The sequence below is a fragment of the Aquila chrysaetos genome, chromosome 2, assembly GCF_900496995.4.
Source record: "Aquila chrysaetos chrysaetos chromosome 2, bAquChr1.4, whole genome shotgun sequence".
Classification (NCBI taxonomy): domain Eukaryota; kingdom Metazoa; phylum Chordata; class Aves; order Accipitriformes; family Accipitridae; genus Aquila; species Aquila chrysaetos.
This window is the reverse complement of record NC_044005.1, coordinates 62552574-62692784: the sequence shown is the minus strand read 5'-3', so window position 1 is coordinate 62692784 and position 140211 is coordinate 62552574. Positions and strand designations below refer to the sequence as shown.

Genomic DNA, 140211 nt, shown 5'->3' with positions numbered 1-140211 from the left:
TCTCGTCATTCAGGTATTAAGTGAAAGCACTTTTACTAAAGTTACTTTGCCCTTAAAGTTTAATTCACCTGCTGTGTCTTCAGGTTTCATAATGCACAGTTTGATGGTTGCCAGTCTCCCTTGGGACGTTTGCTTCGGCTTTATGAAGAGAGCAGGCATCCTAATATGCAGATAAAAGATGCTGTGGGGCTTGGCTCTGGGTTTTTGAGTGGTGAGAAGCCAACAGAGAGCAGAGACAGGACCCTGCAACTGCCTAATACTACCCCCAAAGCAGGGACAGCCAAAATGCACTCAGACAGGACAAGGAGATGATGCATTGGTGTGGAGCCTCCAGAAGTCTGAATCTGCATCCCGTGGCTGAAAGTCACCTGCCATCTGGGACAAGCATGTCTGCAACGTAGGTTATTTGTGTGCCTGGTTGAAAGATGACTTACGTTCTGCTGAGATCTGTTCTGTGCTTTGTAAAATGAACGTGTTATGGTAGAATGTTTCCAAATTTAGGAGGGAAAATGTTTGGGGATGTTAAAGCTTCTTCCTGATACATCACTCATTATAACAGTATCCTTTACTTAGAGTAATCCTTTGCAAATATTAAACATAAAAGAGTAAAGGATGAAAAGCTGTTGTTCCTTGCTTCTTTCAGCTTCTGTCTTGTAATTTGTCTGGAATCTGTCTGGCTTTTGGTATAAAATCAGTTCCTTCCTGTGTACTTTCTTCTCTGAAAAGCAACTAGACATATTGACCACTACTGCAATCACAAGGGATATAGAATCATAGACTGAGGAGTTAACATACATTGATTTAGTACTCGTCAATTATTTTGTAAGGAGTACCACTGGAGAAATACAAAATGTCAGCAAGACAATGAAATACCAGAACTTATCTAAAAATGCATCTGACATAGATACTTTCTGCAGAAAGTCCAATGCTTCCAACATATAAAAATCAAATTTTCAGACCAGTTAATTGTATTTATATTTTTCAGCATTTCTAAACACAGTCTATTAGGATTTGCCATTTAAAGAGTTTGTTCATATCGCAAAATTGATTAGTGTATCTCCTCAGCTCTTACACCAGAAGATCCTAGAGCACTTGGTTTCATGGGTAACTTTACATTAGTCAGTACAACCCGCGCTCAAGTTTCATTGAAGACAGCTAATAGAGTTACTGTATTCCATTAAAGAGTTTTCTTTCCTTGCCTGATGCTTAATCAGCTTCTTAAATGTTATTCACTTGTCCACCTGTTCTCAGTATGTGATTTTCTAGTTTTAGCATTTTAAGACAAAGTCATAGATTAACATTTCTTTCAACATCACTTTTAACCATTGACAGTGATGATGATAGATGATGTATACCTTCCCCCCATGGCAAGATGCTAATTCACAATCCATTTCCTGCCCTGCATTCCTAAGCTTGCCCATCACATTCCTTATCTTCCTATTCTCCCACTTTATTTTGATTTTAAAAATATGCCCACCCACAACCACTACCCTCATCCTTCTCCTCTGCACCAGCTTCCAGTATCACTTTGGGCCTTCAGAACACGCACTTACGGGCAGAAAGAAAAACAAACCAAGCCCAGTGCGACATGCAGAGTTACCAGTTTTCTGTTGCAGTCTCGTTTTCCTCCTTGCACTAGAGTGTTTCCCAGAGGGCAGGATGTGGCTTAGTAGTGTGTCTAAAGAGCTGGCCAGGCAAATGGGGATGTTGTGTACTTTAAGATAAGGTTTCTTTTTAACAGCGCATGGTGAAGCCGTGGAAGGATAGGATTCTTGGCACTATCCCTGTTTCAGCTTCCAAAAAACCATAAAAAGCTGTTTTTCCACATTTCTTTTTTATGTTCTCCTGTACTACGTGAAACCCATATTTGGATTTCGAAATTTTCAGACCTCTTCGTCACCCACTTTTTTCTCCCTGCATTTGGACATGTGACAAGGTTCCTGTGGCTCGCTCCCTCCTTGAAGCACTGGATCATGCAACAAGGGACATGCTGAGGGGCAAAACTGTAGCTGGGGAGTCTGTTTTCCAGCACATATTGCTGGTTGCTCCTCAACCTTGCGGCCTCCCTTGTCCTCCTTGCCACACGCAGCTGGGCGGTTGGCCTTTCAGCTGCAGCCGGCCTATGGGACCCTGGAGCCAGAAAACAGATGCGGTTTAGCTTGGGGATACGTCCTGGAGGTAGCTGATTGTTTGGTACCGTGGCTTGGGAACATGGGACAGGGGAGGCTGAGCGAGCGTCAGTTTTCAAGGATGATTTGACGTATCTGGATTTGAGAGGAAAGGTCATTCATTCCCTGTTACTCTCTAAACACCTGACAAACCTTGAGCACCAGAACACAAGTAATAATGATAATAAATGGTAACTATTTTTTTCTTATTATAGCATTTTCCTTTCTTATAATATCTATCATTATTCAGAGAGGGTAGTCGTTGAGTTGTGTCTGTTGCCAAAGAATTCAACTTTATGAGTGAAAGGAACTTTGTAAATGAAAAGTTAATCATCTAAAACATATATATGGTTGGGAAAAATAACTGTATAGAATACCAGTCCTGTCATGCTTGCTTATGTCATCATCTCAGTAACTTCCTTGGAGCAAGGAGGGGGTGTGGATCCTGGGAAGGGAGGACGGGGTGTGCAGGTCAACAAGCAGAATGTTTTACATCACTCCAAGCTATTATTTTAGGCCATTACTCATTTCCCTCTTTGGGGTCTTTGGGGCCACCTGAGAGAAATCAGTAAGATGAATGTTCTACTTGGCACACTTTGCAAAAACTATCCCTGTTTATAGGTCAGTGCTTCTGAAGACAATGTATGTATAAAAAGATTAACCCATGGAAAATGAAGCTGTGATAAAAGCAGCTATGGTAAAGTGCTAGAAGATGTAGCCATAGCCAAAAAGTGGCACACAGCCACAGACCATTCAGCAAAGTTTTCTCATACGTTGGTTATTTGTAACTTGAGTTACAGAAGCAAGGAAAATTGACATTCTCCAGCGAGCCGCTGCCTGTAATATGCATGGGATGCCAGAAAGGGCACCTGACAGCAAAGAGCAACGGCACGGTACGCCCACCATGGTGTGTGGGGCAAGAAGTGGCCGTGTGGGGCAAGAAGACAGGAATGCACAGGGAACAGCAGCAGCAGAAGGCTACAGGGAGATAAGTACTACAGAGGAGTTTAATTTATTGCCTCCTGCTGGCTTCCAGGGACTGGAATGGGTTTCCCATGAACAGAACACTACCAGCAGAGACCCGTGCTCAGGCCACAGGTCCTGGCTACATTGCAGGGCTGCATGGAGCACCAGGACCGTGCTCTGCGGAGCTCGCCCAGAGGGACAGAGCAGAAACCTTGAGTTTTGAAACTTTCATGGGCGCATGCAAGGAGGTTTAGGGCATGAGGTCAAGAGCCTTCTGAGCTATCGCATAAAAATTGCTAAGGCAGCCTAGCACCCGCAGGCTGTGCTTGGCTTCTACATCCCTTGGCAAGTTTCACAGCTGACACAACTGAAATTAGGCTGTGCTAGAATAAGACATGCCAGATCTCACATTACAATATACTGTATTACCTACACATAAAAATATAGAATGACAGACCTATGACAGACCACTGGGATGTTTTCAGTTCTTGCAATGACCTAGTTTCTGACTGTTCATAAAAGCAGACAATAGCTATTTTAATCTGAAACCCTGATTTTCATACCATACCTAAATAATTAATCAAGCAACAAAAATTATCATCTAAACATATTCATCTACAAAGGTACATGCAGCCATATATATACAAGAGAAATATGTTATTTTTTGTCTCTGTCCTTAAAAAAATCCCCCCAATAAAACTGGAACAGCGGTTGAATAATATTTTTTGTCAGTTTTCTATTTATAGCAGGGGCATCGGATAATGAGTGGAATATTCTTCCTTGTGAGTAAGGGACTCAGAATCCAGCCATAAAGGAATTAATATCTATCTATTTACATACAAATTATGCCCTTATGTAAACATTTAAATAGAGCATTGGGGAGATATCTATCCCCATGCAAGGCCAGATTTGAATATGGGTATGTATGTATGTGAAAAATTCTTTAATGTGTTATTAAGCAAAATCTGATTTCTGGATATGCTAACTCTGCAGAACTGGTGTGCTCCAACGGTTTAATGTCTGTATCTAATCCTGATTATTCCTAATCTTAAATCAGAGAAAATCCTCCCCTCCCCTCTGCAATCACCTGATCTTGATTCCTGGATTACCTTATAAATACTTAATTGCTTATTAACATGAATCATGTCCTTCTTTAAATATATATTTTACATAAATAGGGCCCGTTGGTCATTTTCTCAATACTAAGCGTTGCTCTTATGCTACTATGTCTCCTAGGTATTCTAGGTATACTGTAGAAGAAAACAGCCAGACTCATCTAATTTCTGAACATTTTGCTCCTGCTCCAAGTACAGAGCAAATACATGTGGAAGCAACGTCACAGCTTTGAGAGGACTTGCACCCACTCAGCATGCACACCGCAGTCCTGATCTTACCCACCCCTGAGCTTCTCTCTGTATGAGTAAATCAGTGCCTAGGACTGTTGCCGGGCACTGGAACTGAAGTGTCTGTATTGCTAAATGGTTGAAGGAGTCCTTGGAAGAGTTTTGCCCAGGCACAACTCTCCCAAGCAATTCCCAGTCATAGCTCGGGAACTGGCCAAGGCCAGGGACCATTTCCAACGGGGCGTGTATATGGCCACCCTCGTTTAGAAACAAGGGCTAACACTGGCTGTTTTGTCAGTCCCGGAGAACTACTAGTTTGTTAATTAATTGACTAGTGAGCCCATTCCTTCATGGATGAAATGTGAGTTCATTTTATTTTGAAGAGCTGATGATGGCTTCTAACAAAAGAAGTCCCGCGCGAGGTCTCGTAGAAGGAATCCCAAGCCTCCTGCCGGGTGTGACCTCCCCGCAGGCACCATCTCTTTCAAGGGCAGGCAGCAATGATGCCCCATGGTATTTGCATGGCAGAATGATCTGTTTTCCTGGGTAAATCAATGGAGAAGAAAGAACAAATAGAAAATGTCATTGCACCACTGAATACTGTGGGCAGTTCTGCCCCCTCACCCAGCTCAAAAAGGATAGAAAAGGATGTCAGGGATGGGTGAAGTTATGAAACTGCTCCCATCTAAGGAGTCTCTAAATACTCAAAGACAAAGCTGGGGATGAGGAGGAAGGTATAACAGAGCTCTGTAAAGTCAGGAATAGCACAGAAAAGGTGCACACCAAGTGATTATGGAGCACCAAGTGAAATTCCCAGGCAGCATTCTGAATATGAACAAAAGGAAGAATTATTTCAGACAGCACATAGGAAACTGGAACTTATTGCCACAGGACATTGTGGTAGCTCAAAGTATAGATGGGTTCAAAAAGAGCTAAGAGATGTTCCTAGAAAAAATGTTCATCAAAGGCTGTTAAAGTCCTGGATACAACTCTGGCTCTAAAATGCCAGTGGACAAGACCAGAATATACTAAGTATGCTTTGCACGCTTTAGTGAATCATGCTGATCATTGTTTGAGATTAGGTTATTGGGCTTTACAATTAAATTAGTAAAATCATTCCTATTTTCTATTCTTCAACAGAGTTAACTACATAGTTAATTACAGAGTTAATCGTTATTTACTGCCAGGTCATAATTTGCATTGCCCATTATATAATGACATTCCACCAACTGTTTCATAAACTGTTGGTCTGTTTTAATGTGTGTTAATTAATGCAATTACAAATTGTACTGCAAACACAATTTATGTATTTGTCCCATGACTCAAAAATTTCCTCCTTAAACACGATTAATCAAAAATGTATGTGTCCAGTCTATAATATAATCATCTTAGTTAATTAATGTTCATTAACTAGAGCTTAAACACTAATGAAAATTCAGGTTGGCCTTATTCAAAAAAATCTTTGGTTTGGATCTTTGCCTTACTTACAGGCAAATAACTTTGAGGAAGAATTGTAGCACCTCATCAGATACTGGTCTGCCAGATATCCAAGATGTGCAATTGAATACTTGCTAGGGACAGGTTTAGAAGAACAGAGTAAAGCTTTCATGCCTGTTGTTAAAGGGATATATCATCATTACTGTAGCTCAGAGCTGGATTAACTTTGGATATACAAAAATAGCTTCAGCGGCTGTGTAAGGTGAGTTTTGACTTTAGAGATTAGTGTTTCACAGGAAGAAAAGATATTCTAACAAAGTCTCTACTCACAACCACGTCTGAGGAATTAATGAAGTCAGGCCCACTAAGCTGATGATTCACTTCAGTAACAACACTGGAAAAGCTTGACTTCACATAGCTCTGGACCCTATTTCTGCTAAATTAGACCCTTAGTAAGTGAGTTACAGAAGAACGGGTATCAACGTAGCTAGTTCTGGGCACATGACATCACACGAAGTTTATTTATTTAATATCCTGACAGATCTTTAAGCTGAGCAGAGAGAACAAGTTTGCCCTATTTCTTTCCATCTGTTCATCATACATACATTTTTCTTTTTTCATATTTCTCCTTCCTTCCTTCAAACCCTGGCAGAGCATACATGTTTCTGAGTCTGACAAGAAAAACACTACCCTATCTAAAACTATACAAGGTGAAGGAGTTTTTTTTACTTCTTAACCACCTGAGAGCTTGGCCAGTGAGCTTGTGCAGATCTGTACTTTTTAAGTATTATCCCCTCTGTAGGATATAATTTTAAAGTAATATTGCTGTCAGCACAACCTTAGACTTAAAGGTTTACACTAACTCTCAGTCAGATAGGCTTTATTGCCTCAACTTTCTTTTGAACTGATCTGTGCAATAACTGAATCCTCAGCCCACAACGGAATAGCCTGGGATGTATGCATAGAGTTGTTACAATGTATATTAGTGGAAGATACCTTGATGGAAAAAGTAATCTCCTGGTTAAAGGGAAAAAGAGTATCTTAAATGTGGTCCTATGAAATTTGGGGTTCCAAATATGGCACTAAAACTGTCCCTAGAAATGCTGGAATTGAGTCCTGCAGTTTATTCCATTCTTGAGCTCATTTCTATATTAATATCTTAAATAATCATGCTAGAAAAATATGTAATTATGTGCCCACAGGCGCTGAGAGCAATGCAATTTACCATCAGTGAGGTGGAAATGCTGGCTCATTCAGAGATGGGGGGGGGGGGAAGAGTGGAACTGGCAAAATTGCCTGAGAAGACAACTAGCAGAGTTATAAGAGGGCAGCAAGACAAGCACCGTGTCTTGCAAACACGTGTAGACCTCCAAGCGTATTGCCTTGACATCCTAAAGGCATTAAGCTTTCCATTCCCTTGCATCTCCCTCGCGCACATGCTGTTTTCTCCTCCCTTCTTGTTCCATGGGGTGTAAATCAGTAGCCATCCCTAAGTGCTTGTGTGTACTAGTGCAGGTGGTGAGCTCAACAGCACAACTGAATCTTCTCAAATAGGCGGTCAGGGAAGAGCTGTCTGTGCATAATTTTTCTTATCCTTTTTGTACCTCAAAGACCAAATTAAGAAGCCTTCTGGGTGGCACCTTGTAAATATATGAGTTTCTTGGGGGGGGGGAACAGGTCTGAGGTGAGATACAGTTCAGCTGAGGAAGAAAACTCATCCTATACTTGGTATTTAAGTTAAATGTTTTTCAATACTTTCCCACATAAGTCCAGATAATTGACAGGCTTAAATGCAGAGAAAATAATACAGGTTAAAATATTGTTTTTCTTTTCTGGATGATTTTTTGGTCTTACTTTTCAGCCAGGTCCATTAGTGAAAGTTTCACTGGCCAACTGCACAAGCATAGGCTCTGGTGTAATGCAGGGAAAGATGTAAGCAGAAAACGGGAGTTTTGCTGATGTGAATTTGAAAGTGAGCTTCCACACCAAATTAAAAAAAAATAATAATTATGACTAAATTTCACCAAACCTCCAACCTTCTCTTTTAAGTTCGAAAAACTTTTGAGGGGGCGTTTTCTGTTTGGTTTTTATGAAGGAGAGCTGATGACTAGCTTCAAGAGTATGCAAAAATCTGACACTATAGAAAGGGCAAGAAAGCACTTTCACAGTTATGAAACATACTCCTGCTCACCAATTCCCTTCCTGTTGAAATTAACAATTTGGTAGTTGGAAAACCTAATTCCTGTAGTATTTTGATAGGTGAAACGGTTATCAGGCAACAGCAGAACAAAAAATTCTTTAACACTCCCTTTGAAGAAAAAAATAATTGAAGTTAGCATTGATCAGTGTCACAAAAGATGGAACAATGTCCTTAAAAGAGAAGGGTTGGCGGCATTTCCTACTCCGGATCATCCTCTTCTCTGGAAGTTTGCTCTATCTCTGTATCTCTTTGACAGAGAAAGTTTTGTCTCCAGCCCTTCCTTACTTCAACCACAGCTTTGAATTGCCCAAGAGGAGCACAGCTATGCTGATACTTCAAAGGTCAGGACATAATCTGTAATGTAGGTCACATTTGACAGATGAATTGGTTCAGAAGTCAGTGGAACAATGGTACTTTACTCCATGAAAGTTTGCCTCTAACTACTTTGGTGTCTTTCATACACATAGCAAACGGTTGTCCAAAGTTTCATTTACTTTGTGCTCTGCTGTGGTCTTGTTTGAGGTTCCAAGAGGACAGGAGAGTCGGTCTGCTGCTAGACTCCTCCTGGTTAGGTAGAGTTTTTTGGATAAAAATTAATTGATTAGCAACCATTATGTAGTTTGCACATCACTCTCCTGATGGCCTGCTGGTTTTTCAAAGAACAGACTTATTTGGCGAGTACCAGTGAAAGTCAGTAGAAAGTATGTCCAGCTTCATTTAACACAAAATGTAAGTAGGAAAGGGATAAAAGATTATTTAGTTTCTTCAGAGTATGTTGAAGAAAGGCTCTTCACTTGCTTTGCTGAGTGCTGGGGTAGACATATTGGAAGGCTGAGACAATAGCAGCATTGTTTGATGGAGTCTCTGGAGAGAAGGGACAATTAGCTTTACACAAGATTTGGAGGATGTCAGGAGTGCCTTGCGGTGGGGGAGGAAGGGGGGAATAAGACAGCAGCTTCATTTCAGAGTTTGATTTGCTCCCAGTCTACTTTCTTCTGTGTCAACAGGGATTCAACAGGAGCATTCATGCAGGAGAGAGCAGGTGACAGGACTGCTGGCTCTGGGAGAGGGCAGTACTGTCACATCTCCGACTGCCATTCCACATACCGCTCCCCACTGAACTCAATTTGTGGTGATGAAGTCATTTGTTAGTAAGATGTCAGTTCCTGTCTCAGGTCAGGCTCTACATTGCCTATTTGTTAAAATAATTTAAAAAAACCAAACAACCCACAAACACAAAACCAAAAAAACTGTGATTTTTCCCGTGCTGTTCCTTGCACTTAGTAGGAGCTCTCTACTGCAAGGCCATTTCATTATCCTTTTTCAGATAGGTCCTTTACACTTCTTCCATGATGCCTGCAGAAAATATAACAGTTAGGTTACTGGTGTGCTGTGATCACTGTTATCTTATTGTCTCCTGATACCTTCTTATCAATCTTCATTCTTATTTTGAATTGTAAACTCTTTACTGAAGATACTGTCCTTTTTTTTTCTCTATTTGCATGAACCCTTACACAAATAGACTTGACACTTAGACATCAGGTAGGAAAAAAACCAAGCAAGAAAAAGAGTTCACCCCACATAATCTAATTCACCTATTCTCTGCCTGCTTCACTCACTTTGTAAGCTCTACTCCTCTTAAATAAACAAAAGTCGTAGAAGACTTGCATGGCTGCAGTTCAGCTTTCATGAACAGAGCCTGAAGGATGAATCAGTGCAGGAGGATGCAGGCTCAGTTGAAAATTTCTTCTGTTTTTAATAGACCTTTTTTTCCAGACCATAGAGATAATGAAAGGATAAAGCCCTTATCTCTTCCTTTCCTTATTTTTGCTATTTCCCCCCTCATAGTTGCTGACTGGTTAGTTAAACAAAATAAAAGAAAAAAAGGAATCCTTTTTTCTTCAGACTTCCAGCTGTGTTAGCATATCTGTTATTTAGATGTTCCCAGGTCTGGTGCAGCACAATAGGATGGCTCTGCAGAGCTGTATGAGACTTGTCTCCCCTTATTAAGTGTCACTTTATGGTTGAATGGCAGAGGAATTTATAAGCAGAGTTAGATATCCAGACCTGGGAAGGGCTATAATGAAGGGCAGGAAGTGTTCTGTATCTATATCTGTTAAGGAGTTACAGAAAAATCCTCATTGTGGTTTGGTTTCCATTTAATTTTCCTCTGAGGGTTCCACTATTAGCTGTTAAGTAGCACTCACAGCATGTCATCAAGCTGAAGTATGTGAATCCCAGTATTTGTCACTTATACTAAGAGAATGGCATGCTGAGGGAGACAGTTCTCTAGGCTTTCTTGACTCTTCCTCAGATTGGCAATTATTTTTTTAGAAAGGCAGTGAGAATTGTGGTTAACAAACTTTGTGAGAAATTCTTTTCTCTAAAGTCTTTCATTAAGGAATGTTTTTATTCTTGTGCTGTAAAAAGGGAACAGTGAGGGAATCCAATTCCCATGAGAGAGAATTTTTAACAGGCGGAATGGATTCCCCACATTCCGTTTGGGGATTCACTGAGTGATGCTGTACAATTTATTCTTTTATGTCTTAATTTCTGTATCCCTAGAGTGAGGCTAATATTTTTGTAAGTACCAAAAGTAACCCCCTAGAAGGATGCTAAATGACAAACAGCACTGCTACATAGTGTAGTACGTACAATTAGGAGAACACTGATCTTATCTGATTATCACCTTAGAGCAGTAACCAATAAATAAAAAATAACTTCTTAAGCTATCAAAAAAAATTCTTCAGTCATTCAAGGACTCTTGAACTACTCTCATGAAGCACTCCCAATGTACACTTAATTGCCATGAACTTAGGGTAGTGAATTTACTTACGTTTAGTAAGTAAAAGTAAGTGTATCTATTATGTTACACCTAATCTATAACTTTGGAATACTTTCCTTTTTTAAAATTGACATTTTTCTTCAAAACTGGTCAAATATTCACCCCAATTTTCTTGATGTAGGGTATTTATTTCATGTAATTACAGTGGTGTTCACTCCTGTTCACTGAAGACATCTTGTGTTTGATATGTTTGTGTTTAATGCACTGTGAATTTTACAATTTTTTTAAATTTATATCATACTGTTGGGGGTTTTACCTCAAATCAGATCACAATCTGATGTTACAATATTCCTATAGAGAACTCAAAGAACTAGCATATGATGACTTAGTAAATCAGTGGTGTAGAAGTTATAACAAAATATGTAAACATATGTACACATATTTTTTTTAACTGAAAGGTGATGAAAGCTGCAGAAACTTGTGCTTATTTTATCAGGTCAGATCTGCGATTCCCTTTGGCTTAATGCAAAGCTGAACACTTTCTTAAACATAAAATTCTACACATGTGCTCAGATGTTCTCTCAGAGCAGCATTGAGAGTTGATGTTTTATTTATTCAGATCTCTGTGATCTATAGTAAATCTTTAAATGTTCAGTTGTTTCAGTTTTGCTAACGACCCAGTTAACCTCTTAATTTGTATAATCAAATTTAACTTGCTTAACTTTTTAAGGTTTTACTTCATAAATAAAAATAGTCTAATGAATAGGCTACTGGGCTAAAAATGAAGTGACAGTAGTTCGCTTTCCAACTCAGGCTTATAGCCATCAGCAACAACAAGAAAATACATCTTTTTTGTCTATATCTCCTATCTGTAGAATTAGAAGAATACTTCTTTTTCTTTCATGGCTGTCATAAGAAATAAAATTCATTAATGGCTATGAGACATTCAGATACTGGGATAAGAAACGTATGGATACACATACAGTAGTAAACTAAACAGAGCCAGAAGATGGGTCTGAACACAGGAACTTACATACACAAACACTGAACCAGTTAGCTCTTTTCTCAGGAATTTTAGGGCACAGCTCAGAAGTTAGCAAAGGGGGGACACCATTTCCAATTATGAGACACTTTATATCTGGCCACTATTTGAAATCTAGAGAGTTTAATAACACAGACCTTGGCTTGGCAACCCCAAGCCAACTGGCCAAGAGGCAGAGAAAGACATGGAGCCTGTTGGTCCTGAGATGCATTGTTTTCTCTGTTCCAGTAGGACTTATCTGATGAATATATTTCCTGGTGACAAAATTAGATCTACATACCACAATATATGGTATATCACTGTTTTATGTGAGCAGATTTGAGGCAGAAAACTGTTTCCCATTCCGTGACAATCAATTTTTGGAAAGCTCTCTGCTCTGCACTGTGAAGAAAACAAAGGACTTTCCAATTTTCCTTTATTTTTTTAATTGAAAGACAGAGAACAAGATAGCCACGCTGGTTGCCTCTGCTCCCCAAAATATGTTTTAGAGACCAGTTTAAAACCATGGTCTGAATTTAGCAGACAATTCCTTACTTACTTGGTCAGCTCCAATTTGCACAATGCACTTTAATTGCACTAATTCTGTATCATATTCCACCATTACAAACTCTAGTCAGACAGCAAGGACTTACCCAAGTGACTTGGCCAGATGAGTTCTTAACCTAAGTTAAGAAGAACTTAAGTTTTTCTCACTTTTCTTAATTTAGACACAGCCTTACCTGAGCACTGATCTTGTAAGCTGTTCCACCCAGATGAGCCCACGTGGCTACATAGAGCTCCAGCTGAGCTGCAGGTATCTGCCTGGCTCTGTCTTCTCTCCTCCCCATCAGGTATTTATACTCGTTGATCAGATCTCCTTGAGCCTTCTCTTCTGCAGGCTGAACAGTCCCAGCTCTCTCAGCCTCTACTCATACAGCAGATGCTCCAATCCTTTAATCATCTATGTGGCCCATTGCTGGACTCACTCCAGCATGTCTCTCTTGTACTGGGAAGCCCAGAACTGGATCCAGCACTCCAGATGTTCTTCCTTAATGCAGCCCAGGATACCGTTGCCCCTCTTTGACACATTGACTCATGTTCAACTTGATGTCCACCCGGACTCCCATCTCATTTACTGCCAAGCTGCTTTCAAGGTAGCCAGCCCCCAGCATGTGCTGGTGCATGGCGTTGTTCTTTCCCGGGTGTGGGACTTGTCACTTCTCTTTGTGGAACTTAGAGGATGCCTCTCAGCCCATTTCTCCAGCCCATCCATGTCCCTCTGAATGGCAGTGTAACTATCCGATCCATCAACCACTCCTCCCAGTTTTGCACTAAGAGCAAATAAAAAGCTCTTGTAACACTCTCATATCTGAAATTCATCTTTACAAAGCCACTCATTTCTCTAAGACACTTTTTAGTCTTTGTGCAGGCTCTTTCTGGGGTTTGTCTCATAGAAAGAATAGAGCAGCCCAGGTCTCCTCCTGTGAAAGCCCATATCAAAGCTAGCATGACTTTTAATGAGAAAAGGGATAGACATTTTTGTTGTTTTTTCTTTATGTCTGTCCCCTTTTGTAGAATGCATCTCAAGTTTACAACTCCCATCGATCCTGGGATATGCTCCTAGAATTACCTGTTCTTCAAGCAAGATTGTTGCAAGCTATAAATCTGCCTTAAAGTGTCTTTCCTTGCACAGGGGAGCTAACTGATGCCAGGAAAAAAAGCCTTTTCTCTTAGTAACTCTCCTTTCCAAAGTAAAACTGCATCTTTGATAAAATCCTGCAGGTTCAAAGGAACTTGGTAGAGACCAAGATCTTGGAAGAGATATTTGCAGTGGGTTTTTTAGGTTCTCCTAGAAACAATCAGTGTTTGAAGAGAAGCTGGAAAAGGCAATACCCTAGTTACCTTCTATATATGGCAGGTTCTGAAGCAATGAAGGTTATCAGTGCATTTGAAAGAGTAAGAAGAGCACTGCAAGCTGCTAAACAATGTCACATACTTGAAGTATGCAGTTAGACCAGGTGATTGTTACCTGGGAAAGGCATATGTTTCTAAAAAGTACTTGTCAGCTGTGACTATTCACTGTGATGTTATAGTCCTGTGTATCTATAGAATAAGGTGAACAGGTCCAGCAACGGGTCACTAAGATGATTAAGGGATTGCAGCACCTACCATACAGGGAGAGGCTGAGAGCTGGGGTTGTTTAGCTTGGAGAAGGCTCTTCTCAGTGGTATCCAGTGACAGGACAAGAAGCAATGAGCACAGACTGAAATATAGCAAATTACATTTAAACACAAAAACCATTTTTACTGTGAGGGTGGTTGAATGCTGGCACAGGTTGCCTGGTGATGTTGCGGAGTTTCCATTCTTGGAGATATCAAAACCTGACTGGACATGGCCCTGAGCACCCTGCTGTAGGTGACCCTGCTTTGAGCAAAGGAAGTGGATTAGGTGATCTCCAGAGGTCCCTTCAAAACTCAACCATTCTGTGATCCTGTTTGGGGACTGTTTTTTTGAATGAGCACTGAAGAACAGGTATCCTAAAGACCTCTTCTCTTTAAGCTACTGAGCTAAACTGTCTTACTTGAAAGGGAAACTGAGTAGTAGCTGCATCATGACAGAATGAAGTAACAGATCTGCAACACTCTCTCACCCAGGTCTTTGTCTCATCATGCCATTGTCACAGCTCAGAGCCTGCTATGTCCGCAGCAGCCTTCAATAGATCTGTTCCTGCCTTATGAACACAGCAAGTCAGGGACTAAATCAGACATGACAGGTGGGGTTGTTTTCCCCCTCTTCCCTCCCAACTCATCCTCGTTCACTTGCACAGTGAACCACAACCATAGGACTCATCTAGCTGAAAAAACCACCTCTCCGTAAAAAGCATGAAAAAAAATGGACTTCAGCCATGCCCATTCCCCAGGCCAGTTCCCAGTGAGGGATGGCACCATTTGTGCCAGAATCAGCTTGAGGCAGAATACTTTTTTCAGTGGCCCTTCCAGCTTAGTGAATGGCTCAAATTTTGATGCATGAGAAGTTGTCCTTATGAAAAGAGACTAGACCTGGGAAAAGAACAAAGACCTACCTCTGAGGCAGGTATCTTGTCATCTAGACTACACCCTCTTCCAAACTGTACTCTCATTTGTGAAAACAGATTGTCTAGGTCAGGACCAAAAAGTGTTGGTGTCTTGCAAGAACCCAGCTACTTCCCATGTTGCAACTACTGTATATCTGATCATCTTTCAGAGGATTGTCAGTTTGTAATCTTTTATTGGTGTTACGCTCGATTATACAAGGAAAAAAACAAAGCAAGTACAAACCCTATGCATACCAGCAAATATCTTCTGCTTTTTCCAAGATGTCTTACCCACTACTTGCTTTGTATCTCTTCACTGTTTCAGGCTGAAGAGAGTTGTTTTCATCTCTCTCATGAATGCTTTATCTTTTTACTTCTTTCCAGGCTTGTTTGTTAGCTTTTCCCCTTTCTTCAGAAGAAAGCAAGCTTGATAGGTTTTTAATAATGATCAAATCATCTCCTCTCCACTAACTATAACGCACGTATAATTAGCGATGGAAGCAAAAGGTTGAGTAAACCAAAGGTCATGGCAATTGAGGCTGATTTCATTAGACAGTGTTGGTATGTTATTGTTCCCAATGCAAAAATCTAGGTTTAAAGGAAGATAATGCATTCATGAAACTGGGCCACAGGAAATGATCATTCTTCCGTTACTTTTGGGTCACCTGCAACTATTACTTTAATTAGGGTCACAAGCAGCCATTGCTAATAAATAACCTGAAAATGATATATGAATGTGCTTTCATCAAAATAATTCACAAACAATTAGATTCTTCCACACTTACTTCTTGGGTAAAATTTTCCAGTATGAATAATTAATCGTATGTGTAAGGGTGGAAAAGTCTCTCCACTGATTTGTGTCACTCCCATTTTCATCTCTTGGTAATAAGAGAGGAATAGGAAACTTGGGTCCATGTGTTTTGATGAATTAAAATAGAGCTAGGATTAGGATGGGATACTTTATCACATGAAAACTGAAGCACAGTACTTAAAGAAACACACAAAAAGAGCAGCTTTCAGCTCCTTAGATGAAAGATGTGTTGCTGAAATACAGAAAAACTGCTTGGGGAAAAGGATAGGGTTTAAAGCTAGAAGTTACACACTTGGCTACTTAGACACACATCAGTCTATATAAATTGCAGTACTGGTGGTCCAGAATAATTTCTTTGATACTTCCATTGCCTGCAGTGGAGTTTTTCTAGCAATGGCTTTAGCTCTGCACTTTAGTAGCCTATATTACTAAGCTTAATAACTTCAGAGTATCGATCAGATGATGCCAGTGCTCTGTTCCTGAGAGCGAAAAATGCCAGACACCTGGGTGTTCTTTATATATTCACAGTTCATCACCCAGCTTTCCAGCTGCTGCCTCCTTTCTTCCATGTCCACCTGGCTCTGGCATGGAGTCTTCTCTTCAGTGGCTTCATTAACCAGCCAAATATTGCTGGTACTCACACTACTCAGTCCTTCAGTGATTGTCAGATTTTTGACGCTCCAGTTTCTCTGCCCTCCTTTTCATCATCAGTAATTCTTCCCTGATTGCACAGAGAATCTTTGCCTCCATTGCCATTCTGTAGCTAACTGATTTGTTCGCTTTATTTTGAGCCTCAGACATGCCTTTTTTATTTATACTCCAGAATCTGTTGGAAAAAATCCCGAGATCTTTCTGTTCCCACAGCAAGCGGATCCTCCACTTCCTAGCTCAGCTTTTACTTTGGCCAAGGGGCACCTCTTTGGCTCTTTTCATTCTGTGGTTTTTATCTCTTTTTTTTGCATATCTAAAAGGTTAAATAAGTAGGATTAGCTAAGTTCTCCATTCCATGCTTCCTTCCCCACTCACATTTTGATTTGGACTCTGTCTGCCTAACTGTTTTCCAAATTAGTTCTGATAGCAAGTACAATGGGACTTAAACGATACTGACTTTTAAAGAAAGTCAGAAAATAACTCACAATCTATTAAAACACCATGCTTCTCTTTCCATTGTCTTTTCTTTTTAATTTATTTAAAAGGGTATGGGAAATATGAAGGGAGACTCTCCTGTATGAAAGCAGTCTCCATTTGAATCAGCATAGCTTTCAATCGGTTCACCCTTTAGCAATGTGGTTTACTTCTGCAATTAATCTACAAGTGAATTCTGATTGACTCAAACTGAAGTGGCAGAGGTAAGCCAAGAGGAAAACAAAATCTTTTGAGACAATATTTTTGAGCACTTTAAGCCCTGCTTATCAGTTAAGGTTTCACTCTTAAAATTCCTGATTAACAATAACAGTGACGCTGAAAATGAATGTTTGGAAATTATTATTCTCGTTGCATATTATTCTAGTCCAGTTGAGATGCAGAGAAGCTCCTTCTAAATCATGTTAACTTCTCTACCTGTTTTTTCAGTACTCAACAGAATAGAGAAATGTTGACCCAAATGACTGTAATTAGTTCTTGTGATTGGAGTAATGGTAGATGAAGAAACAAAGTAAGTGTATAAACCAACTGCAGCTTACCACCCACAGATGCATGAGGCAGGCACTTTCTCACTCTACGCCCCCAACTCCAAATAATCATTTCCTTTCTTCACCACTGTATACTTTGAAAAATGTTCTGTAATTTTTTCTTACCAGCTAACAATTCAATTTTTTGAGCCTGCAGTTCCCCAAGGAAACTAGTTCAAACTCCTTAAATCAAGCTGCTGTAAGGAGCCAGACAGTTTTAGCTGACGAAAACTGCATACACTGTAATGCAATAAAACCCACAGACCAGTCTCGGTCATAACAAAATAAAATTTATTCCTAATGTTAAGCTAACATTTTCTTATGGTTGTTATTCTTAAAGGCTATACACACTGACTTAAAAAGCATTAAAATGTTAATGGTTAACCAAGTATATGTTGCTGAATTCCTAAAAAAGTATTTGAACATGAATGTGGTCCTTTTGAAATAATTGTTTAAGTCTGAAGTTCTTGTGCACTAATTCAGCTTTACCATAAATCCCTCATCCTGCACTACACTCTTTGCTGTTGCTTTTGATGAGCATTAGATGAAAAGCTACATATTATTTTTCCTTTTTAAAAAGTGCCATAACCACCACTGATTATTATTCTGTAGAGGAGCATGCTTAAACCTTTCTGTTTGAACTGGACCGAGCAGGAATCAGAATCCTGGGATCAGAAGTAGAATACATTTAAAAACTTGGCTGCAAACTACCACTTTGGGTAGTCAGCTGGACACAAGGAGACCTGGGCTCTTATTCCCTCCCTACTATCTCTTTTTCCTTCAGTGACTGTGTAATGTAAAATATAGAAGCAATTCAGACCAGCAACCACTTTTTGGAGCTGGCTTTTACAAAAGGAGTCCTCATAGTAGAGACCCCCTTTCCCCTCCTCCTACCAACCTCATTGTGGGGTCAAGACCTAAAGGCCATGTCTATACTGGTTAAAAAAACAGCACAGGGCTCATTTTCTGACCCTGTGGCTAACTAGCCTGGCATGTCTCACAACCGTACAAGGATTTAAACCAGTTACCCCTGCCACTAGGTCAAAAGCAATCTGCGTATGAGGGCTTGGCTTTGACCCACGCTAGTTCGCCAACCACAGCCTGGCACCGATTGTTTTGGTGAGGCCTGGTTGGCACAAAAGCTCTTCACGGATGGTGCACAACCAGTGCTCTGGCATTTGCCCTGACCCTGTTCATTTTGCTAATTCAGATGTGGCCAAAGAGTCTTCGTATCCCTGAACAAGCAAATCGGCAGTGAGGACCGGGGTGCAGGATTTTCCATCCATGAAACAAAACACAATGCGGGGATCAGACAGATAGAGAGCAGTAGTCCAATATACTCTGTTTTGTCAGGAGCAAAATATTTGTCTTTTTCCTTGATGTAAAACCAACACCTGTGTGACACACACATGGTGCACTCGTTCACATTAATAGGAAAGCCCAAGCCAACAACACTTTTTCTGGAGTTGCATGTGTGGCCTCGGTTTAGAAAGCAGAAAGCAGGATCTGCGCTGACTGAGGGGGTTCACAGCTTCCTCTTCGGTTTGGCCTTCCTGATCAACCCATCACCAGCTGATGCCATGGCAAGTTTCTAGATGCACACAACTCAGTTTCTGCATCAGCTTAAACAACGAGCATAACCTCAACTTTCAAATTAGTGTATCTGAGCCACTGAAAAATGACAGAAATGATCAAGCATTTGAAGGCGGCAAAATAGCTACTGGTTTGGAATTAAATGTAGTCTTCTAAAGGTGGTAAATACTGGTTTAGAAAAGGCATGGAGAAGTCAACAGTTGAGGCTTGGCAGAGTGCTCTTAGTGCGCCTGAAATGCATTTGACTTGGCTGCAACTAAGTAAGTGTCTAAAAAGGCATTTGTGATAAAATACTTTTCTCTGATTACTGTATTGAATGATCATGTGCTTAGATATCTGTCTAGGTTTGCAAATGGAACATTCCTGAGAATCTTTTATTAAAATTTAAAGCTTCATAAAATGCTGCATGATTTTCACAAGGCCACAAAATAACGCAGAACAGCGTATTTTGGCACAGCTCTTCCAAACTAACTTAAAAAAAATCACTTCCTTTCTTTGGCCCCACTGGCAAAAGCAAATAAAATAGGAGGAAGACAGAAGAAAAATAGGAAACTTCTCTGTTACTAACATTTTCATTGGGTCATTAAAAAATTAGAACAATCCCAAAGGGCAAAGGAGGAGACTAATGGCTAAAAGGAGAAAAGAGAAAGTTCTGTAACTGCATACAGCCATTGCCAACTAAGAAACAGAGCACAGTTTGGACCTTCATGAGGCACAAGCAGTTCTGGGGGAAAGAAAACAGGAAACAGAAAACAAGACCCTCACCAGGGTCATTCTATAGCACATTTTATATCAGTTTTGCTGCCAACATGCAGGGAACACTCAGCTTTGCAACTGCAGTAATTTTCCTTTGGTTGAGTTTTACGGTACACTTGATGTGGTTTTGAAAAATAAATGAAAAGGGGGTTAAATGGAGTATATGGTAGTCATATGATTTATCACCAGGCTTGAGACTGTTCGCGTATATACCTGGCATACACCTTCCAAAGCTGAAGGAGCAACCTTACTGCAATCTTACTACATTACTGCTCCTGAGACCGCTGGTGAAACATGAAGTTGTAGGAGAAGGTTCACGGCGACTCTGCAGTGCCGGGGGCAGCGAGGGGAGGCTGCTCCACTGGGGACGGGGAGCCAGGAGCCACGGGTGACAGCAGGGCCCGCGGGGGAGGGCCTTCACTGACAAGGGCGCAGAGCAGGTCTCCTGGTGGCAACCAAGGCCAGCCAAGAGTCCAGATGGCCAGACAAGCCCATGGGGATGAGGCAGGTCCGAGGTCAAGCCTGTCACCCATCAGGGTCCAGATCAGCAGGCATGGCCATGGCTGCAACACAGCTGCAACGGAGCTTAAGCCGAGAACAAGGGTGAGAGCCTCAGCTTAATAACAGCTCCTGGGCCAAGGAGCAGCAGGCCCTCACCGAGATTTCTTCTAGCATTTTCTTTCAAGGCTACCAGTTATACTATCTCTAAGCTGGCCCTGAGCCCAGGCAGCCACATACTCAGAAGGGGGGGATGCACATAGGGCCCTCCCCCCACCAGCCATGTATACTGTTTCCACTCTCAAGTATTTTCCATGTTTCTGTCCTGCCTTCGTCTACAGTTCCTTATCAAATCTATTTCAATACTCTTGTAACCCCCATTTTGCAGACAAGCAACTAAATCATTTTTTTCCTTCTCCACTGCATTCCCAGACCCTTTTTCTCTTCCTTGTTTTAGTGTATCCTATTCGCCCACTAACTTCCCACGCTTCCCTCTCGGTTTTGTAGTCAGCCTTCCCCACACATACTCCCAGCCCCTGCCCCTCACAACTAATAGAAGAGATGCTGCTACTTCCCACAGATAGATATGACAGCTCTTCCAGCCAGCAGTAACCCTGGTCTTTATTAACTCATACTTTGCATATTGTGGATTACACTATGTTGGCAAATAAACATGCTGATATGAAGTGAAATGTTCTTGGGCAGTGAGTCTCTGCCTCCGCTCCCCAGTTTCTAGAATTAGCTTTTTGCCCCTTGAACAGTCCCTGATCTCAGGAGACTCTTCCTCTTAATCTATTTTTTTTCCTCATCCTGGTCTGGCATTTGTCTTTTTTTCCATTTGAGTCAGACAGCTTCTTCCTTCATGCTTCCAGGGTGTTAGCAGTAGGGTCACTAAAAGGACAAGAGAGAGAAATTCCTTGTTCTTAGTTCCCAAACAAGAACCTGTTTGGGAAAAGGAGCAGCTAAAAGCATCCATGGAAAGTTTTCCCTGAGATTCTGTAGCCCGGACAAGGAGGGGGAGTATGTACGTGAACTACCCATTTGCTGTAGAAGACCCGATGCACACAGGCTGCTCGGCATTCAGTGTTGGAAGTGACTTGGGTTTTCGTTGGACCCAAGGCTTTGTAGATTTTAGCTGTTAAGAAAGTCTCTCAGTGTGTGCAAACTGTGGTTTGGCACGGGGTTATAGCTCAGCCAGTTCTGGACAGAGTACCCACACAAACAACAAAAGGCATTTTTCTGCCATTACACCAGATTTGAAGTACCTGCTCTAAATGTTGGGACAGCTAGATCATTTTGAAGAAAATAATATCTTAGCATGGACCAAATATATATTTTTTAATCTTCTTCCTGGAAATGACTGGGCAAAAATGTAAATAGCCTACAACAGGAGGCATGAAAAATTTCATACCAAAGAGCTAGCTTGCCAAAGATACAAGCAACTGGAAAACTGTCTTATAATGGGAAATTTTTAGACAATTTTAGTAATAGCTGACACAAACACACCCACTTATAACAAATAACAGTTCATAGAGATACTGCAGATAAACCTATACACAATCTCCAGAAGTGCCTACTCAGACCCTGATTAAGCTGGCATAAAGCAAGACTAATGAAGGGGCTGGCAACTGGGAGATAATACCATCGGGAAAGAAAACATAGCATGATTGAAACAGAATGCCAAGACGATAAATGTGGAAGGACGAGAAACCTGAGGCAGCACAAAGCTGTGGGGGCAGAAGACTCTCTCCGCAGGGTAAAATGAGTAAATGTACTGTCTGGTCTGAGTAGCAGTGGGGGTGGAATCGGAGCAACCACGCTCGGTCTAAAACCTCTGGCTTTGGACTGGTTTCTGAAACCTGAAAATCTGCTGGAGAAGGTGTTACTTGGAACCTCAGAAATTCCCTCCCTACATTCAATGTCTCAGCTCCTTCTTTTCAAACATTCAACGAATATTTCCCACAATTGGAGACAGCATTACAGAATGGAAAACAATGCTATTTACTCATTTTTTTTTTTAACTAAAGTGAAAAAGCTGTTGTAGACCTCACTAGAAAAATATTATGTGTAATAATTTTATGACATATTTTCACGAACTATTCCAGAAACTATTTTTTACAGCAGCACAGCACAAATAGACTAAATGTTTTGTTTTGCTTTGGGTGGAGCATATAGCATGAAAAATTAAAAGTGCTTTTTCAAGCACTAATTTTTTTTGCAAAATATCTTCAGTGCTTTTTCTCTTTCACCAGGGATGGCAGGTCACTTTAACAGGTCACCTTAGGAAAAAATCTTGTACCTCATGAAAATGCCTAGAACTGCTTAATCTGCATAGTAAGGAAGAAATTTTTCACCAAGTTCTCAGGGGAAACCCTATGAACAAGCCCAGTGAAAAAAAGCTGAGAAATGGAAAGTAATAGAAAAGAATGTGCAGTGTTTTCACAGCCTTTCAAGCTGTTTGCAGTTCAGTTATTTATTGAAAGAGTTCAATTCTGCTTATGTTCCATATATAATTTGTTTTATACAAACTTGCTATAAAATTAGATTATGTCATATGCTGAGGGTACAAAAACAAAGCAGGTGGGTAGGTTTCTTTTTCTGCAAAAATATCTCAGCACAAATACTGGGGACCAGGAAGGAACTCTTCCTCATCTATCAGAAATGAATAAAAAATTGAGAAATCAAGTTCTGACTGTGGTTTGGTTTTGTTTGTTTGTTTTTCAGAAAGGATCATGCATTCTCAAACTATTAGCAAAATATAGCTACAGCTGTGTTAGGGTAATATAGCTACACAGTGGGCTAGACATATATATATAAACACACACAGAGTGCACACTGAATTTTAGGTAATAGAGTCAAATATTAGGAGTACTAGCAAAATGTGGCTACTTAAATCTCATCTGGGAGACATGAATGAATTAACCTTCTAGGGCTGCGCCTAGATATGTCTAAGTGGAACGGCGTCATTTGGTGACTCCCTGCACAAGACGCTCTCCTGTATTTCTCTGTCCAACGCAAAACCTTTCTCAGCTAAGTAAGACATGCTATTTGAAGGCTTGAGAGACTCCATAGCTTCTTTAATCACAGGCTAAGATCACATAGCAAAACTCTGTAAAGCTTCTTTTGTGAAAAAGAAGACAAAAAGCTATGCCCGGTACGTATTTTAACACTGACTGGGCCCTTAATTGCACTTCAAACAGTGCTGATAAATTCTTGAAAGTCTTACTGGAACCTCAAGAATTAAATCCACAAAGGAAAGGCCAGGTATGGGAAGTTGTGATCAAGGTAGGCATACTAATGCCTAATGATAGAAACCCATGTGAACTGGGCTCGCTACAGAGTAGGAAATCAGCGCTTCAAAAAGCTATCCTTTCCACGCGCCACATTTTCATCTTGGTCTCTTAGGAAAAGGCAACTGCATTCACTACCCATCTCTTTGCTCCCAAATAACTTTTGAACCCTTTTTTTGCAATTTCAGCCAAATTCGACATAAGGGACCCCCAAAATACTAAGTGCCATGAAAATCAGCAGTCAGATAAAAGAGACCGCTAAACGGTGTCCCCACCAGAGGAAAGATGGTGTGACTTTGCCCGTTACCTACTGCTTGACTTACCAGTAGGCTGATCCTCAGCACAAGCGCCTGGTGAGCCTGCCAGCGTACACACGGCTGGGAACCACCTCCATTTTGCTAGTGCACGTGGGAGGTGGGGACAGCTGGAGCCTATGTAGAAGGGATGGGTAGAAAAAGGATGTGGAACATTAATCCATAGGTAAAAAAGCTTTGTTAACCCTGCTATTTCTAGAACAATGTACTATACACACTTGGGTGAAGTGCGTTCATGACGGTACATGAACTACCATTGGGGTATTCTGAGGGTAAGTCAGAACGAGCTAGAAAAACGGAACTTTGAGATTAATAAAGTCTCACGCGCCGGGAAAGGAACCCGATCGTGGTGCAAGACAACTGGGAACCGACAAGCTCCGGACAAGCCACTTGTACAGCTAGAAGCAGCGAGCCCGCTTCGGGGTTGCGGACAGCACATCGTGAGACCCACCACCAGCAGGTGACGGCTGCAGCTGGTCAAGGCGGTGTTAAGCTGTGCAAGACCCTCCACACGAGAGCGAAGGCCCACCTGCCAGCGGCCGATCTGGGGGAGGACCGGACCGGCCGCGCTGCAGCCGGGGAGTCCGGTCCTCGGGGCGGTGGAGCCAGGCGCAATCACAGGCGCCGAACGGCCTCCACGAAGGGCGGCCGTGAGACGAGGAGGTGGTTGGTGGGCTGCGGTGAGCGGGGCCCTCCGGGCTGGCTCCCAGAGGAAGAGGCCCTCGACCTCTGCGAGCGGGAGGCCGAGGGGGTGTGAGGTGGCCCGGGCCCGCGCCGTACCGGCACGGCGGGAGCGGGTCGGAGGGGACGGGAAGAGGCCTGCGGAAAGACAAAGCCCGGACGGCTTAGCCCGGCGCCCGGGGGTCGGCTCCGGAGCCGGACGGCAGGGCGGACGGGCTGGCGGCACCGGCGGGGCGGCGCTGACGGGGCTGCGCGCGGGCGCCGGAGCGCGGCGGGCGGGCGGGCGGGCGGCTCCCGGGGAGGGGGGGGGCGCGGGCGGCACCGCCCCGCCCCGCCCCGCCCCGCCCCGCCCGCCGGCTCGCGCTGCCCTCGAGCGCCCCCGCGCGCAGCCGCCGGGCGCCCGCCCGCCCGCGGGGAGGGCGGCGGGCAGGTGCGCGGCGGCTGCGGCGGCGTGAGCCAGCGTTGGGGCCGCGTCCGCCCGCCACCGCCGCCCCTCCTCGCTGGCTGCTGCCGCCGCCGCCTTCCCGGCGCGAGCACCGGTTCCCTCCCGCCGCTGCGGCTCGCTTTCTCCTCCTCCGTTCCGTCCTCCCAGCGGCTCGGGAAGGCAAAAGCCCCCGGGGGTGCCCGTCGGTGGGTGCGTGCCCCCCCCCCCAGCCCCTGCGCTCGCCTCCCCACCGCGGCAGCCGTCAGGCGCAGCCCCGCTTAGCCCGGCCACCATGGCGCGCGGGAGGTAAGCGAGCTCCCTTCACCTCTCCTTCGCGGCGGGGCCGCCGCCGGGTCTCGCCCTCCCGCCGGCGCCGCACCTGCCGGGGCGCGCGCGGGTCCGCCGCCCGCCGGCCCCGAGCGGCGTCGCGGGCGGCTGCGGGGAGGGGGCGGCAGGCGGGTTCTTCCGATGCCGGCGGAAAAGTTGCGCTCGGCGGAGGCGGAGTGGCTCCGCATTGTTGTGCTTGGGCGCGGGTGTTTCCCTGCGGGCGGCGGCGTGGCGGGTGTACTTCCGGGTTCGCACCTTTTTTTCCTTCGCCGCCGCTCCGCGCCCCCTCCTCCGCCGGCTGCCGCTGCCCTCGAGCGGAGCCGGAGCCGCCGCCGCCGCCGGCTCGGCTGTCAGCACCTGAGCCGCGGCTCCCACCTCCAGGACGGGGGCGCGGGGGACGGCAGGGGCGCCGGGCCGCCTCGCACGTCAAACACTGACGACGACGGCGGTCGCCGTAGAGGAAGGGTGAAGGGACGCAGCCTCCCCCCGCCGCCCAGCGGGGCGCGGGGCGCAGCGCCCCGCCGAGAGCCGCCGGGGGCCGAGGGAACGGCCGGGCAGCGGCCGCGGGGACGCTGCGGCAGCCCGACGCCAGGGGGCGGCCCGCGCCCCGCCGCCGCCGCGGCCGCCGGATGGCGGTGACCGCCCGGCGAGCCGCTGCGGCCGGTGGGGAGGGGGGGGCGGGCGGGGACCGGCGCGGATCGCCCGCGGGCCGCCGGCCGAGGCGGAAGGGAAGGCCGGGGAGGAGAGCGGACGGACGGCGGCATGGGACCCGCCGGGCGGCGCGTCCGCCGCGCGGCGGCCGGGGAGCGGAGGATGGGGCCGCGGCGGTGCGCCCCGAAGGGCGCGGGGTTTGGCCGCCCTGTGGTAACTACCGCCGGGGCGGGCGGGGGCGAGGGGCCGGGGCGGGCGCCGCCGCCGGGTGTCACGCGCGGCGCCGTGTGCGCGGTGCGGGGGGTTTAAACGTGAGCGGTGGCGGGGCCGCCATTTTGAATGGTTCCCTGCCGCGCCGCAGGGAGCGCGGGGTCGCGGCCGGCCGCTGCCCGCCCTCGGCGGCGGCCGCCCCGCGGGGCTGCGGGGAGAGGGCCGGGGCGGTGTGGAGGTGCGGGGGCGCGTCCCCGCCGGCGGGGGGGGGGGGCCGGGCGGGCTTTGCAGGTAACGGTCACATGTAGCCCCACGGCCGGCTCCGAGGCGGAGTCGCCGGTGCCGACGGGACGCAGTGCGAGGGAGAACAAATAAAGTGCAGAAGTGCCTCCGAAACGCCTCGTTTCTCCTTGTCCGGTTTCCCGCCCGGGGGGAGAGGCGGCGGAGTCGGTTTGGCCGGTGGGCGTAGGCTGGGCGGGCTGGCCGCCACCGGCTGCCGCCGTGCCGGGAGGTACAATGGCATCTCCCGCCGCCCCGGGGCTCCGCCGGCGCTGAACCTCTTCTGGCGGCGCATCGGTGTGCGTTTGTGGCCGAACGCCGGCAGCTGCCCTCGGCTGCGGTGGCGCGACCGTAGTGCATCCTACGGTGAATCAGACAAACGGCTAGTAAATTAAAGATAAGCAAACAACAGCGATGCACGTAAGCGTTTTGTCCGAGCTCCTGCGAAATAAATGGGCGTTATCTAAATAAATCTGAGAAGTCCAGGTTAATTTTAAATCTTTTTGCTGTAACGCGGGGGAATTACCCATTTTAATCTGATAAACATACTACCTAAAGGGATTTGATTCGTTTGCTTGTTTCTCTCTTACCAGTTGTTAGCTTGTTAGTGGTTGAGAGTAAATTATGTATGACGTTCTTACAGTGATGGGATGAAATAGTAGTACGCTCTGCCAGTTTGTTTACAGACTTCACGCCTTTTCCTTATATAACTGCACTTGCTGTTCTTTTTAAATAGGCCATGCACAGGGCTGGGTTTTTCTCCTCATCTAACAGCCTGTTTTGGAATTTCACGTCTTGCATGGAAACAGTATTAATAACTGCAAGGACAGAGGAATGTCCTGTTATGAACAAGTCATCAGATACTAAGAAAATAATTATAGTTAAATTTGGTTGCAGTTCATTTAAATACAGCTGTGTATAGTTTTAGTGGTATCCGGATATAACATTCTACTAAAGTGCAATAGTGCGTGTTTACTCTTAGATCGATACCTGTATGCTGTGCTTTACAAAACTACAGGTCATTTATTTTTTAAAGCACACTAAAAAAAACCTTAAAGCTTCGGAGGAGGCAACACTGACAAGCTTGTTTGGAAAACTATTTATAAGGTACGCAACTGAGCTATAGTTCCTTGAAGAGTGATGATTCCCCCCCCCCCCAGTATAGAGTAGTAAGAATCAATATTGAATTAAATTATGACCTTAATTATTAATATACCAGGAAGCTGGGTTTTCTTTGCTATAGTGAAATGAATCATGTATGTAATGGCAGAAGTAGTGATTACAGCTGATGTTTGCCCCGTGTAGTAGTTACAAAAATGCAGCTGTAGTAAAAACTCTGCCCATGTGTGTATGACAAAAATAGCTGTCTTCTACTCTGTTTTTAAAATACGTCGTGTAAAGGGCATGTGCTGCCATCTCAGTTTTGATAAAGCTTCTTTTTTCTTTTTTTTTTTCCAAATCTGAAAATTCATTAGCTGGCATGTATTAAAAATTTCAGAAGCGACGAAACAGCGATCAATAAACGAAGACGGAAACCCCAAACCCTCTCCCTCCTGGGCCTGCACTGCTGCCGCCCAAGCCATTGCTAGGATGCAGTGGTGGGTCACGAGCAGTGTTGCACCCGCAAGCACAGCAGTGAGGTTTAACGCCCAAGCGGTGAAAACGCTTGTTCCTCCTCTTTTTCTTTTTCTTTTTTTTTTGTAACGCCGCGTCCGCCCCGCGGCGGACGCCCGCGGCGGGCAGGGGCGAGGGCCGAGCGGGCGAGCGAGTCTCCCGCAGGCGCTGGGAGCGGGGCGCGGGGGCGGGAGGTGGTTTCCGAAGGGACCGCTTCTGCCTCGGTGCGGAGCCCCGGCGCCCCGCGTTGTGGGGCCGGGGCCGGTGGGCGGCCCCGCGGCGTGACGGGGTGCCGCTGACCGGCCGGGGCGGCGGCCCCTCCGCGGGCCGCTGGCCGGGGTGCTGAATGCCGCCAGCCATCTTGGTCCCGGCCGGCGGCCGCTGCCCGCCCGCCCGCCCGCCCTCCCGGGGCGGGTCAGGTGTCACGGGCACGGCTGCGGGTCGTGCTTCCCTCTTTTATTCGCCTCGTGTATTTTTTTTGCGTCGTTCTCCAGGGGTCACGGTAGGGAAATGCTTTCAGCGAAAGCCTGTATGTCGTAGGCTGTGTCGCTTCGGTGTTGAGCGCTGGAAGTAACATCAGGGACAGGAACACTCCGGCGCTTCTTTCTTTAGAAAAGGAGCCTTCCCGGCGACAAAGATTTTTTGTAGCCAACTTGCGAAGCACAATGTTACCTGTATGAAATGGAAGTGCCGCTGAAACCAGCAACTAGGCAGGAACTTGCTCGCTGCTATTTTTAACCACAGGTTCAGTTTATGAAAGGACGGTCTGAAAGCTAATATCAAAACAGCATGTCATCAGCGAGAACGAAATAACCACTGATAGTATGGGGAAGGTTCAAGAAGAAACAGGTATCCATTAGCAGCAGTACAAACACAGGCATGAGCTTTTTTTCTTTCTTCCTTTCTTTAAGAAAAAACAGTTAAATTTCTAAAGGTGTGCAATCCAGAAGATTTTTTTTCTAAACTCACTTTAATGTGCTTCAGCATCTCTAGTACATTAACCGAAAAAAAAGAAAAAAAAAAAAAGAGGCTTTTTTTCACCACAGAGACAAGTGTTCATTTTCTGTAATTGCACACTGAGTGTTTCAAATGCAGTTGCATAATAAAAAGCAAATATGCTACTCTGGTTTGATGCGTAGAGGCTAAAAAAAGACAAAAACAACCTGATGTGTTTCATATGGGAGGATAACAATTTTAAAAATATATAGACTTTTTAACATTCTGCTTCTAAAAATAGCATGAATTGATATGCAGGGTCTTCAAATTAAAGGTCAGAGGTGACAAACCGGGACAAAGGTCATGCAGCTCATTTTCAAGCAATCAGTTTCTAGTTTTTTCATGGTTGAACAAAAGCTTAATTATACAGAAAAGCGAGGACTGTAATATTTAACTAGTCAATTTTAACAGAGAAACAGAGGTAGTTTCACACAATTCCCTCTGTTCTTGAATGTGGCTGTAATATGGAATTATTTGTGCTACTGTTACTGATACAAAAATGGGTCTGTCTAAATTTAAACATTTAAATTCACTTCTTAATTTAACATTTAATCTAAAATCTGTATTTAGTATTTGTGCTTGAGAACTAAGAGAAGAGAGTGTAGCAATTTTCTGCTTTTTCAGTGATCTCAGCAAAAAAAAAGAGGTCTATCCTGATGATACATACTACGATTTCAATGAAGTTAAATCACAGGTCCATGCATTTTGGCATTCGTGCACATACTTCTTATTTCTAGCAAAGCACTTTCCTTCCCAAATATCCTACTTCCAGACTGCAGCATTCTCTATGTCACTGTGCAGTAATTACACAGACCTAAAACCTGACCGTTTAACTGGTACGTGTATGTGATTATCATTTTATTATATGCAGTGTAGTATTCTTTCACTAATTAAGATTCAGGGTTCTTAACAATTTGAAGAGATTGTTTCAATGTTTATATTAATAATACCACATTTACACTAAACCATCTTTTCATAAATATTCTATAGATACTTAAAAAATACTCTATAGGAAACATCTGATACATATTTAGACCACATGCGGTATTGCAACACCTAAGGATAATGCCCACAAATTATACTGTTAAAATTTGTACGCTCACTAGTATTTCTGTATCGCATAGTAGGTTTTCGCTTTTCTTTCAGACACTGTGTCTCCTGTACCTACTTCAAATACTGATGTGTGTACTGGTTTTAAAGATTTTCATCTTTGACTTTAGAGATTGTGAATTTTTAGTTACATATCACTGATGTTCCTGTGTACTTTTTTGTGGTTTGAATTAATGACCTATCTGCACTAAAGTTTATAAAAAATGACCATTGCATTACTTTATTTGTTCAGTTGTTTTAAACAGTGACTTGGTCAGAAAGTATGATGTACAAGACTGCTGTCCACTTCAGTTAAAATGAGAAAAGTGTCATACACCCTGTATTATCCATACTTCTAGGGAAGTAAATATTGGTGTTTAAAATACAGACACTAATCTGTTGTTTTAGTTTTATAACCTTTGGTTTGATTGTTTTAATCCACAATATCCATAGCAGTATTTGGTGAGTGTGTTATGAAATACAAATGATAAAAAATTTTCCATCTTTATTAACACTCTTGAGTGATAATTCAGTGATCTAGGGGGAAAAAAAAAAACCAAGAAAGAAGATTCTGTGTTTTGTAGGTAAATAGGACATACAAATAAAACAAAAATTCTGTGCAAAGGAAAGGATATGTGAAAGATGCATACATTCCATGAAAACAAGTCTTAGATTAATGTAAAACATCTCAGAAAGGAGGTCTGAAAAAAGCGTACTAAAGTTGGCTTAAAACCAAATAAAAATCTATAGAATGTATTTTTAAAAATAAAACTTGTTGTAGTGCCATCACTTTTGAGGGGATGATGTTAAAGTCTTAATTGGTTAGAGTATTTTTATAACCTAAATGAAAGTTGTAAGTCATACCATTTGTTTATAGAACAGATTTAATCTTGGTTTAATAATGGTTTTACATTGAGGAAAAAGCATGTACAATTCTGGATTAAAAAAATGTAATGTCTCTACACTGAATGTGAACAATACACATTCAATTTAGTGTAATCAGGGAGAATGGAAAAAATTTTTCTTTAAACTAAAACCTTAAATATTGAATTCACTTTCTTGCCATAATGCCTCTTTCTTAATTTGGCCTTTAACATGTATCTTTTCAGCACTTCGTTTGGTGTTGTTTTGTTTGCAAATAGTTTTCGAGTGGGAAAATAAAATCTTACTCTCTCTATATATATATAGTTTCTCATAGAAATAAGTACAAAATAAATTGTTGATCAAGCTCTGAAAAATATGTTGGTCTATCTATGATTTGAGAATTGTGGCTTTTAAAGGTTTTTTCTTTACCAAGTACTGATACTAATTAATTTAAAAAATACAAAGAAAAATCCGTCTGAAAACAAATGTAATAAGATCACAAGGTAGTTTTCTTATTGTTTCATTTGTTGTATAGCAAATCAATGTGTGGCAATTTCAATATGCGCATGCTAACATTAAACTGGGAACAAAATAGTTTAAATATGAAGGAAGTAGAAAAACAGTAGTAGTAGAGGGTGATGTGTTTTATTTTTAGATTGTGTATTTTAAAAAGTTCATCTCTGAATCTTGCAAAATACTGTTTGAAACATACTTATTTTACATTGCTTTCTATTAAATAATTATCGTAGTTACTTAATATGTGTACATTCAAATGCAGACTAAATGAAATTGCAGATTATACTAAATCAAATACACTAAATATGAGACTTGTATATACCTAATTTAAATCCTTAAAACAAAAATAATCTTGGTCAGCATGTTCCTTTAGTATGAATTATTGAAGTTTTAAGCTAAATAAATCCTAAATAGTTTTTGATGCCAAAATAATTGTTGATATTAATATAATAATAGTATTTCATTTTGAAGAGAAACTTTGATCCTATCTAAATAGTTGGCAGGCTTTCATTGCTCCAGTTCTGATACAGTGGGCTTTATTACTCCTTTTGATCGCCCAAAAGAATCAGATTTGTAACAACGGTGGAAGTACATTTTATTTTTCTCTGTTCCTGTTCTTACTGTAGTCAAATGACTTTCTTACAAGTAGTTAAAAGGTGCATAACTGGATGTTTGATCTTTAAAAATATGTACTTCATTTCTTAAAAACTAATGTATGCTTAGCCTTTTTTTAATATCTGAGAAAAGCACAGCTGGACTATTGCCAAGCTATTTTATTTACTTCAGACTGTAATTACCCTCCTTCAGATCAGTGACAAAATTGGGTGAAATTAGTAAAGAAAGACAAAATTTAAATTTGCTAGTTGTTCAATTGAATTTCTTGAATCAGCCTTTTTAAAATGTTTCAGCATCTCACATGCACTTCCTTTTATCTTCACTTGCTAGAAAAATATTGTAATGGTGTAAGAAGAAAAGTATGGAACAAAAACAAAGAAAATTATGGCTAGACTAAGTATAAAATTGTGAGAGCTTTCAGCTTTTTTTTTCTCCTGTAATGACATAAGGATGTTGACACCTGAGTGTACATTTTCAGGAAATTCTAATTTTTCTTATTTATACATTTCAAACTAACTATATTTTACTGAATGAAACAAAAAGAGAGTTAAAACAATGAAAACATCTCAGGAGGAAATCCATTATTTAGAATTGTACATTAAGGAATCCATGTACATACTCTTAGAACGAGTTAATTCAGAGTGTAAGACAACACTCATTTGTGATGTTTGAAATCAAAATACTCTGTGCATAGTGCTTCTACCAGCAGTCAAGAACTGCAAATGAGAATAAAGTGTTAGTTAATTTTTACTGACTAGTTCAAAAGATAGACAGCAAAGTTTGTTAATTAAAAAATGCATTTTCTAAGTTAATGTATCTGACCTCTGGGTGTGTGTATATGTATTTAAAAAGCTGATGGTTTATGCTCCTTCTGTGCTTGGGTTCTGTACATAAGAGTTTTAAAATTTTGTATATACTTTGCAGCATTCATCCATTTAAGTCTTCGCTTCTGATGAGTTAACTAAAAGAGCTCCTTTAACATCAGAATGTTTTCTCCTGTTCCTTTGCATCACTTTCATACTTGTTTGTTACAAAATAAAGTATTGATGGGTTTTGTTTTCAAGTTCTTCTGCACTCCGATTTTACTTACAGTATCCAGCATTCTTTCAAAAAAATACTGCTGGCTTTGCTCTGTGGAAGAAATCAGTCCCCTGGCTGCCACTGAGTGTGAAAGAAACAGGTTTAACATCTGAATTTTTCTTTTCAACTTATTTTTGGAAAGCATGTAACTTATGTAAATGTAGTAACTATGTCTGCTTTACTTTAATCGGAGCAACTTATGTTTCTGAATCTTTTGGCAGGAAACTTGCTTAAGCTAATGAATTCAAAACAATACTTATCAAAGCCAATTATTTTCTTTTTAAATAGGTAAAAACTTACTAGTATTTTCCACTGACCAATAAGTTGTCAAAAAATAAACTATATAAGCTCTTAAGTAAGTTGAATTACAGAATGGGCTACCTGTAAGGAAAGGTGGACCACCTTTGTTGGATGTCTGTCAGTGTGTCTTTAACTGGTACTACTCTTTTAATGGTATTTCCTATCCTGCAATAATTCCATATGGTGTTCTGTTGCATTATTTTTTGTGCCTACTGTTACAGTATCCTTCCACACGCTGTGAATGCATAGTTAAAAGGACTGCTTTCAAAGCAAGTAACTTTCTCTCTAAAACCATCTTGCAGCCTAGTACATAATTCCTAAACAGCATTTGTTTGGTTATTTGCAGTTACGGAGTTCATGTAAATGCCAAGATAGTTTCAGAACTAAAATGCCAAAGTATTTTTCTGTTTTGTACAGCATAAGGAGGCATAGGAGAGTTCACCATGAGCCATTTCAGAGCCCAAACCTGCTTCCATTTAAGTCAGGGACTGATTTCTTATGGCTTTCAGTAGGATGCAGTAAAATACATGCCAAACAGTTTCTCATTTAAACTATCTGGTTTAAATGAGTTCATAGAATTGGAATGCCCAGGTTTTTGTACACTAACGTCCCTTGTGCCAAGTTTTGTGTGTCATATTGGGAAGCTTTTTATAATAACTATTAAAAAATTACATCTCCTTTTTTCTACTTAATAATCTGACATTATGTGACACTCCATGTGATGCTTACAAATGTGTTATGAAATGGTGATACTGGAAACAAGAATAACTTGAGCTTGTGCTGTTTTCTGGTACAATTTTTAAGAACTGTACTTTTCTCCTTTGAGTCCCAACACCACTCCCCCAAATATTTGTTTTTAATCCCTTCCTAAACTGAAGCAGAGTACATGCCAAAGCCAAGAACGGATCCTTTACTCTATGCTTGCATATTTCATTATGTTGCATAAATAATGCAAGTAAATCCGAAAGACACAAAAGCCACATAGCCACAGGTTGGCAGAACAAAGAACCAGACACAAGAGATTGGGCTTCAGTGCTTGAAGGTGTAAAAGCAGAGCTAGGCAAAAGTCCACACAATTCCAGCAGAAAAATTAGTTACTACAAAAGAAAAGGAACTGAATCAGCTTGCCAGTGTTGTTGCACTGGAAAGAAAGATTGTACCATGCCCTTTCTGATTCCTGGTGTTGGAGAGAACTCAGGATAACTGACTGTAGGGGAAAAGAAATTAGAGAAATTTGATTCTCGTTTTGTCTTTGGTCATTCTTCTTCTGGCTTTGCTCACTCCTAGTAGAATATCCCATTTTTTTAGTAAGAGAGCAGGATAACTATCAGGATGTGCTCTTAAACTGGAAAAAGACAAACCTCAGATTTCTCTAAGAGAGAAGAGAATTGGTCTTATATCTGAACAGGAGGGTAATGCAATTCCTTGTTTGTTTTGGGTGGGTTTTAGTTAAAGTAGATTATTCAAAAGACAGTAGAGGGTGACAAGAGGACATGCTTGTAGCAGGTGAATTTGTGCATGCTCCTATCTAGTCATCTTTCATTTATTAAACAAACTGGACAGCCTAAATAACAAGCTTGCTCCAAAACTGAGGTCTTTTCCTTCATGCTTCCTACCATCTGCGGTACTCATTTTCTGCGTGTTATTTTTGTTGGCATTATACAGAAGTAGCCAGGCCTTGCTCAACTAGATCAAAAATACACCTTTCATGTAGTTTCAATCAAGTCACATCTGTATTTTTATGACTAATCGTGTTGTTCAGATAGAGGCCTAGAATTGAATGTTATTACGTATTATGCTCTGCAGTTTTATAACTGACATAATTGAAAGCATTTTTCTGTTGATACTCATAAATTGGCATCAAGTTAGAATTTTGACCATGCAAAAATCCCAAAGAATCATTTTTATTGTGTTTTTTAAATCATATACAAAGTATGACGGTTTAATTTGTACAATTTAAGCATAGTAAAGACAACTCACTAGTTCTTAGGTTACCTATTGCAATTAAATATTGATAAAGGAAACAAACACCTTCCACTATCCTCCAAATCTGTGTCTTTTCCCTCTGTTGTCATCACCTGCATAGCTTTCATAGGAGACCAGTGAAAGGGGCAATGCCTTTATAGTTGCTTGAAAAAAAGAAAAAAAAAGCAACAGGTGATTTTTATCTTCTGCCCTGGTTATCTCATTGTGGTTCTGATGAGCTAGGTAAGTCTCAAACAGTTAATAAGTTTACAGGTCACTTCACAGAGTCAATGCCCTGGCATTTTATGGCCTTCTAATGAGCCGTTAAACTGGAGAAGAGGTAATTAAATGTGGTACTCTGGTACAATGTACACAGTACTGACTCCAGCTCTCTGATTTTAGGTTCCTCAGAAGACGATGAGGTCATTCAAGAAGGTCTCCTCAGGCTCAGGTCAGTCTTCTCTAGCGTCTTACATGGCTGACTTAGTGTCTCTTACTGTAAAACTGAGGTGTCCCCCTGACTCTGATGAACTTTGTTCTTGGGGCGGGGGGAGAAAACATTAATTTTGTGCACAAGCCTCGGAGTTCTTGCTTGATGCAGTTTGAGTGTTCTGCTTCTGTAAGACAAATAAACAATTATATAAGGAAGGTTTATTTACAGTAACCCACTGTCAGGTACCTGGAGTAAATCCTAGGCGCCGGCACGTCCCCAAGAACGCTGCGGGACTACCACCGCAGCGTACGCACCGATGGCCACGCACATCTCGGTTGCCGACTACAACTCCAACTCCTCCAGTAATTCCCACGCCGCTGCCACGTTACCGCCAGGCAGCCCCCACCCCGATCGCGACGCCGCTTCTCTCAAGCGCAGCCCAACCGGCCGCGCCGCCCGCCCGTCCCGGCCTCCCGCGGCGGCGGCGGCGCATGCGCGGGGCGGCGGGCAGGGGGCGCGGAGCTCCCCCGCGGAGCGGCGCTGCGTGCCCGCGGGAGGGAGGGAGGCCGGCCGCGCTCCGCGCCCGGCGCTCGTCCCAGAGGCACTTGCAAGCCATCCGCGCCCCGGCTCCCCTACAACGGGAAGCGCTCGCCGCGGCGGTGGAGAGCCCGGGGCTGGCGCTGGCAGGGGTCGGGTTTTACCTGCGTGCTGGGGCGGGAGGAGCTCCCCGTGTCACCGCCGGGCTGGCGCAGGCTGCCGTGCGGCGGGCGAGAGCGCCTGGGCGGTTTCGCGGCGGGGAGGATGCGTGCCCTGCCGGGACACGCACACCGAGCCCGGCGCGGCTGTCCCGGCTGAGGAGACGAGCTGGAGCGAGAGCGCCGGAGGCGCGGCGCCGCCCGCTCATCGGTCCTCCTCCTCCTGCGGCTGCACCGCGGGAGGGGAAGCGGCGAGACCGGGCCGCTGGCCGCCGGCGCGGTTACTTGGGGCGGGCAGCCGGTCCCTCCGCAAGGGCCGGTCCTCCCTGCGGGGTTTTAGCCCTGTCAGACGGTCTCCCGCGACGACTGGCTAGAGCCTCCTTAAATCCGCAGGGGAAGCGGTCGCTATCAGTTGCAAATCCACAGCTGAGAGACTGTTAATGTACGTGAGACCACATCCTGCGGCAGAGCTCTCCGGGTGGGTGCCTCCCGCGTCCTCCTGCCCTCGGATCACGCGCGGGATTAAGAGCAATTTCCAGTATTTTATACACACACCCCCCCCCCCCCCCCCGCAAGCCGCCGGCATTGCCGGCAGAGATCCACGGAAGGCAGGGCGCACCGCGCCAGAGGGCTGTGCGGCACCGGCAGCCGCCGCGTTTCATTTCAACAGAAAACGCCAGTAAAGCGCTCGTTAGAAACCACGCTCCGGCCGCCAATTAAAACAGCGGCGCCTGCAAACGGCGGTGGGATCCTTCGGTGAGGGCCGCCTCGTCCCCGTAACGGAGGCAGAGGCGGGCTCCGGGGAGCCGCCCGCGCCCGGCGCCTACCTCAGGTGTAACGGCTGAGGAGCGCCGGGGCAGCCGTTGCGGGGCTCCCGAAACCGAGCTGCAGCTGCAGTCGGCGGGCGGGGGGTGAGGGGGGAGAGGCGCCCGCTGCGCCTAAAAACGGCGTTTCCCGAAAAGAGCCGTCGTTCGGGACGGGCGCGGTGCGAAGGCACCGTTATAAAACCGGTAACTTCATACCCCGCTGAGGGACGTCGAGCAAATCCCGTCCCTCATCGCCCCTAGCCACGGGAAGCGCGCAGCTGGGTCGGAGCTGTGTTTTGTTAAAAAGATATTTTCAAATAATAACCCCGCGGGAACAATACGGAGGGTAATAAGACCCAAGCAGGGAAAAGGGGAGAGCTGGGCGGTGGCTGGGCACGACCGACCCTGCTCTCCGAAATGCGCGGGAAGGCACGTCGCCACATTCCCCGGCGGAAAGAAACCGCGTTTTCTGGAGGCGTTAAAGCAAAAGCCCAAAGGCAAAGCCCCGCGCCGGGGGAGGGTTGCGGGGACAGAGCCGCCGTCGCGCCCGCGGGCACTGACAGAGCGCGGCCGTTGGGCGCCGGAGCCCTCACGCCCGGGCGGGCGCCCGACTTTCCTCGGCGTCCCGGCGGACGACGAACGATTGGAAACGGCCGCCCCCCTCCCACCTACCCCTCCTCTTTCCAGAGCGAGACGGCCCCTGCCGAAAGGAAAGCCCGCCGGGTGGGTTGGCAACCCCCCGCCCTCGACCCGAGCGCTTCACGGCGGCGGAAAGGGAAGGCGGTTTTGGCGCCCAAACTGTAGGTGAGAGGGTTTTGGCGGGAAGAGCTTAGCACCGGCAGAGACCCTTGGCCTGGGGGTCGGTGCGGCCCCTCAGGGGCCGCACCGACCCCCAGGCCAAGGGTCTCTGCCCTGAGGAAGCGGCCGGAAAGGCCCCCCCCCCGCCCTCGTTCGGAAGAACCGGTTTCGATAGATAGGAAACACGACGGGCGTCTTACTCGGTTAAAACATCAGCGGCAGCGTTGCGCGTGGGCCGGCGCTTAGTCGTGCGTGGGGCGGCCGCGGCGCAAAGTAACCGAGCCCACGAAGTGAAGATGATGGGGGGGGGGGGGCGGGTAGGGGCTCTCTGGCGCCTTTCCTGCTTTTCCTGCCTGCCCGTCGGCGAGAAATGTTGGCCGTGCTTTGAAATGGGAAGTGGTGGCAGCACCCCGAGCTCTGCTTTCAAGTGTAAAACACGCGTTTTCTTTCAGATGCACGCGGGTCGGTCGTTTGTTCGGCTGCCTTTTTTTTTTTTTCCTCCTGTTTTGTTTTTTGGAGGTGGGGTCTTTTTTGTTGTTTTGTGGAATAGGAGAAACCAGAGTTAGGACTTTAAAAGTTTTAGGTAGGTGACAAATTGGAAATCCAACACCACTGGTTTTGCTTACATAGTTTCAAGTGAGCTCTTATTGTGCGTTTAGAAAAGACAAGGATCCCAGCTTCCTATAGTTGTCTTTACCAAAATTAGCATCTATTTAGCGAAATGTAAAGATAGAAATATCTTTTTTAATATGTGAACTATTACCATTAAACTATTTTTTTCCACGAACTGGCTTGTTCTGTAGGGTCCCCCCCCCCCCTTTATCCTCTTGGCTCGCCCTCCCCCCCCGATTCTTTGCGAATGAATTTTGGAAGGGTGTTAGTGGCTTGGGTTCTTTTTTTTTTTTTTTTTTTCCCCGAGAGTTCCCAGCTGGCAAGAGCTCTCTACCTTCCACAAAACTTGAAAGGCTGATGTCCCTTGCAGGAAATGAATGAGTCGATAACATCTGACACCAGTGACCAGTCCAGTGACCCCAACCTTAATTCCACTAATACTGGAGGCCTGAAAATCTCAGTAAAGACCCTTTGCAAATCCCCCCCCTCCATTTTACAAAATCTGCATTTATTTTGCAATGTAAGAAATACTTTGCAGCAAGTATCTTTACATTCATTTATTTATGTGTTGTTGTAGTCTTTCATTTATTCATCGAAGAACCTATAGTGAATTTTCTTTTAACTAAAATTTGCTAACAAGACATTTTGTCCATTTAATGAACTCAACCAACTCGTTTGTGTCTGTTTAACCAATATTCTAGCCTCTAAGGAATTTTTATACCAAGTGTCAGTAAAATAAATCAATCTGGAAAAAATAAAGACTTTTAAAACGGTATTAAACAGAAGACTTTCTGTCTTTTAGAAGGGAGGGGCAGAGAGAGCTCGTATTTTATAAATGTGCCATTCTGCTACAAGAAATGTAGTCTTGGGCACTTCAAGTAGTTGTTGTGAGCATTTTTTTTCTTCCAGTAACCTTAATTTCTTGTGCATAGCTGGGGTTTCACATGTGTTAAAATCTCGTACATTTATTATATATTAGACACCGTCTCGGTCATAAGATCCAAGCATATAAAATTACTGGTGATTTAATATTGTAAAATAATAGCTATTGTAAAGGGGGAAGGGAAGTTACGAACAAAAAGAAGTGGTATGTTGCACGAATGCGTAAGGCAGGTCAGTGTAGGAAGTCGACCTCCACTGTTGAAATAACCTATAGGAAATTTACGGTTGAAGACTGCAAAGGAATTTCAGGATTTAAAGCTTCTGCTCCACTTGCCAGGCAGCTTGTATTTGTACACTTTTGCCCACCCTCCCTTCTCTCTAGCAAGCGATCAAACCGAGCACCTTGGTATTTCACACAGAAACGAGGCGCTAGCAGGGGAATTTACGCTTTCCTGAAAGGCAACAAAAGGAGTAAACAGGCCCATCGGGGCAAAGGCGTCCCCCTTAATTGGGCAGACTGATCGACGCCACTTCCCAAACAACAGCAAGTGCTTTGCAAACGCATAAACCCCTTGTATTCAGGTTCTGCACGGATCGGTTTGTTGCTTTGGCTTTTGTTTGTGTGTGTCCTTGGGATAAGAGAGGATGCCGGGGGGGGACGGGGGGAGGAAGGGGTTTTAATAAGAAAGTAATTGAGCCCAGGTTTTAACAAGGTATAGGCAACGTTTAAAGGTTATACAATACTGGATGTAAAGTGAGGTTATACGTGAGTAGGTGGTGGCGAGGACTGAAGAGGCAATATCTGATGTTTTCATACCTTAATCTGTACCTTTACGCTGAAGGAGACAGGACAGATGGAAAATAAAACGTAATCTCACTAATTGGGGGGGGTTACGTTTCTAAAAAAAATTTTTTTTTTTAAATAAGTGTTCGGCCGTGAGTGCAGCAATAGCAAGGGCTTGCGAGCACGTTGGTAGCTGTGTACCTGCGGGAGCGAGGGGGAGTGCCTTTGTGAAGGGGTGCGCTCGGGCTGTTACCAAGCCCGTTACACGGAACACGTTTCTTTTGCGAGTTGGATCCCCCCCTCCCGCTGGCAGTGAGGACTTAGAACAGCAGTGCCCGGTCAGCGTTATTGCTCCCCTCTTTGTCTTCTTCCTCCGGCTTTTTTTTTTTTTTTTTTTTCCTCCGCCTTCCTCCTCTCCAGCAAATCCTTTTCTCTACCAGTCCTCCTCCTCCTCTCCCCCGCGCTCCTGGGGAACAATCGCTGCTGATTGAGGTTCACTCCAATACTAGGCTTGAAAACTGGGCTCTTATTTAGGAAGTCATTAATCACATCCCCTCCCCCGGAAAGAGATGGCGGAGAAACCTGTGAAGTGCAATTCCTCGCCCCATCCCCCTCCAGAAATGTTTTGAAACGCTAAACCTCCGCACATTTTGGGCCATATTAAGGTGATATCGCCTTTCCGGCGCGCTCGTAGTTTGAATGCGGAGTGAGTAACGTGCAGCAAAGGCAGGAGCGGCGGCGGCGGCCGCCCGGGAGCCGCGGCACACGCACCCACACCCACGCACACCCACACACGCCCACGCACACGTAAGGAGAGGCAGATTTCCGCCCCCCCCCCCTCCGGGGCGCTGCGGGGGCTTTGGGCGGCTTTTCTTCAGGTGGAAACGGCGATCCGCTTATACACATGCCCGTATTTTGCGCAGACGGTAACACAGATGCCTCCCAACATACCTAGTGCATGTCTATACACGTGTGTGTCTCGTCTGTAAGCATCTTGCGTTCGTGCGTGTACGCGTACCCCACCTAGAGCGTGCACAGATACCCTAATAATCTCATCTGCACGTCCGCCTCTGCATATATTTGTTGTTCTCTGGGCTGTATCTAGAAACACACGGATCTTCCTGCGTATTTGTGCATGCACGGCAGCGCAGAAACCCCAGAATAATACGTCATCTCGATTTCCCGTAAAGAAGCGTGCAGATTAGCTGTCGAAAAAAAGACGTGTTGGAAATTTCTTGTTCATTCATAAATTATTTTGGTGTGTCAGCCTATTTGAAATGGCGATTGGCTACTCCTGCCTCCTGCCAACCCCTTAAGGATCCGATGTGAAATTAGTAGCAAGAAAGCATGTAATTGACCAAGTCACGTGTGCGCAGGGGGCCAGAAACGGAGCGAGAGAGAAGGGGAAAAATCAAAAGAGGGAAAGCACATTAGACCATGCGAGCTAAATTTGCGATCGTTCAAAATCAGGATGTTAGATTAATGCAGAAGACCACTTCGATCCACAGGGAAAGTTTTCATCTCACGAGTTTGGAGCAGAGGGCCCGTGGGGCAACATGGCCGAAGGTTAATTTTCTTTTTCTATTGTTTTACTATGATTTTCGCTCGCTCGCTCGCTCTCTCCCTCTCTCTCCCCCCCTCTCCCCCCCCCCCCCTTTTAACCCAACTATGCATTACCCTTTTTTAGCAGCTCGCGCAAGGGGGCTTTCTCCAAACCCATTGTTACCCAGCTCAGAAACTGTTCCGTACCGCCCACACCGATTCACAACTTGAAAAGCTTTCAGGGGGCTATTGTTTGAATTGTTCCTGTTTGATTAAGCACAGTTGCAGTGGTGGGATGAGAAAACGGCCGTACACCTGTCCCAACTTTAATCGAAAGTTTATTCCAAGGAGGGATGGATATACGTTGGAAAATAGTGGTTTCGGCGCTGCATGTGCAATAACCAGTTGTGCAATCTACCCAATTTTGCTTTTTCTCTCTCCTCCACCCCTCCTCGGCCGGCCTCCCCCCTCGCCCCTCGGTCCTGCGCCTTGCGAGGAGAGACTAATTGGGCTGAGAATTTCTGTTGAGAAATGGGATCGGTCTTAAACCAGCAATATTCAAGTAAAGTATCGCGTACCGTGCTGTAATGTGGCTGAAAGATGGAGTTAAATGGAAAAATACACGTATGTACAGAAACGTGGGCTGCCCTGGGCAAAGAGAGAGGAGAGCCTCCGTACGCAGTGTTTCCTCTCTGTAACCTCCGGTGATTTTAATTTTTTACGTATTTTGGGGAGAAGGTTGTTTATTTTAGGATTTAGGGAAAAATAAGCTCTTGTCGCCGTTTGCTTTTTGACTTTGTTTTGTTCGCCTTTTTTGCCTGTTTCTTCTGTAGTAACTCCTTTATACAGTGGCAAAAGGATGTTACCAGAATTTAACTCTTTGCTTTGCATCTTGTCCCCCCCCTTCCTTCTTTTTCTCCCCCCTTCCCCCCCCACTCATTACCCCCCACCCCCCACCCCTCCGCCTTTCCCTCTTCCTCAGCAGGGGCGAGTAAAGGTGGAGACGAGCCTGGGAAGTTGCCGGAGCAGGAAGAAGAGGAGGAATCCCAGGTTTTGCACGGAACCGGCCATTGCAAATGGTTCAATGTGAGAATGGGATTCGGGTTCATCTCCATGAGCAACCGAGAGGGAAGCCCCTTGGAGTCTCCAGTTGATGTCTTTGTACACCAAGTAAGACCCGTTTTTGTCTTCCATCTCAGCCTGCCACATTTGGTTAAGCTCAGTGGGACTCCGGTTTCATGTGAAGTAACCTATTTTTCCTAGGTATTTAGGTACATCTGTAATTAAAAAGTTGCCTTAGGTAGTGGTTTTGTTGGCAGCATACAATTTGAGTAAATAAGGTCGTTAGATTGCGTTTAGTCTCTGTGGCCGGAGATTTGTGCAAAGGGATAATGCTGTTTCTTCCTATCTTCCTCCTTGGTTAGAAACTTCTCCTGTGCGTTTTATTTATTTTCAAATGCCACACTTTTCTTTTTAACAAGGTCTATCATATGTCACCAGACTTGCCAGGAGCAGATATGCCTTTCCTTGGAAACTGATTAAAATTAAACTCGGAAAAGGATAAATAAATGTCGGTTTTCATTCAGATAACGTTTGAATACAATTTTAAATGCTTTTCTTGTAAACCTCGAGTTGCTTTTTAAAAGCTCATCTGAGATTAGTGAGTGAAATTAAGACATAATTATAGTGTTATTTTGCAGTAATTCAGACCTGAGAGTGTCCCTGTGGTGATACACTGAAGTGTGCATGTGGCTTGGTCGGTTGATTTTTAAATATTCCTTCCTAGAAAAAAAAAATGTTACGATTAAGGAATCAGACCAAAAGCAGCGTCTCTGTAAGGCTGGTTGGGAATTGAAGGGGCGTGTGGCCGTTGTTTTATTTTTAAGCACAGCAGTGTAAACGGTGTTCGTATTTTGAATGTGGAAGCTGGTATGAATGCCTTCACGCAAAGGAGTTTCAGATGGAAGATACGTACAGAGTGATAAAGTTAAGAGAACTTTTCCCAAGGTCTGTAGCGTGGTTTGTGAAGAAGGAGCATGTGTAGACCTTCCCTGGTCCTTCGGTTAGTCTCCAGTTGCAACAACGCTATCTTGAGTTTCACCCGTCGTCTCTGTGATCAGAGAACAGAAGAGCGGTATCAGGTAGAGACCATTTTGGGTTTGGCTAGGGCCATGTTAGGAAGGCAAAAAGGCATCTTAACTTTTTACGTGGTTGTCCATTTTCTATGACGTTTGCAATGACGGGGCAGGGGGGTGTTCCATGATTCTGTAGTGATTCCCTTTTAATGTTCCATTTGACGGCCCGGCCTTATTTTGTGGTAACTTTCATCAGGTTTTTTTAAAGAATACACCTTTCACTAGGTTAATAAAAAGGTGACTGAAACTTAGAAAGAATGCTGCTGCTGTGGCGTGTTGCCTTGCTCCTTGCGGTGGTGGAGTGGATTGCTGATCTTGCTGTCTTAAATGTACCCTGCGCCTAAGGGCCTGCATCAATATTAGCTGCTTCTATTTGGAATTATGTACAAAGTGTAGAATCCAATAGTGAAGTTACTAAATTTTTACACTTCCTGCTTTGTACTGGCATATGAGGTGCCCCCCTCTTTGCTGCTGCCTTTTCTTTTTAGAAAGGAATGAATGAAATACTTACCAAAGAAGGAGCAGTCTTCCTCCTGTTTTTTCCCCCTTTCTTCCCTTCTTTGTACCTTTTTAAGTCACGAAATTGCTCTTTACAGTTCTACACATTTACTTTATAGATAAAACCCCTTTTTCTTCATCTAATTTTGTGTTAATACATGTCATTCTTTTTGCTTCTCAAATAATAGAAGACAAACATTTGAAGCATAGCAGTGGTGTTAATAAAAACCGGATTTGGAAACAAAGATATTCTTAGAGCTGTGGAAATAGAGAAGTGTAGAACTGCATGATAATGCGATACATTTAAGTAATACTAGACAAGGTGTGCTGTTCCATAATGGAAAGTAGTCATAGAAAATAATAAAAAAGTATGTGGTAAGTTTGGAAGTTCCTATTCAGTTGTGTCCCCTAAAGGAGTGGACAAGAAGGAAATGTTAGACATGTTTGTTTACACTTTAATAATCTACAATTTGTCGATATCCTTAGGTTTCTAAGATATATCACAGTGTAAAATGCAGTGAAAAATAGCGTGTTTCATTGCACATAAACTGTGCACCTCAGTCATTTTGAGTATTACTTAGAGATACATCTTACTGAGTAAAGCTACTGGTATTCTGCAATGGATTGTTCTTGCAACAAAGAAAATACGTTTCTTACCTTTTTCTTTCTCGTGAAATCTAGGATATACATAAACTTCATAGTGACATGAATCTTCTTTCCATCAGTCAAAAGCAGAATTTTTCTGTTTAATGTAATTTCAGAGTACCTTTTAGATAATTTATATTGCTATATAGAATGCTCTGTGTTAGCTGACTAGCTGACCAGTGGTAACAGTAGCAGCCCAGAGCATAAAAATGTCTTTAAATCAGTAATGTTATTTAACAGTGCTGCTAGTACAACAGAGGCTGTTGCCTGGACAGTGATTGGATGCTATTCCTATTAGTTTTATTAATTTGAAAAATTTAGTCATGTGAAAAGGTCTTTTCAAGGCAAAGATGTTAGTTTATTAATCTGTTGAAACAAAATATTGCTGTTCAAAACTGCTTTGAAGACACTTCATCATTTATTTAAGTGTGTGCACATAGTGTTGCATGCATTCACTCATTCTGCAATGTTTGTAGCTACTAGTATCATTTTATGGAATCAGTCTAAGCAGAGGAAAGAAGCTTCTATCTTATTTAGTCCAAGTCCTTTCAAAGCTAGCTTGAACCCTGCAACAATATTTTTACTTCCTTATCTTTTACCTTTTCTTGGTGAGGTTATGCCCAGTTTATGAGATCTTGCTATGAGCAAAAACTTATTGGATGTCAAGTCAAAATTCCTGTAATAGTTTAAGCTCATTGTACCTAGACTTTTGAGCTTGCAATAAATAATTTTGCTTTCTTAGTGAAGTTCCCCCTTGGTTGTGTGCAGATTGTAGTCAAGTTTTTATAAAGTCAGTGCTTAGCTAATTGTGTATATTGATATATTTTCAGAGGACGATGCTTTTGTTTGGACTTCTCTTCCCCTTCACCCAATGAAGGTTCTGTTGTGTTCATGAAACAGCTGCAGTATTGAGTTTTTAACTCTACCTTTTAAGTTCTTCCTTCACTAATCATTTTGATTGATCTTCTCTGAACTACCTTCAGGTTGTTGTTACCCTTCTGGTAATGAGGTACCTAGAGCTAGATGCATTATTTAAGGTAGAAACACGTCAGCCATTATATATGTGCATCTGTGTGTGTGTGTACAATGTAAATAGGGTACACATACAAACATCTACACTCTTGTCCTTTTTAGCTTTATTCTGATACAGCTTGTATGTTTAAGTCATGTGTTTGAGTCATTCAGTGTCATAAAAATTACAAGTCCTAAGAACTATTTAATTTTTCCAAGACAAGCCATGCCCAATGCAGCAATGTGCCTAGTCCACTGTGTTTCTTTTACAAAAAAATGAAGAGTAGCGATGTTAGTCCTTTGTAACTCTGTTAAATCCAAGGAATGTGCACCTTACTGAATTTGGCTCAGTATTGTCATTTGGACTTTTAATAGGTTAGCATGGAATGAATAATAGAGCTTGCTTCTCTTTTATGATGTGAATTCTGCACATAGTTATATGTGAACAGCTCTTGTTAAATTTTAGAAAAAGATCTATTTGTCAAAGGGTAGAACAGACTGGAGAGGTGGAGTGAAACCTTTTGTGGTGCACGTGAAAAAAGGTCTTCATTGCTAAGAACTAAGAAGAGCTCAAGCTTTCATAAAATCGGAGAAAAGGACAATGTTTGTTAAAATTTTTTTGCATGTTCAAAATTGTACACAACCCTTAGATACATACAACTTTTTTGGGTGCTGGCAGTAAGGCAAAAATGCTGCGGATTCTTCTTTGCACACGTTTTGTATGGACTGTGTTAGAAACATGTCTATTTTCCTTTGCTTAGTGTGAAGCACAGATGTCAGATGATATTGAAGGGTAGGGTGCTGGATGTAAATAGATGCAATTAAATACATGTTTGTAAATATCAAGGGTTATAATTTTACGTTCTGTTTCTGAGTAATCTGGTCTTTCAGGATGAGATGGATTGTTCACTTCAGAAGATGTTTGTTGGGACCTGGCTCTGTAGTCCAAAATTCTTACTGCGTTAAGGGATTGATACAGGATTTCTGAACTGGGGCCTTAAACATGATCCTTCTTTGGGATCCTCTTTTATGAGATGGGGAGAGGAAGGAAGGGAGGAGCAGCATGCAGGAGTTGGTGTATTTTGTTTCCTCATTAAAAGGAACATGGTTGGTCTGAAATTTTTCACTTTCATCTGAACTTTCTTACTGTTACTGCAAGTTACTGCTATTACAAGATTTGATAAAAATGGAAGAGAGCCTTTTTTCTTTTCTCATTGAGTCCTTCTGCACCGCACTATCATTTGTATATTATAAATTTTGCTTTTATTGTTGCAAGCACCTATAACAAAAGAGGGAGGGAAAATTACTGAGACTAGTCAGTTATGATTGTAAACGGAAGAAGAAATGGAAAATTAGACATGTAAACAGCATCTGAAAAGTCTTTTCCCTTAATTTGACTGACCATCCTTTTTGATAATGAATCAGATGCCTATTCTTTAAATTCCTAGTATTTTAGCCACAGATGAACTACTTTTTCTAGAATTAAGTTGTGTATGGCATGATACACTGAATGTTGACTTTCTTATATTGTGATACATGTGAATCTGCTTTTGCAAGGATGCATTCATTCATCTAGCACATCTTTTCCATTTCTGCATTATTAGGAGCCTGTAAAAAGCTACTTAACTGCTCAGGGTAACTGGAAGTTCTGGGCAAGCAAGTGGGGTCAATATTATATTGCTCCTTATTGTTAAATATGACATAGCAATGCCCATTTGAAGTACAGAAATCTCCATGCAGAGTATACTATTACAAACTTGTTATCTTTGACTTCTGCTGGGGACCAGGCAAGCCCAGTCCTAATCAAAACAAAAGTGGCTAGCAGGATTTAGAGAGGGAAGCTGAGGAAGGAAGCGAATGGGGAGTAAACGTGTGTCTGCAGCGAGCGTATGTATCAGAGATCCGGCAGAGATCAGACCTGTGCTAAAGATGTGGGTGTCAAAGTCTGCTCAGCAGCCTCAATGCATGTAGAATTTGTAATGGGTAACTGTTGGAGATCTGGAGCCAAGCTTTGGCACTCACCAGTTGTGTTGGAGCATACAGAGGAAATTGACTTTAAATTATGGGGACCGTGGATTTGTGGTGTGGAGCGGTACAGCCTTGTTTGGGATTTTTTTTTTTTTTTTTAATTTATTTTGGCTACTGATTAGGCCCAGTCTAGCATTTCAGGTCCTACCTATGGATGCACAGGCAGATGGCAAAATATTTCACTGAGGGCTTGATGGTTTAAGATGGTTGTCTGAAGAAACTTGCAATTTGGTATTTACATTATGGAGCCGCCATCTGTGGAAATACCTTCCAGATTTCATCTGTTTACATCTAAACCCAACTTTACAGTGCATTTTTATCAATAGATGTATGTAGTGTTTAAGTGAATGGCAAGTCCCATTAAACCTAAATGGTGTTGAATCAGATCAGATTTTGCTGAAGAAGCTTAAACATTAAATGTTGACAAGCAACAATCACAAGCGGCCCAAAGAGAGAGGCCTGCAATAGGACTATTTTGTCTTAAGAGAGATTTCCCTCTTTAGCAGAGCAGTAAGTACACCCTTTCCAGAGCATGCTATCCTCCTTTTCTCCAAGACTGAGGAAGTTGTGCATAGGGGTTGGGATACTGGAAGGAAGAGGTTATTTTGTCTGGGGCACAAACATAAGATACCAAAGCAGATATATGAACCAAAGCTAAAAGGAAATGAATTGTCAAATTGGGAAAAATGTTGTTATTGTTGCTTGTCCTGGTTTGCAACTACATTACTGAGGTAGTAACTATATCTAGAGCCATCCAGAGTTTTGTTTCAGATTCTTTACAAAATATACTCCCATGTAAATATTGTTTAATTCATCTTCCCTGTGTAACCCATCTCAGTAAAGGCCTGTCGTCTTTCCCCACTGATTACCAACAGCAGAAAAATTAGACCCATCAATTTCTACAAAGGTGTATAAAAGTGACCGTAAAGGTATAATTTAAGTAATATCCTAGGAACCTAGAAACCAGAGGGTAAAGGCTGTTTATGGTGTTTCTTAAATGAACACAAAGAAATAAGGACATACCATTTACATTTTTCGTTCCCTGTATTTAAGGGTGCTTTTTTCCCCCTTTTGTTAAATCGGCTGAAAGTTAGCATGACTGATAGAAAGGTATTATGTGATACTTAGCTTTTTCTAAGGGACAGTTACTCAGGACAGGTCTGGACTAGCTTTTGCTTTGTGGATACCACTGGTGAAAGCAGTGAATCCTTAAATTGCTCTTACGTTAGCAGAATATCGGTAAACACCTCTGTGTGGAAGGTGGGGAAGTGCTCCTGATTGCTCAAGCATATTTAGTTGAAGAAATTGGTGTCCAGGCTTTTCCTCAGATTATTCTGGCCGGTCCTGACTTAAAATGGGGGGTTAACTCCTTGGGAGATGGCTACAGTGAATTCCAGATCCCCACTCCAGAGGTGGCTCAGCTGCTTGCAGAGCAGCTGTGGAAACTGCTGCAAGTTTTACAGTCTGCTGTATTAAGGAAAACTGGCACTGATTTTGATTTTTTCCTAACATGCAAAGCTGTAACATGCAGCAGGTCAGCAGCTGCTCTGCAAGCAGCTGAGTTGGCTTTGCAGTAGCAGTGTGGTGAACAGGTGGAGGTTGAAACTCCTACAGCCACCCTTCTTGGTGGGAGTCCTACGGCCATGATTTTACTTTTATATTTGGCAGCAGTACTGCTGCTTAAGTAAGCTTCAAGAGCTTTTATAGCACTCTCCCTGTTGGGCTAGAATAAGTGCTTGTGAAGCTGCACAGCAAACCCAGCTGGGGAAATTTTGGGGTTTGTATCTGATTTTTATCATTTTTAATATCAGAGAAACCCCATGATCCCCACAAATAAGGGTGGGCAGTGTTGGCACCATGAAAGGGCGGCTGAGGATGCAAACAAGCAGCTGCCAGGGTGAGGTGAAGGTATGTATAGGAGGAAAGACAGCTGGAAGCTACTGTCGCAGATATGTGAATGAAACTGCAGTGTCCTCTGATGCAAAACAGCAGAATACTGGCATTACCTTCAGCTGGGGATGGAAAGACAACAAAGTGTTAGTGACTTTTCAAGAAAAAGGGCACTTGTGGGTATTGGAATGAGTACAAGCATCTAAGCTCTCCTTGGAAGTGGAATGTTTCAGGAATCTTTTTTGGGTCACACTTCAGTCTCATATGTTTCACTTTTTCTTGTTTTATTGATTACAATTAAGCTGTGGCATTGAAATGAATTGCAGTTTTAAAACAGCACTATTTATAAAACAAAATGAAAAAAATTAGGCATTTTCGATTCATGACAATAATGTGTGTTTCTTCTACAGAACAGAAGTAAGTATATTTACAGGGCATGTTCATAATAATTCAGATATATCTTTTTAGGAGACAAGTGAGAGAGCTTAGTGAAATTAGTTGATAATCTTAAAAGTATAGCTCCTTAATTATTCCATATGTATAACTTCAAAAATAAAATACATCAATATATTTGAAAAGTTATTTGTCTGAGAGTGTGTAGAATATCCTTGTTCTATTATCAGTGCAGGAGTTGAGAAAATCACACAGATACTTTCTATTCCAAAATTCTAATCTAGTGCTAGAATTACATTTTTTTGAAGGAGGGAAGCTGAAAGGTTTGTTTTGGTTTTGTTAGCATCACAGGTTAATATTTTCACCTGTTAAAATTGGTTAACAGGTAAAATCTGAGTGAATGCATATATAATCAACATCTGGAATATATGAATTTGCCTACAAAATAGAAGTAATATTCTATGACTACTACAGATCTTATGATGCTCTGTTAGAAAATGCTAATGTTGTTATTACATTCATAAGTGTGTACTTCTCATGAACATAGCTGATAGTGGCTTTTCCATCAAAGATAATCTGTTCCCAGAGAGGCCCTCTTCTAATTAGTCATGGTAATTTATAGGTATGCAGCATTGAGGGATTTTTTTTTTTTCTAGATTGCTTTTATTGTAGTGCCACTTGAGGCTACTTTAACATTTGTGTTATAACTTTCTTTGTTTATGGTCATATAAATACATGCACCAAAATAATCTCTGGGCTGAAATTGAGAGTAAAAGCGATAGCCCTTGTGTACTTTCAGTAGACTAGAATAAGCATGAATTTGCCTTTTTTCAAAGTACAGGTGTCTTTAAAATCTCTTAATAGTGCACATGCGCTATAATTTTAAAAATTTTTTATTTCATTTTACAACTGTGTTTTGCAAGCTAGTAATCAAAATCTTGGTTGGTTTTATGGGCTGTTTGTAATAATACAATCTTAGTGGAAATATGGGGTTTTAAAAAGCCTCTGCTGACCATATGTAGTAATTTCTGAATATTCTTAGACTTGTTATATTAGAAATACTAGAAATATATAAAAGTTTTAATATAGGACGTACCTAATAGACCCAAGCTGGCTTCTGTAGACTTTGGATTACACCCCTAACTACTCCCTGTCTCTTACATGAATGCTCTTACTGGAAGTATGTAGTTTACATCCTTTTGGTTTTTTAAGTGTGTAAGTGTGCTTTTTGTGCTCAAAAACTTGAGGGCCGTATTGTGATCTGATTTGTCCCCTGTATAGTGCCTAAAATTCAGAGTAGTCAACTAGGGTTTGGGTCAATGCTGCTAATTAAAAGTTAACTTAAAATGATACAACTTAACATAATGTGTATGCATGAACTTGACATTTATGTAACTTGTACATACTTTTCACAATATGCTACTTTTTTGTACTGTGAATGTATAATATTCAGTGTCTTACCTAAATTCACCTGACCACTAACCTGCCAGTCTGCTTTGATGCAAAGCTCTTGGGCTGATAATGATGTGGGTTTTTTCATCTTCCTGTTGAAAAATGGCTAAGTCCCAAATCATTCCCTCACAGGAGGAAAGAGTGGTAGAATTAATATGTGAAATGCTCCCCATGTGAAAAAGACCCCTCACCGTGGGTGCAGGCAGGTTCTGTTGAAGGGGACCCAAGCTCATCCTTGCAGTGAAAGCGCCTTGGGATCTTGAACAGCAGCTCTTCAGTGCTCTAGAGACAGTTGGGGCCACCTGTACAGGGCCTTTCAGCTCTGGCGGGGTGGTGGGACGCGGTAGGTATTGGGAAAACTTCTGAAGAACTTTGTAACTGCAGTATTGTCTATCTGTGGCAGTATGGTGTGTCTGTGCTCACAAGGGGAGGGATGGGAATCCCCCTGGCAGAGTCCTTCACCATGTGCCTTTTTCCCAAGCCCCTGTGTTAGGGAGGTAGAGACCCTACCCAGGTACAAGGGAGGTCACTGACTTTTGGGGAGGGGGGAGTAGCTGAACCCTCTGTCCAGGCGGGAGCGGGGGGACAGTTTACAGATTTGGAGGCATAGTATGGTCCTTAAATATTTGTAAATGCGGTTAGTCAAAAAGTTTCCATTTCGCCACAGTGTTTAATAGCTCTCCACTACAGTGATTAAATTCTCATTTGGCTGTGCCAAACCTGCTTGCTTTGTCTGCTTCATTGCTTGGTTTTGGGGGTTTGTGTGTGTCTTAATTAAAGAAAGCATGTTACATTTATAATAGCTGTTTTATATGAATCAAAATCACATTTGCTTAATGTCTTCGTGTAGCATGTTTTGCAAAAACCTGTTTAATGTATGGGAAATGTAGGGTAGAAGTTAACCCTGTAAGGAATGCGTGGTTTCTTGTATAGGGGTCTGTGTGGCTGTAGCATGCACGCCGATTTTAACTAACAGGACATTCAGCAGGGCAATCCTGTTCATTGTGTGTGATTCGGTTTTGGAAACTATTGCAACCTAGAAACAAAGAGAAAAGTAAAACAATTTTGAAAAGTGTTTTTAATTGGCTTCAGGAATTAGTGATAATTGTTAAAGATAGACATTACTTGTAAGGTCATTGATCTGGTTGTGAAGCAGATGCATGAACAAACAGTATCAGAAATGAAGAGTTTCTTTATAAAGAACTTTGCGTGTCACCATCGACTTTAAAGGACTAGTCACAAAGAGGACTGGGATTGAACTGTAGATGATAAGAGAGCAAAAGATTTTAGAGGTGTGATGTCAAGATGAAAATCATATTCAAGATTTTCACTCAGAAATATAGTACATCTGAAGATTAAATCATTGCTTAGACTAGTTGGAATAGGATTTTGTTAGTATTAATTCATGCTTTTGCAAATACTCAATGCAGCAGTAAATACCACATCTTTCACTAAGGAGTACTTAATTCTCCTGGACTATAGTCTATTATCTACACTAAGAAAGCAGGCTATCAGATTCTCCTCTTAGCAATGCCTTCTCTTCCTCAAGAATTAAAAAAATCTACTAAACATTCCAAAATCTGATCTATCAGATTTGAAATTGTTTAAAATAATTTAAATTCAAAATACTCTGGTTGAGAAGGTTCCTTTAAATTTGATCTATGCCTACATTGTCTTCAGCAGAAATTAGCAAAGTCCTTTGTAAAAAAATAAAAATGCTTTTTCCATTTTATATGATGTATTTCCCTTTAATGACTACATAACATTTTTGCAAGACAGCAAATACTTTTAAAAATTAATCTGCAGTCTGCTTTGAGCAACAAAATCACTTGTATGTTTAATAATGTGATTGGTGGATTCAGTTCCCCCAAAGAATTTTTACATGAATCTTCGTTAATTTATTTTCATGAAGCAATTACGTATTTTTTTTAAATGGGAGGTTATTTTATTTTTGTAATATAGTAGTTTCTTTATTGATAGTTTATTGGAAAGTGATAGCCCATTCCATGCTTATGTGGGTTTATTGTTAATCTTCACACAGATAGTACCTCTTCCTTGGATGATCATTTCTTTAACTGGTGACAACTGTAAATGGACCAAGATTAGACTGTTAAAATGGCTACAGTTGAAGCATTGTCCTTTTGCCAAAGATTATTTTTAGTGTTCATTATTTGATAGTATAATCAATGTTTAACATTTTCTGTGATCTCCTCCATATTAATAGGTTTTTTTCGTATAGGAATCAGTAATTTTTAAAAATTATATATAAAGCAGTACTATGCTTTTATAGTTATATTTTGTTTTCCTTTTATCCATATGTAATTTACTATTTATTCTTTATTAATAGTATGTCCATTACAAGGGAGCTAAACCAGCACTGACCGCAACAGGTGTCATGAAATGCACCTACCGTATATTATATTCTCGTGAGAAGTATTGAGGTAATTGGCATAAAATGATTGATTTTGTTGTAATGTTTCTGGTTTTAGGATGATGAATATAACCTATTTGTTAAATTATTAAAAACTGGTAAACCTTAGCTTAGTTTCTGTTTTCTTCCTCCATTTGACTTGCATTTTAAAGGTACAGGATATTTTAGCTACACTTCAAGGACTAAATGTTACTAAGAGATGAAATGTTGAGCCAGGTGAAATCAGTGAAATAGTTGTCAAGACGTTTCAATAGGTATGCACAATTTCTCTCAAGGATTTTTTTCTGATAGAGTCATTTAGGAGCTTAGATACTTAGAAAAGTTTAAATAAATGCAAGGGGGTTTTGCATGTATAAGCTATCATTCAGTGTGCATGTATAAACTATCATTCAGTGTGCTTGTTTTTACTGTTTGTGAGTGCTTCACAACCTTTAAAATGCCCCCCAAACTAATTATATAACAGTATTATTTGTATGAACTTATCATATTGAATGTTCATCTAAATTTCTTGCAGCATATTCAGCTGTGCCATGTACATCAAGAGAAATGTGACTCCTCTTTACATCTTATGTGGCAGAAAATACTCCATTGGCTTCCTTTGTTCATTTTCACCAGGGTCTTCGTTAGTTTAAGTGTAGCTTTTCCATTTTGCGGACAAAGCTTTTGAAATTCCTGGCATTTCAGGTCTGAGAGAGGACTAACTTGGCAGATAATTATTTACTGATAATATGCAAGAGAATAGAAATGGGTACTGATCTGTGGATTTCTCCACTTAAGTTATCGTGTAGAAAGTTTAGTATGGGTTTTTTTGTTGTTAATTCCAGTGGTTTAGCAAAGTTAATCTGAATCTGTATGTCTTGCTAGCAGATTGTTCTTCTAGGCACACTCGCATCTCGTTACCAAATTTTTAAAGATGATGGACAAAAAAAAGCTAATTATCTCCTTTTATTAAATCTGCATGGAACTAAGTTATCAAACAATAAAGGTACATGCTAAATACATATGAAAGACAGTAATCCTTGCTTCCTTTAAAAATTGGTTTGTTGAAAAATACTGATTACATTATTGTAAAATAATTGCGACACATGTACTAGACAAAATATCTTTGTGTCAAAAGCAGATGTGCAGATTTTGAAATGTCTGGTTTCCATGAATTTGACTGATTTTATAAAGAGCTTTCTGGTAACGATGTTGCTATTAAAATGTTACCATTAAAAAGCTACATTCAAGCATTAAGAAATGAAATTAGCAAAATTAATTTAGATATTATGCAAAAAAACCCACAACAAAATATTCATTATTAATTAATACAAGAGCTCTTAAATATTTGCATACAAGCCTTGTTTTCATCTTCTACAGTGTTCACGCCTATTTCAGGAAAGACATTTAACAATGTAGGTCAGTCTGGATTCTGCTGCATAAAGGAATGGCAGAGACCGATGCTAATTGTAACAGTGGTTTTTATATTTGTCAGTCCCCTTCTGGATCAGTGCATTGCAAATCCATATAATTACTATCTAGAAGGGGCCAAAAGTAAAGATTCTGGGTCTTAATTTTTTCCGCTTGCCGAAAAGATTTGCCAGTCGGCTGTTGACTTCTCTGCTGTGCTACAGTTGGCGTGGATGGAGGAAAACCTCTGGTCTTGCAAAGAATGAGCTATGATTTTTTTTCTTGCATGGATGTTGTATTTATTGCGTGTTCAGTTCGCAATACTCAAGTAGGGCAGGTTGCTTCTAACACAAAAGCTGTCTTGGACTGCTGTGGTAATGAAGGGACTGTAGGATAAATGCTGTCAGTACCTCTCTTCCTTTAAAACGTGCGTGAAGGGAATCAGTGCAAATTGTTGTTGTTGTTGTTGTTCTTACGCCTATTTTTATCTACGATCATCACTGTGAACATAAACAACAGCAAAGCATTACCACGACAGGGAGCAAAACATCTGAAATCCCGTTCTCGGTTACAAATTTATAAAACGCGGGTGGATGGTTTGGCTGATGTAAAGACGGATGATTCAGCTCTGCGCCTTTTCGTGCCGGTGGCAGAGCAGGCGGGAAGAGTGGTGGCGGTGGCGGCGGAGGGGGGGTGTTCTCTTTCTAACGCAGCAGTATAAACCCATCACCGGTTTTCACGCCTGGCTGAAGAACTGAGGTAGATGAATTTAGGTGGGCGACTAGGTGTTTGCCAGTGAGGTCTACTGCTGTTCAGGGGTTTTCTTTCTCAGCAGGCCGTGTACCTGGGAGGCGGTAAGCCGGCCGGGCCCGAGGGCCGCGCTGAGGGGCCGCCGGGCGGGCGGGAGCCTCCTTAAGGGCGGCAGGAATGCGCGGCCTCCCGGCTCAGGTTGCAGGCCCTCGATCCAACCGGGGAAGCCAGGGTCAGGGCTATTCATTGCCTATCGCTTCCTCGGGCCGGTTATAACCCAGTCCTCCCCTGGTGGTTAACTGCGGCCCAAGGAAGCGATTGATGTGCGAGAGTCAGAGATTTTCTCCTTGTTGCTCTCGTAATACGGTTTAAATTGTTTTTTTTAAAAGCAAAGCGTGAGGTAGCTCACAGCGCAGAGGCGTGGTTAGTATCTTTGAGAATCGAAATAAGGACAGATCGAAATAGCCGTCGGAGGGTGCCGGTTGTTGGAGGGGCAGCACCTCTGCCGCCACTGGACCGTAACGCTGCGCCCCATCTCTTCGGCAGCAACACCCGCGCTTGCAGCCCGCTGCAGTGCTGGCGCGGGGCGGCGGCGATGATCACCGCTTCCCGTGCCGGAGGGGCGATTTACCGTCAGCCGCAGACCGAATTAACACGCGGCAAATGCCAGTTAACGAACTGGCAAACGCACGGGTTCTTCCCGGAGGTTTGCCACTGTTCGTGCCGCCGCTTGGCAGCATCCGTTCATACGGGGGGCTACCGAAGACACAAACACCGTTAAGCTGAGCCGGGGTTAAGGCGAGCGCCCAACGCCTTCTTGTATCTCGGCAACCCACGCGGGAGGCCCGGCCGGGCCCGCGGGGCCAGCCGGCCCCGCACCAGGCCCCGGGCGCGCAGGAGGCGCGGGGGCTGCCCATCAAGATGGCGGCGAGGCGGCCCGGCCCGGCGGAGGCGCCCCACCTGCGGCCCCGGCGCAGGCACGGTCTCTCCTTACCACTAGCCGCGGCCCGGGGCCGCTTTTCGGCCCGCAGGCCGCACCCCGGGAGGGCGGCGGGCGGCCGATGCCACTCTTTGTTCCGCGGCCGCGGGGTCCTGCCCCTTCCTCCGCCCCACGGGACGAAAGCGCGCCCGCGGGCGGGCGGACGGTAAGGCGGTGTCACACGTGGGCAGCCCGGGAGGCGGCCCGCAGGCAGGGCCCGGCCGCTCGAGGCACGGTGCCTCGCCCGCACCTCTCGTTTTAACGGGGCTGCAGGCATGCAAGTGCGGAGAAGATCGCCCTCCCCGCCCCCGTTCTGCGGCGCGGGGGGCCTGAGGGAACGGCGGCCTCTCCCGCCGGGTAGCCCGTCACCTCTGGGGCTCCGGAGGAGGCCCGGGCGGGGGGGGGGGGGGCGCCCGGCCAGCCCCTTCCCCGGCCTGGGAGCCCACCCCGCCGGGAGCAACGCGTTGTAACGGAGGGGCTGCAGAGCTTGGGGGTGGGGGGCGGTGGGGTCTCCCCCCCCTTCACATGAAAAACGACTTTGAAAAGAAATGCAGCCTCCTTTTAAGGAGCGTATGAAACCCGAGCTAAGTGTTGCATTTGTTGTTTGCTCCGTTGGTGCTTAGGGGAAAAAGAATACTGGACCGAGAATTAAATGTGGGCATGATAGAAAGTTAGACATCTAGTGACTTTCTTAGACCTCCCAGGAAACGGCTAGGCTTCCCCTCTCGATGTCCAAGCCAAACATGCTACTAAATAACACACTGTGTTGAAGTACTCGTATTTACAGAAATATCTGAAATTTTAAAGTGAATACATTTTTACCAGCAACGAGTATCTTTTCTTAAACTTGTTAGAGCTTTTCAGTGGCGTTTTACCTCACAGCTTACAATTTCTCTTTAACTTCGGAGTGTTGTAACGTGACAACACAAAGGCTTTGCAAAATATTCAGCAGAATTATCTGCTTTTGTTTGTTCTGAAGGAGAACACAGTCCTTCACGCTAAAAAGTCATTTGAAAAGATTAATGATTGTAGGATTCCGATCTTGCAAACACTTGTTCTTTAAAGTAAGAACTATTCATGTAAATAAAAGGTTTTAAGATTAGGACCTTAAATATGTGACTTCTATAACTATTCACCCCTAAAAATTATATTCTGCTTTAGTCTGGCCTTGGGCAAAGTTCTGCATTGACTCGATGGGATTTTTTTTTTTCTTGTGTAAGAACTATACTTTCACTACTTAAAATACTTTTTTTAATTGAGGAAAGGATAGGTAGTTCATTAGGTTTTTTTCTTCTTAATACCACAAAAAAATATGTGCTTATATATATACTTTATATACTATATATGAAGTGTATGTATTTCTTCCACAACAGTTCTGCTGCAAAGGAAATAAAGCAATCTTTAATAGCGCGGGTCTCAGTATGTTGATTTTTCCATCTATGTGGATGAGTTGTGTAAAATGGTTCTACAAGTTCTCTGACGGTAGTTTATAATAGTATAATTAAGACCAATATTTTTTACATTTGAAAATATAAAATGCACTTCTATGCTGTGAATGGCGTGTAATGATTCACCCTTCTGGGACAGTCTTTCCTATGGGGATGACGTTGGTGTAGTGCCATTGACTATGACACATTTGTGTCAGTTGCTCCTTCCTCCCCCATCAGCAGCCAGCTTGCTGGAATCTCATGGTTTTTTCTGATAACATTTTTACTTGCAAACCATTTTTTTAGATGCATATGTTATGAAGGGAATTTGTACTGACAGAACCCTAAGGTTGCTTTGGTTGTTTAAAAATAGTGCAGGGATTAAAGGCTGCTTTACTTGTATTGTTAGCTTCAAATAGGTGACACATGCTTTTTGGAAGTGTTTGTCAAGCAGAAGTATTTCACACTTCAAGTACAGATAATTTTGTCTCAGGTTTTCTATAGTTTTAATTAATTAACGTGCTGTCTGGCTGCTGATTTTCAATTAAACATAGGGTTGTTTTACAAAATGTACAGTTTTTTTACTGTACATGTCAGATAATTGGAATATTTAGATAATGTTTCTTTTGGGGTTGGCAACTTATTTTACCCTTTCTATGTAAATTTATTTGTCTCTTTTTAAGGTTAGTGTTAAATGTTGCTTTTAAAATTCTAAGTAGTAGAAATACTACTCTAAAATCACAAATCTCAGAAAGCCCAATAATTGTCATTCCATTACACCAGTGCTTTAATGTCATTTTGGTTGATGCACACCAAACTTTTCATTGCTGTTCTTGTGAGCCCCAGAATTATGCTGCATGGTTATTTTTAATTTAAGTAAGCATCTCTATTAATCTTGTGAGCCCCAGAATTATGCTGCATGGTTATTTTTAATTTAAGTAAGCATCTCTATTAATCTTGTAGGAAAAGTTGTTTGCTGAAGATGTGATATCATGCTAGGCTTTTGTTTTTTCCCTGGACAAAATCCTTGCTTGTTACAACCCTGCAGTTTCATTATTGCCTTAAGCCACCTAACTAGACTTTTGCTGGAAGAGGCAATCCCACCCCTTCCTCCACCCTGGCCTCCTGTTCCCACCTGGACCCCCGTGTCAATTCTGCTGCCTTGTAGCTGCAGAAGGAATTACACTCCTTTGCTCTTTGAGCTGAAAACTAGTAATTTATTTTTCATGTTTGAATTTCATTTGTATCAGCAAGCTCATACGACTTTGGTTTTGCTACATGAAAATTGGAGCTAATTTGAGGAAACCACTGGAAGTGTGCAGCCTGAGGAAATGCAGAATATGACCACTCTGTTTGGTGTCAGGACAGTGGTAGAGTGTAATTTCCAAGGAACTAAACCGAAATAAAATGGGAGTGTCATTGAATTAACTTGCTAGCTAGGAAAAAACATCAGTGTGAGATTTTGCACGACTGCATCTCGCAGAACCTTCGTCTTCGTTGGCGTATGTGCATCATGACTGCACCTTGTATCAGTGCTGTGCTTGGTCTGGCATTCATTTCCTTAGAAAGAGATGTTAACAGTCCAGTCCTGCAAATCGAGGATATGATGTTTATTTCTGTAACTTTTTAAAAAACAAGTATTTGAGAGTGATTTTCCTGTTGTCATTGTTGACATTTAATTTGTGACTGCCCTGCTGGTGTGTAACTAGCAGGTATAATTGAGATGTCTCCTTTACCAGGCACACCTTTTACTTAATATTACAGGATGATCACAAGTTAGGCTCCCTTGAAGAGTCTCCATACTTAAACTTTCTTAGCAGATGCTACATAATGCATATTATCTGAGCTCAGTGGCTACTTCGACTAAGGTTCAGGGCCAACCAGTGCTACATCAAATAAGCCATAAACAGCTTCTCTCCTGGTGCCCAAGCTCTGCTTCGAAACAAGCTGTAACAGTAATTTTTGTTTCTCTTTTAAGGATGCTTGAAAAATATTTTCACCAAAATAAACCACTGAAATGTTCTGAATGAACTGAGAAGTGTTTTTAAAGAAATACTTCTTTTCATGCACGTGGACGTATATGCCATTCATAGTATTAGTTCAGTGCTGCAAAGCACTTGTTACCTGTGCCATACCTACAGGCTTAAAAAGTCAATTAGACTTCATCGGACTTGGCTGATGATGATCGAGGTCCTGAACTGAGCTCTGTGCAGGACTCCCTTGCGCAGCAAGTTGCAGGACGGGCTCTCAATTTGTCTGAGAGCAGGTTGGACTGAATTCTGTCTGTGCAGGGTCAATGAAATTATGCCGCGTGCTGCATACACATAACCTGGGCAGATTTAGTAGATACATTGAGAATGTTGAGGTCTGGGTGCTGCTAATTTAACATAAAGTTAGAAGGATGTTGTAGCTAATAAAAAGCAAGAGTGATTATCTTCAGATTGTTTATTGACACAAGTTGTGCTGTGGCTGGCTCAGGTGTACCTTACTACAGATACAGTACGTTGCTACTGTACATTAGAGTCCACCCTTCTCCCCGAGGGGTGTTTGGTGAGGAGGTAATACAGATGTACATAAATTGAAGAAGCCTTTATTTATATATGTATATTCTATATATATTATATATAGAATTTCTGTCAGAGGTGAGTGGCCTCAGGCAGCCTAGGATGGACAGGGTAGGAGTGTGAGAGATCCGGCAGCTCTTCGGGGCACTGCTGACAATCTGCACTGGGAAGGGTCGGCGTGGTTTGGGAGAAACTGCTTTGTGTAGCTGTTTTTAATTGAGAAAAATGTACGCCCCGAAATTTTGGGAAATATTTCTCTTAGATAGATTGCCGCTGATAAATGGAGCCTATCCAGTAGCAAAGCTCTGTGTTTAACAGCGTTTGATCAGGATCCTCACAATAAAGTTGTCTTTCATGTATAAAATTATACATGGTTTGAATTTGTAGCTGCTTTTCTTGTAAATGCATCTAGGTATTTATTTTAGAAAGAAAAATTGCCAAGTGCCACTAAAAAAATTCAGTTCAACTGCAACATGTGAGGAAATCATTACATGTTTCAGTAACCTTCATTTATTGCATAGATTAATGGTTCATTAAAGTAACTTGGCACTTTGTCTTGCAAACGATAATTTGTGCACCTTGTGCACTGATATTACATACATGGTCTGAGTGGATCACGGCTATACACAGTTGCCTTAATATAAGACTGACCAAAGTAGGTATGGCTGTTTCTGGCACACAGATAAGAATAAGGAGGATCTCAATATTGGGTATATTCTAACAAATAGAATTATTTGGCACATTATTCTAGCAAAGACTGAGTTAAGTTAACAAAACAGCATTTATCTTTATTTGTAGGTTGTTGTTCGGGTCATTATTGATTTCCAAATTTCAGGTAGTTATAACTAAGTTACCACGGTGACATTAACAGTAAGCAATTTATCTTTTTTTTCAGTGGTTGGGGGAGGGTATGTTGCAAACAAACGGAAAATTTCATGTAAGAAAGAATAAGCTCCCAGTGAGAAAATATTTTTAAAGGGAGTATAAGCTGTGAAAGTAATATTTGAAATATTTACGACTATAAACTGTAAATTTAATTTCCATTTAAAGGTATTTGCATAGCACAGGATTTTCTTTACTTTACAAAATTAAACGATATCTAGCTTTTCTGAGCAAAAATATATAAATCTCTAATTTCACAAAGAGGAAACTTCATAAACTTATTTTCTCTCTCCCATCAGCTTAGTGTTTGTGGGTCAGCATTTTACCATAAACTCTTGATTTCTTTACAAATAGGATATAACCTATAGTAAATAAATATTTTTAGAATTGCCCCTGGAAATGTGGGGAGGTTGACCAAGGAAGAGTTTTTCTTTAACACCTTTTTTTTTTAATTCTCAAGTAGTGATAAGGAAACACTACTTCAGGAGAGCTGAGCAAAATGCAGTGTACGCTGTAGGCATTTCTGCTGGCTTTCCTTCATCTTCTGCGGGTGCCCCTCCTCCATTTTGTTTTCCTTTTTCACAAGTTTTCTGGTTGTGCTCTCTCTTGACCCCACTGTGTGAGCTTGTAGCCACACAGGACACTGGTAAGATCAGAGAATACTACTGTTGGATTAAAACAAGAGTGCATGAGTCAGGAAAAAGACTGGAAAGGCAGCAAAAGAAAAGTGAAGGTCTACTGGTTTATCTATAAAATAATGCAGTAGTCTTAAGCCAGGGCTTGAGGTTTTGTACGGATTGTTTGACATTTAATATTGAAAGATAGCACAGCTATTTGTAAAAAATCCCTAAATAGATTTCGTTAAGATCTGGTTTTCTTGTGATCTGTTATCACAATTCAGAAAAACAAGAATAGTTAAAAGCACTCGCAGTCTAAAAAGGCAAGCAAGTGCCAAATAGAATGATGATTTCCTTTCCAGTTTTCTGCATTTCAAACAAGTTTCCCTAAGATAAACCCTTGAAAACCATGTAACACCATTTAAATATTAATTGGTCCTTATGAATGAATGCCCTTTATTTATTCCTAAGAAATGAAACCTCTGATCTGTGCATAAATATACTTTTTCATTCAGAAGTTGACCTTAACTTAGTGTTTTGTAATAATGATATTTTAAAACCTTATATTAACATATTTAACCTATTTCTTAGCATTAGTATTCTAGGTTCAGTGTTCTGTAGAACAGTGCATTCATCTACAGAATATAAGCAGAAGATACTTGTACTTTTGTGGTAAAGTATGCTTATACCTGGCTAGTTAAGTAGATGATGAAGCTATTTAAAAGCGTTTTAGAAAGTGCTTCTTTAGACAAACGTAAGAAACCTACATTCCTCTTGTCCTTACGCCTCCAAAGTAATATCCATCTTTAGTTTGATTTTCATCTTTCCTTTGATAGGATTTTAGCACTACCATTTGTTAACCATGTCATACACCTGAACACCAAGGAACGTGTTCTCCAGTCAGTGTTACATTTCCATGTTTATCAGTCATGATACTCCACGTACAATGAGGGGAGGCATTCACAAGTCTTGTGAAATAGGTACAGTATCTGATTATAGAATCTCCTGAATACTGTGTTCAGTGACTTTAAACAGTCTTTAAAGAGAAAATACATGTTGCATTAGTTTGCTATTTTTCTGTACCTGTGGGTCTGCTTTTCACATGTCTGACTATGGATTGAGTTTCTTGGCAACTACTGCTTGATTATATTAAAAAGTTGTGCAGAGACTTCTGTCAGGATCTGGAGATGAGAGAGGATGGCTGCTGAGCTGTGCTCACAGATGCCAGGGTACAGGTTCTTGCTTAAATTAAGGCATGGGCCAGTTTAAACATAATTGCTGCAAACACCTGCCTGATCAGTAGCAGAAAGTCTCCCTTCCTAACCACACTGGTATTACTCACTTTGTGGGCTTTAAGACTGCATATAGTGATAAATAAACCAGGATCAGGAGCCAGCTGAAGCAGTGGAGTGTGATCCTCTGTGCAGTGTAAGAGGTAGCATGTTGTTCCCTATCGTTTTTTTCTCCCCACAGCAACTGCGGGGCACATCTGGCAGAAGGGTGCGTGCCTGGTGGCATCGCTCTGGTCAGCAGTCTGAGCACAGCAACCCTGTCTTTTGGGAATGGGGCAGAAATGGGAAAGGAAAGAATTTTGCCAGATGAATGCTAATTATGCTGTGCCACCTTCCTTCAGAGCCAGGGAATGATGCCCGAGCTGTTTAATTAGCAACGTATATGTAGTCTGAGACACAGAGGGATGGAGAGGCAGGAGAGACTTTGAAATGGGTGCATATGTGGCTGCCAGCAGATGTAGTCAGGAGCCTATGAATCACAATGTTTGTGGTAACGGTAAAATTTTTGTAGCTCACACAGTTTTGTTGAATTTTTTTTACTTATTATTTTTCATTTTCTCCTCACCTTTCTGTTTAATAATAACAGATTGCAAAGATGGGTATTTTTGTTCCCTTTCCAAAAGGATTAGGACATAGTAAATTTTAAGGGATGAGAGGCCCTACAGTGGGTAGGTAAACCCACACAGGGGTTAGTTTGTACCTGGTTAAGGACAGCTTTGCAATAGATCTACCCCATGCAAGTGGGATGGAGGCATTTGGCAGCAGCGTGGTTTCATGTTGGCTTGAACCACAGGTGAAAGTGTCCTGAGCTGCGTACTGTTTAATGTGATTGAGTGAACTACTTGTGCCATGTGGGAGGTAACAGCAATTCACTAAGCACACGTGCAAATGCCATGTGTGGATGCACTGACTCATGTTAATGTAATTACCTCACTGTAATTGAGTTAAGTACAATTGATTTAACAGTAGTGAAGATGAGCCCACAGTTACAGTCTAAAATGTGAGTTCATATTTGATTGTCAGGATTACTGATTCTTGCAGGAGGCTGAAAATTTTCTTCATAATACAGTGAATGAAGAATATGCTTAACTTCAGCCACATCCACAGTCCAAGTGGAACTTACCCAGATTGGTAGTTTTTGTTTCCTTGCATATATTTTCCAAATACTGTGTGAGCTATGGATAATACACCTTTTGCAGAGTGGGAGGGATCAGCACTTTGTGCACAGCACCTTTTTATTTGATTAGCTGTTCTGTAGGCTGAGTTCCGATACTGAGGTAGAACCGTCTTCTTGTCACTTACTTGCTTTTTTGGGGATCTTATGGCAATAATTTCTAAAGCCCTGTGGTTCATTCGCTGCTCTGCAAGCTTGATCTTTTCTCAGAAATGTTTTTAATTCCTGCTTTACATTAGTTCCCAGTTACTAAGACGCTCAGCTATTTACCCAGACTTACTCCAACAGTAGTGCCTTCTCTAATTCAGTATGTTAGCATTTACTAATCCATGATTTTGGAGGCAATGGATCTGTGAAGATGGTATGAGAAAGGAGTTGAAAAAAATTGTCTTGATTGGCTCATCAGCTTATGAGCTTATCAGACATGAGTTGTATAGATTTGGTATATTATGTTAATACAAATAGATCTGCTTCCCAGTGGTTTTTTCAATTCAGAATTTTTTTTCTCTTTTGTGTAGAGGTCTGTACTGGTCTTTGTAGTTATTGATAGCAATGTTTTGTTACAAATTCCAAATTTTCCATGAAGAGTTCATCTGTGTCCCTCTGAGTTCTGACCATAGTGTGTGACTACTTTAATGAAACATCCCACAAAGAAAAATATTTTGACACTACTATTATTTACTAAACTTTGTTTATCTTTTAAAGGTTTAGGTGACTAGTACTCTCAGGGTCTGATTTAACATCGTAGTTTAGCCCATTTAGGTTAGCTGCATGGGAAGGAGCAGTCTTACCTGCTTTGCTCTTGCTGCGCTGGCCCAGGCTACAACATGAGTCAGTTCAGCAAGGTAAACCTGTTTTAAAAACAAAACACACACACACACACACACACTGCCCCCCCGCCCAAAAAACCAAACAAACAAAAAAACCAAACAAAAAAAACCCAAACAAACCAAACACCCTTTTTTTGTAGAATTAATTTTGTGCTGGCATTGCTACTTAAACTAGTGATGACCCAGATGAATGCCAAACCTGGTACATGAGGTGGAGGAAGGAATCTGCATCCGCAGCTGGGAGGAGCAGAAGAGAGCCGCTCCCTTTTCCTGAAAAGGCCATTGTTTAAATTAAAAATTACATTAATGAGTTTATATGAGTAATTCTAACATTTTAGTTTTGTTGTCATTCCAGAAGTACTTGGTTTCTGAAAAGAGGATACTCCGTATATATCTACATAGAGATACCCATATCCCTGTCTTTGTCCACACATATTCTTTGGAATTTAGTAAGATATTGTAGATTCAAACTGCTGTTTAAAGAGCCAGGTATTTTTATTTTATTAACAGTTCATTTGTAATGTTTTGGTTGGTTGGTTTGTTTTGGTTTTAGGAACGAAAATGTCTTATTTGTCCAAAAAACTTGCCTGGATGGCTTCTCATATTAAGTGAAATGGAGCAGAAAACAACAGGGACAAAACCAAAATATTACATGCAATTGTGAGTACAGGTTGTTACAGCATAAAACACAGTGAGTATATGTTACAAATCTAAGCACATGATTAAGCATATATTACCATTTCTTTATTAGAAATTCCAGTTAAGCCCTGAAGTTGAAGCATGTTAAGGAAGCTGAAAATATTCCTGATGTTTTGATAGCGTATGATTGAGTCGGAAGGTTTTCAAGACTTGGGGGCAGGCTGTATCAGGAACGATGCAGTATTACTATTTGATCTAGAAAAAGGAACACAAAACAGATGGAACAAATGTTTTTATATATAACAGGTCATTAATAATGCATCGTGGTGTGGGAGAGTTTTTCAGATTTCAGAAAAATGTCATTGATGGCCATCTATCTAGTAGTGATAGTTTAAACTTTGAGATTTGGTGGCTGAAGCTCCTGTTGCCTCGGCTGAGTTTTACCCTGGTTGGAAGCAGGAGGCGTTTTGACCAGTGAAAAAATTAGCTATTCCTATGAAGTCAAGGGCTTGGACACCTATGGTTGTTCAAACATCAGCAACCGTAATTGAGACCAAGCCTTGTCTGAATCTTTGTATAGACAAACCCAATGTTTCTGCCTTTATGTCTTATTCTTGGGACAGGGTGGTGTGAGGCAGAAACCCAAAGGGACCAGTGCAAGGAGGGGGACTCTGTGTTGAAATAAACTAGTGACATTTGCAGTGCAAGCAATCCAGACCTCTGGCATGCAAGCTCTGGGCTCTGTATATACGGAAACTTTTAACAATACTCAAAACCCTGTCCTCCTAGCAAAATTCTTGCTCCCAAAACAAGGAAGCATCACGTGTTACAAGCACTGAGGCAAGCTGCCTTGCTAGCCCGCGCCAGCCTCTCCAGGCTGAAGCCACAACCCAGCTGCCTCCTGGCCCCGAGTCATCCTTGTAAAAGGATCCTGCGATGCTCCTGCTCAGTGTCAATCCCAGCAAGTACAACTCAGCTTACAGGCTGCCGTTTTATTCCCTTAAGAGCAGTGATGTGGTAATCAGTGACGAGAAAGTATAACAAACTTCAAACAGAAGTACAATTTTTATAGAACAAAAAGCAACAGAGAGAAAAGGATCTTAAAATCCATAAGCCAGAGAGCATGTGAATGAAGTGGTATGCTATGTAATTTCCTCGGCTAGGTAATGCCCAGTTTCTCTGTATGGCTGTGGTAGAGTCCCCTTGGGCCAGTCCATCTTTCTAGTTTCTGAACAGTGACTCTGCCCTTTCCATTGAGAAGGGCCTTTCTAACTCTTCAGTGTCTGTAATTTCCAAGCGGAATATCCATGTTACTTCATCCTGGATCCTAGCATTTGTCCAGGTTGTTACTTGCTGCTTTGCTGGGCTGTTCTTATGTGGAGCACTGCTGGAAAGCTTTCTGTCACTGCCCTGGCCATGTGCTTATTTGACTGATCATATGTAGCTGGTTCTCTGTCCCTTTCACCAGACAACAAATGACTTTGCTACTGGTTTTGATTTTATATGTGATAGGCCTTCATTCTGTATCATATCAGGCAATGAAAAATGGATTGGTTAAGTGTGTTATTTCCCAGGTGAGATAACTGTGGCTTAGGTGTCTGTGAGTACATTCAAAGTATATGTTTCCTTTGATGAGAAATAAAAGGTTTTAGTTGCCCATTTTCCTTCTGCGCCCTTTGGAAGACAGGGCAGAGGGATTGTTAGTTTTTAAAAGCTGCATCCACGGGACAGAAGTCAATCCCCATTTCTACTCTCTAAGAAAGCTTTTCATTCACTTTAGGTTGTCATTTGAGAAAAAAAAACAGGTCTTAAGCAGTGCTGGGGTATCTGTTTGGTGGTTTACATTTCTTTAACTCTCTTCTAAATCAACAGCTGAACTGAAAATACAAACATTTTACTGATACAAGACTAATTCTTGCATCTTCAGCTGTTCCTAGTTTTAGTTGCGTACAGGAGGGAAGCCTGAGGCCTTGAGTCTGTGGAGAACTATGCATCTTCCAGCTCTGTATCTGTTTTTATGGTGTCTCTTTTCTATGCATTTAAATGTCCTAACTCTGCCAGGAGCTGTCCCCTCCCTCTCTTTCAAGTTTCTCATGCTGCTTGTTAGCCTCAGGGGCTTGATTCTTTGGAAACACCGAGGGTGATTAATCAAGCTAATTCGTGTTGACTTTAAAAAAACCAAACAATCTGACTTTAATTTTGTGTCATCTTGACGTTCTGTTTTCTTGTTAACATTTTTTTTTAATTTCTTATCTCAAAAATATCTTGCTGGTCTACATAACAGACAATTTATACACCTGATTACTCTGAAGAATATTCCTGTGTCCAGAGAACAAAGCCAGCCATAAGAAATCCCATATGGTATATGAACTGCAGAAACTTCACAGGTGACTAATCATGAACATAATCTTATGTTTTCCTTGCATTCTTAAAATAATTATTCACATGACATAGTGGTCATGTCTAAGTGGTCTGGGAGGTGCAGAAGTACTGTGTAGCTATAAATAAAAAAGCTGTTTTACTAATTTGTCCTTAAGGTCCATTGAATTGAAGGGGTATGTGTTTAAGAAAGTGAGATAGATTATGTAGGATTGGCCTCAAAATGATTCACATCTGTTCACCTGAACAGATGTAGGAAAGTCTCCTAAGTTTTGGGTTGGTTGGGTTTTCTTTCTTTTTTCCTGTGTCTCTGTCCATGAGCACATTTTGCTCATGAGCAGAATGTTTTGTTTACCAAGCCTGCGTGGTCCTGTCGACCATGTTACTTACCTGTATCTTGGAAGAGGCGGCTGTTCTTCTGTCGTAACTGTCCTATGTGAGTTTTTCCCTGGGGTGTGAAAGTGCACTTCAAGCTCATGGTGTCCAGTCTGCTGACCAGCTGTGATCGTGTCACGGTGCCTGCTGGGTATGTTGCTGCACAGCTTGCCAAGTTTTCATGCAGAACTTTATGCAGCCTCATATCCAGACTTGGATAATCATTGTGTCCTCTGACACTGAAAAGGTGGTCCAAAAGCTTTGTCATCTTCTCCCTGCTGCATAAGGTGGTGATCAGCTTCTGGAATTAGTGCACTGCTTCTTTGTGGATAGAGCCATTAGTAGTGTATTTTTTGAACCTGCAGAATACCAAACAAGCAGATTTATCAGGTTAAATTTGTCAGCATAGTGAACAGAAGTGCAAGAGCTCTATGACAGAACATTTTCTTAGACCATGCCTGTCTAATTAGAGACATATTTATTGCGTTATCCAAAATTGCTGGAACCTTTTTCCCCAGAGGAGGTCTTAGCCTCGCTTGGGTATCAATAACTTCTTTGTCCTTCCGTCAATGAAATTCTTATCTGCTCATCTATTTATGCCTTTAATCCTACATGTGTTTTATAAGAGAAAACGAGACTCTCCATTGTTCATGTTTCCATCTGGCCGAGGCAGGCAGGTCTGCTCCCCAGCTCATCCCTGTGCACCCGCTGTACAACCCCAGGGCTCTCGGGCCTCCTCTCTTAGGGCAGGAGGGGGATGTGCAATCCAAATCTGTATTTCCTCCCTATCATTGTATGGAGCCTGGATGACTTAACAACCAGTAGATCCTGCTTGTCCCCTTTCTTATCTGTAGCAGTTTTGAGTCTCCACCTGAAGATGGAGATAGTTTTTGACTAAGTGAGCAAAATTTGACTCTTCTTTAGAAGTGAGCATGTTCTCCAGCTATCCAAGCCTGGTGGAAATAGAGCACAGCATCTACTCTGTCTTCTCACCACTGGTACTTATATTGTTTCTAATTCTACTGCAGTACTTTCAGGGGTCTAATTAAGGTGGAACATGAGTGTCCTTTCAGGTGGGACTGCCATTCGTGTTGATGATGGCCTGCTTGCTACTACAATATTTTTGGGACTGCAGAGGACAGTAGTAACAAATCTTCCCTGAGGATTCACTGTGTTCGTACTCAAGATTTTCAGGTTATTTCACATAACAATTTCATCTACCATCTTCCAAACACACATGTACCAAAACCGTGAGTCGTTCCCACACATAGTTTTTCAGTTTTTCCTAGTAAGTTTACTTCACTGCATCTCCAACTTCACTTCATCTCCACAGCTATTTGTAGCTATAACTGAGAGTCAAGGACTGCCCAAATAGATGTTGACCCATGCTCAGGTGAATCTACTGGTAATCAGTGGAGTTCATTTAACCAGAGCTTGAGCAATTGCTCAGTAGCCTTCCTTCTCCTGTGCCTCTGCCGAATTCTGCTCATTTGCTGTCCCAACGGGCAATCTCTGTGGAAGCTGCTGGTGCAAGAACTGCTGGGCATACGCATCCTGTGTAAGTAGTGCCTGGATTAAAAAAAGCCTTTGTGGTTAAATACTGCAAAATACCTGTTTCCCCCCGTAGCTTAACATGTACAAGAGGTGTTTGCAGAACTCAAGTTACTGGCAAGTAATTTTTTCAGTCAGCAAGGGCTTTCTAGCTAACCTTTTATTATACTTTGTAATGGGCACCTTGTGTGGCCTAGTGTTTAATTTGGCCTCTGATTTATCTATTTGATCAAGCTAGGTTTTGGAGTTGGCTTTAAATTACACATGCATTTGCACGTGCACACATATGCACATACACGTGTATATAAACTGTGATACGGGAAAATCAAGTTTGTACAGTCAAGGAGGAAAAAACTTAGAAAATACTGAAGCTGAAGTTGCAAGTCTAACCCCTTTTTATTTCTCTCCTTTATTTTGTACTTGATTTTATGATCACCTACTACCTCCCCTCCCATAAAGTGTTTTGCTTTCATATACAAATGGCTGCATCTTACATAGTAGCCAGAAAATAAGTGTTGGCGTGAATATGGTCATAAGATATGTCACTGAAAGGAGTCTAAATAAAGAAACAATACACAGAATTTATTGTTTCCCACAACTCAGCTGTGTTTCTTGCATTATAGTTACTATGTGATGTACCTCTGATTTTAGCCTTTGGAGCTTACTCTTTCAAACAGTCCAATAAAAACAGAGCCTGGAATTTGTTTACTTCTGGTATTAAAAGCAAATAGCTCAGGGAGCAGGCCACTTTTATTGGACCGGTAAAGGAGTAATACAGATGGTAGAGATTTTGGGCTGTATTTTGTTTATCATGGGTTTCAGTTTTTTGCGGGTATTGAGATGTTGGCGTGTGGAGGGTTGGCAGCTTTCACTGATGTTTGGCAGTCTGTGAGACCAGACCATTGCATTAACGCAGCAAAAAGACTGAGTGGAAACATAAATATGTAGTAGTGAGAAGACTTCAATTTTTATACAGTTCTGGGTTTTGTCCCATATGAAGTGTAATGTTATGAGGAGGAAAAGTCTTTGGCCAGAACTGAGAGGAATAAAATCATTATGCAGAGGACTGTTTTAATGTTATTACAGATGGGTACAATAGAAATAAACTTCTTGGAAGTTAAGAAAACGTAACTACTGCAAAGCCAGTGTCCCTGGTCTTGCGATGCCTTTGCCTGGAAAGGGTATTTTTAAGAGAACATACTCACTCGTCGTTTGTGCTCCCTTTGACAGCCAGGATCTGTACCCTCAACAGGCAGAGGAAATCTGAGTGTGCCACGTATGCCTCCTCTGCCCTGTGAAACAATGTGCTTTTAGTATTGAAGGAAGGACAGAGGAGAGTCTACAGCTCAAGTCATGGTATTGAAAGGATATTACTAGGTGATGCAGCTAAACCATAAATATGTGTTTGGAAGGATTTCTCCTGTGGAATGTTTGCCTTATAACTGCATCAGAACTAGTCACCTGCCTGCATTTCATAATGAGATGTGTCTGACTTGTCTGAGGTGTAACCAACCCACAAAAGCAAACGAATTCAGAATCAGCAGGCTGATACTTTCTGGGTCTGCTCTCCCCCATGAGTGTTGATGGGAGCTGTGTCAGCAGATTGTAAGAGGAAAGACTTGTCCTTAAGGAACCCCTTTGTGTCTTCCTGCTGCAGCTGGTCTGACCCTCTTTCAGGAGGCCTTGGGAAACATTTACATTCTTTGGCAGAGCATGCTAAAATTAGGGCATAAAAATGACAGATTCAATATTGGGGTTTTAAATAATATTTAAGTAGTCTTGCATTGTGTAATCTGAGCAGAAGCCAATGTTAGTGTCATTTGATTAATGCAGTTGTATGTATGATATTCCAGTTTCACAATTACTTCCTCAATAAATATAACTATAGTAATAAGATACTATTTTAAAAGTAAAGTTTTTCAAGCATTTCTGAGTACTTCCCCAATACCTATGATAATAAATTTAAATAGTTTATCTTTTACAGTTAAAATCCTTTGTCCTCTTCCATAAAAATCACTGTAATCTGCCTCCCATTTACTTTAGAAGGGTTTTGCCTTAAATGCTGTTTTCTCATTTGTATCACTGTAAATTCAGAGGTGTTTCATTGAAACATGGGACATGTCCTTTGTAACAGAATATAGCTTATGCTTTGATAACAGAAGTGGCTCTGAACCAACCATTTCTGTCAGCTTTTAAAATGCAGCTGTTTAGAGAACTAGTTCACAGTAAAGTTACAAATTAAATACTCTCCCAAATAATAATTTAAAGGTGCTGCTAAGTTCACGTTACTTTTCCAATCATCAACGGTATCTCCTTCTACTGCTGTGTATTTCTAAAATATAATTTAATTTGAAGTTACCCGCTCATTTCCTGTTATGTCCAGACTGTTAGACATCTATTACTAGTTTCACTGCTTTCTAGTACCTTAACTGTCACGTATTTAGATGATCTGCCACTCCCTTCCGTCTAAAAAAAAGTGATAAAGGTTTGAAGTATAAAATAACCTTGTGCTCATTCTTCCTCCAAGACAAAAGTGTTCTTTTATTCAAATATCTGAATATCTAATCAATATTTTTAATTCTGATAAAATTGTATCTAATTAAGATATAGCTGACTATAACTTTAAGTTGGTAGAACTGATGGGATACTAGATTATCTAGTACTAGATTTAAAAACTCGAAAAATTAGTAAACATATAATGTGCTGTACAAGAATAGCTAAGGAAGATTAACCATAATAAAAAAAACATAGAAATACTAAAGAACTTGAATCATAAATCAGGAATTGTTAATACAGTATAAATGTTGCTGTTTAATTTTGCTCTTAAGGAAAAAGTGTTTTGGTTTTACAGTATATCTAATGTTGTGAAAATAACTAAAACTTAAAAATAAACCAGCCCCAATTAAAAATTCAGCCTATTTATCACTTCTTTGCTTTACAAGCAATCACATTTGAACCCCACCAATTTTGTCAGATATTCTTGTCTTATTTTTGTGCGCGTGGTGACTTGGATTTTAGTAAACAAATATTCTAACCAGTATTTTATTTTTGTGTTTCACTTACATATTGGCATTTTAAATGAATTAAATTAAAAAATGAATAGTAAATGTAGGTTCTGACGGCCAAATGATTTAGCAGCATTGGTGTATTGCCTATTGATAAACTATGCTTTCTTGGGTCATTTGTGCAGGACCTTGCACAGTGCAACGTGCCTGTACCATAAAAGTAAAAACAGTATTTGCCCAAAAGTTTGAGAGTAGTTTGAGAGGTTCCTGTTTACAAGATAATGGATTTTTAACTTAGGATTGCTTAGGGCATAGTTACTCCCAGTTGGCTAAAATACCATCCGTGCTCACTTACTCCCTCACTCCCTGGCTCGCAGTAGCTTTCAAGCAGATAGCTTTCTTCTCTCTGAAGAATTAGGTCATTGAAGCATGGAGAGGCTTTGCACTAATGCAGCGGACGGTAGTTCTCAGAAAGCATCCTCCGCAGCAGGGATCTCACATTTCTGAGGCGAGGACCCGTGAGGTTGCAGTGGTGGCACTGCGCTGGGCTGGCAGGCTCTGTTTCTCAGAGAGGTGGTGGTGGTGTGAGGACGGTTCTTCAGGCTCCAGCCTATAGGTAGCTGGGACTAACCGGAGGAGAAGGAGAAAGAAAAGGAGGTGGTGGCAGGGGTGGACTGCTAGCACAGTCCAAGTCAGGATTGGGCTGTAAACCCTCATTCTGCTTCCAGGACTTGAGCTGCTCCTGTGCCTTTGCAGCCTGGGAAGAGAGGGGAGTTGGCTCTCCTGAGGCTTTGAGAGAACCTGTAGCCCCTTCTTTTCTACAGACCAGTTTTAGCTTGAATTGTCAGCCAGCCCATTGCCCCAGCCAGTTCCTTGTAGGCTACCACCCCTGGTCTTTCTGCATGTCCCAGCCCTTCCACCACCCTGTCCCCTGCCCCTTGAGAAAGTCAAGTTGCTGAGTTCCAGCACGATCCAACCACCATCCTCTCTCTTACCTCCATCCTTCGCACTCCACAGTCCTACCTCAACTTACTGCTCACAAGTAAGATCCTTTCTGTCCTGGGTATGTGTTAGACTGTATCTACCAACACAACCCAGCTACCCTCTCACCAACCTGCTCTTCCCCTGTTGGTCTGCAGAGCTGTTGGTAGCTACCTCTTAGGTCACGCTTCAGGAAGAAAAGAGGCAGGTCAGTATAATGGGGATATATTATGCCATGAGAATAGGGTGAGCTGAACTGTCTTAACAGGCTCAGGACTCCCTCTGTACTGCTGACTTGCTGAATCATTTTGTATGAAATGCCTTTTTTCAGTGTCAGCCCGTGGCTTCTGTAGCTGCCCACAGTGTTAGCCGTTCTTCTGTTTACCGGTGAGATGTGAACTGCTCAATTTTCTCATGTAAAGCTGGGATGCAAAAAGGTGGTCGAACTGCTTTCTCAGTTTTTTCCTGGTACTATTTTTCACTACTGGTGTCCAATTTAAAGCTTAAGAAGAGCTTCCCCGAGATGGATATTAAGGGTCTGCAGTAAGAAAACGACTCTCTCTCAGGTCACTTTTACGCAAGGGAAGGGAAAGGTGCATGTGCAGAGAGAGATCCTGCTACACCTGAATTAGCAGAGCACAATCTGGGCCTAAGTTCTTTTTAATTATATGCAGTCTCTTGAGGTGGTAGGAGGTGGTGAGGGAGGTGGATAGGAAACCTTTATATAGCTAAAACGTCTCCTGGCATAGGGGATTGTCATTCCTAAGCATGGGGGTGTATAGAGGAGCACAGAAATGAGGCTTATAGACATTGAAGGGCAGGTGTGGAAAATAGAGGTGCTGCAGTTGTTTCTGAAAATGTGGTTAACGACAGCAGAAAGGTGTAGTAAATCTGGAGGAAATTGTGGTTTAGTTTTAGGTGAAATAACTTTACCATTGAGTTAAGTCTGTGCTTTCCACTGGAGTACATTTTCAGTACTTGAAAAATGCAGCAAACTGTGTGGGTTGTACATTGCACCTTCCTGTGCTTTCGCACTTCCACCTGTGTTTATGGGATGATCTACATTGAAATTGGCTGATTTTTAGATCTGTTAGAGAACTGTCTTCCAGTACTGTCAGTGTGCTTTTTAAAATGAGTGAATCATAGCGGTACTGTGTTCTGTCCTCACCATTAAACTCATAGGAGAGGTGCCAGACAGGAGACAGCTCAGCCACGTCCATCACGCAGGTTTCAGTGTATTTGTATCCCTTGCGGAAGAAATGAGACAACTGGACTGGGTGGCATTCATGGATTTTCTGGTGGCCCATGCTTTCTTCCTTTTTTTTTTTCTTTTTTTTTTTTCCTCCTTTTTTTCCAGAAGGGGCAAAAAAAAAAAAGTCTAGGACTCTGTGTGGCACCTCCTTTCTTCAGGTGATAGTAGGCAAGCTGCAAGAATGGCTTGTTTTGACCTCTGCTTTGGAGGTTTGGGTTTTTAAGAGAAAGGAGGCTTGAGAAATACTCTGTCTAGGTGGACACTACAAAAGTACACAGCTCACCGTTGTCATGAATTTTTCAGTGTACGGCATGTCGTCAGGGGAAGAGGTACACCGTGCTCACAGTCATGCTAGTTTTTTACCCTGTCGGGAAGTTTTGCACTTGATGCTTCACTAAAATGAAGTGAATGTCAGGGTGCCTTGGAGAGCCTGTTCACCTGGGCCTCAGGCCCTTGTCTCATGAAAGAAGAAAAAATGGGGGAAAAAGTGCCTCCTCCCAATGAAAACAGAGGATAATCTGCCCAATTTATTGACTGCATAAAAGGTCATGTTTGTTTGTTCCTAATTTTTGTAGAAAGAGTTTTCGGGTTTCTGCAAAACTGTCTTACGGCAGATGAGTATTCGGAACAGAAAATGAGGTGGTTTCAAGCTTGCTGAAGTGACTGCGCTTGCCTGAGGGTGGAACAGCTTAGTGGCGAGTGAAGGAAAGGACGGGCCTCCATCCCGGGGGGATCTGTGGGGCTCCCAACGGCAGTGTGGTCAGGCAGCGAGGGAGCACGGAGGTGTTCGGCCACTGGGAGACCGCCAAGAGAAGAAGATGCTTCTCAGTGGGTGGACTTCAGAGGGTATTATAAACTGTGTCTGGGATTAACGGCATGGTTTCAGGAGATCACCGAGGCAGTGTAAGTGGTAAGTTGGCAATGTGCTGCACAGGACAGCCTTACCTGCCATGGCTGCATGCTTGCGTGGCTTCTTTTGAGGTGTGCTGGTGGTTTTTTTGACTCTGCATGGAACTGATTCAGGGAGCAGAAACGTAGCAGAAAACCTAACGTTACCAAGAAGAGGTAAACGGTTTTCTTCCTGAGTCAATGTGAGACTGAGGTGGGGGAAGAGGAACCGTCCCTTTGAATTGACTGAACTGAGTCCTAAAATTCTATCTTGTGCCTAGAATGACCGATGAGAAAATACTTAAACTAAGAAATGGGAGAAGAGGCTGGCTTGATTTTCACGCCTGGTATTAAAGCACAGAAGAAGGAAAATTGGGTAAATGAGAATTGCACATGCAGTAACACAAATGGTCTATGCAAAGCAGCAAAGCAAGGGTGAACACCGGTAGTAGAAGACTAGTCGTGTAGGTGCTACACTAACAAAACAATACACTTACTGTAGTGAGAAAAGACAGTAAGGTCAGGGAGGAAAAGCAAATGAGATATTTCTTATCCAGGCTCTTTTCATTAGTATACAAAACTAGAACAGCTGGTGCTGAATGTGTAACCAGATACAGAGGCAGCGGAAACATGGTCAAATAGAATAGGATTCATGGCTTGAACACAAATACTGAAAATTATGCAGAAAATTAGTAAGGTGTCGTGAATGAAGTGGCACCATGTAAAGAAACAAACAGTAGCATGGACACAGTAGAATCTGTTTTGTCAAAATCACTTTGGGAGGGAATTATGAAAGACCTGTTGTAGACCTCTAGCTTAGGATTTATATACAGACAGTGTAATAACAATATTCTGAGAGAGGAGTACGAGTAGGAATAATAACATTATAGGTAGGCTATATAGTAGGCCAGATCTATAATTAAGCACAAATGATATTATAATCATGTGATATTTCTGTACATGACAGTCAATAGTTTTCTTACCAAAACAGTAATTCAGAATAGAACTTTTGTTATTTTGGACTAGGAAGGAATTGCTGACCTTATAGAAAACCTGATTGTTTAAAAAATGAAGACAAAACATGAACTGCGTTAATTTGGTTTAAGTTAAATGGGATGATAAAAAGTCAGTAATGATTTTTTTTAAAGTGAACATTTGTTAAATTAGGAGAACTGGTTAGAGAACATAGTGAGCTGAAGTACTGAAGCCTTAAATGGAGAGAAGGTTCAACTTGAATCCCAAGTAAAGGAAAAGGAGAATTGTGGGAAATTACATAATCCTTCCAGCAGAGAACCTTCTCCTGGGAGGGCTATTGGTAGAGAAGAGGTAATGCAAAAGGAAGGAGGAGTAGATTATCAAAGGAAGTCACTTGGAAGTTGTGGTGGAACAAGAACTGAAAGTATTAAGCTGAGTTAGAATTTACTTGAAGTTCTTAAGAGTTAAATCAGTTAGTAAAAGTTTTTTTAGATACATAAATAAATTGATAAAGAAGAAATCCTTCTGTTATATAGCAAGGGTGGTTTTCAGTTAGAGAGCGCCTTTTGTTCAAAAGCTAAATAAATACCTTCTCAGTAAGAAGAGTAACAGTGTGGGGACAGCGACAGGATGATGAATGGAAACAAGGTTATGAACATGACTATGGTTGAAGTGGAAATTCAAGACTGAAACAAATTCCAAGTAAATAAGGATGTGAAATTGCAGTGTACCAGCTGCATTGTGGTTACTGCCTATGTACCAGTTCTTTCCCCACTGTAAAGTTACTTGCAATAGCTCACCCTATCTAATCAATGTTGTATACAGGTAGCGTACATGGCTCTTCATTGCCTAAAAGCTGAAGTGCAAATCTTTGAGAAATAAAGTGGTTTATAGCTTTATTTTTAAAGTTAATTTGTATTACGTTGAGCTTTTAAAAAAAATTGTAATACTGTAGATTTTTCTTTTTTACATAAAATATTAAGGAACACATTCTCATCTCAAAAGTTGCCGTTTCCAATGTGTGTGCCCTGGAGATCGTTGAACCTTTCTGTGAGCAGACTTAGCTCACTAGAAAAACAAAAATCTATCCCCGTTTCCTCTTCCTCTTATCCTCCCCCCCACCTTTTTAAAGTGAGTTTGTTTCCTGTCAGATTAGTGAGTTAAATTGGCTTATGGGGAGGACGGAGAAGTGCCAGATTGGGTGCAAGATAAGCCTTTAGGAGCAGGAAAAAGCCCTTGAGGTCAGCAGGAGCAATGGCAAGTTGTCTGTGGGTGCCTGGCCTTTGAATTCTGTGTTAGGGCAGCAGAGCTATGCATTGCTCTTGGAGGGGCTGTTGTTCATTGTAGTGGATTTTTTATTTGTTTTAGTATTCTGCCTGCAAAAATACGTGATCTTCACAAACCTCCTAAGGTGAACTTTTGGTGGACAGCAAAAGTCCCTGCAGCAGGACTTGTATCATGGAACTGATACTACGTTGCAGCGCTTCCCTTAACATTTGCAGTATACAACAGTTAAATTCTGATTTTGACCTAGTGCAGGTAAGCGTACTAGTACAGATCCAGTGTAAATTGTTCTACTTCTGTATCCTCTTACTCTGTACTCTTGCTTTACTCAAAGGTTGCTGCCTTTTGACAGAACTGTATGAGGGTGTTTTGGAGAGAATTTCTAATGATCTTCTGTGCGGTTGAGCTTCAGGATATGCTTTCCTTCATGTCTGGATTTAATGGTAGATAATTTTGGACGGAAAACCATTTTCTTACTTTGGGAACCCCGGCATACTGGTGGCATCTGGTCATTGTACCGAGCAATCAATCAATCGCTAGATAAAAAGGGGCAGAAATGAGAGATACAGAAAATAAACAATCTAAGCAGAATGCCACTGAATAACTTCCCCCCCAAAGAATTTAATGTCTGTGACAGCCCCTCCTCTAAAGAATTTAATGTCTGTGACAGCAGTTGTTCGCAGCCCTGACTAGAAATGGCAAAGTTGTGAGGTGGTGCTTACGGGGGCCCTGTTCTCCCTTCCCATCCCACAGGTTAATAAAAGTAATGCACGTGTATCAGAGGTGATCAGGCCCCTGTAATGAGCCTTAATTCCAAACTTCCTTTCTTTTGTAGAGCCCAGTGAGAGTTGCAAGCACTCCCTGACACTGCCCAGGAAATGGTACTTTTCTTTGGGACCATCTTGCTAATATAGTTTTTATTTGTTTTGTTTCAATTTTTGTTTCATAGTAGGGAATGCTTTCCAAGAACTTGTGATCATGGATTTTTCCACTGTTATTTTTTGTTGTTGCTAATACTCTTACGAAATTGCCAACATTTTGGACCAAGCTGTTGCTTCTGACAGAGATGTGTGAGACTTTACATTATAGGCTGAAATACAAAGCAATAATAGGATACCTAAAAAAAAAAAAAAAAAAAAAAAAGAAATGGCCCTGTCAAGTTAAAAAAGAAAAAGAAAAAAGCACTAGTCTGAAATCACTGTATTGACTGCTGGTAAAAATAACAGCGGCCTCTGACAGCTGAAAAAGAGAGAAAGGAGGAAAAGCATGTTGCTTTTAAGTTTTTTCCCTTTGTTCATTGGCGGTGTGCCCATACACCCCATTCAGGGCTCTAGAAATGGTTCACTGACTTGAAACTTTGGCTGCTTTTAATTGTGTGGGCTTTATTTGTTTAAGTAATGTGAGGAAAATACTGAGCTAGGTCTTTCAACATTAAATTATCAACTTTACAGACATTTTTTGTCCAACTCTTCAGACAAGTTAAGAGGGATTCAGGTTTTAGATTTGTTTTGCTGGTTTCCAAATGCCATTTTTTCACTATGGTTTTGAATTGTTATTACAGCCTCAGAGAATCTCACCATGAGCTGGCTGACAGCGTAGTATACATTTGCACAGTAAGTCATATGGCACCAAATCCATCTATAACATTGAAAGCTGTTGAGGTGTATTCAAGGAGAGTACTGTGCAAGTCATTTGGAGTGGGTTTTTTCAACATTTTCTGTTGTTAAACGTGCTTGAAAAAACAAACATGCAAAAAAATGTATACCTGTATAATGTGATTTATGAAAGCATAATTGTTCCATTACTTTGGCTTTTAAATACATTAAAAAATTCCTCTTGTAAATATAGTGCTTTGTTTGGAAATAAAAGTTCTGTTGCCAGAAGTTAAATGAGAAAAATAAAAACATTTTAGAGTACTAATAATGTCCTGGTTTAGGTTGCGTTTTAAATAAGTATTTCTCTCATTTGAAGTAAAGTAGAAGACAGAATGTTATGTGCATATCAGATGTCAACCTTTTGGCATTTGTTTTATAACAGTGAAACTCAGAAAGGAAAAACGCATAAGTCTTGCTGAGACTTAACTATATCTTCATTAAGTTGTAATTAAACAAAAAGACAAAAGCATCCATGCTGTGTTCAGTATTGCTGAGAAATAAGGGCTTACGTTTATCTGCTTGAGGTTCCCTCTGTGATTAGCACGTGTCTGTGTTGTCATGATTGTCTAGTTTTGGAACATTTAACTATATGTTTTAGTTTGGGACAAAATACATGTTGTTCAGTTCTTTCCTTTTAACAAGATTTTCCCTGGTGGCTGCTGAAGACTGAGGAGGTGAGGATGGACCTGGGGATGGATTCACGCCACAGGCAGAATCTGTTGTTTCAGTTAATGGGGGTGGTGTCTTCTTTGGATGAATTCTGAACTTGGATGTTTCTTCATTGTGACAAAGATCCCCTTGCAGCTATACAGACATTTCAAAGTGAAGGGCTTGCTTGAAGTAATATTGCCTTCCTGGGTGGTTTGTTTCATTGGTTTATATAGAATTACCGTCTTCCAGTTGTATTAGTGAGAAAATTTGCATATTTCTTTTTTCATACCTTATATTTTCATTTAAAAAAACAGCCAAGCTTATGATTCAGGGAACAGATATTATATATTTTTTCTTTCATGTGTTGTGTGTGTGCCCCCATACTGTTGTCATCCTGTGTGTCGTCCCGTCCCCCCCCCCCCCCCCCCTTTTTAAATAGTGCTCAACCTCTCACCTAGAAAGTCAACTGTTTGTCTCGTGCTTCACACTGTTACAACATTTGGTGGAAGAGCCACGTGTACTAGAGCTGCACAACTGGCTAAGCAAAAACAGCCTTCATCCTAACCAGTGGAGCCATGTTCTTGCTTATTTTTGGCTGCTGGAAAAATCAGAAGCAACTGAGTCCCTCGGTCAGACTGGCATCGGTAGTGTCTTGTTCATTATGAATGGTTGCTGCTGGGTAGTCTGTGAGAACTCAGCTGGTCCGGTACTTGGGGTTTCTGGAAGCAGAGGTGTGAGTGCTCTCACACAGTTTCATTAAAATAAATATTCCCAATTATTTTATAATTTTTAACTTAGTCTATTAGTGCTGTGGGAAATGGACTTTGCAGTGGTGTCCCTTCTTAGAAAGAAAGGGAGAAGTTAAGTGACACAGGTCCCCTGAGGTAACTCTCCTGCAGAACCAAGAACTGGAATCCTGTTTTCCAGTCTCGCTGGGTGTGATTCAGTTCCAGATTAAGACAGCTGAAGCACAGAAAAGTCTAGGTTTGAAGGGACTTCTGGAGATCGTCTAGTCCAACCTTTCACCAAAAACAGGGCCTTGGATTAGGTTGTTCAGTGCCCTGTTAAGCTGAGTCTTAGCTATTTCCAGCAAAGGGAACTATACTGCTTCTCTGGGCTTCTCTGTTTAATTCTTCTCATAGTGAGCAACTTCTCCTAGTGTCTGGATGGAGTTTCCCCTGAAGCAGCTCAAGCCTGTTGCCTCCTGTCCTGTTCTCCGTGCATCCTTGCGAAGAGACCAGCTCCCTCTTTGTGTACAACTATGAACTCTGTAGGTGTCAGTTCTTGTGCTCTGCTAAAATAGTGTCTTGGTGCTGCAGACCTCCCATACCATGATTACAGAGAGCCCATATCAGGGATTGCCATCTGATTTGATGGCAGTGTTCCCTGGTTGCACTTGCCGGGTAGTAGATGTGACTTAGAGTTGAGTGTCGCTTGGCTCTTTTTGACATATGACTGCATGGGATGGCACCTGCAGTGAGGATTCCCGTCTTGACTCCATGGTTCTGCCAAGTGAATGCTGGAGAATGGAGTAAGAATCAGTCAGGATACATTTTTCTCTTTGCTGTGAAGAGTTCATGAGCAAAGGAAGAAAACGTGTTTCATAACTCTTCTGCAAAAACTACAAGTGTTTGCAAATTGATGGGTTTTGTAATATTCTCTGTGAGTCCAACTGATCTCATTCATGTAATGTGTAACTTCTAAAATAAACGTTTAGTGCAACCAGTATCTAATATTTTATCTTCCCTCCCCCCAAAAAAGTCTCAGTTAACTTGATGATCATTTCATATAAGTTTGATTCATCAGATTTGTCCTGGGATATAGACTCAGTATTGTACATAATTTATTAGGAATTGAGACAAAAATTTTCATTGCATCAAAATCAATGGTGAGCTCCTGTTGACTTTAACTTGTTGAAGCTTTTGCCGCTACAGTGTAATATCAAAAGATTTATCAGTATTTATTTCACTTGCCCTGATGATAATACTTTCCTTTTCTGTGAATGAAAATACAAATCCATACCTAAATCATGCTAACTAGATAAGATTTTTGGGGTAGTGAACAGAAATTTAGCAGCTCACTAGGGATATTTGAATTGCGTATTTCATTGGACTTTGTTCAGAGTTCCTTCCTCCTGCCTCTCATGCTCATTGTATCTTTGATTAATTTTCAGAGCAGAAGAGCCATGTCCCAGATACAAGGAATACAAATTATGATAATTTTGATCACAAACGAATTGGCTCTGAGGTGAACATTTGTTCTCTTTCCATTTTGTTAGAAAAGCCTTTCTAGTTCCTGATGCCTGTTAGGCAGGGGGGTTAAGAATACAGCATTTTCTCTGCTTCTTACATCTATAGCATTCATCACAGAAAAGGAAAATGTTATTTCAGTTTTGCTGATACTGAAAAGAGGTTCTTGTTACTTGTTTAGTGTTGAAGAGTGTTTTCAGTGTATCCAGGACTATAATTTGTAGTATCTTCTGCTATAGTTCATGCAGAGGAAACTGTTACTCAACCTGTATGTGTTCTAGGATAGTAGACAGGAAATTATCCTGTCCTGTTGATTGTGAATGTAAATATTGTTTTTAAGGCAATGGTAACCAAGAATATTTTTCCTATTTACAGAGCAAGCTTTACATGGAAGGATTTAGAAGCCTAAAAGAAGGAGAACCAGTGGAATTTACTTTTAAGAAATCTTCCAAAGGCCTTGAATCAATACGGGTAACAGGCCCTGGTGGGAGCCCCTGTTTAGGAAGTGAAAGACGACCCAAAGGGAAGACAGTACAAAAAAGAAAACCAAAGGGAGATAGGTAATTACCTTATTTTGCTATTCCCCACCTTTTTTTTCTTTGCAAGTTTTTCTTGAAATTATGTTTTCAGCATTTATTCATTTGTGAAAGGAAACCCTTCTATGTAAATTTGACTTTTTACATGTAGCCTAGTAATTTGATTAAACTTACTAAGCTGTACCTATACAACTACATAAATCACCCACTTGATTGGTTTTACCTGATAAGATTTTATTGAATTAGAGGGAGCCTACAAAGGAATGTAATGGTATTTTTAAAATATTGCTATTAGACTGAGAGGAGAGGTCAGTCTGAATGCAGGTGAAATAATGTCATGTTTAGGTGAGTATTGTGTATGCTAAGGAGACTATTGTGTGCAGTGGGGTTTTAAATTGTACATCAGTAGTTTTATACAGAAGAAAGCGTAGGTGGTGCAGTCAGGGTTGAGATGTACATAATTTGATCAATTATATTTTTACTTAGTGAAGAGAGTATCAGGTGTTTCCAAAGGTTGTAATGCCTGGTGGTCTGAAGAACTGTTGTAATAGCGTTTTACAAATTTCAGGTTAGTCTTGAGAGCTGCACTTCTTTATACACATGTGCAGCAGTCTGACTTGCACTGTTTTACTTTACTTTCTGCCTCTGATGGCTTGAAGAAATTCTGTAATCCTCTTCACTGCAAAGCCACCTGAACCTAGTTCCCCAAGGACAGCCTTCCTGCCTAAAAGCTCTTGTATTTAGGTGAATCTCTCCTTTTTTTCCTCATGGCATTGCCCAGCCCAGTAGCTGTAATGACTGAGATCAAGAGGAATACGTAGTTTGTGAAGGATCCTAGTAAGAATATCCAAATAGCCGAGTTTTACCTGCAGCATTTGATGTATGGCATGACTGAGAGGTGGCTCTCTTCCATTGCAAATTCCAAAGCAAAGAGTAGCTTGGGAAAGAGGGGGTCACCTGGAAAGGCAGTGTAGCCCAGGGATCGGAAGCCTTTGCTGGCTATAGATGAACTCCACTTGTCCTCACCTCTGTTAAAAGGCGCTTTTTTTTTTTTCCCCTCTGTCTTTTTTGTCTTTTTTTTTTAAATTAAGGACTGGAGACAACATGATAGTTGTCCCTCTTTCACCTTCTTTGTAAAAGCTAAAGGCCATGAACAAAATTTATTGCTGCTGTAACAGATCAGAGTCCATAACCACAACAAGGAGAGACTTTGTAAGCCGGACAAAGCTTTCTTTTTGATTGCTCACCATATCTGGCCTTTCAGAGCTCTGTTGCATGCAATGGCTGTGAAAAATCTTGGGGGTTTTTTTTGGTTTGTTTGGGGTTTTTTTGAGCTAGCCTTCCAATATAGTTCTTATTTAAACCATTGGTTCTCCATGGACTGTAATTACTAATCTGTTTAGGGTATTAGCATTACCATTGTTATTGATGTTTCATACGATGGCAGAAAATAAAGGCCACAGTCATGCAGTCATGATACTGTTGTTCTGTTTGTTGCGAATGTATATGAAGGAAGACTTGCTTCAAAAACCTTGAAATTTAAAGGGACAGGTTGTAAGTAGACAGGAAAAACTTCATATTGAAGGAGGCAGGGATTTGAACAAATACAGATATCTACAGTGCACAGTGTAGTCAATGCAGAGGAAGCAGTACTTTCAGAGTGCAATTCATCTCATCCTAGGGAAGCATCTAAAATATTGGGGATGAATCTTGCCTTGAGGCTGTTTTTCTTCAGGGGCTACAAAGGGACCCTAGCTCCAATGCTGTAGATACTTCCCTTATAAGTCTCTAAATTTAGTTAGGTGAGATGAATCCTACTTTCAGTGATGTTTTTTCATAGCTAAAGCATAGAAAAAATTGAACAGATATACCCTGAAAAACAGTGTGGAGGGGTGATCTATGAGACAGTGTACTCTTTAATGTTCGTTTGCCTTTAAAGAAGGAAAAATTCAACATTAAATTGAATTTGAATATGAAAATGTGGGCAAAAACATCTGCCCACTTCTATCTCAAAATTCTTATGCTTAAGTCATGAGACACCAAAAAAGTCTGAAATTTGAAATGTTTTAAGTAGCATTGACATTACCACTCAGTGAGGAGCAGTGTCTTTCCTTGAAGGAAAATTAGTTTTGATTGAAGGCCTAGCCAATAAAAAAAGTGCGTTTCCAACATGCGTAGTGGAAATTTTTTTAAAGATTGCTGTTGTACTGTGAGAACTGCCTCCATTTATGAAAGCTAATTCCAACTTCTTGTGTCCATCTCTTTTCTATGTTATTAGTGTAACAGTGTGAGGGCCCAGCCTCAGTGCATCTTTTACAAGGATCCCATTTCTCTATTAATGGTGTATTAAGGCAGAAGGAAAGACTGACAGAAGGAGTTAGAAATAGCAAAGGTGGAAAAGAGAAAGGGAAAAGCAGCAATATGTACAGAGAGGGAGAAAAAAAGTCATGACCCTGAGGTTACCAATATTGATGCTTGTTGGTAGATTTTGTGGGGCTTCCACAATAGACTCAGAGTCTCTGTAATTTGCAGAGTGTTGTTGCTGTGGGGACCTTGCTATGATAATATTTCCCCTTCAGCATTACTGTGGGCCACATTAATTTATAACATAGGTGGGAAGCGTTTGTAATTGTTGTCAGTGATATTGGCCACTTCAGCATCTTTCTCAGCCAGCATGTTAGTGCATGCCAGTATGAGGAAGGGAAAGTCTTTTGTGGTCCATGTGAAATGAAGCTGTGGCTATAAGCAGCATGCAGGCTTTAGGTTCCCAGACCTTACTTTAAGCTATTGTAGTATCCGTGTGTCTTATGTATGTATTTTTTCGCAGTGTCTAGAGTAATGTGGGCTAGAGGGGAGGTTTCTAAATGAGACTCAGCTGGGATTTGCATCTGATAAGTGCCGGGTTCAGAAGTGGTGTTTTATGGCAGAGATGCACTGGCAGGGCTGGTCTCTACCCAAGTAAACCAGGGGATGAATTTGCAACGCGTTACACCGCGGCAGGTTGCGGCTCCCTTCATAGGACCTCTTAACACATGCCAAACACAGTGTGTTTTGCTCAACTTTGACACTGAGCTGACACAAAAGCATGCTATGCTGCTCTCTAGGAATGACCTCAGGGAGCTGATGCAGAAAAAGATAAAGTACTCTGAATTCACACCTTAATCATCTGCTCAGTAACTTGTAGACAAGTCTGTGAAATCTTGATTTAGAGTAGAATAAATGAAATCAGAACCTAGCCTACCATCTCAGAATGAAGTTTGGAGGAGGGAAAAGGAAGGAAAAAAAATTATGCGGGTTTTTTTTGTTTGTTTGTTTGTTTTGTTTTTTTTTTTTAATTAAACACTCCCAGTGTTTGTATGTGACCTAAAAATGAAACCAGGTAAAGGACCATTTTATCAGTTGTAATTTTTATTTAAGATTATTTTTATAAATTTATATAGCTGGGAAAATGTTCTTTAGTGCAGGGTATATTTAAATAAATGTGACCTATAGACCTTTGGCACAATATTAACAAAGAAGATGCATGATGCTCACAGGACTAGAAGCTAGAGTTATCTTTGGGACCTAGATGTATTATCCAGTATCTGTAAATACTCCTAGTAGGGGCTCAAGGTTGGATACTTTTTCAGCAGAGTGTCTGTAGTGCTGCATCTGCTCAGCTTGGCACTTGCTTCACATGGAACGTTTCAGGGGGGATGGGGAGGATGACAACTTTTTTTTTTCTTTTTTTGGTTTTGAAGTATTTACACCAAAATGGAAGCAATAAAGTAAAGCAAGAAGGAAGGGGCAAGGAAGAAATAATTAAGGGTACAGCTCCATCTCCCAGTTCTAATTTATGATATTTCAGTCCTATGCTACCCTCTGCTAACATCACACTTGTGGCAGGGAAGCCTTCTAGCACAGGTGACCTGTATCAATAAGTGGTTTGGATTTAAACATGTAATAAATAAGCAGTATGTTGTGAGATTTTGGGTTTGACATGAAACTTTTCACTGACATGGTTTATAGGACAGCCCTGCAAGTAAAACTATGAGGGAGGGAGTTGGGAGCTGCTGGAAATGAGGGAGCTTAATGAAGCATTGCCACTGGATAAAGGGTGATGGTGAATTATGTCCTGGGAATATGGCTAGTGAAATAGCTGTGTATTTCTAGCTCAGCTGGCTAAACAGTAATGAGCACTGCAGCATCAATGTAACACTTCAAAAACCTTTTTCCGATGTAGACATCTATGAAGGAGAGACAACTAGAAAAGAAGTGGTTTTGTGTTAAGATGTAATAAATGGTGTTTGCCAGTAACTGTTGGACATGGTCGAAAGCATAATTTTAAAATTAAGAAAAACATATTTCTAAACCACCAATTGGGTGGAAATACAGCCACTTAGGGAAGGGGGGCTGTAATTAAATAATGTAATACTTCCCTGATGAACTGTCACTTAAAATTAGTTTGTGTCTGAGTCAGAAAAGTGCTTTAATATCTGGAGACATTCTGCAGATGATCTGAAGTCAGACTATAATAAGAAAATCTTACAAGTCTTCTTTAAAAGCTCGTGATCTGCACAAACAGCCACTAAACTGGTGTGATGCAGGCAGAGATGACGGGATGGTGGAGTGCTGTCGAGGACATTTGGATTAAATTTAACAGGACTAGGAGAGCTAGTTTAGGACAGCAAAGTTATGTGATACAAAGTCACTTCAAAGTTGAGATTATATCACCTCCATCTCTACTGACTGAATTGCACTCAAATGTATAGTTTAATTTTCATAGAAAAGCCTCCTATGGCTTGAGCCGAGCAGATTTTTCTGAAGGAGACATGGATAATGGGAGCGGTACGGGCTGAGAAGGAGAAGCCCTGAAGTAGTACCAAAATGGGAGAAGCTCATACGTGCTTAACAGACAGATGGGGCAGAGGCAGATGGAGAAAGCCTGTCAGAGTCCCTTCGCGCAAGAGCTGGGAGGCAAAACCAGGCTAGTGGTCACCGCACACAGCTACGATGCAGGGGGCACGTCCGCTCCTGCCCTCAGCCAGCCCTGGGGACCTGCTTTGGGCAGGTCCTGAACAGCACCGGGGTGAAACTGGGGGGCAGACAAAGCGAGAGTGCCCAGCCGACCAGAGAAACAGATAAAAAGTTCAGGGAGTTGTAGCCTTTGGCACAAAATGGTGTCAGGATGTCACTGTCAAAGGGTTGAATTTTCCTACTCCTCTCCAAGGTAGATCGCATTCACAGTTATGCTGTTTTCTAAAGAGGAAGCTGGCACAGAAGTAATGCAGAAGTTGCATGGCTTTTACACAGAGTTCTTAAAAATACAGCCTTTGCAAAAGGATGTTACTCAAGGGTGGTGTTTAAGAAATTAAAACATGAACACCTCCTCCTTCTCCCTGACTCTCTTTCACCTGCTTTTAGATGTTAAGAATTCCTTTCTTTCCAGTTTTCATTCTTGCTTTTCCCATTTTTCAAGCATAGGGCATTTTCTTGGCTGTTGGCTTTTTTCCTGCTTCACAGTGATTCTGTTGGGTGTTCAGTTTCTCTTTCCAGTGATGTTTGAGACCCCTCTTAGGCTTACGCACTGCAAAGACCACCATAGTTTTGTTCTCTTACATGAAAACTGCTGTGTGAAATGAGGTCCGTCTGGCCTACTATCCTCTTTCCAACAGGAGCATGTGTTTAAGGAGAGACTGTAAGAAATAGGGAGTTATAGCTTTCCATCTCTGGCAATTGGTGGTTTAGGCATTTCCTCAGTATCAACACCTAATCTGCAAAAGGCAATTAGATGATGTGTTAAGTACCGAGTTGCTGGGTGCAACTTCCTCTTGGATCCTCAAGCAAAATTTGAGATTATTTGTGCAGAGTTTTATATAGTTAGTAATTTGCACACTTAGACAATGGGGGTCAACACAGTCTGAGATGTGCTTTCTTACATGGTCTTATTATTGATATTTGCTGACTGTGCCATAATAAGCCACTAAACTAGTATGAACTGTTCATAACAGGAGCAGCAGAATGCTGCTACATTTAAAAAAAAAAAAAGGCAGCAGCAAAAAACCAAAAAGCCTGAGAGCTTTGCACTACTCCAGTACTTCAAGAAGGTTCTGTCTTTGCTGGACTGCAATCATTAGGGACAAAGTTTTCCATACTTGTTCCTTTTTTTCTGACTGACAACTTCTTGGAAGGTTTAGCAACAGTTCAGGGTTTTCCAAGAGTGGGATAAAACCAGAGGGCTTTAATATGGTTAAAAAAATAGGTAACTTAAAAATAGCTGCCACTTGGTGCTGTGGATTGGAGGCTTGAAAGCTGGCAAGCTGGCTTGGAGATGGATCTCTAGGGCAGCGGGTTAATCTTTCCTCGTCTTTGTGCAGATCCATCCAAGTCTATGTTAGAAGCCTCTGAAAAGTATTACTGCATATATTCATTAGACAGCCCTTGTTAAAATCTACATCATCCATCTGTGTTTAAGGGAGCTTAGCAGCCACAGCCTTCCTGCATACCAAACACACAGTGTGCTTCCAGGACTTGGTCTGTGCAGCCTGATGAGAATAGAATCAGAGCTCCAAGACCAAGTATTTTCTTCACGAAAAGATGAAAGGAAGGTGGCTTAAGGGAGGAAAGACAAAACAACTGCCGCTGACTGGTGTGTATAGCGCCCAATATCTATGGACTGTACACTATTTGGCATGATTCCATCTCCAGCCTAGGGTGTAGCTAAACTTCAGTCTTCTGGAAATGCCAGGTATAGAGCTACGGTAGAATAAGTGCCCCAGAGTGAGAGCACAAGCAGGAAGGTGTCACCTCTCAGAAGACAGCAAGCCATGGCTGGCCTAGCTTCTACCCCCAGATCCAGCCCACAGCATCGGGAGTTGCCTTCCTCAAGAGATAATGGATTTCTCTTCTTGCCTCTTTCCATAGCTCTAACAGTCAGGAGCCAGGATGCAGAGCTGAAAGATGAGTACTTGAATGTTGGAGCTAGGTATAGAAATGGTTACAGTTGTGCATAACAATATGTATATTATTAGAATAAAAGGTTTTGTCTTTCAGAAGACATGGAAGAAATCCCATTCCAAATTTTAAATGTAGAGAACATTGTTTAATTTGCAAAGCCAAGTGCCCATAGTTAGATGCAGGCTACAAAGCTTAATTTGATCCCTTAACAGCTGCGCTGCTTCTGAAACCGAGGTCAGTTAGAGTTATTTTGGGGGTACCCCGGCACGCTGTAGTGTGCTGGGTGGTAATACAGGCAATTCCTCGTTCATTTGAAAGGCCGTTTTCTAGTTTTGCATGATTTAACTACCAATTTCATCACAAGGCAACTTGAAAGTAAGGGCTTTTTTCGGATCCTGCGTTGCTGGTGAATTTGCAAGACCATGTGGTGTTTCAGCCTGCTCGTTCAGGTACAGGCAGGAATTGGCCTTTGCATTTAGGTGTACAAATCAACAAAACACACAAAACCATGTGCTTCCTTTCCATCAGATGTGCCTTCTGATAGGGTTATTCATGTGCTTCAAGTGAATGCAAATTTCTGTGCTAAAGCAAGACCTGGGAAACTGGTGGTAGTGATACCACTAAGTGATATCCAAGCCTACTTTTCTTCATTACAAGCTTGTATTAAGAAGAGAGTAGAGCCTGAATAAAGTTGTCTTTGGTATCTGTTTATATGCGTGTACAGTTAAGAAGAGATAGGCCCCAAATTTTTCATAGTGTTTATAATAAATCCAAATTTGATGCTAAAGTAAGTAGATACAATTCTGAAAATGTACAAGGAACAGATGAAGTGAGTAGGAAGGTGTCGTTTTATGCAGCCTCATGTAGAGTAAAGCTGTCCCTGCACAGCAGATGGGTTTCTTAAGTAAATACACTGGTTTTGGAATGCAGAATATTTTTCTTTAATCGGACGTCTTCTCGTGTTTTCTGAGGCTTTCACCCTCTCATCAAGGGATGAGCTCTCTCTCATTTACAGTAAAGTACCAGCATATATTCAGGCCTTTGCTACGGTGTAATCATTCCCCATATCTGAAGGAATTTAGAAGTAAGAAAAAATTGAGAACTTGGCTCAATTTAACAGATTATGCATAACTTCAGTAGAGTGTATGTTAAAAGTATTTTAGTAAGTAATTTACAAAACAGCATTTCTGTTTCTAAAAATCTTCCTAATATAACTGGCATCTTCTTTCTTAATTCAAATTTCTCCCTTGCTGTTTAATTTCTTACTACTATACTAATATACTATTTTGAAGGAGACAAGAATAAACAAAAATGTGCATACATTTTCAGGGCCCAACTCAGTAAATACTTAAGCTCCTGTTTTGAAAGTAGTAGAGAAGAGGGGATTATTTGAAAATATTTCCCCAATCGTGGAAATTTCTTTTTAAGTTGATGTTGACCCTGACTACAGACTGTGCTGCTTTTTGCTCATGTGATGTGCTATAGCTATCAATGAACTGGGAACAGAACTGCTCACAGGATGAACTTTAATCTTTTAAATAGATGTACACAGTCTGTGCTATATTTTACTACAAAAATATTCAGTGTGAATAATTAAACCCCAAATCCTTTTTATTTTAGGAAAACAGTTGCATTTCCTTGCTTTTCTTGATGTGTTGCACTCCAGCATCACCTAGCAAACATACTCACAGCACATAATAAATATATAACACTAAGGAAAGATTATAATGGTGATTCCAGATGATGGAAAAACTTGCCATATATCTTGGCCTGTTGAAAAAGATACCAGGAACTTGAAAGTTGGAGAAAACTGAATTATAGCATAGCTGCTAAATCAGATATTCCCAAAATGTTGCCTTTGATTTATTGCTGTTGATGAATCTGAAGCTCTTCAGAAGGAATAAACATTCTGGAGCCCTTTAACTTCAAATTAATAAAGTCTGTGCAGTAATATAATTCCAAATCACTACAGCTCTTTCTTTTATTAGCTGTGGCTTCATGTTTCTGTCCTTGACACTTAAAGATCAAACCTACTTAAATATGAATCATTTAAAAATCTGAATTTACTTCAATATCTTATTTTGTCAAGAAGCTCAGCAGCTCATTATATAAGAGGAATGTGTCACGGAGGTAGTCATCTCTGTAGTGGTGGTGCAGGCATGCTACTGTTATTCCCACTGTGCACACCCCACACCTCCCAAGTGCACCTACAGTGTGCTAGAGCCCTTCTTAAGCAGGTAGTAAGACACAGGCTATGTCCTGAAAGAAATCATGGGTTTAAGGGCATATTTACACTAGGAAAGGTAGTTTATTTTGGAAAAAAAGTACCTGTTTAAGCCACCCCTGCATAGCGATGTGGCATCCTCCATCCAGAAGTAGCAGGACTGAGTGGGAATTTGCAGTTGCTTCTTCTGGCTATGGGAAGCTGTTCAGAGAAGAGACAGTGGAGCCTAAATAGAAATGGCCCTGTGATGTCCGTGATCCCTCAGGCAGGGTGACAGGAAGATATTTCAAGGACGGTGGATAGGGAGAAGATTAGGAAGGAGCACAAATGTGAAAACACAAACACAGGGGAGGTGAGGAAGGAGAGGGAAGAGAAGGGCTTCTGGAGGGGAGGACAGACCGTTAAAAATGATGTCAGTATGAGAAGCACAGAGTTTTCCCAATCTCCGAATGATCACCTCAAAGCTGGTAGTTCAGGCGCTCTTCAGGGAGTGCAGAGAAGCCTGAATCCTCTCAGGCACAACCAGGGATTGAATCAAAGTTTCCTCCATTTTGAAATGTTGCTGCAAGTCAAGAGCTAATGCACAAGGAGCTGAAGCGTAGGTGGGATGTAAGGTCCTGCTTTGCAGCCCTGTGAAGACCGAGGTGATTCTAGCGGATCTGGGAGGGTTGATCTGAAATGGGACTTTTTGCAGTACTTTGCTTATTGTGTGTTCCTCGTTTACCAGGTGACAAACGTGACACATCTGGAGTTTGTTTTGCAGAACCACCAAATGCTCCCAGCTGTAACAGTTGCTCAGTTTGAGCTTTGCCCTAAGTGTATCAGGTGCTATAAAACAGTAAGTGCTCTATGGGCGCTAATATTTCAAACTGGGCACCTAGAATAAGGCTCCTCTGGAAAATTATTTTGGCTTTTTCTTGTGCTCCAGAATCCTATGTGTTTCATTGAGACCAATTAAACCACACAGTTTCATAGAGCCATTGCAAAGTAATTAATATTTGTTATGTATGAAGAGATCTTAGTGAGAGCCCCAAAGTCAGTACTTCTGTATTGTGTTCAAGATTTAGCTGGATTTAGTGGTGAGTCTAAGCGGTGAATTGAGTAGGCTAAAAAAGAAGTATACGATAACTATCTTATATTTTGTGCAGCAAATGGGAAAAAGCCATGTAGGAGAACTCACATGTTGGTTCGCAGGCTGTTACTGCAGTGTAGATTGTTTCCTTCTCTTCTGAATGCTGAATTTGTAGGTAATGGGTAGAAGTTAGCCTGAACGCTCCTCTGACTAGCAACTAGGCTTGGGGATTTGGACTGGTTTTTCTTTGAAACTGTACTGTGACGTTGTAGGATGATGATGAAGAGACTGGTTTCACGGAAGAAATTGCACGTACATGTGCAAGAGAGAACAAAGGTGGCCGAGCTGGAGGAATAGTGAGCCGAGGCCAGCGTTATTGATGGAGTAGAGGGAGCTGGGTTTGCTCAGTAACAGACCCGTGGAATGGTGAAGGAGGAAAGAGTTGTGAAGGGTCACTATGAAATATGGGATTGAGCTAAACAATTTCTTTTCTTTGATCTCTGTTCATTTGTAATCTTATTGGTGTTGAGTCTCCTGGCACTAGAGCTTTTACAATGAATAGTTGAAAGTATAAAAATTGATTTAAATTGCGCTGGTCTTGTGCTGAATAGCTTTCTTTAGCCTAGAAGTTACTTGGAGTTTTACTCTTTTAGCTGTTGGACAGTTTAAATTCTAAGCATTTAATTTACGTCAGACAGCTCTGAAAACAATAGCAAACTACAGACTGCTCTTATTTCATTGTCTGCAATTAATGTTGCAACAGCCTTTGCATCAAAGTTTAACCAGAATGCTTTGATTTCCTCAATGATAAATGGATATCTTTTGACCAATATAAAAAGCTGAAATAGTTCAATGTTTCAAATTCAGCTTCAGATTTGCTGGTGTTTAAAATTAGTACCTCTTCCTTTTTGTTGTGCTAAACTAATAATGTAAAACAAAACAATAGAGTGTGTCAGTCTGTGTCTGCATAATGAGATGAGTTGTTCTATAAAATTATGCAGTGTTACTTCTTTCATCAATGGGAGGGAATCATCAGTGGTTGGTAATAGGATTAGAAATTGTATATAGCTCAGATGTAAGCCTATTTATTTACCTTTTTAAAGATTTAAATTTATTTACATTCTTTTTCCTGAGTTAGTTGTTGTAAATCACTTCTTTCTAGTAAGTATAGGAAAAATCTTTAATATCCTGTTGATCAGGCTCATTTTTCCATGTTTTTGTGCTTTGATATATTTTTTGAGAATCATGGTTAGCTGCTCACATAATAATTGCTAGGAGTATGTGCCTACATCTCCTTTTAATAATTACTTAAATTGTGCTAAGCACTTTAGTTTTCTAAGTCAAAAAAGGATCCACGGAGTGTTTTAATTTACTTTTTGTTAAATAGTTCAATAGGATTTTATGTTGTTAAATGTGGGACTGTCATTAGTCACTTCACTTTTAGAATTTTTTTCCTTATGTACGTTGTGTAATGTACAAATTTTACTTGGAGCTCAGAAATAATTTTATCAAATGGTTCATTCTTGTTATCCCTGTATTTCTAACTCAGTGGAGCCTCATGAAGTTATCTTTCTCCTTTACAATCTATACATTTCATTTATGCATAGAAAAGAAACATCTGGCATTTTTTTAATGAGAGCTGTACGCTCATTGACCAAACAAGCAGCAAGGAATCTGTTGTATGGCTGATTATGGCAAGAAAATGAGGTAGTAGTCTCACTAGTAATCAGTAAAATTTGTATAAACTGGTGCTGCTTCATTTTCTGAGTTAGCTAATCTCATACTTTCACCCTTACAAGAAAACAAATCATGTTTTAAAATGCCTGGTGTGGAAAAATGCTACTTTCAAATTTAGAGATTAGAAACATTTGAAACATACGTATCTGTGGTAAAGATGCCAACTCTTAATTCTCTCCTGTCTAGAGCTTTCCTTTTTTATCTTTGAAGTTCAGTCATTATTCCATGTCAATGCCATTGGTTTTATTTATTTTTGTATCCTACAGAAATTAATTCATACTGTTTAGATCCAATCTTTTTAGAATATTTTTGAATGTAACATATCAACAAGTTTATACTTTATGCAGCCTGTGGAGCTGGATTTTGGAATTTGCTTTTTTAGTGGTTCTTTTGTGGAAGAGAAATCTTTCAGGCATGAATTGATAGTCCAGATCTTTTGAGGTCTGTCTGTGCTAACCTATGACCTCTGTTCTTAGGAGGTCAACATCTGAGGGCAGGAGATTAAGGCAGTTAAAAGACTGGAATGGGAACTGGAATGGAAAAATTAGCCAGCACATTTTGGGTGGAAAACATCAAAGTCATCAAACAATTTGCTTATTTTAAACTCAGTTTAAGGGTAACAAGCTAATTGTACTGTGTTTGTTGATGCAAGCAATTTATATTATTTGAGGATATTAACACTGAAGAATTTTTTTTAATTGTAGAAACATAATGCCTGTTCAGTATAAACGCACTATGTATTTTGTATACTAAATGCTTTTGTGTAACATTTTTTAGGATAATAATTCAGAATCTGATCGTACAGTCTGTATGCACTTAATTAGCTCTGTTTCTTACAAACAGCAATAGTAAGTGTTGTGAAACCTGAATCTTGCTTGTGGTCTGCTGAAGATACCTTGCTCTCACTGGACAATACAGGTGCTCTCAGTACATGGGGAAAAATTATTCCCATATTAAAATTTTCTGACTGTGATGCTTAAAAACATTTGTAAGCCTCTCTTTTTGTTACAGCTTTTCAAATGTGAATTCCTTTCCAATGCAAACTTGTCACCAAGGAATGTTCTTTCATAGATTATAAGTTGATTTACAAGAAAACACAGCACTATCTGTTTGTTCTTGTCTGTCATAGTTCGAAATTCATTAGTAGGTGTTTTTAGAAGAATGAGGACTTCATCTTTTATCTGTAGCATCGATTTCAAAGATGATATCATCTAGAAAAAGACACCTTTCCACACTGAAAGTTACGCAAGTTCAAGGATTTGTGTAAGCAATCATGTTTGTGTCTTGCTTGTTCAAAGTGCACATAAAGGTGGCTTCAGTATCACATGCCAAAGCCAGACTAGTGTTTTCAGCATGCAAACACACCTAGCAGGAAATAAAAAGTTACGGATATCTCACAGCTCAGCCTCTGACTAACAGTGCATGGATTATGGTACTTCTCCTATAGGTATGGCTACTAATTAAATTAAAGTACTATAAAATACAGCTAAACTCAAGCAGACGGCCATCTGTAAGCCTCAGTCTAACCTCCATATGTTATTATTGTTCCTTTGATAGTGAAGGGTATGAGATTTAAACCCCTTTGCAAGCTTGTAACTTTCCAAACTATTCCTCTGAAGGCTAAAACCTTTTTGCAGCTTTTAGCCTTGACTTGCACCTGAGGGGAAGTTGAGCAAAATGATCACCATCATGTCTTCCCCCTTCATGGAAGGAAAAGAAGGGAGGGAAAGCAGGAGGAGCTGTTGTGGACTGCAGCAGCCCGTGGACCGTTCCCACGGGCACAGCCACTGCTTGGTTTCCTTCCTGCCATTTCACTGGGGTGGCCGGAGAAGCTCTGCCAGCTGGAAGGGCTGCCAGGGCCGGCTGTGCCTCGTGACCCCGGCGGTACTGCCGTGGACCGGTGTGCCCTCCATCCCCGGCGGTACTGCCGTGGACCGGTGTGCCCTCCATCCCCGGCGGTACTGCCACGGTCGGCTGTGGCCCACATCCCTGGGAGTACCACAGGCATAGGGGAAACAGGGAGCATTTGAAGGGGCAGGACCAACCCTGAAGGCTGTTGTGTCTTGGAGATCTGTTCCCCACTTGAATTCTTGGGATAAAATGGGGTAGCTTCTGATCAGCCATTTTGTGATTCTTGCTTGCCAGCCCTCTCTGTGGTTAAATAAATCGGTAGGATTGATGGATGGAGAGCTAATTCTGTTTTACAGAACGGCTTTGGTTACCCACTTGTGAGAGCATGTGAATCATTGTGAAGGAACAGAGGACTTGTTAATTAATAAAGGAAAAAAGTTAAGCAACTACAAAGATAGTGTGCCTGACATGACTTAAGATAACTTTCTTGTTTGCCTAAGCCCTTTCTGTACCTTCCCTCTGTTCTGTCTGTTTAGATAGTAAACTCTTCAATGCAGAATTGTTTTCCTTCTTAGTCCGTACAATACTTAAAATCACTGCTGTTTTTAATTACAATAGTAATTGTGATTCTTGGCTATTTGAAGAGCAGTGATACACACATTTTTTAATCTGGAAGACCTGCTCCCCAGGATTTGTGTTGGATGTGTGTATCCTCTTGTTTTATGATGTTTGATGATTTGAACATCCTGTCCACAAGCCTGCTTTTCTTAGCTATCTTTTGCCCACCCTTTAAAAGTAGTCTATAGATACTTGAGATCTACGGATCAAAAAGCACTCTAGTGCAGAGCAGGGTGCTGGAGTTTTTTCATCCCTTAGTTACTGTTGCATTAGTTCTGAATGTACGAAGAACTGCCTCCAAGTTTTCCCTGCAGCAGCTTGCAAGGCAGAGTGGACTGCTTGCTGAGTTTGCGGCTGGGGTAATTCAAAACTGAAATAAGTTATAATACAATTTTTGAATGAATTAGAAATTATATTTGACTTTTGATGATGAAACCCTGCTTTGGTTTTGCTTGATCTGTGTGAGGACTAGGTAGGGAATATATCCTCAGTTCCCTCACATGTTCTTTTCACAAAAAAAAGTTGCTGCAGAGCTAGACAAAACTGGTTAGAATTGCTGCAAGTAGTATTTTCAGGCTTATGTGCTTCTGAAGGTTGAAATTTCTGGCAGTACAGCTGTGCCAGATTTCTGACTACAGCCCCCAGTGCTCTTAGAATCAGTGTCTCCAAATGGGCTCTGTAATTTGCCTCAGCTGAGTCACTTCCTTACCACGAACTGCCATAAAGAGATGATTTCTTCTGCTTTGCTTTCTAGGGTTTAGCCTGCACTGCCCCCCGCCTTTTCAAAACAAGAACTCATCAGAAAATACCTTTTGTAGTAATGCAGTTGAGTTCAGAGAGTTTCAGAAACCTGGATTATTGGTGGCCTTTTTTGTTGAATGGACTACTGGGTTTTGTGTTCCTCATCTGTTTCTAGCTGCTAATTTGAATGAGACGCCAGCAAATGCACATGTTGGTTTTCTTTGTAAGTAGTGGTTATAGTTGTTCCCAACTGCCAGGTGAACGTGAATGTCTATGAGATACTTTAGGTGATAGCTATCCATAAAATACTTCAAAGTATATCTTAAATATCTAAGCTGTTATATCTCATTTTTCTTAATGACCCACATTTCTTGCTTAATTCTTGCATAAAAATACAAATTAGTCAAATTTGAAAGCTTTTGAATTTGGCAGGTTAATAATAGTCTTTAGTGTAACGTTAAGATGCATTTTATAGAAGATTGACTCTAATTGTGAAGAGCCAAAAAAATTTTATTAAATCTGTTGTGTACATGTGTTGTGTACACATATATAGTATACGCATAAATGAATACACAATAGATTTATGAAAGGTTGCCTCAGCTGTATTGAAGAAAGTGGGTTTCAAAAGGAAGATGACTTAAGAGATCAGTTCAGAATGAGATGTATGTGTTGATGACCTCATTGATTAAAAAAACCAACCAAACAAAAAAAACAACAAACCAAACGTTTTTATAGTTGCAAGGTAAAACTGACAGGAACTGATTAGCACTCCTTTCTTATGCTGACAGTGATGCTCAGTTTCTATTCCAAACTTCCACTAGGTAAGCTTGGTACAGGTCGTCATGTAACAAAGTGATGCTGTGGAACGTGGCAAATCCTGGCTTTGTAACCCAGTTTAGTTTATTGCAGCCACTGGTAGCTAAGAGGCTGCATGACTGGATGCTTCTAAAAGATGCTGCATGTGTTGCATTAGTAGGACATCTTCCTCAGACCAGACGACAGTCCCCAGTCTATGTCTGTGTAGTCAGCATGGCCAGAGGATGTGCTCCTTTCTCTGGGTTCTCTCTGCTGGCGCATCCCAGAGTGCGTTGTTTTACATTACTCCCCTTTTGCAGTATGAGGTATTAAATAAAATGAAGCTATACCAATAGAGCTGTGTTATCTTGCTCTCATTAGGCCAGGTAACGACAGAAGTAGCAATGTCATGACATGCCCTTTTTGCGTCTGCGGTGTTGCCCATGTAAGAAGGTCAGCTGAGAGTTTTCACAAACGTGCAAAAAATTCTTGAATTACGGATTATGGTTGAGACTGTAAGTGAAAAAGTATATGAATTGTAAGGTAGTATTAGTACTGGAAATTAATCATGACACTGTATGCACACTAATCACTGTAGTGGAAACATGCGGCTGCTATAATGAGATGCTGTGTTGGGAACAGGATACCACCATGTCCCCTTTCTGTGGTAGCAGGTGGTAAATTTGCTTAAGCTTGCATATTTTGTTACACTGTAGAGACTACAGTTTGTATGTGGCATATAAATCCATTTTCATTTAACTTGGAATTGTTTTCTTAAAGCAGATTCTCATTTAGTTAAAGAAAAAATAAGATTCCACAGGGACAGGGGTGTGAAGACTTGAAACAAAACTGTTTAAAAAAAAAAAAAGGCAGTGCTTTATTAAATGATAGTTCAAGTTTGTCAGTTTAAAAATCCTTGTTTTCTTGAAGCATCCAGCTGTGACCTCTGAAATAGTTCATGCGTTATCAGTGTGTAGAAGCTAAATGTGACGATTAGAAGCAGAATTGGGATGGAAGTGAAGATGGGGGTGTGAAGAACTGGAGATGAGGAGGAAATGTGATAAAAGGGATTGCTGGATATGAACTAGGTAGTTTGTGGGACTGGGGCTGACTGGATTAAAGAGAAGTGGTGGGTGGGCAGTGCTCACCTCTCCACAGCAGACGGAGGCACGGCTGCTTTCGACCTGATGCTTTCTGTGGACTGATGATTTCCAGTGCCTGTAGACAGGTCTTCAGCATACTTCTGTCCCAAATGAGGCAGGCTGTAGTGCTCACCTTTCTTTTGCCCCTATTTCCCCCCCAGAAAAGGTGAGGAATAGTTAGAGAAGCTTCTTTAATGGGCATATTTCACATGATTCAGAGGAAGTGGAGCGCCAAAATGGGTCAGCCGTGAGCTGACCAAGAGACAGAGAACACCACGGGTCATAGCTGTGTGCTTTGCACTCGTGGTCCAGGGTGCAAGACTGGCCAGGGCTCTGCCCGGCTGGGATACAGCTCTCTGCCAGCGCAGGCTGGGTGCTCACCCTGTTGTAGCTGCCCAGGGGCCCCAGGGTCTCTGTGTGCGTGGGGTGTGCATTACCTGCGAAAGCCAGCACAAATGAAGACGTGTGCCGCAGCTGTGGTTGCGCTGAAGTCTGTTGGGGGAATGGCTTGGTGTGCTGTGGCTGGTGTGTAGCCCTGGGGAGCGGGAGGGCTGGTTTTCCTGGCTGTGCATGGACCGTTTGAGGAAGGAGGCCAAGCGTGTGGCCTGAAGGTAGGGGTTCTGCTGCTGCCGTGTGGGATGTGGACGAGCAGGCTCGGGTGTCCCAGGGTGGCCCCTCCTGGGAGAGGAAGGGCTGCAGGGTGCTCGCTGTAAAAACGCGCTTGTAAAATTCCCCTCTTGGTATTTCAGACAAGCAGTGCTCGTGGCACTGCCAAATGCATCCACAGGCTGAGACTGCTGAGATGGTCGAGCGATGTGGCCGGGAGAGTTCTCCTGAGGATGCTGTAATAGATGCAGCCCTAGAGACCTGTTTGGCAGAACATGCCAATAACTTAATTCTGCCTATGCTGCAGTCTCTTTCTACAGAGGAAAAGAGCCTCTCTGGAGGAAAGATGAAGTCTGCAGTCTGGTCAGGTCAGCATTCCCCTACCAAGTGCAATTGGATTGGTATGTACTCCTCAGTGGATGGGTAAGGCACAGAGATGGCCTTGGCCCAACCCCAGGCTATACCCTTTCTCAGGAGGAATTCAGGACAGATTCCTTCAGATTTGGGGGTTAACTTAAAATTTCTTGCGTGATTAATGGTGTTCTTAAATGCGCAGTACATGTGTACATTTACGTTATTGTCAATGTAGGCAGTGAAACTTCTGAGATTTTTTTTCCTTTGTATGTGCTTGTAAATCATATATGCGGCATATCAAGAGCATAAAGGCTGGTTCTGTATCTCATGCCTGTGTCCATTAATACGTAGCCAGGTCTTGGGACTCTTCACACACTGACATCTGGGGACACACAGCTAGTGTTCAACTACATCTGGTCCAGGCTTGCCAAAACTCTCCCCAACAATCGCCCCAAAACTCTTCAGCCAAAGACTCAGACAGCTGCGCTTCACAATCCAACTGATTTTTTGTGTGTGTGTGGCTGACAAATGATGCCTTTCAGGGTGTTTTTCCTTGTTAGAGAGGCACTATTGAGTTGAAAATACTGTAAATTTCAGAAAGCGATACTGCACTAGTTTTAAGTATAAAGCATACTAGGTTTTTCTGTTGTTGACCTTTTCTGCACTATGCTGTACAAGCTGAAGAAACAGGAATCTCCCAGGTACTGGACAGCATTAACAGATTGAATCCCCATTTGTTACTTCTCCTGTAGGGGAACTGTGACTTGAAAAGAAATGGATGCTGCCCCTGGCTCTGTAGGCCAGGTCTCTGGCAGGGTGCAATTTCACATTGTCGGGGGCCAGCTGCCTGCCGTGGCCCCCCGGCACCACCAGCCAGCGTTGTGGTCCTCTCCCCACAGGGTCGCTGGTGCTGATCTAATCCCACAGAGAGCCAGTTCAGGGAGCGTAACTGAGAGAAACTAATCCTGAAAAAAAAACAAAAAGGTACCAGCGAGCAAACGGTTAGAGTGGTAGTGGAGTGGGGGATGCCTCTTGGTAACAGCTCCACATTCGGTGAGTTTATCTGGAGTATGAAACCTTACAGGCAGCTGGACATGAAACATGCTGTGCTCTCCGCTTGGCGTGGCAGAGACGTTCCCCGCAACGTGGCAGCAGCTTTGTGGCTCCAGTAGTAGGAGCGATGCAAGGTTTGCCCTTGTTGGTGGCAGGTGGTGATTTAAGAGCCGGAGGGGTTCACTGGAGGAAAGCATCAGGAGCACAAAACCCAGCAGGGAGTTGGGTTTGGCCTCCAAAAGGCCAGAGGTGTAAATAGGCATAGGCAAAACCTCGCAAAGGGTTTGGGGGTTGTCCCAGGCAAGGCCTTTTCTATTCGAGCTTCCCCTGTTGGACTGCCACACAGATCTGAAGTACCAGATCCCACTGCACACCAGTTCCCCACAAGAGCGATGGTCTGTGCTTTTAGCAGGGCCGCAGCTTGTGGTTTTCCGGGCCAGGGAAAGAAAAAAGGATGAGAAAAGCACATCTTAGCTATTTTAGATGCTTTGGTGCCACCACACCATTAACTTGTCTATTAAACTGTACAGTACCAGGAAGTTGGCGACTGACTGGGAAGGTAAACGGCATTCCTCAGCTCTGTGCCTGACATCCCTGTGGGGCTGAAAAGCAACCTTTAAAAGCTGCAGTGATCAGGCTTAATTCACTGTTAACTTCTAGTTTGGCATTTTAGTATAGCAGAGCAGCGCGTATGCAGTGGTCATTTCTCAGTTCCCTTCCTGCCTTTCAGCAGCTGCTCCTCAAAACTTGCAAAATGCGAGCGGTAGGCTTGGAGGAGTGCAGTGTGTGGTGTGGTGTAATTACAGCTCTTCCTTCCCTGCCAGCTTCCTCTAAGCAATCTGTTTAATTTTTTTTCTGCTTCTGTTGCATTCGTTTGAACTGCTGTCAATGATGTGAAGACAATTGGAGATGCATACTAAAACTAGCGTTTCCTATGTGCTATTTCACATTGATCATATTATCTTAAGTGTGATACTGTTTCAGAGTTTTACTTTAGAACTTAAATGTACTAACCTGCCTTCTTCATGACAAGCAAAAAAATAACATAAATTTCACACACAGTAGCAGAAACCATATTCTTTCCATCTAATTTTACTACATGCATCAATTATAGAGTGTTTCTGTGTAATACACAAGAAGTTAATGTTTCAGGTTTCTTAATGACAGTTCTTCAAAGGATATTTTCTCACTGAATGGAAAGAAAGGATTATATAAAATCAGCACTTAAAGCTAGTAGTACTGTAATGCTGAAAAGTACACATAAGTGTCAGTAACCTTGTGAAACTCAGTATATAATCCATTCAATGTTGTGTTTTCCAGGCTTCCAAAAAAGGAAAACTTATATTCTCTAATATTTCCAGACATACATATTTTCCTAGTCTTTGCTAGGAACCAGTGAGTTTTCAAAGCATTCATAAATACTGATCAAGTATAAAAGTATGTTATAAAATGCTAATTTGCGATGTTGAGATAGCAAACTAGTTTTACTGCAAACCTTGCAATTGCCCTCAGTTACCAGGAAAGTTAAACAAGTACCTTAACAAACAAACAAACAAAAAACAACCAAAAAAAGCCCAGTTCATTTTTTAAAAATAATTTATTATAAAGCTCTACAGTGATATTAATGTTATTCAGAGTTCCTTTTGTACAAAGAGTGTGTTATTGGCACCTAAAGTCCTGATTTATTGGTGATTCCCCTCTCTGTAAGACAGCTTAAGGTTTTCTTGTTGTCATCATCATCAGAGGAAAGTTACCAGCTGAACTAATTCATTCTACAAGATTTCATGGGGAAAATAATTTTGCAGCTATTTTTTCTAACTGATACACATGTGAGTTTAACTCTGGTGGCAAGAGGCAGGCTAAGGTATGGAAATGCAGACAGCTGCCTCTGAAAGAAACAAAGCTTCAAGGAAGCTTAACGTGCTGAAATCAAGGGGGGCATATAATCTCCATCCTAGGGTGCTAAAGTACCAAGCATCACATCAGTCCAGGGTTATTAACAGCTTTTGCTTTGGGATATGGACTTAGGGCTAAAGAGTGCTCATGAAAGAAGGACATAAAAACTGCAGGTGACAGCAATCAAGCCAGTCCGATCTCAAAATACGCATGACAGCCTTGCATCCTACTAATAGAGAAGACCTGGAAAAATCAGAAAAAGTGGGTGAAGTGCAATGTTAGTTTATCAGTTGCAAATCATGCCCTACCTTTTTTATTGTACCTTACCTAGCATTTCTATTTTGTTAACCAGATTATTTTCTTAGACAATGGAAATGTACTAAAGGTAATCCGGCCTTCAGAAAGGATCTGTTACAGTGTGCAAGGGAAGATAATCAGTTAAAATAAGGTTTACCACATGAACTCTGAAATGGGTAAAAAATTGTTTACTGAGCCCAAGACCTTCATTTGTTTTTGAACCTCCCATGCTCCCCTGTGATTTATGGTTTGGAATTAGAAATGTTTTTAACAACGTAGTGAGTATAAAACTGCTGTGCCTTGTGCAGTGTATCCCACTGAGCCACCTCGTAGCATCTAGGCAGCCTTTAATGACAACCATATTAGAGAAATATTGAAATTAAAAATAACTTTCTCAGTTGCACCCTACTATGTATGTCAAAGATAAAGGGGTGAGGGGCAGGATTTAAACTGACCTTCTTGCTGTGGGGAGAAAGTAGAGGTTATCATGTCCTGCCTTTCCTGCCAGTGTGTCCTTCCTGTGGTTCCCCAGTTCATTGGTCTTCCCCTTTGGTAGCCAGCCATAGTTGCCCCAGAGCTTTTACATCAGGTTAGAGGAACCCCAGGAAGGAGTTTGGCTGGCATTTTTCTGCTTTTGGGGAGCATGTAGGAAGGGGGAAGCTGCTCTTCCCAATGGTGTCTAGAGCAGCTTGGGGAAAGAAAAGAAGAGAAACAATCAGGTCCTTGATTCCCTACTCCAGTTCACACTAGAGCAGGCTCAGCGCTGCTGAGCTTCAGGTGCCTCCTGGCTCCTCTTCCTAAAGGCACATAGGCCGGCTGGGAACAGCAGGAATAGAATATATTTCAATGAGTAGTGTGTCTCCTACACCAGGTGAGGCACTGACCTGGGGATCTGGTAGTGGGATTTCCTTCCTTACTCTGCCAGTGTAGTGCAAGTCACTTTGAACAGGTCACGGAATTTGCTCTAAAGTATTGATTATGGTTTCTCAGCCCTTTTTAGTAACCTGATCAGCCCCAGTGTTGCAAAAGCCTCTGTGTAGTTTCTGTAACAACAGGTAATCTTTGGCAGCATCCCTCTAATATAATTCACAGGTTATGCTAACTGCATTGTCTTTAGGAGCAGTGTGTCCAAGTCCTCTCGCAGAGAGGCAGACACATTATTTGGGGCTTGGTGTGCAATTCAGTCATTTCTGGCTGCAGTCTTCTTCTTGTGAGGTGCAGTTTGCTTTTCTGATGGCAGGCCCACTGGGGAGGAAGGGCTGGAGGGATGGCTTCATGCTTTTCTCATCCCGTTCAGAACAGTATGCACCACAGCTGGAGTAAATGGGGAGAACAGTACTCCCCTCTCCCAACCTTATGATATCTCGTACCGCAGCTGGAAATCTGCTAGGCAGCCAGCAGGAGTCTTGTGGGTTTTTCACTACCTCTGTTACATTGTGTGTTGCAGCTTTTCATCAGCAAATGTCTGACGTTGCTGCATCATGGCACAGGCGTTGTGAGATGTTATCTTCTACATCACAAGCACTGTACAGATGGGTCTTGGCGTGAAACAATTTGCAAGCTTCCCCTTATTTCTCAGCCTGAGGTGTCTGCTGTGGGCTATCTTTACTCAAAACTCATCTTGCTTCCATTTTCATCTTAAAGGCACAAAAGATGTCAGGACAGGGAAATTTGACCAAATTTTCAGAAGACGATGATCACTAACAAAAATTATACAGGCACAGGTTACCTGGGTTTGGTAGGAAAGAATTTATGACCTGACTGTTGATGAAGTCAGTGATGACTATTTGTGTGATTAAGAACTGCTGGGGCAGGGTCTGAGGCTGCAAGGGAGGGAGAATCTGAGACTTTTTGATGAATATTTGGGGTAATGAACCTGGGGTAATGAACCTAAGGTAATGTATGATGTGCTACACAGGAGAGAGTTAAGGTTTGGTTTCACTCAAGAACCGACAGATCAGGATTTTAAGAAGGGCAGGGGAAGAATGGGGGAGTAGAATGGACCTGCTGCTGCTGCTAACAACCATTAAAAAAAATACAAAGCCAGCTGCTCTCAGAGCAGAGCTTGATCCTTTCAGTGCCTTTAACAGCACAGTATATATTCAGAGGAGGGGAATTCATGAGGCCCTTTGGACCTACACCATGGCATTACACAAAAATGCAAACCCGAACAATGGGTGGCCTCAGCGGTTCCATCTGGCTCGCCATTAACAAGGTTAAAGTAAAGTGGGTTTCCTTGGCTGTGTCACACACAATTTACACTTCAGATGCTTTAACTTTGGAGCCAGACCGGAGGGAGCATCGCTCTAAACGCACGTGGCAAGGGTCTCCTAACATGTGTAGTAAGCGCATTTGGTATTGATGCTCTTTGAAAGATACATAGTAGTAGCATTTAGAGAATTTGTAGGTAGTATTTGGAAAGTGCAGATTTTTTGGCTAAATAATTAAAAAAAAAAATTCCTGTCAACAAATAAGAATTACAGTCAAATATTGTTTACTCAAAATGTTTTAAGGACATTATAATATTAGTGGCCAGATTCAGCTAACAGCAGAAATTATTAGAGACCTGAGAAATGTTACCACCAGCATTTCTCATATGGTAACCTGAAAACTCCAAACCACTTTTAAGCTAAAAGAGATACTGATCCACAGAAATGTATTCTGTTGTAAAGCATGTTGCTTTCAGAGCCACCAAAATACTCTAGATAATAGCATAGTTAAACATGGCAAATAATGACCTTTAAAAAATTCTAGCTGTAGAGAGCCAGTGGTACATCAACAGGTATGTTGGCCTGTTAATTTCTATGCCATTGAGTGTAACAGAGCATTGGAATTATCACAGCATTTTGCAAAAATCATGCTTTTTGTCTCAGCTTTGAGATGCTTCAAGGAAACCCAACGGTCCTACAGGCTGTCCCATTCTTGAATAAAAATTCAGTCGTTATTGAATTAATATCAAAGTTGATCATAAAACAGCTTCACAACTGAATTATCTATAAGACAAGCATTTGAGCAGTTAACTCTGTGGTAAAGATCTAGGGTAATTTCCAGAGAGAGAATACATCTGTTGTTGCTGCAGAGGTGTTCGAGGCATTCCACAGAGCAGGGTGAGTGTTGCACTGGATGACAAATACTACAAGAAACCTAGCCATCTCAGCTGCCTTTGACCATAAATCGTGAGTTCAATAATGGAGCATAACTTTATACTCCTCCTGAAGTTAAACAATTAAAATTGCATAGCATAAAACCAGCTGACATAGTTGACTAACAGTTATCCCAGCGACATCCATAGTCTTGCGTAGGAAGGCCCTGAGCAAGCATCTTGGCGCGCTGGGCTTCCTCCTTGGTGAGCTGTGCAGTATCACTGTAGCGGGGCACGCTTCCTCTCGAGCGTGCTGCTGAAAGGTTCGCTTTGGCATCACCATCGTTGAACAGCTCTGCAGTTGCTTCATGCCTTCCAGGCTTTGCTAGCAGGTGAGCCAGTGTTACTGATGATGGCTTCTATTACGTGCTATTAATAGAGGGGTTGGTGTGGATAGCCCTGTGCTTGTTTATGCCTTTTTCAGTTGTCTGTTGTCCAGCTCTCTGACCCACCCTCGTGGCTCCTCTGTGCTGCCCTTTCATATCTCTTACAAAGACAGGAATATCCTTAAACACTACACTTTAGTTTCTGACTTATGCAGCAGTCCTGATTATTACAAGATGCCATTTGACAGGCATGGCAAAGTTGCCAAGCTCCTCTCAAAGGCTTCCTGCCCACTGCATTTGAGGTAACTACAAGCAAAGTAAATGGAGCTGAGAAGTCATCTCATGACTAATTGGTCACAAACCATTGACAATCCCTTCTCTTCTCCCTTTGTAGCTACCAGACTGCTCTCTGTCCATAAGCAGCAGCTTTTGACTCAAGCCCTATCTTTGCAATAGCCTTAGAAAGAAAATAGTCAGAGAGCTATTCCTCCTGAGTCCTGACAGGTGGAATGCTTCTACACCAAGCATTGCAGTGGAGGGGAAATGAAGAAAGAAGAATGCAGCAAGGCAGAACCTGTGGAGGTACATTGGAATAGGCTGCCCAGGGAAGTGGTTGAGTCACCATCCCTGGAGGTATTCAAAAAGCAAGTAGACGGGGTACTTCAGGACATGGTTTAGTGGGCATGGTTGATGGTTGGACTCGATGATCTTGAAGGTCTTTTCCAACCTAAATGATTCTATGATTCTATGAGGTAGAAGGGAAATTGTCCAGCTGCAAGTAGCACTTGCGTGAGCATAAGGTGGGAAATGCCCCAGCTATGCTATGCATGAGTAGAGGGAGAGTTCACAAAAAAAGGATTAGTTAACCTGAAACAGGGATGGTTGATTTTATGGGGAATATGTAAAAGAATGGTGTAAAGACATATTTACTTAGAGGAGGGAAAATACGCATCTCTCTCTGCTGTATTTAGCATGTATTTAACTCAAAGCACACTTTGCAGCCAACTTGGCTACTTTTTTTGTCAGTTAAATTCTTTTCCAGCTCATTGTCTGTAACTGAAAGGGAATTCAGCCACAGCCACTCTGTTTACAAAACTTAAGTTCAACGTCTGCATCTTGTGCCTGGACTTCCAATGCGTGATTCTTCAATCCATCCTTCACATGCACACTCCTACTGGTGTAGATCAGATAAATGAAATACTATAATTGACATATTCATGAACCCGCGTAGAAATCCAGTAGATTTGGTAAAGGCCGTGTGTGTGCTGTGACCAGGCGTAAGTCCCAGATACAGGATGCGGTTCCACATTGCAGCTCCTCTGGCGGCAAGAGCGTTTGAGGACGATGGGAATCTCACTGCTTAATCTACTCCCTCCCACCTCCTGCCAGTGTTTATCACACCCACAGTTGTGCCAATGCAATGGTTTATGATTTTTGTCTCAAAACTGGAGGTGTGATGTGAACCAAGCTAAACAAACACTACAAACTGAAAAAAGTAGATGAATTAAGTGAAAACTTTTGCTGTTGAGAATTGGCTAGCAGTTTTAGTTACTGCATGGATCATCCTCTGGAGTTTTTTTGAAAGCAGATCATATGTCTTTGGAAATATTCTTCTTGAAAAGGGGGCTTTTTACTGAATGATTATCTTCCATTTATTTTCACATTACCCAAGAAAAGCTATGAATGAAATGCGAAGTAGCTGAGCTGGAGTCCTGGTCACTGCTTACGGTTCTGGATGGGTTGCAGCATTCAAGCAGGATCCCTGGGTGTTCCCTGCGTTCTGCCTGGCAGAGCATACTGTTGCTGGCTTGTTTCGCAGTACAGAGTGTGAAAACAGAAAGGCAACCCAGGAGCTGTCACTGATGCTGCCAAGACAGCAAGCAGCGGTGGCACTGGCTGTGCAAAGCTTCACAGGAAACAGGGATGAAAGCTAAGCACAGTAGTTTGTTGAAGACATTCTGGTTCAGACTTTTGCACCATGTAGAAAGTGTGTGTTTTCTGCATCTAATTCTCATTTTTTGTGCTTCCTGCCAACACGGAATGAAAAAGACTTGTGGAGGGTTTTTCTGTGTTTGTGCAAAGTCCAATTAAGCTCTCTCAATAGCCCTCATTTTCTGTGTAATGTTTGGATTGTAGACATAAGTGAAATAACTTTTCATAACACATCTATGACTTTTCATCCCAGTAGTTGGACAGCAGTGAAATACCCGATTTTAAAATTGTCATCTTTGTTATGGCTATTTCATGCATTGTCCAGGATGTGCTAGATTCCTGCTCTAGTTCAGTGAATGCCAATTAATTTGTGGCCTGATCACTGTACGGTTGTACTCTGTTGTACCATAACTTTTTTTTTTTCCTTGCTTTACCAGATAGAATCCCGAGGGGCACAGACTCAGATTCTCAAAGTTATGAGGATCTTGCTTGCCTCTGAATTCAGTGGGACTTAGGCATTTAAATACCTGTAAATGTTTGATTATACACAACAGGGTCACACAGGCTGCCTGTGACAGAGAAAGTAAGTAATGCCATGCTCTCCATCACCAGCTTCTGAGCCTGGGAAGGGTAAGACTTTTCATGAGGGAAATTTGTGAGCTGTGCTTGAGGTCCAGAGTCCTGGGTGGGGGACACAGTCTCCCTCCACTCTGTGGTTATTTGGAATTGGGTATTTCCAGGTGTTTGGATATTTAGAATTAGAAGGTTTGTAAGGAGGAGGGCCAAAGGGATCTTGATTTAGGAGCAAAGCTTTCTGGCCTTCCAGGTTTTCAGGAGTGTGGTTTGTTCCTGGAAGTATCCAGGAGTAGTGTAGGAAGCGCCAGACTTTTAAAGGTCCAGGCCCTCGTCTTCTATGGCTAGAACTGTTCAGGTAGTATGATTTTTGACCACACAGAAGGCGCTGGGTTCCTAGATTTAATGTTTGGGTCCTGCCAAGAGCCTCAAAACCCAAATTTTCTTGCTGTCTGTGTCTTGTATAAGTTGGGGTTTCTACTGGACAGCCAGCAAGTCAGTGCTCTAGCTTACAGCTGAGCCCCACAAAGTTATCAGGTTGGCTCCTGAGCCCTCCCCTTCACCTGTATGGCCCAAGCCAGTGAGCACACTTTAACCTACACCAAAGGTCCCCGAGAGTTCACCAAATACCTCACTCGGCATGAAAGAGGTGTTTGGATTCAAGTCTTCCCTCCATCAGGAGGTCGCTGTGATCTCCAGATGGTCGTTGTTCAGCCTTTTGAAGAAGGATTAGTATGATTGTAGGTAAGAGACAGGACTTTCTCATCTTCACTTTCTGGGGAGCAGGGGTCACTGACCAGCTGCAGGAGGATTACACCCAGTGGTGGAAGCAGCACCACGAGGTGTGGGGGAGACCGTGCCCGATGAGGGCAGGCAGCGATGGAGGGTCTGGGCAGTACAGGGTGAAGAGTTCAGCTGAAAAGCCTGCAGCAGCTCCTAAGGCTGGTGGTGTGGTTTTTACAATGGTGCAGTAATACAGATACCTCACACTGACACCCGATACAATTTGTTATTGCACAGGTGGAGGGTTGTGGCACCCGTATGTCACCCCTCAGGAGTGGCTGTGAGGAAGGGTTCCCGCAAATGGAGGGTGCTGACTGGGGGGTAGGGGTCCTGCTCCAGCCTGCTCCAGGGATGCTGGGCAGCAGGGCTCCCTCTCTGCCTGCCAGCGAACTCTGTGCTCCTTCTACCCAGCAATGGGCATTTATCCAGAATGGGAAAAAAACAGATCCGGTTCTCTGTCTAGCTGTGAGTTAAAATCCACTGCTCCACCCAGTTGAGCTGCAGTATTTTAAGGTCTTGTGGGAGAAGGATACTCTCAGTTTTTCTCGTGGAAGATCTATCACTGGAATAATTAATTGCTCAATGAATAGTAAGAGTTGTCTCCATAACCTCGTAGCAGTATGGCCAATAATCACTAAACCAGGAAGAAACTGGGATTCAGTCAGGGCTAATGAAATCTTATGGATTCCTATGGATTTGACATGTTACATGTTCCATTCCTAGCCACTGCAGTATGTCCAGTCACCTTTCCGTGTCTTCTAACCTGCCCCCAGAGCCTGGGATCAGAGGAGAGCAGACAGGGTACTAGCATAACTGAGTATTCCTTTATTTTGCCAGAAGTCAGGATTTGCACTCCAAAACGGAAGAATTCATAACCATTCCCCCTACAGAAATTCAGTACCTTGCTGGCCTGTGCACACTTTGCTTAAGAGGCTGCAGAGACATACATGCCTTCTTCCACCCCAGCCAGAGGTCAGATTCATCCCTAGCAACTTCAGGGCTTGCATTAAAAATGTGTTGCCCTTTCTGCCTCCGTGCGCTTCCAGTCTTAACATACAGTTTTCCTGCCTTGCACAGTGAATGCTACTGATAAGTGGAAGGTGGTTTGGTTTAGAGTATAGATGCATTGTTAAGGCACAGACACGATGCTGGCATTAATCACTCTTCTGGTTTCTGACTGCTTTCAAAATTGTAAATTCAGGGCTTCCATAATTGAAGTTGTGGCTTGGGTGTGAATTTCTGATCAAAAGTACAGATAGCTGGTTGCGCTGTGCTCAGTGAGCATATCCGTAGCGTTTTTCTTTGGCCAGTGCACTCAGTGTCCGACTTGTAATCAGCTGTCCCCTTGCATTGATCACGACTGGGGTGCCCTTATCTGAATTATTCTTTGCTTTCAAATATTTTATTTAAGTCTAGGGTTCCTATTTAATCTAAATCTCCTGATGCAGAGGTCATCAGTCATGCCAGGAAAATTGATCCTTGGCCTGTAAACATCCTTACTTTTGAAATCGTTCATTCATTCTTTCTTAACCTGAAAGGCTGAGCATAAATGGGCAGAAGAATCAAACACATCACTCTTCCACCTCGGCTATAATTCTTTGGTTTTCTTTTTTCAACTTTGTGATTTATTGTGCGTTATGCTTTCAAGTGTTACATCAACCAGCAAACACAGATTTACAGGTGGAACTGAGGGGCTTTAGCCCGCATTGCTGTGTTGCCTCACAGCTTCTATCAGCCTGACGTCTGCAACTAGCCTTGGCTACTGCAATGTGACTTTTCAGTATTTATACACAGTGGGAAATTCTTTTCTCAATTACACTATTAAAGTTAATGGAGAATAAGCTCAGTATAGTCATCAAAATTGCTCTGGATTTACACCCATGTGACTGAGAGCATAATTAAGACCATTAACTTGCTCTGTTTCTGGGAAGATGCAATTTTTTAAAAAAGTTTTATTAACTTTATTGTTACCATTGTACTGGAGTGATACCACTTAATCTACATAATCACAACCAAGAGGGATAAAGTGATCTACTTTACCACATACAGTGAAATGCTTTCAGTTATGTTTCATTATTTTTAACCGTACACAGAATTAACAGAATTCAGAGAAAGAAGTATTAAACTCAAACCTGTGCGTGAGATTTGCCATCCTGAGGCCAAACTAAGAAAAAGGAAACACCAAATTTTGAATTAACAATGTTGGTTTTATATGCACAAGTGTGTATTTGATGTACACAATTATAGAGAGAATTAACAACAAAGATACATCTGGTGGTGAGATAGGGTGGAATAGTAGAAAATGGCATTATTTCACTTTTAATTCTTAGGGATCAGGCAGTGTGGGACAACAGAAATACCTGCCTCAGGTGGGAATTAAAAGCTTTAACATATGAGGCTTAATCCTGTTGCAGCTGAAATCCTCTTTTCATGCTTTACTGTTGCTTCTGCATTTTGATGTGAAAAGTTTAAAAATTAATTTCTTTCTTTAAGATGTTGAAAGCCTCTTAAAAATGTGTTATAGAAAATGCTGAACACAACCATTTAGTAATAATGTCTATATATGGAGCTAGTCTGTTTTAGACAGCTTAAGATGGAAAAGTGAATTAGGAACTGACTGCTTGCTTTCTCAGTCAGTGCATCAGAGTGATATAGATTTCCCTTATCAGTAAAATGTGGCTATAGATCATCTGAATAGCTTAGTTGTTCTTGCAAGTATTGAACATGTGAACTTATGGGTATTTCAAGGAAAACCAACCACCATGTTTGATGTCCTTTTGTTACACAGTTGGGAAAGCAAGCCCTGTGTGTATTTCATGTAACATGACTTTATCAATTCCATGAGCTCTGGAAGGAACCCCTATAGAGATAGCTGGCATGGCCTTCTCATAGTGAGCATGTCAGACAGTAACTGTCCCCTTATTTCTGATAAGCAAAATGAAGATGTGAGTTGCTGGTCAAATCCTGCAATCCTTAAGACCTGTGAAGCCTATATTCATGCAAGTCATCTAATTCAGTGAATGAAATAGGAAAATCCATTTCAAGGCTAGGATCTAAGTCAGTCTGTACTCCTGTTGCCAGATTTTTCTGAAACTTTGTGCATGATACCAATTTATAAGTGATACCTAAAGTCATATGATGCTAATATGGTATTTGGGGAAGAACAATAGGTTATGAACTTCCAGAGCAGCCACCCTCCTCCCCCTCCTCTTCCTCTACCACTACTCACTTCAGTGCTCCAACCTACTGCCAGGATGCCATTTGCCATTTCCTGCTGCTGTGATGAGTTGGTGTTACTTGTATTTGCTGCTAACATTAGTGATAAAATAAGGAACCAAAGGGAAGTGGCAATTTTAAACAACTAATTCCCAGTTACCTACTACCGTTTTATCTCATCTGTGGATTAGCTGATCAGTGGATGTAGAAACCCTGGAACTAGCTCTGCTGAGAGACAGATAAGGTCAGGCATGCCTCTCAGCTCATGAACAGCACCTCACTGACCCAGAAAGAGTTGAGCCGCTTTTATGCAGCATGCACCCTTACCCACATGGCCGGGAGGCTCAAGCGACCTCTGTGAAGACTTCTGGTGTTACTGAACTATGCTGCTGTTAACAGGGGCACCGAGGAGCGGTTTCAAACTCAGCCCGCCAAAGTCTACTTAGTTCTGGCCACCTCCACTCCTGCCCAGTGCTGCACGCCAGCTAACTTTGGCAATAGGCTGCAAGCGTGGGTACACACTACAGTGATACACAGAGCAAATCCATATGGCAGCCTTTCCACCAACGTGAACTACAGAAAATAGTGTTTTTAAAAGTACTGCATATAGAACTGTTTTAATTTAAAATCCCTTTTCTTTTATTATTCCCACAGAAATTAAGGCTTACAAGGGAAATTTGTGGTTGAGAACACTTGTGTGTGTGGTTTCATAATGCAAAAAGATTAACAGTAGTAGACTTATTTGAAATCGCAGTATAACATTTCATGTTTGAAATGCATGATATACGACTGTTTAAAACAACTTACTTAAACTGTCACTGATCTTGTATCTGCTCTATCTGGATGGGTTAAAGCCATTAAAATATACACATTCTTTCCACGCTATATTGATACTATTGGAGGAAAACCATCTTTCATGTTATTTAGAAAAAAGACCTTGCTTTGTAAATTGTTATTTCAGGAGTTCTTAACTCTCAATGTAAAGAAAACCCTTTTGTTGTAACAAATGAAAGTACATCCAAAGCATTCCTCTGTGAGGATGCATTTCATAAGGATTTTTATGTGATTATGTGAAAAATAATTTTCCTCCATGCCTGTAAAGAGGGCTGAGTGGATAGCAGAGATAAGGTTTCATGGAAAGGAAGAAAGAATGGAAATGACATCGTCGAGGTTATTTTTTAAGAGCTGCTGTCCGTGTAGTCCTTTCCATTTTTGTGCAGAAAAAGACCGCATTTTGTGCATTTTGAACCACCTTTCTGTTTCATTGTTGTTCTTGGTTCTCAAAAAAAAAAAAAAAGAAAAAAAAAATCCACCTTCCCATAAAATCGTATTAGCAGATTTAAAGCAAATTCATTTCCTCACGAACTTAAGCTAAATTGTATCCCGACAGGCCTGATTTATCAGGCAAATGCCCCGCGTTGTTTGTCAGCTTCTTTGTTGGGGGGTGAGGGGGAGGGGAAACCCCAGCAACAAAAGACCGTAACCTATTGATATTATTTCTGCAATACACCAGGGAAAATAGATTGATTTACAACTAACCACTGAAAACTAGTCGATCTGATGAGTTTACAATGGAGCATTTTTATTTATTTATTTGTAACAAGAGTAAACATCATCAATATTCGACCCTGTGTTATTGGAAGCCTTGCAGACAGTGGGTTTGTGTCAGTGTGCTGGGGCTATCTGTAAGATGAAAGAAGGCAAGCTTAAAAAAATGAAGGGACCTTGTTTTTCTCATGAAATTGAGTGTCTCCTATTTCTGGTACATTATCATGTGTTGTAGGATTTGGAGAAGCAGATAGATGAGCATTTTTATTTTATTTCATCTTTATTTCTTTAGGAAGTTATCTTTTTTCTTAGAAAATGATATCTTAAAAAGCTAGTAAAGCACAGGAAATTTTCAAACTGAATTTTACTGAAGAACAAGAGCCTGCAATTAACTTTCCCAGCATGTTGCCTCTGCACAGTGTTTTGTATGAAGGAGGGGTTCAGGGTAGCAAACACTCACAGAATCAACACAAATCTAAATGTGGCCCTGATGTGCTGCTTTCTGAATTGGTGATACACCATTTTCCAACATACTTCACTAAAAATAATTACAGTTTTAAAAATAAACTGATTTTTTTTTTAATGGATTGATAAATGGGGGTACTAGCCAAGTTTTCTGCCTTAGTGTGACCTTGCTTACTGGACATGCCATAAATGCTCTGATGAAGATGCTACATGCTCCATTCTCTATTTAACAAGATAAATTCACTTGACCTTAAATGATTTTTTCAGTATTATTTCAGTATTCAGTATTTTGAATACCAATACCTTATTAGAGCGTTTTCAAAGCTTCCTGTATTCGCTCCTGCATTTGGCTACAGCTTAAGAATTAAAGGTTGATAAACTAAATGGCATAAAACCCAGCAACATGCATGTGAGCAGAAACATTCCAGCAATTTCCCTCTCGGAGGGCACGGGCAGAGTGTGTACTGTGTGTCTTGTGTATGTCTTGTTGACTCATGGGCGGTTTTCGTCCTTTAAAAACAAAAAGCTGGGCCATGTTTCTGCGTGTTAATTCCCTGCTGGGTGCAGGGAGTGGGGCAGCTGTGGGGCACAACTCGGCAGCGAGGGAGTGCAGCAAGGCTCCCTCCTGCACCCCATGATTTTTTAAAAAACACAGGCCGACTTTATTTCTCCTGGGATTTAATGGTGCTTAAAAGGTTCTGGGGGAGGGAGAAATGTCCTGAAACAATGCTGGCAAGGGAATCCCCCTGTAAAAGCGGCAGAGGAAGAAGTGAAATGCCAGAGGAGCTGGTGACCAGTGCGGGGCTGCCAGTAGGCGCTGGCTGCTGGTCAGGGTGCGCAGGGGTCCCCACCACAGCTCCCACTCCTCCCTTGCCATGCACTCCTGCTCCTGCAGCTTGTAGCCCTGGCAGCCGACCAAACTTTTATTTTCCAAGGACAGTTGCTGCCTGTTTTGAAGTTGCAGTGACTGCGGCCTCATACTTAGTTTCAGCATTTCTTGCTCTAAAAGGATGAGGTCTGCATGTGCTATCTGTTTTAAGGCATAAGGGTAATGCCCTATTTCAAAAAATACTCAAACTGTTTTTTCTATTTTAAGTGTAGACTTCTCAGCAAGAAGGATTTTGGTATTACACTGGTATTAAGTAAAAGTGATTAGTCCTTTTATAATACAGTAACATACAAGAGGTGTCTGTTTAGCAGCAATCCCCTGTGGTCCTGTCAGTCTTTGGAGTGATGCTGTGACAGATTTGATATCCAGGATTTGGTTACTGGAATATTTAAGTAATCCGTTAAAATGTACTTGTATTTTATCTCAAAGACAATTTTAAATTAGCAGATCCTCGACAGTCCAGAAGACTCTTTCAGTCCTGTGGAGGTGTTAGAGGTGTTTTTCACTCGTCCCAGGCGGTGCCTGAGCAAGCACATGCCTCCCCAAGCTTTTCTAGGTGTTCACATCCACCAGCAAGAATTGTCCCCTTGCACTGCCCCACAGCCTGATTCTCAAGACGAGTCCCTGAAACCCTTCAAGAGTAAAACATCTTAGTTTTGTCTAAGACCCATATTTCTGTTAGATCATGGATAGTTTGACCTCCATTTACAGCAAAATAGGGTAGTTCAAGCGATCTGCTGCATGTTCTGTCTGCAAGAACTGGTATTTCTTTAGGTATGTTGTGAAAGTAATTACTAAAAAAGACAGCACATTTAGGTACGATTCTAAACGTTTCCTTTATGCTTTAACTGCTTAGTTGGCATTCAGTGTATTGTAAAAAATCTCACTTGCACATGCCATTTTTCAAAGCATTAATATTGCTAGATGGAGCATTGTTAGCCAAGATGCAGTTTTTTATTGTCTGATAGCATTCAAAAAGGAAAAACAAAGGAGGATTTGGTGTAGGGAATATATTGGTGAATTATTTTAGTCTTTCTGTGACTATACCCCCTTTCTTCCCTTTGCTATCCCTGTTAGACGTTAACCCCTCTCCTTCCCTCCTCCAAGAAGAAGTCAGTCATCGGCATAATTTTAAAGCTTTTTCTCTCAACAGATAATAGTGTGGAGCCACACAAATGATTCTCTACTTGTCATATATATTGGATTAGCATCTAAATCATATTATAAAGCAGCATGAAGAAGCAAGCAGTTGCACTTACCCTCCTTACAGCTTAGCTCAGTTGAGCTGTTACTGTGGCAAACGTCTTTGCAAGGCAGGGGTATTGTCATTTTAAAAGGGATAGGGATAGGGTGTGCTTCCTAAGTAGGAGCTGACTGCCAGGACAAGGAAAAAAGCTGAAAACTTGAGAGTATTTTATTTTGCATTTGCATTTGGTTGTGAAGTTGAGTATTTCTAATGAATTTCAGTCATCAGCTTATTGCAATTAATACAACATAGTTTATGTTGGAATCTGTATGCTTTTTGCTTTTTCGTGTTTCCTTTAATTTGTATAGTTCTGTGCAATCACAAATCCATAGTGAAGGAGAATTTAGAAGTGTTTTTTAACCTTGCTATATGCTCTCTTCTTTCTTCGTTAGCAGGTATTAATGTTACTGTTTTCTTGAGAATGTTGAAATACAATGCTAGACAAGTTCCTCAAGGTGTTCCTTTATTAAAATATTCACCTTTTTTATATTAAAAAAATCACCCTGATTCACCTCCTGTCAGTGCTGTAGTGAAGAAAGGATTCCCTGTTAGGATAATTGCTATCTCTTTATTTACTCTGTTCCATTATTTTCTGAGCCTGAAGCTACCTAGTAAATCATGGGAGCCTACTGTGAGAAAGACAGTCCTATTCTAACAAATCCTTCTTGCTGTTGCTTTTTTGTAAGGGTTACTTCTACTATAATTGCACTTTTAAGGGCTTTTTGTGGTTTATTCATCTCATGATGCAATTTACATATAAACTTTTATGTTGTGTTTAAGCTAACATACATTATTTCCGTGGTGCTTCTGAAGTGAAGAAATGCTTGTTATGGTTGTACTAATCTAGAGTTTCTGAGAACATACTCAAATGAGAATTTGCTAATTTTCTTAGCAGGAGCCAGCTTGTATATTGTTCTATATATTTATGTATATAGAGATGTGGATGTATAAGCTTACATGCGCGTATCATACGCTATCAGGTTTCATTATGTTGTAAGTATATACAGCAGAGAGGAGCGTTGAAGCGTTTTGGACAAAAGGGTTAATACCATACCTTAATACGTATGGATGATGCCATGTGGTATCATTTGTGAGCTCTGAGGTGGCTGGCCATTTCCATTTTGGTGTGAATAGAAGGAAGGCATTTCAGAGCGGGGTGTGATCTGTTCTCCTGGTAAGAGTGATTGACAAGGAATGAATAAATAGTTAAAAGAACTGAATAAATACCACCCTCCTGTTTAAGTCCAGGCACACCCCGGCTAGCACTTATATATTCTAATGCGACACTTTAGCCAGATGCTTGAGTTGGTAACAAAAAACATTCCTGAAAAGCCAAATCATAGTTTAATCATAACTGCTTCTGATAGAGTTTTCTTTTATGGTGACATTTTAGAGGCGATTTGAATAAATGCAGGGAATTACAATATTTGCAAATAGGATGTATTGATAAATATATATGCAAAAGGTGATGGAGGCCTCTTCAGTGAAATCAGGGGCCTTGACAGCAGGTTCTTGGTCAATTGGTGAGGTGAAATGGTTCACTGAATTGGATAACACAGTGCATACCATAGTGACTGATTAAATTGATTTGTCCATGGCTACTGCCTACCCTGCTACTGAGGGAGGCCCTTTAACCTATTTTCAAACTTTTTAACCATTCTAAATACAGGAGATACTAAGGGAAAGAAGCACGTGCAAATGTATTCACAGCTATAAAATTCTGTATTCTTAATTAAGATAAAATGCACGACTCCCAGAATTTCTGCACACTCCCATGTTATACTGTATTATACTATACTTAGCCCAGGAACAAGTACACTGCTAGAAATCGATGAAGAAGATACTAATAAACATCGCTTCAATATAACCTAAATTATAATAAATACCACATTTGTGAATTCTTAGATTGTATTTTTTGGAGGGGGAGAAAGTAAAACACTTAAGGGTTTTTGTTGTTGCTGTTCTTTTGTTTCTCTAAGTGCAAGTTTTACTTCCTTATTATTTTATCCAGAAGGTGTTTAGAAAGCTTGCCGGGGAAACATAGCTGAATACCAGTTAAGAAGACTGAATGCTGCTGTTAAGTGGGGGTCAGTAATTTGAAAATACCTGCAATGATTGGGGAAAAAACAGTCAGAGGAATCTTGTTTAATAACTTACAACTTTTTAAAATTATAGGGAGATAAAAGCTTGGTGTTTTGGTTGTAGATCAGAACGTTTGTATTTTACAACACATTTAGTATGTCCTTTCCCTTCCTGTGCTAGGGAAATCAATACTAAATGATAGTGGGGCTTGTACATGTCATTTTCTTCTTGATTCAAAGGAAGTTTTATATTCTGTGTCTCTCCATGGGTTATTCTGTAGTATATGCAGACAGACTAGTGTAAACATAGTCTTCAAATTCCAGTGGTGACATAAAAATGGGACCAGTTCACCTAAAATACATTATTGCAATTGTCATAGAAGTGCAGAGTTCAGTATAATGGGTTTGGTTTCTTATTAACTTTTAGGGAAGATAGATACAACAATTTAATTATGATGTTTTCTGAAAGGATAATGAAGTTCTGTTCATCATTTAACTTCTGTAAATTACAGGTCAGTCTTGTAGGGCACAACAGCATGCCATGGGCAACTTGGCTGTTTTTTCATTTGTCTGTTAAAGGTATGGTTAGTATCTTGCTAATAGCAAAGAAGAGATATGAAGAGGAAGGTGCTGAGACATTGTTTCTTGGAGTGGGTTTGCAAATGTTAAAAGCCATTTTGCAATCTTTTTAAAAATTACGCAGGTTTTATCCATAGCAATTCTTTGGAAGGTAAAGTAAATTCTGTAGGTGAGATTCCAGCTGTACATACAGCTTTGCATGGACTAAACTTCTTGAGTTTGTATAGACTAGTAGTGATGACTAAATAGTAGCTAAAACAGTGCCTTGTTACTTTCCAGGAATCTGAAAATTTAAAATATTTTGATGTGGGCTCAAGCCAGAACATGTTGCACTATTTTGTACATATAGTTACTGTCTTTTTTAATCCTTCAGTTGACTCCACCAGCCCTAAGTATTTGTGCAGTTGTTTTTTAAATTAGTTGACAGTTAAGGGAAAGCAAAAAAAGTTATTGGTTTAGTTCTCTCCAGTAGCATGTAAGATTATTATAAATCAAATGTCTATGCATTCAGTGCAAGTTTTATAAAACAAAGAAACAGAAACCATAGAAAAATAGCCAAAATAGAAAGCTCAGTGGTGAACATGACCAGCATAGGGTCACCATGCCAAAGGCATGTAATTATGTCTTTGTATCGTGTTAGAATAATGTAATCCAAGGACTGGCATTCCTGGCATGTGTTGCAAAGCGAGAGGATTCTGTCAGGAATTGCTGGAGATTTCCTCAGGACTCCCCTGGCTAACAAGGTTAATAGGAGAGTAGCCGTGGGTTTTAGCCATTTTTGAGAACTGTGGAGGAGGCCTTGCCCGTGCAGCATGGAGGCCGCGTTCTGCACCCATCGGCTCCTGGGCAGCCACGTCCCGGTGAGGATGGCAGCCTGGGTCACAACCGCTTGCACGCAGCTTGGGAACTTTAAGAGAACAGAAACAAGGCCCTGTTTTAGGACTCCTGCTGGGGCTTTATTTATTGTCTTTTGAATTGAAACCATAAATGCCATTACAGACCCTCTGCACTGCAGAAGTTTGGCCCGGACCCTAGCCTCGCCGTGCTCCGGCTGAGCCAGAGGGGGCAAGGTGCCGGGCCTGGGCGAGAGCCTGGCTAGTGACGGGGCACCGCGTCCCTCCTCCAGGTTCGGGTTTCCCTGGCTGAAAGCAGCGCGTCCATCAGGACGCGGTGACCCCCGAGGCCGAGTACCTCCTCTCGGCACGTTCCCTGACGGGCCCGGCCCGGCGACGGGCGCTCGCGGGGTGAAGGCGGCGCCTCAGGCTGAGGCGACCTCGGCTGGCAGCTGCCTCGCCCCCTCTCCTCGCCCCGCTTTGCGACGTCCGTCCTCCCCGGCGCTGAAGCACTGGCCCTCGCAGGCGTTTAATGCTGTAAATACCTGGGCAAAGGGAGGAGAACGCTGTAAATACCTGGGAGAGGAACGGAGAAGAATGCTGGGGAGACCTGGGGAGGGACGCACGCTCGCGGCGGCATGCTTGGCTGTCTGGCGCCCTCTAGCGGGGGCCGAGGGCCGGGGCCCTGCCCGGGAGGCGGCGGCCGCGCCCCGGCGGCGGCCCTGTGAGGGGAGCTGCGATCCCCGCTGCGGGTCCCGGTCACAGCCGCGGGGCGGGTTTGGTCACGGTCACAGCCGCGGGGCGGGTTTTGGCACCGGCGCGACAAAGGGTCGCCTTCCCCGGGGCTTGGAAAGCAAAACCGAAAGGCGCCTCAGCCTGCCGCAGCGGGGTACGGGTGCAGAAGCCCCCGCTGTTTCACCGGCAGACCTCGCGCCGAGCTTGCCTGGCGCGGAGAATCTTACCGTTGGACGCTGCGTTTTGTAACTAGCTGTCTCTCTTTGGTTTTAGATGCTACAACTGCGGTGGTCTCGACCACCACGCTAAAGAATGTAGTCTACCTCCGCAGCCAAAGAAGTGCCATTACTGTCAGAGCATCATGCACATGGTGGCTAACTGCCCCCACAAAACTGTCTCGCAGCAGCCCGCTAGTTCTCAGGGAAGACACGAAGCTGAACCGCAGCCTTCCACTTCTGCTTTCCTGAGGGAAGGGGGAGGAACACACGGCTACTCGTCTCCATCGTACTCTCAGGAGGGCAGGTCGGAGATCTCGGAGCGCTCGGGCAGGTCACCGCAGGAAGCTTCGTCAAGTAAGTTGTCTGCATCGCCCGAAGAACCGAGCAGAAAGGGGCCTTCTGTTCAGAAGAGGAAAAAGACTTAAATCATTTGTCATAACTTTCCATTTTCTTTATCCTCTTGGGATGTCTACCTCATGCAAGTACAGGGGAAATAATTTCATTATCAGTAGCTGACCTGGAATTTTAACTACTGTTGAGGAACTGTGAATTTTTTTTTCTTTAACAGACAAATCACTCCAAGCAAGATACATTTGAGCAGGGTGCATTACGTTTTACCTTGTGTATGTGTGTGTATGAGTGTGCACGCGCGTGTGTGTATGTGTACATATCTATAAATATATATTTTTTCTATCAGACCACTCTCCAGCTCCCACAAGACATGACTGTGAAGCGGTAGGCGCAGTATCCACAAATGTTCCTGAACTCATTCCTAGAACCTGTTTCCAAACGTGTTTGAAAAACAAACAAGAAAACCCAAAAAAATCTTACTCAGAAACAAACCAAACCTGATAAACCACACACAGAACTGAGATCAAGACTGTTTCTTCTCTTGTGAACCAAAGGATACTTTCATATTTTAAAGCTGCCATATGGTACTAAAGATACTAAGACATCCCCCATAACATCAATTTGAGTTATTTTCTTTCTCATCTCCAAACTAGCAAAAGCCCTCCCCTCCCCGTGCCGGTGCAGGGCAGTGTCATGACTTAACACAGCTCTCATTGCCACCATCCTTTGTTGTTGAGGAGTTTAAAGCTCCAAAAAAGACAATGAATGTGTAGTTTCTGTGCTGGTTTCTCAAAATGTTTTGTTAAATTAATATGGTTGAAACTGTAATTTACATGACTCTTGTGTAGGGGAGAATGTATAAGTTGTTACAGAACAGACCCTTTTGAGTGGTATCAGGATACCATCCTGTTTAACCCTTTGTATTCTGTGAACGTTCAGGGGACCTTGGTGGTAGTATTAGCAGCAGCAGCAGCAACTTCTCTTGGTCCCAAGTAATGTCCCTCAATTTGAAGGGACCTCCTCCTTGTTTTCTTTTGAAATGCCGTGGAAAGAACTCCCTAGGGATTTTTGTTGTTCGTGTCTGTTTTGGTTTTAAAGAAAACAAAATGCAAAGCTAATGAGATCCTGGGATAAATAAATAGTTTAAGAATAAAGGTAGATAGGTACTTACGGTTGCTCAGCCAGCCTCCCTTGCTGATGATACAGCATGTGTACAGTCAAGAAGGACAGGTGTCTGCTGCAGACAAGCCTGAGTGAAGGGACCTGCAAATTTGTCAGAAGCCCTGGCCATCATCTGCTTCTTGTGAACTGGAGACTGTTGCTGACCAGCCTTGGTCCAGAGCGCGCTGGGACCACACACTTCTGCATTAAAGAGGAGAAAGATTGGTGGCCTCAGAGTGAGACTCCCTGGGCTGCAGCCCTTGCTCGGGGTTAATAGAGTTGGAGCCTATCAAAACTTCAAGTCGCTTTCCATTTGTAACTTCTGAATTACCAAGTCATACGTAAGATAACATACTTTGACAAATCCCATTGCGGATGTAAGTTAATTAGAGAAACCTGTATAATCCTTAACATTGGCAATAAACACAGGCTGTTAACGCTTGAAAGAGTCGGGTAGGTTTAAGCTCGGATAATCAAACTAAAGAAACAGCCTGCATGAAAGGCTACAGCGAGCCAAAGTCCTACCCGTGGTAACTCTTTTGCAGCCGATGATAGTTACAACAGGTATGCAGCTGGCTCATTACGTGGCCTTCCCTTCCCACTTGTCCTGCCAGATGAGACTTTTACTGTTGCTGCTGCTGCTGCTTCAGTAAACAGCTAGTAATCAAACACCTCAGTGAAGGGCACAATTTCAAGAAAATTATTTTACGTGAATTCCTTGCCAGCGTTTGCAACGACTCTCGATGGTTTATACTGAAGTTCTCAGTGTGCTAATGCAAAGCTTACCTTTGACGATATTGAATGTGATATATCTATAGAGAAGAACTTCCTTGCCTTACGTAAGGATAGTAAACTTATTTAAATTATGTAGACAAATCAAAGTGGCATTGCTTAACCTTCTAGCCGGTGTAAAAACCAGGTTAAACAGCAAAGATGCAAAACTTAGGTCACTTTGAAAATTTAAACCAAAGTTCCTTATAGAAATAGGCAATTGTGGATTTGAAAACTGGTCATTCCCTGTTTATATGTAAGAAGTTCAGAGCTGAGATAAGGAAATATTTTCAACATGCAGATTTTTATTGGTGCTGTTTGAAATCACTGTGCGCACCAAAGTCAGACTGAACTGCTAAGAGCACATACCAAACCCTATCTTATTGTTGAAAGCTTAAGGTTTTATTTTTATATATTAGAATGTTATCACTATTACATAACATACTCAGGACAAAGAACTTTGCTCAGGGAATATACCATGTAATGTTGTTTTTTCTTTACAGAGTAGTCTACAGACCTGCTTACTCAGAACAAACCAAATAGTCTTAGACCTTTTTATCTCTATATAAGTATTATGTACTGATAATAGTAACTACCTCTGAGTTGACATAGACCTACATTTCTGATAATCAGATCTCAGCATTTTGTATTATAAGTTCCTGTGAAATGATAAAGTGGTATTCTGTACTGGTTGCTTATGTGAGCATTTGTGTCTTTACGTTCACAGGGTCTGAGTTTTTAGAGATGCTGGGCAACCACAGCTCCCACTGACTTCCAGTTGGAGTTACTGGTGCTTAGCTTTTCTAGGAGGGGAGGGATGGGGACGGGGGGTGGCGGGGGAAGAATAAAAACACAAAAGCATCAAGCCCACTTTGTTTACATAGGTGACAATAAAATTATTATTCTGTTTACAGCAAAAGGCTACCTCATATTTACTGCATAAACACACCTTTGTGCTGCTCTAGCCTTAAAGGTGGCTGTTGATCTATGGTACATACTTTTTATCTGTACTAAATATGTAACTGATAGTTCACCACTGCATACATGATGGCAAATACTTGTTTAAGATGAAGCATCCACTTGAAATTATGAGACGTTTCCAAACATTTCTCTGAAAGTTTTTATTTTTCTGTCTAAAGGATTATGGGCACTGTTGACGAAAATTAATACATCTCCAGAAGAGACAAAAATGTACATGCCTAAGTTAAAAATTCAGCAGCACAAGCTGCGGCAGGTAACTACTTAGCACTGGGCTGCAGTAGAAAAAAAAAAAATCTAGTTATACTCCTTCAATAGGCTGCTCCAAATAAGCAAAGAACCTTTTAAAGGAGGAGGCACAGACTGAGTTTGGGATTATTCCTCCATGTCTAAGGACAAAATTAATATTCTGCAGCATTGGCTCAGGCTAGATTTCCCCTATTCACCAGCCTGTCCTTGCCAGAATGCTTCACAATAGAATTCGTTTGAGTAGAAATAGTTCAAATATCTGCTCAGAGAAACGTATTTTTCTCCTAATAATAGTGGAAATAAGGTTAAACCTGGAACAAGGATATCTGTCTCTTCCATTCCCCCACCCCAAAATACTCAATTTGATTTAATCATAAGGGACCTTGTGAAGTATTTTTTTACTCTCCCCCGAGGAGACGTCATGGTATTTATTTACAAGCTACAAAAGTTAGGCCATGAGGAAGACTTGTATTTGGAGGAAGAGCCAAATAACTTTTTGCTGCAGTTGATGGTAAATCTGGCATTGGAATACCATCTGCAATATTTTGCTTTTAGCCAGCTTTCAGGGAGTGCCAAACACCACATTTGGATCCTACCTCTTCCCTTTGCAGGCTACCTTTTTCAGCCCAGTTTTACTCTGCACCAGTGTTACCCTGGAGTTCCTGCTTAGTCATACTTAGTTTTGTGAATAGAGCCCCATAAAAAGTGTTTATAGATCTTGTAACATTCTTTGTAAGAGGAATTATAAAAGAACATGGGAAATCTCATCGAGTCTTAAATTTAATTTAATTAATTTATCTGTAAGAAATTTTTATCATAAAAAAAAATATATATGTATTCCCCTGTGCTAGATATAAAAGTAATTGGGAAGATATGTACATGTGCAGATGCACTGATTTTAATTTTCTAGAAGTCTTAATGAGATTTGAGTATTGTTTTAGAAACAAGCAGAGCCTTGTTAAATGCATCGATCTTATTTTGCTTAGTATATCAACAGCCTCTTCTTTAAGATCCGTTGATTGTGTTACCCCTGTTACAACTGTTGACTGATAACAAGAGGTTGATCTATGAACACATGCTTTTTTTTTTTTTTTTTTTTTTAATACTAAACCGGTGCTGTACATTAGCAGCTTCGGCAGTGTTTTTATGAGAATGTTGAAAAGTACCAAGGTATTTGCTACCATTGTCACTGAACCAAACGTAAGAGCAACCATCTTTACAAAGGATAATGGTTTTGACTACCTCTTGGATTACTAAGTTAAGCAACAACTGGCTGACAAACATCACCAGACTGGCTTAAACTAGTATGTGTTGCTTGTGGTAATAATAACAATAACCATACTAGAGACCAAAGTGAACACTGATTTCTATATGTCTTTAATACTGTGTCTTATCTAGTGTTTTTAAATTATCTTCTGTAGTATAGATTACCTCATTGTCCATTTTGACTTGTATGTTGTTTACAAGGTGAAATAAAAGAAAAATCACTTGAATTTTATGTTTTAAGAAAAAGACAGTGAGTTGAAGTTTTGAAGGTCATTTCACCTGTTTACTGTCTTGAGGGACTAAAGCACTGATTGCCTTTCTACATATCATGTATTTTATATTCTCATTTCATGCCTAATGTCTTTTTTCCTGTCAGTCATGGATATTGTGAGGTTTAAAAGAATTACTTGATTAAAAATAAAACATATAACGTTGGCATTTACAGCAAGCCTTTGAGATTTTCTTTATTTGCATGATAAAAAAGCCCCGTACAGTCACTGGGCAGACTTTTCACGTGCACCTATGTTCACTTAGTTTTAGATTATTATCTTCAGAAAAGATAATTTTAGCTATTTAAGCTGTTGCTGGGGGGAGGGAGGAAATAAATGAGTAACGTGTACCTGGATCATACTAACAATGCTGCAGAAATTGTACCCCAAACCCTATTCAGCTACTGAAATTAAACTGCAAGATTATAGCTTTTGGTACTTACTCTCTGAGAATACAGTGGTTGTTAAAGTTATCAGACATTTGGGTTATTCTCTGGGATGAAAAGCTTTTGGTATCTAAGTCTCATCCCATCCCATCTTTATTACTTCTTCCATAATCTGTAAGCTTGTACATGTCTATTACATGCTAATTTAAAATTATTTGAAGAGTTCCTTCTTTTTTAGAAATGAAAGTGCTGCCATCTACCATTACCTGGAAATGTCATCTCTAAATTACATGAAGTGTATTAGTGAATTGGGTAGCATTAGCTCATCATTCTGTATTAAAAATATTTGAAGGCTTGTATATGCTAGCTCCAGTGCCTCTGTTTCAATACAGGGCTCTACATATAGATGATTAATAGCAAAATTGAACAGTCTCTACTAAATGCAAGCCAGAAGAGGGTTTGTACAAACAGAAAAAAATGTCTGCATGAAGGGTTACCATCTACTCACTCCATCATCTACTCTTCTAGTCACAGAAAGCTTTATTTACTGCCCCCCCAATTCACGGCCTCAGAAAAGAGTGAGCTACGAACTTGTGTCCCGAACATATGTCCCATCACACCCAGTCCTGTCCCCACCCCACTCCCAACCTGTAGCCAAATGGTTTCATCACTTTCCTGGAAAGGGGAAGAGGGGACTCTCAATCCCCTTGGCTATGACCTCCCACACGTCCCACTTCTTGGGTCAGTTGCGAGGAGCAAGGCTTTCTTTAAAACATCTTGCAAGCGTGTTCTTTGAAGAACGCAGTTCACACCGGGTTGTTACACATGGTCCTGGCCTGCCTGACCCCAGTGTTTTGGGGAATGGGAGGGGACACCCTGGGCATGCCACCGTCTAACTTCTGCACCACCCCGCAAGATGACACGGGCAGGAGCAAGCCACCTTGGGGAGCTGTGAGCAGCTCTGGACACGCACAGATGTAAGAAGCCCTTGGAACAAGTGAAACAGAAAAACCTCCCCTCCAGCGGTGCCTAATAGTGGCTGACACCAAAGCGCCTGGAAGAGCAGCAACACCTAATTCTTCCCATCTAGTCTCTGACATGTGCATGCCTCCCCCCCCAGAGCGTCTAGAAGTCAGTGGTCTTTATCCTTTCAGCAGCTCCCCCAGGCAGTTAAGAACTATTATTTTCACGTTAAAGGCAGGGAGTCATGTCTTGTGTGCTAGGCAAAGACAGGTCACCCGGAGTACCTAAATCCACTGCTGCAAGCAAGCCCCCCCCGTTCCTAACCTTGCAGAGAAGAGGTAACTGCCACGTAACATTAGCAATATTAACAACATGCCAACGAGAAGAAATTTTTGGGTTGAAGCTTCCGAATTAGTCAGAGTAACATCAAGATCACAGCAGCCCTTTGAAATAATTATAAAAGCAGCATGTTCATTTGCTTCCCTGTTCTGTAGATCTTAGGATGCATGCTTCCAAGCTATTTCCAGCCTTTCTGTAACCCTAAGTGCCAAAATAAATTCAGCCTTTTTTGAAAGAATTGTATTTTTCCTGCAATCTGTTGCAACCATGAGCTGCTTACACAAGCCAGTCATTTCAAAATTACTCTTAATTCATGAAAAGCTCCCTCCCTCCACACCAGTCATCTTTTCCCTGATAATAAAAATATCCCAGCTGCAGATAATTTCATGTACTTGCATGTTGCTCTATGTACTTAACACTCTCCTTTCCTGTATACTTGCACAGATGGAAACTCTGTGGTGGAGGGAGTTCGTTCTGTGGATGTCCTCTGCCCGTTTATTAGTACCATTTAGGTGGTGGCCTGATTAATTAATTTAAAGACCTTTTCAGCAAAGCACTCTGCTGTGCCCAGTGGCATCTGCTGCCTGCAATGCTGTTGACCTCCAGGACAACCAGTCCCCTCGAGAGCAGGTTACTCTGCACCCGTTATTTTTTTGCAAGCGTTGCCCACTGCATGATTGCAGAGTAGTTGCCATCAAGCCCCGGGCACATTTTCAGGCTGCTGATGCTCAGTTAACATGCAGCTGGTCAATTTTTGTTTCCTGACTGTTCAATATTTGGCCCTGGGTGTTACTTGCTGTGCAGCACTTTTAGCCTCGATATTTAGGGCTGGAGCAGCCAAACGGTTCATAAACCAACACAGATGAACTGGTGTCATTACTCCCATTTTACCAGCCAGCAGAAGGTGAACTAGGCAGAAAGAAACAAGTACTGAGCTTAGGTATCCATCCAGCTTTAGATGCTTGTAACCCATTTTTTTCTAAATAATCCAAAATTCAAGGCCGGAAAGTATCCATTGTTTATCTAGTTTGACCTGCTGCATGATACAGGCTATTAAATTCAGGGCAGTTACTATTGTGTTGAATTTTAGCACTCAGCTTTAACTGGAGCCTTGTTTGCTTGGCTGCTTTAAGCATATTTTCCAGTTGGGCTTCAGATCAGGCCTGAATGCTTTTGAGAAAAAAAAAGAGATGCTCTGCTCCATGACAGCTTGTTTTAATCACCTGCTGCTAACAAGTAGTGCCTCATTTCCAGTTCCTCTGGCCTCAACTTCCAGCTCTTTGTCCACTAGAGCAAAAAATCCCTTTGGGCACTAGTAAGAAAATGCAAAACCCTTTCTTCTTTTAATATGACAGACAAAACCCAATATCTATTTTTTTTATGAGGAATTGCCTCCTCCTTTATCATCATTTTGAGAAACTTGCTACTCTCCTCCTCCAGAGTCCTTCAACTTTGATGCTGGAATAGTGTATCCAGCTCTGGCTTTAAAACCAGCCTCCTGTCTTTAGTCAGGCAGACTCTGATTCAAAGGCTGCTACCCAGAACAGACACTAGCCAAACAATGTAGCCCTACTAGCCATGGCGATATGGCTTTTACTGGGCCACTGCTGGAAGCTGAATACTGCCTTCATCCCTGCAGGAGAAAGGCCAAATCCTGGGCCAGAAGTAAGTAAGTGGACATTTCCAGTAGTGGAGATAATTAACCAGCAGAACAATACACACACACACACCCCCCAGTGCATGGGGCAGACCACATTGGACTGCGATTTCTTTCATCTGACATCTTCAAGAGTAAATGTCTAGAGACGGTTTGTAGCTGAAAAGAACTGATGGAGTCATCTTGGCCATTGCTGAGTAAACATGTTACTGGCAGTACTACAGGAAAGTCAGTTTTTTCAGTCATTTTGGCCTACTGCACAGATTTATATGGCAGGTGGTTGCACTGCCACACTCTTGGTCTTCAATATTATAGAAGACCAGTTCTTTTATCTTCCTTCCCTTTTAGAAATGTGCTGAATTATCATGCCCTAGGTTCTTTGAAGCAATTAGCTAAAAAATCCCCCACCAAACCCAAACAAAACACCACAAAAAATTAAAGACGCCTTTAGTTGGAGCATCCAGAATATTTGAGGCAATTAGACCAACTAGACATTTTGGAAAATACTAGCTGAAAGTTACTGGAGAAACAAATTAAGTTAAATTTGGAAGTATTTTGGAAGCTGCTTGTGAAAGAAAGCAGAAATGCTCCTTCTCCCGCAAGGCAGCACAGCAAGGGCAGGGGCTCGAAGCGCAGCAAGTTCCTTTCCATCCAGCCCCCATTTCTTTCATCTCTCCTTGACCTACGCTGACAGCTGTGACAAAAAGTCACACTCAAGCCTGCTGAACCGTAACTTCTGTGGAGTTTCAAGCCTGAGAGTTTCTGAAAAGCAGTTGTCTGGCACAAAGCTGTGCAGAGAAGAGCGGAGGCTCCCCTCACAGAGACAGCCGCAGCGTGGGAGGGTAAAGGGGCAGGCGCAAGTGCCACCCCAGCGTTCCCTGAGCCCTGGGATCCCTTTCTGTGTTAGCAAAAGCCATGGGGAATCAAAGCAAAAGAACTGCAGGAATAGGCCTATGGTTACAGCACCAGGTGTTTAAAAAAAAAAAAATAAGGAAAATAAAAAAGAGGTTGAGGTTTTCTAACCCTTCTGACCAAAGAATCTGGAAAAAATAGGATTACTGGCAGCTCCTGGAGTCTAGGAACAGCCTATGAGCGGCTTTCAAGGAGCAGCTATAGGCTCAGCTCCCCTTCCACCCGTTGCGGTAATGCTCCATTTCCAGACCAGGGATTGGGGTTGCTTCTCCAAATGACTCATGAAGAAGTGATGGCCCTGAACTAACCCCTATGCTAAAAGCTACAGCCTTGTTCCCCTGAAGTCATTTTAGCTGAGCTCTTAGTCATTCTCAGCCAACACCAGAGAGTACCATTAACCATATTAGCAGATTTGGAAGTGACTTAACATATACTTTAGCTTACATGCTAAAGAGAGCACAGGTATCAGGACAAGCATTTAGACCATCTCCCTGAGGCGTTTCACCCTCGTCTCCCAAAACCCCTGGACAGGATAGTTAGACTGCGGGAACTTTGCTGTGGACAGGTACAGCTTCCGGAGTGACACAAATGTTTTTGCTAATGCACTTGGGAAGGGAAAAGCTGATTCTCCTTTCCACCAGCTTGGCTGTCGCCCTTTTGGTTTTGGTTTTTTGTTTTGGGTTTTTTTTTTTTTTTGCTAGCATTTCTCAGCATGGCACTGTTGGATGAAACAGCAAAAAAATCAACCAACCCTGAAATGAGCAACAAATGTGCAGAAGAATTTGTCACACAATTAAGAAAATTTCATATAGATGTTAAAGCAAGCTACAAACTATGTTAGAAGCATCAGGTACATTGTTACCAATCAAATCTCACTGTTATTATTGAAGAAGTCACCTCACTGTTCTGAGTGCTAACAAGACATAGGCACTTAGGACTGAAAATGTCCTTCCCCGTTGGGGCTAGCTCTATGGATTCAGGCCAACCCCACACCAGGCAGCAGTATGTACAAAGCAGAACACGTCCTGCTCTTTCTCTTAACACTCCCGTCAGCAGATATTTAGGTACCACGCATTCCCCCACGTGCAATTTCCTTCCCCACTTCCCTATATTCTGCTTAACTCTTTCCTTGGGAGCTTGAATGCTTTTCACATCACACCTGCCTTGGAGCACATGCTGTAGGTGTTCCCTGGAGCACTTCACATTGCTAGGTTTTATTTTGCGCCTTCGATATCTATATATGTTGGACCCGTACCATGAGTACATGCACTGCCATATGTACTAAGCTGTATTTGCAGACCATTAAATAGAGCAGCTCCAAACCCAGGGAATACCATTGCCCACACTTTTCCCTGCAGAGCTGTGCAATTACTACCTACAAGGACAGAAGAGTGCCTACAGCTGAACTCGGACCGGACTAACCCACCTTGGCACAAAGAACAGAGCCCATTATCTCCTCTGTGAAGGAGGAGATCTCTCTCCTCCTCTGAGAGCATGAAACCTGTGAAAGCCTCCCTCCCCTCCCAGTGGATCCACCAACATCTCTTTCTGACTTCATCTAGGCTTTGGTAAGAGCATCAAAGACAAGAGCATCTGTAAGATGCAGCTTTGGTAAGAGCAGCTGTGTCAGATTCCTGTTTGGGGCTATAAGGCAGCTGAAGGGCAGCTTAAAACCTATGAGCTTTTAGCACCAAAGCAGCAGGTGGGTTCTGTGCACCATCTGGTTTTATTTCAAAAGATTCTCCAGCATGTGTGGCTTCCAAATGGGTGAGCACAGCATCACATGCCAGCTGGTACCATGTGCTTTAGCACCAATCACTGATCCCTGCCTGTACTGGGTTTGTGTGGCAAGGTTTTGGTAGCGGGGGGCTACAGGGGTGGCTTCTGTGAGAAGCTGCTCGAAGCTTCCCCCATGTCCGACAGAGCGAATGCCGGCCGGCTCCAAGACAGACCCGCTGCTGGCCAACGCTGAGCCCATCAGCAACGGTGGTAGTGCCTCTGGGAGAACAGATTTAAGAAGGGGAAAAAGTTGCTGCAGCACAGAAACAGCAGCCAGAGAAAGGAGTGAGAATACGTGGGAGCAACAGCCCTGCAGGACAGTGCAGAAGGAGGGGAGGAGGTGCTCCAGGCGCCGGAGCAGAGATTCCCCTGCAGCCCGTGGGGAAGACCATGGTGAGGCAGGCTGTCCCCCTGCAGCCCAGGGAGGTCCACAGGGGAGCAGATCTCCACCTGCAGCCCGGCGAGGACCCCACGCCGGAGCAGGGGGATGCCTGAAGGAGGCTGTGACCCTGTGGGAAGCCCTCGCTGGAGCAGGCTCCTGTCAGGACCTGTGTCCCCGTGGAGAGAGGAGCCCACGCTGGAGCAGGTTTTCTGGCAGGACTTGTGACCCCGTGGGGGACCCACGCTGGAGAAGTTTGTGGAGGACTGTCTCCTGTGGGAGGGACCCCACGCTGGAGCAGGGGAGGAGTGAGGAGTCCTGCCCCTGAGGAAGAAGGAGCAGCAGAGACAATGTGTGATGAACTGACCCCAACCCCCATTCCCTGTCCCCCTGCACTGCTGGGAGGGGAGGAGGTAGAGAATTTGGGAGTAAAGTTGTGCCCGGGAAGAAGGGAGGGGTGGGGGGAAGGGGTTTAATTTTGGGGTTTATTTCTCATTATCCTGTTTTGATTTGATTGGTAATAAATTAAACTAATTTCCCCAAGTTGAGTCTGTTTTGCCTGTGATGGTAATTGGTGAGTGATCTCTCCCTGTCCGTATCTCGACCCATGAGCCTTTTGTTATATTTTCTCTCCTCCGTCCAGCTGAGGAGGCAAGTGATAGAGCAGCTTTGGTGGGATCCTGGCATCTGGCCAGGGTCAACCCACCACACTGCCCAAAGTCAAGAGAGGGTAAGAGTATTTCACCTTGAGCCAGGACTACTGGGCGACCTCCACCTCTGCAGAATACCCTTCCTCTGGGTGCTGTGCTCTGCATCAGAACTCACCACTATGCCAGCTGGATAAAGGCCGTGCATTGCAAAGAGGAAGGTAAAAACCTGTTCCTAGAAACCTCCACTGATCCTCCCACAGATCCCAGAAAGCAGCAAGGGAGGGGTTGAAATTCCAGTTCCTGCCTCCAGCTGATAAGCCAGACAGCAGCGTCTCTACAGGTAATGACATAGAACCTCCCATATTTTATCTACTCGCAATCTCCTGCTGTTCAACTTGACAAGGTGGCAAAGCTGGGTCTAGGGTTCTTCCCAATTTGGCTGCAATATAAACATTTTCTGAGCACTCTGGCAACTGGTAAGTTTTGGGGGCTGGGAATGACAGTAGGCTGATCTATCTCTGAGGCTTAAACAGGTGTTTTTCTGTACAATCACAGGAAGTTCCTCAAATCAGCAGCATTGTCAGTGCTGTCCAGAGCAGGGATTAGGACTGATTTCCAGGTGAAATATTCCAGAGAAAAAAAGCCTACCTGCCTCTTTTTACATGGGTACACAGATATGAGGAGCTACAGCTAGACAGTCTCACAACAGGAACGGGGAAGGTAATGGAGGAAAATACACTGATTGGCCCAGATCTTGAGCCCTTAAGTAGCACAAGGTATTTATTATCTTGCAGCTAAGAACCTTAGGCAGTTACCAGAAAAACCTTGTCACCCCTGTGAGTCACACAAGAACATGCTATACTAGCTCCAAATAAAAAACAAAATCATCTATTTCCTGGAACGCTACCACCACAAAGCGCAAGACAGAAAGTGAAGTGACAGGGTACGAGAAGAAAGGCCTGGCAGGAGAATAAAGAAGGTCAAGAGTCTCTTTCAATTGGTTTCCTCTGGCTGCAGAGAGGCGCCGGCAGATCCCGAGGGCCACAGGGCTCCTGGGGTCACCCGGAGCCCCCCCCGAGCTTCCCAGGCCCGTGCCAGCACCACCAGGATCCACCAGCACTCATCACCCAGCACCACTTAAGTGTCCATCTAACCTATGCCAGTGGGGCTTCTGAGCCTGGTTTTGTCCCCACCGAGTCAAAGGGGGAAGGATTTGGGTCACTGTGAGCTTTTGTCAGAAAGGTTCCCTAAATTAGCTCCTCTGTTTGAGATAAAAGGAAGAAAGAGGTCCATCTTTATTTTCCCCATTCACCCGCCGTAATTACTCTGTCTCATCCCTGTCTGCTATTCACTGGCTCTCAGCAAGGCCCCAGCATCCAGGTCACAGGTCAGCACGGAGGACAAGCCTCCGCTTCCCTGAAAAGGATTGAAATGTCTGAAGTGCAGCTTCAGCAGCGTCCAGAAAGTGCCCATCCCTTATGAAAAAGCGGGCTTGGTGAACTGCACCAGCAGCGACATGGTGAGGAGACCAGGGGCCTGGAAATCACTGCTCCTGCACTTTGTTCTCTGGATATCGCTTGGTTTGTTCAGAGTCTCAGCAAGACAGTTATGTACCCCAAATGTCTTTGTAGTGCACTGCTTTATTCCTCCTGATTATATAGCAAGGTATTCCTTGCAAATTTTCAGATCTACTCATCTGCCTCCTCTGTATCTTTATTTTTAATTCAATGCATAATTTTGCTGCTGTTGTTATTAATGGTCACGGGGCAATTGTCCTTTTCTCTAAGGCCTGGGAGAAGATCTTGCCTGTACATTTCATATTAGAGCTAGTGCTTGACAGGTTGTCGTGGTTTAACCCCAGCCAGCAACTAAGCACCACGCAGCTGCTCACTCACTCCCCCCCCCACCCAGTGGGATGGGGAAGAAAATTGGGAAAAAGAAGCAAAACCCATGGGTTTAATAGAACAGAAAAGAAGAAACTAATAACGATAATGATAACACTAATAAAATGACAACAGCACTAATAAAGGATTGGAATGTACAAATGATGCGCAGTCCAATTGCTCACCACCCGCCGACCAGCACCCAGCTAGTCCCTGAGCGGCAATTCCCTGCCCCCACTTCCCAGTTCCTATACTAGATGGGACGTCCCATGGTATGGAATACCCTGTTGGCCAGTTTGGGTCAGGTGCCCTGGCTGTGTCCTGTGCCAACTTCTTGTGCCCCTCCAGCTTTCTCGCTGGCTGGGCATGAGAAGCTGAAAAATCCTTGACTTTAGACTAAACACTACTTAGCAACAACTGAAAACATCAGTGTTATCAACATTCTTCTCATACTGAACTCAAAACATAGCACCATACCAGCTACTAGGAAGACAATTAACTCTATCCCAGCTGAAACTAGGACACAGGTGTACAGATGTCTAAGAGCTCCTCTAACTTCTTATGATATGTGTTTTTCTATCGTAAAGTCTTTTACACAGAAAGGATTTCCTGAAACAACTAACTTTAACGATTATAAAAATACTTGGTCTTGAATTCATATATAGTAGGAGCTGCACCAGAAGCCCCAAATTACGCTCAGCCAGCCGAAAGGAACGTGTTTTATTATTCCTGCGTTGAGTCACCACCTCCGGGTTTGGATACCCACTGTGAAGAACCAGGAAAACCAGACTATCCACAGAAAGTATTTGTAACAAACTTTGCCAGTAGCCAACAAGTTTGGACACATCAAAACCAGGCTACCAAATGGTCCACAATAGAGGTGACATGTGAATCAACAGCTGAGAGCTATTAACCCAGGTGTTCTTGGGACATGAGAAAGAACGGGAAACGTGCGGTTATCCCAGTGCCCGAGATGAGGGCTCTGGCAGAGAGAGGTGCCAACATCAGGGCTGCTCATCACCACCTCCGGCTAACAAGGTGGTGGGCCGGTGTCACCAGGACCGCAAACCGAAAGCGGAACAGACTTACCAAGGTGTTAAGCCACCTCTGCTCTTTGAACACCCACCTCGTCCCTTCCCCAAGGCAGTGGCTGCCCCCTCAACTCTCAGGTGGCAGCCGTAAACCCAAGCTTCACAGAGCTGGTCCAACTGCTGGTAGCAGCTAACTTTCCCTTGGCATTCTCGCTCCTGCTGCCACCACCCTATCTCCCAACATCAGCTTTCACACCTGCTGATTCTGCTTTGGAAACCCAGGAGGTGGTCTGCAGAGGTGCCCGGTGTTCAGAGCAGCACTTAAAGCTGCTGGGCATCCCTAGGACCACTGCCTGCAGGACTGGCACCACACGGCTTGGCCGTGTTCACAGATGTTTACAAGT

General features: G+C 42.2%; 2 protein-coding genes across 5 annotated transcripts; both read left to right on the top strand.

Moving 5' to 3' along the window:
* Positions 1 to 25021: 25021 nt before the first annotated feature.
* On the top strand, positions 25022 to 130001 carry LIN28B (lin-28 homolog B). 4 transcript variants are annotated; one of them, XM_030001738.2, is made up of 5 exons: positions 25022 to 25336; positions 35939 to 35987; positions 43074 to 43258; positions 84735 to 84919; positions 124839 to 130001. In XM_030001738.2, exons 2-5 carry the CDS (start codon positions 35954 to 35956, stop codon positions 125206 to 125208), a joined length of 774 nt encoding a protein of 257 aa, XP_029857598.1. In that variant the 5' UTR covers positions 25022 to 25336; positions 35939 to 35953; the 3' UTR covers positions 125209 to 130001. The 4 variants fall into 4 exon arrangements, with proteins under 4 accessions (XP_029857598.1, XP_029857588.1, XP_040975477.1 ...); XM_030001728.2 differs by having other exon boundaries at positions 43071 to 43258; XM_030001746.2 differs by lacking the exons at positions 25022 to 25336; positions 35939 to 35987 and adding exons at positions 41420 to 41472; positions 42055 to 42112.
* Positions 25783 to 27058, top strand: LOC115335693 (translation initiation factor IF-2-like). The gene is made up of 2 exons (XM_030001757.1): positions 25783 to 26444; positions 26476 to 27058. Exons 1-2 carry the CDS (start codon positions 25987 to 25989, stop codon positions 26591 to 26593), a joined length of 576 nt encoding a protein of 191 aa, XP_029857617.1. The 5' UTR covers positions 25783 to 25986; the 3' UTR covers positions 26594 to 27058.
* Positions 130002 to 140211: the final 10210 nt, after the last annotated feature.

Coding starts and splice junctions, on each gene's coding strand:
- LOC115335693 (XM_030001757.1), top strand. CDS start 25,987: ATGGCGGTGACCGCCCGGCGAGCCGCTGCGGCCGGTGGGGAGGGGGGG. Junction 26,445..26,475: donor GGCTGCGGGGAGAGGGCCGG/GGCGGTGTGGAG, acceptor GGCGCGTCCCCG/CCGGCGGGGGGGGGGGGCCG.
- LIN28B (XM_030001728.2), top strand. CDS start 35,954: ATGAGGTCATTCAAGAAGGTCTCCTCAGGCTCAG. Junction 35,988..43,070: donor GAAGGTCTCCTCAGGCTCAG/GTCAGTCTTCTC, acceptor CCTCTTCCTCAG/CAGGGGCGAGTAAAGGTGGA. Junction 43,259..84,734: donor TTGATGTCTTTGTACACCAA/GTAAGACCCGTT, acceptor TCCTATTTACAG/AGCAAGCTTTACATGGAAGG.